This window comes from Eurosta solidaginis, chromosome 3 (assembly GCF_040869045.1).
Source record: "Eurosta solidaginis isolate ZX-2024a chromosome 3, ASM4086904v1, whole genome shotgun sequence".
Taxonomy (NCBI): domain Eukaryota; kingdom Metazoa; phylum Arthropoda; class Insecta; order Diptera; family Tephritidae; genus Eurosta; species Eurosta solidaginis.
The window spans coordinates 55,596,869-55,709,313 of record NC_090321.1 but is presented as its reverse complement, the minus strand read 5'-3'; the positions used below and the strand labels follow the sequence as shown (position 1 = coordinate 55,709,313).

The 112,445-nt window shown below is 37.0% G+C and overlaps 1 protein-coding gene across 1 annotated transcript; it reads right to left on the bottom strand.

Moving 5' to 3' along the window:
• Positions 1 to 4,228: 4,228 nt before the first annotated feature.
• LOC137245890 (uncharacterized) lies at positions 4,229 to 111,922 on the bottom strand. Its single transcript, XM_067777086.1, has 9 exons — positions 111,838 to 111,922; positions 102,295 to 102,729; positions 101,522 to 102,209; positions 63,690 to 63,742; positions 54,132 to 54,566; positions 53,359 to 54,046; positions 14,604 to 14,656; positions 5,090 to 5,524; positions 4,229 to 5,004 (listed from the first exon to the last, which is right to left on the bottom strand). The coding sequence occupies exons 1-9, from the start codon at positions 111,884 to 111,886 to the stop codon at positions 4,313 to 4,315; spliced, it is 3,528 nt and encodes a 1,175-aa protein (XP_067633187.1). The 5' UTR covers positions 111,887 to 111,922; the 3' UTR covers positions 4,229 to 4,312.
• Between the last annotated feature and the right edge of the window lie 523 nt (positions 111,923 to 112,445).

The window sequence follows — 112,445 nt, the reverse complement described above, 5'->3', positions numbered from 1 at the left end:
TTATATGGAGTAGGTTAGGTTGAACTGGCCGTTCCATGGGAACCCCCTCGAGGAGTTGGTAAGGCGCATGCATCAGTTTCTTCGCAAAATACGGTCGAATGACTGCATGCCCGACGATTGGAATTTAAGGATTCTTTGCCCAGTCCAAGACAAAGGGGATACAGCAAACTGCGCCAACTATCGCGGAATCAGCCTTCTTAATATCGCATATAAGATCCTGCCAAGTGTATTGTGCGAAAGTTTCAAGCCCACCGTGAATCGGCTGATTGGACCTTATCAGTGCGGCTTCAGACCTGGTAAATCTACCATCGACCAGATTTCACAATGCGCCAAAAAACCCGCGAAAAAGGAATCGACACATCACCACCTTCGTCGATTTTAAATCCGCCTTCGACAGTACGAAAAGGGGCTGCCTAGATGCCGCTATGTCTGAATTTGGTTTCGCCGCAAAACTTATATGGCTGTGCAAAATGACGTTGAACAGCACCATCAGCTCAGTCAGAATTGGGAAGGACCTATCTGCGTGGTTCGAGATTTCAGACAGGGTGACCCCCTATCGTGCGATTTCTTTAATTTCATGCTGGAGAAAGTTATACTAGCTGCAGAACTTAACCGCACTGGAACAATATTCTATAAAAGCGTGCAATTGCTGGCATATGCTGATGACATTTATATCATCGGCCTAAACACCCGCGCTGTTAGTTCTGCTTACTCCAAACTGGAAAAAGAAGCGGTAAAGATGGGTTTGATGGTGAATGAGGACAAAACGAAGTACCTGCTGTCATCGAGCAAAGAATCAGCACATACGCGCCTTGGCAACCACGCTACTGTTGGCAGCCATAATTTCGAAATAGTAAAGACTTCGTTTATTTGGGAACCAGCATTAACACTAACAACAACATCAGCTCTGAAATCTAGCGAAAAATCACTCTTGCCAATAAATGCTACGTTGGACTAGGTAGGCAATTGAAAAGTAAAGTCCTCTCTCGGCAAACGAAAATCATACTCTACAAGTCACTTATCGTACGCGTCCTGCTATATGGTGCAGAAGCATGGACCATGACAACATCAGATGTAGCGGCTCTGGGAGTGTTCGATAGAAAAGTTCTTCGAAAGATTTATGGACCTCTACGCGTTGGCGATGGCGAGTACCGAAGAAGATTTAACGATGAGCTATACGAGCTCTATGCAGACATCAACATAGTCCAGCGAATTGAAACGCTGCGGCTGCGCTTGCTAGGCCATGTTATGCGAATGAGAGATGACGCTCCGGCCAAGACAATGTTTCTATCGGAACCGGCCGATGGAAGCAGAGGTAGAACGCGGCCCCCCCTCCGCTGAAAGTACCAGGTGGAAAACGATTTAAACTCCCTTGGTGTGACCGATTGGTGTCGGTTAGCAGAGAGAAGGAGCGACTGGCGCGCCTTGTTGGACGGCCATAACCGTTTAAACGGTTAAGCGCCAATTAAGTTTTGGTGTTCAATAAGGTATTTTTTCGGAACCTACCGAATCGGACCACTATAGCATATATCCCCCATACGAATTTTTTTCAGAAAAGAGTTTTTACTGTCATCCCCCTCGATTTAATAGCTGGAAGCTTCAAATTTCACCAAATGCTAACGTGTAGGGCATGCGTCTGTAAAAATCGGTCGTAGATATAGAAAATATGCCATACAACCGATTGTTCAGATAAGAATTTTTTCGTAAGTTCTGCTCCATTTTAATAGCTAGGAGCTTCACATTTCACCAAATGATTCGTATATGACACATATTGTTGTCTGAAAAAATCTTAGAGATTGGTCGTATATGAAAGGCCGGCTTTAAAAAGTGTATTTATTTTAAGAGTGAATAAAAGTGAAACTTATAAACATATCCGTAAAAGTGTAAAATAAAACATCAGTAAAATCTGGCTCAATAATTTTTTCCATTGAAACATGGGCTTCTGGTTTTTTTTCCAGCAGAAGCAAACATACCGGATCATTCAATTCGGAAAAATTTTAGGATTGCTTTCGGATTATTTTAGGTATCATTTTATGAAGGCTTCAAAACCATTTAAAGAATGTTTTGGTACAATTTTGGGGCGATTACAGCATCCTTTGGAATTCACTTCGGGATTTTTTCGGTATCTTTTTGGAACAATTTCAGGATACTTTCAAGGCTATTTCGAATAACTTCGGTCACTTCAGACACATTTCGATACTATTTTGGGACCAATTGGTAACAATTTCAGGATAACTTTGGGATTATTTTATGATCCGGTAACTCTTCACAAATTGTACAGAATAGGTTCTGAAAAAGTTTCGAAATGATACCAAAAATATTCTCGAAGTGTACTCGAAAGGATTGCCCCGAAATTGTCCCGAAAAAGTCTTGAAATGGTTTCGAAGTTGTCCCGTAATTATACCTAACATAATCATGGGTGGAGGAATTTAAATCTTATTTCATATATATTTTGTAATTCTGAATCAGAAAATGGAAACAAATTAAGAAAATGATGCCGTAGTGCATTTGGTAGAGTAAGTGTGGTTAGAGAAATAGCCGTTTTTTTAGAGCATTGTTCGTTTACCTTGGGGTCCGTTGCCAGTGACAAAAGAAATCTTATTTTACTCCTCAGGCGGCCATAAAGTTTAGATATGTTGAAATGATACCGTTGTGAAGTTAGAACACAACTCTGTAGCACCTATTGTTTCCTCCCGCTTATTTAGATACTTAATTTCTCAATTTTACAAACGTCTTTCGACTTTTCACATAATATTCAGACGCGGGAAAAGAGTGTTCCCTCAAGGTCTGGGAGAAGCATATTTGACAGATACGACGGCGACCGATGTGCTGAGAAAAATGTTTTGGTTAAGCCCTTAATAAACTGGCAGTGTTTATGACAGCAGAGGTAGAGGGCGGCCCCCACTCCGTTGGAAGGACCAGGTGGAAAACGATTTAAACACCCTTGGTGTGACCGATTGGCGCTGGTTGGTAGAGAGAAGGAGCAACTGGCGCGCCTTGTTGGACGGCCATAACCGTTTAAACGGTTAAGCGCCAATTAAGTAAGTAGGTAAGTTTATGACATTTAGAGCGCTGTTGAAGCAAAATTCACGGTAGTACTTTCGTTTTATTGGTCAATATGACCAAAGATTATCGAAAAGTAAGATGTTGCAGGGACGAAAAATCTTGTGAAGCAAGCTTCACAAAATTCTAGTAGGTCACATTCACTACCTTCCACAGCAGAATTTGTTAAACTACCACTGCCTGTATTGTTATTTAACAATTATTTGTACACTTTTTATTCAGCAAATGTGTTCAGAATTTTAACTTTTACTTTCTAAAACTCCAATCAGTGTATTTGTGCGCTTAAATTATGTTAAAAATTGTGTTAAAGTTTTTGGTGTGGTGAAAGTGACCTATTATAATTTTGTGAAGCTCCGCTGCTTTCCACCGAAGTTTGCGCCGGCAACATCTTTACTTTTCGATAATCTTTGATATGACTTTCCTGGTGGTTTCACAGGCTGCTGTGGGGCTTCAATTTTTGTCTGTTTCCATATATCATGACCAACAAAACGGCTAGAAATTTGAGCCTGAATTTTAAACCACTCATCGGCTTAAGTAACTTTTTTGTACCAAATTGGAATCTTCTCAATTTACGAATATGCCTTTTAATTTTACTAAGTTTCAATTTAAAATTTATTTGAAAAAAAGTCTAAAATCTTTAAATTGTTTTAAAAACTAAAACTAAAAAAAGGTTCAAAAATCTAAAAACATAAACTTGTACACAAATGCCACAAGGGTTTAAACTTGGTGCTGAAAATTTAAAAATAAAAAAATTCATTTGTAAAAAGTGCTGAAAGTAATACATTTTTTATTTAATAATTTGGGAAAAATTTAAACAACGTGACATCAGGACGGACAAGGCATTTTTGTTCCGAAAAATTTTGTTATACATAGTATGATCTCTAAGCAGAAAATTCTTTTCTACGTTTTTCGAAATCAGCCTCTAAAACGTAGATATTGGCTTTCGAAGTTCGAATTGAACGTTTTTCGAGGTTTGTGCCGAACCGGGACAATTATAAAAAAGACGAGCGCAGCAAATCAAAATGTTGCGAGCTCATGTGTCACATCCGCAACGCAGACACATTTTAGCTGCAAGGCTTTCAAAGCAGAAATACACACGGAGAGAGTTTGCCAAACCGCCATTTGGGAAAAACCTTCGGTATTGTAATTTAGAACCTTCTCGTAATTACATATTTTAATAAAATTAAATTTATTGCACTTTTTTAATAGTTACAAACATATTTTAAATATGTACTAAATTGCAATAAGCTTACTTCTTATAACTCCAGCCATCGGGTAAATCGAAGAATGGTGTCTTGGTACCAACAGCGGATTTCCAGAAGTCCTTCAACTCACAACAGAATGTATAACCCTTAGTTGCGTCTGTGTAGTAGTTTGAATTGACATTGTATTTAGCACAAACATTAGTACAGAATTCAACTTCAGGGCCAACATTTGCGAAGGGATTATTCAATGAGATGAAGACCAAATCAACAGGCAAACTGGGGTGCATAACAACTTTGTAATACCATTCTGGCGCAGGAATAACATCATCTTTACCCAAGTAAATTGGTGTAGATACCCCAGTTGTGGGATGTTCCAATTCCAAAACACCCAAAGTGCTAGTGTAGGTCAATAAGTCGGAACCGATACTTTGTGCCAACTTACGTGTTTCACTCTCCACACGTACCCAATTACCAGCATTGACTACTTGCCATTCGGGAGCGCAGTTAGCATAGTAATAAGTAGCCAATTGTTCGTAAGCGAAAACGAAATCAGCATCGGGTGCCAAATGGCCGCGTGCCATAAACATAGTTGAGCTAACGTATGGCTGATTTTTACCGAATAGTGATTCGAAGCGCGTAATTTGACCAGTAGTCTTATAATATTTGTTGGTGGCTGTAGTGGAGAATTTCATACCATCGGCACGGAATGTACGGCGTGTACTTTCGTTAATTTTGACTAAAAATTACAAAGAATATTATAAGATCAATCAATAAGTTATTTCCTAAAATAAAGATCTAAATAAGACAAATTTTAAACTTACAAGATTGAGCTGCACCATTGACAATACTCTCTGAATAGAGTGTACGCTCATTAGCGGTATCGTAGCAAATTTTGAAAGCTATATAGAAATTATCTTCAACCTTGAAACCAGCTTCGAAGATAACACCTTGTTCGTCAGCGCAAGTAGTTTCTGTAACTTGTAAATCGGAGGTTGGTATTTTCGAGCATTTCAAATCAGCAAGTTTATAGTTATTTCCATCATACGTGAAAGCACCATTTTTACAGGTTAAAGTCACGGTTTGTTTCTTTAGTGTTTCAACTGTATTTTTGCTACCGCCACAATGTAAAGTTAGCTCTTGACCCTCAGCCAGTTCAGTTGTAATATTATATGGACGGAATAGTGCTCCCTCTGTGATGAAGACGGGCATAGGATCTGGCAAATCCGTTGGCATGGTGATGGAGCATGGGTCAGCAGCTAGATAAAGAAATAGAGATTCAATTTTTCAGTTTTTGATTTTCATATACGAAAAATTCGCGCGAATGTGTGCAACTTTAGGTTAGGTTAGGTTAGGTTTAAGTGGCTGCCGTCCGCATCGGAGCGGCACACTTAGGCCTTTATATGCCCATTGTGGAACCACACGGATTTGTTCCTACTCTCCTAATCAAACCACTTCGTTGAGGTTGTGAAGCTAACTAAGCGTCGTGTGTTGACCTCAGCTATATCAGTCAATCTACGAGAAAAATCTTGCACATAAAACGTTGCCTTCTTTTACCGAGCGCTGGACATTCGCAGAGTATATGCCTAACAGTTTCAGGCTCTTCTTCGTTGCTGCAGCTTCTACAATGACATTAAATGGAGCGCCAATCCTTTCCGCGTGCGGTCCAATACAAACGTGACCAGTGAGAAGTCCTACAACTAAGGAAATATCCTTCTTGCGGAGGGTCAGAAGCTCTCGCGATCTCTTCTCATTCCATTCCGGCCATGTGAGTTTTGCCGTGTGTCACCTATCATGATGCTTCCACCTGGCTCCGGCTTCCATCAGTAAAGCCTCCTTTATCTTGAGCTTGCAGGTGGAGAGCGGCATGCCCAACCTCTTCCAGGATGGCGAAAGTGGAAGGGAAGTACCCTTTCTTGCAAGCTCATCCGACATCTCATTACCTGGTATGCCCTTATGTCCCGGAACCAATACCAGATGCAGAGTAAACTGTTAAGCCATCACTTTAAGTGATCTGCGACAGCCTACTACAGTTTCAGAATTAGTTGTGACATTGTCAAGGGCTTTCAGCGCTGCCTGACTGTCTGAGAAAAAATAAATGTGTTTCTGAGAGACTGCCTTCTGCCTAAGGCAGTCCACAGCATCTTGTATGGCCGCAAGCTCGGCCTGGAATACGCTACAGTGATCCGGAAGGCGAAATGATCTCTGTATGTCCAATCGTTCCGAATATACACACTCTCCGACCCTGTTATCCAGTTTAGATCCAGCTGTGTAGATCTGAATGCTGTTAGTGTGCCAATCTGGGTCATTCACCTACTGTTCCCTCTCAGGCATTAGATATTAATATCCCTTGTTAAAGTTGGTATGTGCTTTGCTGAAATCTGTCCATTCTGGTATGCAGAATCTGTCAAGAATTTCAGTGTGGTTGCAGTGAGACCATGTGGTCAGTTTCCTCAGCCTAATACTTGCACATGCTGTATATGTTATGCCTACTATATCTATGGGTAGTAGGTTCAGTATTACATTCATAGCCTCCGTTGGCGTTGTGCGGATGGCTTTGCATCTTTTGCAAGAACCGTCGAGGATTTATTCAGGACGGGCCACCATACCGCCACCCCGTATAGCAAAATTGCGCAACTTTACCACGCACTCAAATTAGAAAGTTCGATAGATTCCATATTTTTCGAAAAACCTTTAGCAGTACGCTAATGAAAACTGCATTCAATTCGATGCAATACTTTTTGGTGAAACATGTACAAACATACTGACAGACAGACCTTTCATACTATTTTTTATACTCAGTTAAGCATAGCTCACAGAGTATATTAACTTTGATTGGATAACGGTTGGTTGTACATATATAAAGGAATCGAGATAGATAAAGACTTCCATATATCAAAATCATCAGTATCGAAAAAAAATTTGATTGAGCCATGTCCGTCCGTCCGTCTGTCCGTTAACACGATAACTTGAGTAAATTTTGAGGTATCTTGATGAAATGTAGGTTCTTGGGCGCTCATCTCAGATCGCTATTTAAAATAAACGATATCTGACTATAACCACGCCCACTTTTTGATATCGAAAAATTCGAAAACCCGAAAAAGTGCGATAATTCATTACCAAAGACGGATAAAGCGATGAAACTTGGTAGGTGAGTTGAACTTATGACGCAGAATAAAAAATTTGTATTATGGACTATGGGCGTGGCACCGCCCACTTTTAAAAGAAGGTAATTTAAAAGTTTTGCAAGCTGTAATTTGGCAGTCGTTGAAGATATCATGATGAAATTTGGCAAGAACGTTACTCCTATTACTATATATATGCTTAATAAAAATTAGCAACATCGGAGAACGACCACGCCCACTTAAAAAAAAAATTTTTTTAAGTCAAATTTTAAGAAAAAATTTAATATCTTTACAGTATATGAGTAAATTATGTATTCAACTCCAGTAATGATATGATGCAACAAAGTACAAAAATAAAGGAAAATTTCAAAATGGGCGTGGCTCCGCGTACTTATCTGAACTCACTTTGTATTGGTATAAAAAATGGTCGAAATCCGACTATGACCACGCCCACTTTTTCGATATCAAAAATTACTAAAAATTAAAAAAATGCCATAATTCTATACCAAATACGAAAAGAGGGATGAAACATGATAATTGGATTGGGTTATTGACGCAAAATATAACTTTAGAAAAAAACTTTGTTAAAATGGTGTCACACCTACCATATTAAGTACAAGAAAATGAAAAAGTTTTGCAGTGCGAAATCAAAAGCCCTTGGCATCTTGGCAGGAATACTGTTCGTGGTATTACATATATAAATAAATTGGCGGTATCCGACAGATGATGTTCTGGGTCACCCTGGTCCACATTTTGGTCGATATCTCGAAAACGCCTTCACATATGCAACTAAGGGCCACTCCCTTTTAAAACCCTCATTAATACCTTTAATTTGATAACCATATCGTACAATCATATTCTAGAGTAACCCCTGGTCCACCTTTATGGCGATTTATCGAAAAGGCGTCCACCTATAGAACTAAGGCCCACGTCCTTTTAAAATACTCATTAACACCTTTCGTTTGATGCCCATATCGTACAAAAAAATTCTAGAGTCACCCCTGGTCCACCTTTATGGTGATATCTCGAAAAGGCGTCCACCTATAGAACTAAGGCCCACCCCCTTTTAGAAAACTCATTAACACCTTTCACTTGATACCCATATCGTACAAACAAATTCTAGAGTCACCCCTGGTCCACCTTTATGGCGATATCTCGAAAAGGCGTCCACCTATAGAAATAAGGCCATTCCCTTTTAAAATACTCATTAACACCATATCGTACAAACAAATTCTAGAGTCAGCCCTGGTCCACCTTTATGGCGATATCTCGAAAAGGCGTCCACCTATAGAACTTAGGCCCACTCCCTTTTAAAATACTCATTAACGCCTTTCATTTGATACCCATATCGTACAAATTCTAGAGTCACCCCTGGTCCACCTTTATGGTGATATCTCGAAAAGGCGTCCACCCATAGAACTAAGACCCACTCCATTTTAAAATACTCATTAACACCTTTCGTTTGATACCCATATTGTACAAACGCATTCTAGAGTCACCCCTGGTCCACCTTTATGGCGATATCTCGAAAAGGCGTCCACCTATAGAGCTAAGGCCCACTCCCTTTTAAAATACTCATTAACACCTTCATTTGATACCCATATCGTACAAACTCATTCCAGGGTTACCCTAGGTTCATTTTCCTACATGGTGATTTTCCCTTATTTTGTCTCCATAGGTCTCAGCTGAGTATGTATTGTTCGGTTACACCCGAACTTAGCCTTCCTTACTTGTTTCTTCAATATTTGTAATGTAGAGCTTTAGGCCTGTAACGTTCTTATTATAAGAATATAAGATGTGTACTTCGGTAGTGATCTTCGATGCTATCAAAGCTGACGGACATAAGGTATTTATGATCAGACCGATCCGAATAAAAATGCGCCCAAACACCATCACTGTAATTAGATGCCTTCCAATGTTTTCCTATAAATTCTTAGAATAGTTTTGTACATCTTAGAATTTTTTCTGGATCATCTAAATTTACTAAATATTAACAGCAACGATCCGTATTTAAATGCTACCAAAAATGCTGGCTTTAGCAAAATCCCTGAATATTTTTCAGGGAATTATCTTCCATTTCAATGAAAATACATCATCAAACTTCGAAAACTTCGAGAAACGGTACACGCAAAATCTTCTGCGATGCGAATATTCGCGTCCTATAAAACCCATATGGCTTATGATTGTTACGTTGATTCTTCAAACGTGTCTGGCTATGGTTGTGATGGGGATATGCGGCATTTGAATATAATCAGAACGCAATAGCCCTGACCGAACAAGCTTATCAGCTCAATATTGACTAGCTTAGAATATGATTGCAAAATGTATTGACGTATGTATGCTGACTCTGGATGAATCATAGAAGTAATCGGGAAGCTTACAGCGATTCCATCGGACCCTAAAATAGTAAAAATGTAGTCCGTTTCTGTTTTGATATAATATGGGTTGACGTTTGACATAATACGACATTCAGAACCCAGGTAGGTCACGATTAGTGATTACTAACTTTCCTAGCATACTACTCAATTTGTAACCTTAATTCTTTCAACAAAATCTATGCGCCCATTCCGTCTTATATGTTAATAAACTTCACGCAGAATATTTTCTTATCGCCCTCCTTTTTAAGGCCCAATTAAACTTCCTTAACCCTAACGCCATAGTCGTAACCATACCCATATCCATAACCCTCTCCAATGTGATCAATTAATGGTGCATTAACCTAAAAATTGTGAAAATTTCATAAAAATGAAGAAAACGGAAAAAATTACAAACATATTCCACAAAAAATAAGTCCTTAGTCATAACGTATCCAAAACAATTAATAAAATCTATAACAAGTTATTAAATTCACCAACTCAAATATTTTTAGGTTATGGATATGGCGAGAAACCAAAAACCAATTGGTTGGCTATGGAATGGTTATGGCGTTAGCGTTATGGTATGGATGCCACCATTAATCGATTACATTGATTTCCATAAGGTGGGTTCGATCAGCTGTTTTATCTAGTTATGGTTTTATGGTTATAAGTCACTATTAATTGGCCCTTTAAGCGTTTTATGGTTACGATTAAACCTACTGCTAGGTTGAGGTTACCTAAGCTACAACGTTTTTTTTTTATACTCAGTTGAGCAGAGCTCACAGAGTATATTAAGTTTGATTGGATAACGGTTGGTTGTACATATATAAAGGAATCGAGATAGATATAGACTTCCATATATCAAAATAATCAGGATCGAAAAAAATTTGATTGAGCCATGTCCGTCCGTCCGTCCGTCCGTCCGTCCGTCCGTTAACACGATAACTTGAGTAAATTTTGAGGTATCTTGATGAAATTTGGTATGTAGGTTCCTGAGCACCCATGTCAGATCGCTATTAAAAATGAACGATATCGGACTATAACCACGCCCACTTTTTCGATATCGAAAATTTCGAAAAACCGAAAAATTGCGATACAAAAGAGAGATAAAGCGATGAAACTTGGTAGATGAGTTGAACTTATGACGCAGAATAGAAAATTAGTAAAATTTTGGACAATGGGCGCGGCACCGCCCACTTTTAAAAGAAGGTAATTTAAAATTTTTGCAAGCTGTAATTTGGAAGTTGTTGAAGATATCATGATGAAATTTGGCAGGAACGTTACTCCTATTACTATATGTACGCTTAATAAAAATTAGCATAATCGGAGAAGGACCACACCCACTTTTAAAAAAAAAAATTTTTTTAAGTAAAATTTTAACAAAAAATTTAATATCTTAACAGTGTATAAGTAAATTATGTCAACATTCAACTCCAGTAATGATATAGTGAAACAAAATACAAAAATAATAGAAAATTTCAAAATGGGCGTGGCTCCGCCCTTTTTCATTTAATTTGTCTAGGATACTTTTAACGCCATAAGTCGAACAAAAATTAACCAATCCTTTTGAAATTTGGTACGGGCATAGATTTTATGACGTTAACTCTTTTCTGTGAAAATGGGCGAAATCGGTTGATGCCACGCCCAGTTTTTATACACAGTCGTCCGTCTGTCCTTCCGCATGGCCGTTAACACGATAACTTGAGCAAAAATCGACATATCTTTAATGAACTTAGTTCACGTGCTTACTTGAACTCACTTTATCTTGGCATGAAAAATTAACGAAATCCGACTATGACCACGCCCACTTTTTCGATATCGAAAATTACGAAAAATGAAAAAAATGCCATAATTCTATACCAAATACGAAAAAAGGGATGAAACATGGTAAGGTAATTGGATTGTTTTATTGAAGCGAAATATAACTTTAGAAAAACTTTATAAAATGGTTGTGACACCTACCATATTAAGTAGAAGAAAATGAAAAGTTCTGCAGGGCGAAATAAAAAACCCTTAAAATCTTGGCAGGTATTACATATATAAATAAATTAGCGGTATCCAACAGATGATGTTCTGGGTCACCCTGGTCCACATTTTGGTCGATATCTGGAAAACGCCTTCACATATACAACTACCACCACTCCCTTTTAAAACTCTCATTAATACCTTTAATTTGATACCCATATCGTACAAACTCATTCTAGAGTCACACCTGGTCCACCTTTATGGCGATATTTCGAAACGGCGTCCACCTATAGAACTAAGGCCCACTCCCTTTTAAAATACTCATTAACTCCTTTCGTTTGATACCCATATCGTACAAACATATTCTAAAGTCACCCCTGGTCCACCTTTATGGCGATATCTCGAAAAGGCGAACACCTATAGAACGAAGGCCCACTCCCGTTTAAAAATACTCATTAACACCTTTCATTTGATACCCATATCGCATTAACAAAGTCTAGACTCACCCCTGGTCCACCTTTATTGCGATACCTCGAAAAGGCGTCCACCTATAGAACTAAAGCCCACTCCCTTTTAAAATACTCATTAACTCCTTTCGTTTGATGCCAATATTGTACAAACAAATTCTAGGGTCACCCCTGGTCCACCTTTATGGCTATATCTCGAAACGGCGTCCACCTATGGAACTAAGGATTACTCCCTTTTAAAATACTCATTAACACCTTTAATTTGATACCCATATCGTACAAACGCATTCTAGAGTCACACCTGGTCCACCTTTATGGCGATATTTCGAAACGGCGTCCACCTATAGAACTAAGGCCCACTCCCTTTTAAAATTCTCATTAACACCTTTCGTTTGATGCCCATATTGTACAAACAAATTCTAGGGTTACCCCTGGTCCACCTTTATGGCTATATCTCGAAACGGCGTCCACCTATGGAACTAAGGATTACTCCCTTTTAAAATACTCAGTAACACCTTTAATTTGATACCCATATCGTACAAACGCATTCTAGAGTCAACCCTGATCCACCTTTATGGCTATATCCCTAAATGGCGTCCACCTATAGAACTATGGCCCACTCCCTCATAAAATACTCTTTAATGCCTTTCGTTTGATACACATGTCATACAAACACATTCCAGGGTTTCCCTCGGTTCATTTTCCTACATGGTTATTTTCCCTTATGTTGTCACCATAGCTCTCAACTGAGTATGTAATGTTCGGTTACACCCGAACTTAGGCTTCCTTACTTGTTTCTACAATATTTGTAATGTAGAGCTTTAGGCCTGTAACGTTCTTATTATAAGTATATAAGATGTGTACTTCGGTGGTGATCGTCGATGTTATCAAAACTGACGGACATAAGGTATTTATGATCAGACCGATCCGAATAAAAATGCGCCCAAACACCATCACTGTAATGAGATGCCTTCCAATGTTTTCCGATTTTTGTCTATATATGGTATCTTCGTCGAGCTTCGGACAGTATGCAGCTTAGAATTTAAGGTTTTCTGGAACATCTAAATTTACTAAATATTAACAGCAACGATCCGTATTTAAATGCTACCAAAAATGCTGGCTTTAGCAAAATCCCTGAATATTTTTCAGGGAATTATCTTCCCTTTCAACGAAAATACATCATCAAACTTCGAAAACTTAAAACAATTTAAGAGCGTCAATAATCTTCGAGAAACGGCACACTCAAAAACGCGAATATTCGCATCGTAGAAAAACCATATGGCTTATGATTGTTACTTTGATTCTTCAAACGTGTCTGGGTATGGTTGTGATGGGGATATGCGGCATTTGAATATAATCAGAACGCAATAACCCTAACCGAACAAGCTTATCAGCTCAATATTGACTAGCTTAGAATATGATGATCATAGAATGATGAATCATAGAAGTAATCGGGACGCTTACAGCGATTGTCGCAAGCCATTTCAGACCGATTCCTAAAAATTGATAAGTCCAATTTCAGAGTGAACTGCCCATCTTATCATTCCTTCATAATAGTTTCCATCGGACCCTAAAATAGTAAAAATTTAGTCCGTTCCTGTTTTGATATAATATCGGTTGACGTTTGACATAATACAACATTCAGAACCCACGTAAGTCACGATTAGTGATTACTAACTTTCCTAGCATACTACTCAATTTGTAACCTTAACTCTTTCAACAAAATCTATTCGCCCATTACGTCTTATATGTTAATAAACTTCACGCAGAATATTTTCTTATCGCCCTCCTTTTTAAGGCCCAATTAAACTGCCTTAACCCTAACGCCATAGTCGTAACCATACCCATATCTCTCCAATGTGATCGATTAATGGTGCCTTAACCTAAAAATCGTGAAAATTTCATAAAAATTAAGAAAACGAAAAAAATTACAAACATATTCCACAAAAATAAGTCTCTTAGTCATAACGTATCCAAAACAATGAATAAAATCTATAAAAATTATTAAATCCACCAACTCAAATATTTTTAGGTTATGGATATGGCGAGAAACCAAAAACCAATTGGTTGGCTATGGCATGGGTATGGCGTTAGCGTTATGGTATGGACGGCACCATTAATCGATTACATTGACTTCCATAAGGTAGCTTCGATCAACTGTTTTATATGGTTATGGTTTTATGGTTATAAGTCACCATTAATTGGCCCTTTAAGCGTTTTATGGTTACGATTAAACCTACTGCTAGGTTGAGGTTAGCTAAGCTACAACGTTTTTTTTCTATAAATATGAAAATGAAATAACTTGCAGTTGTGGTTATCTAATCCTTGCGCGTTTTTTCACATGACTTATATCCCGAAACTCAGTCAAATGTGAACGTTTCTTAATACTCTAAGATTAGTTATGCTTTTTTTGTTCAAATTTACCGTAAACGCTGCTTACAGCCAACAACAAATTTAAAGTCAACTTAAACATTTTACTTAATCACTATAGTCCCACTGATCAAAAGTGAAAACTGATATTTGATAAAAACTTTGGTCATTTATATACAAAATAGCAGAACATCAGTTATTATTAACCCACTTAACGACACAAGTGTCATATTGGTACATAAGCATTAGTCTCATAAGCAAAATGCAAGATGATGCTTTCAAATTTTTATACGCAGCTGAGCAGAGCTCACAGAGTATATTAACTTTGTTCGCATAACGGAACCCCGTAATGGCATAAACTAATCGAGATATGTAGATATAGATTTATATATATCAAAATTATCGGGGCGAAAAAAGAAATTCATTTAGCTATGTCCGTCCGTCCGTCTGTCTGCCCGTAAACACGATAACTTGAGTAAATTTTGAGGTATCTTAATGAAATTTGGTATGTAGGTTCCTGGGCACTCATCTCAGAACGCTATTTTAAATGAACGAAATCGGACTATCACCACGCCCACTTTTTCGATATCGAAAATTTCGAGAAACCGAAAAAGTGCGATAATTCATTACCAAAGACGGATACAACGATTAAACTTGGTAGGTGGGTTGACCTTATGAAGCAGAATAGAAAATTAGTAAAATTATGGACAATGGGCGTGGCATCGCCCACTTTTAAAAGAAGGTAATTTAAAAGTTTTGCAAGCTGTAATTTGACAGTCGTTGAGGATATCATGATGAAATTTGGCAGGAACGTTACTCCTATTACTATATGTGTCCTAAATAAAAAATTACAAAATCGGATGACGAACACGCCCACTTAAAAAACAAATTTTAAGTCAAATTTTAACAAAAAATTGAATATCTATAGAGTATATAAGGAAATTATGTCAACATTCATCTCTGGTAATGATATCGTGCAACAAAATACAGAAATAAAATAAAATTTCAAAATGGGCATGGCTCCGCACTTCTTTATTTAATTTGTCTAGAATACTTTTAATGACATAAGTCGAACAAAAATCCAACAAATCCTTGTGAAATTTGGTAAGAGCATAGCTTCAGCAACGATAACAGTTTTCTGTGAAAATGGGCGAAATCGGTTTTTATACACAGTCGACCGTCTGTCCTTCTGCTCGGCCGTTATCAAGATAACTTGCGCAAAAATCGATATATCTTTACTAAACTTAATTCAAGTACTTATCTGAACTCATTTTTATATTGGTAATAAAAATGGGTGAAATCCAACTATGACCACGCCCACTTTTTCGATATCGAAAAATTCGAAAAATGAAAAAAAATGCCATAATTCTATACCAAATACAAAAAAAGGGATAAACCATGGTGATTGGACTGGTTTTTTTACGCGAAATATACATAAATTCAGAAAAAACTTTGTAAAATGGGTGTGACACCTAACATCTTAAGTAGAAGAAAATGAAAAAGTTCTGCAGGGCGAAATCAAAAGCCCTTGGAATCATGGAAGGAATACTGTTCGTGGTATTACATATATGAATAAGTTAGCGGTACCCGACAGATGATGTTCCGGGTCACCATGGTCCACATTTTGGTCGATATCTCGAAAACGCCTTCAAATATACAACTTAGGGCTTCTCCCTTTTAAAATACTCATTAACATCTTTCATTTGATACCCATACCGTACAAACACATTCTAGAGTCACCCCTGGTCAACCTTTATGGCGATTTCTCGAAAAAGCGTCCACCTATAGAACTATGGCCCACTCCCTTTTAAAATACTCATTAACACCTTTCATTTGATACCCATGTCATACAAACATATTCCAAGGTTACACTAGGTTCATTTTCCTACATGGTTATTTTCCCTTATTTTGTCTCCAAAGCGTTCAGCTGAGTATGTTATGTTCGGTTACAACCGAACTTAGCCTTCCTTACTTGTTTTCTTTACATAAACTTATGAAATCATCGTTAGCTGGAGCTTCTAGCAAACTCTTCGAATTTATGATATTTGATTTTTCTAGTTCTTTACTGAAGGGAAGTGCTAATAACTTGGAGCGCGAGTTCAATATGCATCATTCAAAATCACTTATCTCAGCTGCAATCCGAATACTTCTCCGCAGAATTAGGTGAACTCTTCAATTGAATCTACCAAGCTGCATTACTATAAGCACAGCCCTAAAAATCCTTGCTGTTTGTAGAAATAATTAAAAAGTATCGCTACTCGCAGGGCCGGATTAACCCTCAACAGGGCCCTAGACAACCATCAATTTGGGGGCCCTTTTTTCAAGTACGTTCCCTTCTTTTTTCGATTAAAAAATACAAACTTATATCTTTCATAAAAATTTTATTGTCACAAAGTAATAATATCAATAAAATTACTATCTACATTTTAAACATGTCGTTTTCTACATTTTTTTCGGCAAATTCGGCAAATTCATCAATATCGATTTTTTTAAATAAATGTGAGTCAATGCAAAGTATACGCAACATCTCCAGTCACTCTTTCAGCAGCTTTGATTATTTTTAATTGCGAGAAGCATCGGTCGGCAGAACAATTTGTGATCATTAATGTTAAAAAAATCCGAAGAGCTATTTCTGTGTTAGGAAATATATCGGCTAATTGATCTTCCCTTATAATCTTGTACAAATGACTATGAGTTTATTGTGCATCAGTGTATCTGGGGTTCACGTAACTTTGGAAGTGTTTTATTGCAATGAAACATTCTTCCAAGCCTCTATAATAAAAAATAACTAAGTTATTTATAGCTTCGTGGAGGTCCCCATCACTGAGAGAAAAGTTGATGAGAAATGCAAATCTCTTTGAAACTTCCATATACACTTTCGCACGTCGAGGAAATCTTTTGTCCTAAAATCATCGCGAGGCGAAAATTCTACTTCTGGAGCATTTCCGTCATTAGGTTGTTTTTTTCTACGACGAGTACGTTTTGCGATTTCTGTATAACCTACACCAGGAATAATTGTTTTGCTTTTTCATCGAAATCATTGAACTTTTCACGGAATGTAACTGAACTCTCTTCTCCGTACAAAAAAGCACACGTTTCCAAATCTGCTCTTTCACTTTGCAATGGCTTACTCACTGAACGCATAGCAGTCAAAATAGAGTTGAAGGCTTCTACATCCTCTGTTCCAAAAATAACCAAAATTTTCCAAAATAAAAACAGCCAGTGTACATTTTGAGATAATTCTTTTTTATTATTCAATATACTCTCCTCTCACTTCGATACCCTTCTAAGCACGCTAATACAATTTGTCAACTGAGTCGGAAATGTCCTTTTTAGGAACCTTGTCTAGTTCGTCGGTCGTCGCCTTTTGAATGCGGTCAATTGAGTTTTATTTATTTGAGTAAAAATTATTTTCAGTTCTGATTATATTTTTCTTTCTTTCGCTCTCTAGAATTTTATGTTTTGCCCCAGGCAACTGCCTATTCTGCCTACTTGTTCATGCGGCCCTGGCTACTCAAATCGGTGTCCAAGCAAGAAATAGACTTTTATCGATTTTCATTTTTAAATAATCTGTTGGCGAATCAATTTCCGGTCTTCAAACTTTTCAAAAGATACTTATGCGGCAAAATTAGGACTCGTTAATTGGTAAACTTATAAGTTTTTTTACATTTTGCCTCATATTAAATTTTTAAAACCATAAAAATCGCACATAACCACGAAAATACAATATACTTTAAATTCTTGACCAATGATCGTACTAAAAAGTTAGGATTGTTTTTAAAATTCCTTTTGCAATATAAATTTAAATATCTTTTGCAGATTGCATAAAAAACGCATACAGCTATTAACTTACGGTATATAAAACTAATTAGAAAGAATATACATAAAATTAACGTGACTAATGTTACAATTTGTATGTGAGACAGGTGTAGTTAATCGATTTGAAAAGAGTAATAAGGGTATAAACTTTAAAGTTTGTTATTACAGAAAAATTACATTATAATCAAGATACAAATATAGAAAGGTAGTTCCAATTCTCATTTAACATAAACTGTGTTTAGGTATTTCCGTTTGAAATAACACTACACCGAAAGTAATATTTTTGTTTGCAACTATACTTGCATGCTTCTTATATTAAAAGGAAGCGGAAAACATGTAAGGTACGTATAGAATATCTGAAGCATTGGAGAAGTGACTTACTACGTAAGACTTGGTACCTTTTTGAAAAAACCGATTTTGTGTTCAACAAGTTGTTCCGGGCAGGTATTACTGGTGTCAGTGTATCGTGGTATTTGAGCAGTGCCTTCCTCTCACAGAGCCACCATGCGAAATATTGTAGCATTATGCGTCATACCCACCTATGCAAACACTTGCGGCATTACGCATCATGAACTTCTATGCCAAATACTTCTTAGTAACAATCATATTACAATATTATACAACATAAATTATTGAACTAACACAGCGGTTAGCTAACATCAATGGAATGCCGAATATGAAACCCTTGTCCGTTCACAGCTAATAAATTCTGCTTATTATTTACATACAACCAATAATGTGAATTAACCAAATACTCACATTGATCTGCTGACTTTGCAAGCATGCATACAAATCTACATGTATGCAATCAGGCATACAAATCTACATGTATACAAAGCATGTATACAAACCTACATGTATGCATACCCCGTTACCAATGTACATATTTTTAGTTTATTAGTATTAAGATAATTATGAATGTATAGGTTAAGTAAATAACTATAAAAGGGAAAGAGTTTATTTAATAAAAAGAATTAATGTTTGACTACCAAACCTTTCACATCTTTTATTCCAAATCAAACATTTCATGGCGATCCAGCCAGCCTGCTCTTAAATCAGCTGAAAATTTGCTCTTAAGCAAAATTAGCTAAAAATCTTGCTGGAGGAAAAGATCCTGCCAGTTTTATCTGCAATAAGCATAAGATTTGCTGACCAAGCAAATATCGCTTAAAAGATTTAGCTGCTCAGAGATCCTGCCCAAGAAACTTTAAAAAACAAAGTATAAAAAATAGTTAATAATTTTACCATCCGGGCAAAAGTTGAAAGGATCCTGATACAAAGGATTACAACTGCTATCACAGCACAAATACAATAAAACCAAATCAAATATCAGCATGAGGGCAATGTTATCAACAAAAGAACGAAGAAACAAATGCAGAAGGCAAATAATATTGAGGAACAAAATTAAGCAACAGCAGTGACCAAGGATGAATAAAGCATAAGGCGAAGTGGAATAAATGGATTTAAAAGACAAATTTTAGAAAAGGCAACCAAGGATGAATAAAGCATAAGGCGAAGTGGAATAAACGGATTGAAAGGACACATTTTAAACAGCAATATTCTGCAGGACCAATTGATGACATAACCGGCTGAAAGCAGTACTAATAAGTATATTTAGAAATAAATTGGGCGGCCTTTAAGGACGCTAAACCATTAGCAAAAACGAGAGTTTTTGCTTAGGATTTAAACAAAAAAAATAGGACTTGTAGAAAAAAAAATAATGTAAAATTTAAACTAAAACAAAAGTATGTACGAACAATTTCTTTTGAACTTGAAAAAAAAGATAATATAAAAATCTAATTTGTTAAAATTTGAAGTAAAATTTTTATGGAAAAAAAGAAGTAGGAGGAAAATTAAAAATTTCTTATTCGAAAAAAAGGCTAAAATGTTAAAAATCTTAAATTAAACTTTTATAAGAAAAAAATTCAAGTAAATTGGAATGTTTAGGACACTTCTGTAAAATAGTCAATCAACTTCAGACAGTTCACCTATCCTCTAAAGAAAGCCCATAGAACATTTTAATAAGGTTTACAAATTAACCATAACTACTAAAATGCAAAGAAACTCCTCAGATCTTCATCTCTATTGGTGGGACGAAAATACCCGACACACTAGGGACCTACCCAAAGAATTAGAGGGTTTAAAGAAATTGTGGAAGATAATAGGTATGGAAAGGGAACCCACAATTGAGGACATTATAAAATCCACTACCAGGGAAGAGGAAATAATGCGTATGATTAGGAGAGTGTTCCCCGAAAATTCCAAATGTTAAGTGGCATCAAAAACAAAAAAAAAAAAAATATATTAAAAGCTCGTTTAATATGAATAGATAAGAATATTTCCAAATATATTATAAACTACACTAAGAAATTTTTTTTTTTGGAATATTTAAATTTTTTTTTTTAAATATTTTTAATCAACAATATCCATAAAATAAAAAGTCATAAAACAAAAATATCTAACTTCTTTTTAAAATTAGAAAACTTTCAAGATGTCTTGGTGGACAAAAAAAGCCCAAGGCATTATGGTAGCCATAGCTGGCTACGAGGTAGGGAAAGAAAGCTCTGAAACAACAGATAGCAAGATGAGCCACCAACTAAGGTAAATACAGAAAATACTCCGAACATCCCAGATGTTTGGTTAGCAGTTATAGGTTGTGTATTCATGCTATTGATCATCACAATAGCTATGATGCTCAAAAACTATATGAAGCACAAATTTAGACAGGTAAAACCGCCACAACTCGTATCTAAGAAACACCAGTTTTTGCAACCCATTACCTAAACCAAACCCAAAGCTGAGGAAGAGCAATAAACAATTCAAATAAATCTCAAATAGTAAACCTAAAAATGTCACAATCGACAGTAAAGGCAACCCTGCCTAAAGCGAACAGCAAATCAAAAATTCGCATAATTCCTTTGATGCCTCCTGACAAAAATAGTCATGAAGCAATATAAAATTCTAGGACAGTGGAAATAGGCAAAAACTAAGAACAAGAAAAATGTTAAACACCAGCCCATAACAACAAAAAAAGAAAAGAAGGAAGAAAAGTCACAAAGAGAACCTATAAAAATATAAGTGAAGCGCTATATAAATTTGCAGCAATAAGACATGTCGCGCTTATAAAATGGTAGCGTAAGAAATACAAGCAACCTGATTGTAGATGATAAAATTGACTTAGGACAATTACTTATCAGGCTGTATGCCCGTTGTACAAATGCCGCCAATCCAGGACTTGAAATTTTTAAGAAAAACACAGTTGTCCTGAGGGACAAATTGGTGAATAGTGAATTAGTGATGCTTTCGCATTTACAATTGCTCACTGTTCTCATTTCCATATTTTAAACTGACTCTTCTCAAATTACGCTTTCGTACTTCAATTTGATGTTTTCTTCTTTACAATTGACTTTTGTGTTGTGGAAGTGATACTTTTACATTTCTTTGTGGCGGTTTTCCATTTTCAATTGAATTTTCTCATTAACAACTGGCTATTCTAAATTACAAATCACGCTTTGCCATTTCAATTTGATGCATTCGCATTTAAGATTGACTTTTCTCATTTTCAAATGAGGCTTAACCGAAAAACCGGACTGGTGAAGTCATTAGTACAACAAAAAAATTTGGCGGCCCTTATAATCCGGTCTTGAATTTAAATACATTTTTAAAACCGGGTATATTTTTGATCCGCATACCTTTTTGCAATCGGGTACTCTTTTGGACTGGTAAGATCCGAGTACTGTTCAGAGTCAGATTTCTAGTGGGCGGAACTTTTTCAAAACCGAGTGGTTTTTTAGAACCAGGTATATTTTTGAACCAGATACTTTTTTGCAATCGGGTACTTTTTCAAAACCGAGTACATTTTTGGAACCGAGTTCTTTTAAAACTGAATGCCTATTAGAAGCAAAGGGTGTAAGCAGCGGGTATAATTTCAGAACCGGGTACCTTTTTGAAAGCGGGTACTTTTTAATAACTGGAAATATTTCAGAATAAAGTTCTTTTTTGGAACCACACGGCCAACGAACTTAAACTGGTGCGATATACTAACCGTAATAAACCACTGGCTTTTACATACTGGCACAAAGCAGAAACAAGTAAATAAAAGATAAGATAGTTTAAAATTATATCAAAAACAAGTAAGGAAGGCTAAGTTCGGGTGTAACCGAGCATTACATACTCAGCTGAGAGCTTAGCTGCGTTGGTTTCGTAGGGTTTAGTAGATGGTTTATAAGTGGTTTTTAATTCCATATAACATTCGTTTGGGAAATATCGACCAAATTGTAGACACAGGGTGACGTTTTTGGGAACGATTTTCCTTCATCCTTTGTCAAATAAGGGAAAATCACCATGTACGAAAATGGACCTAGGGTAACCCTGGATTGTGTGAATAATTGAATATTTACTCGAGTAGGCAAATTTAAAATAATAAAAGTAGGTACCCAAATGCTCTAAGATCAAACAATTGCACAAACCCAAAAAGGTTGTGAAAGTGACAAATCCCGGTATAAAAATAAAAATAAATTCTTCATAAAAGTCATGACGATTCTGTCTTGGTGGCCGCCACAGAAATCACATGACAAATAAGATCAAAAATATTGCTGGAAAATAGGGAAATTATTAAAAATTTAAAGATACAAAAATTTTTTTTGCACCCACTGTACCTTGCACTTATCCATTAATAAAACTACCCCGCTCTTCCATCAGCAACCCCCTCTATTATATATACAATTTATTACAGAGTTACCTAATTATGAAAAAAAAATTAGGTAAAGTGAAAAAAAAATCATAAGGTCATATTTTTACATATTAGGAAAGTATTCTACTTTAGCCCCAATAGATTAGAAAATATTAATAGCAAAATTTTTTTTTCTCTAACCCTAGGTAGATAAATAATAAAAATTATTCAATAAATTATATACATAGAAAAATTTCGATAGGAAAATAATTTGTATAAGTTACTAAATAATAGTAGGATAAAAATGGTAGGAACTATAAAAATAATTTAGAAACTAGTAATAGAAGCAAGAAATAAGGAATTAGTAGTCCATCTAAGATATGAAATATGAAATAATCTAAAAGTAAATATTCAAATCTACTCAGTAATAATTAGTATCTAAGCAATTGAAAACAAATCTATTTTCTGCTTCATATTTCCATATAAATATTAGAAAATAATTTAAAAAAAAACGGATTTTATTTTATTTATAAAATCCGGCAATAAAATATATACAATAAATACAATAAGTAAAATAAGTAAAGTAATCATTAAACTTAAAATCTTGAAAAAAAGGGGATATGCATAAAATGTAAACAATAAAAAAATATCAAGGTCAGCAAATCAGAAGCAAAGCAAACAACATCTTTCACTACAATATCAAGTTACAGTAAAATATCAAAATTATTGAAAATACGACAAAGAGTCTTATACAATTGTTCACAAAACAATTATATAACCCTCTTTTTCTAAGGCGGATGGTGTAGCATTATGCGTCATACCCACCTATGCAATACACTTGCGGCATTACGCATCATGAACTTCTATGCCAAATACTTCTTAGTAACAATCATATTACAATATTATACAACATAAATTATTGAACTAACACAGCGGTTAGCTAACATCAATGGAATGCCGAATATGAAACCCTTGTCCGTTCACAGCTAATAAATTCTGCTTATTATTTACATACAACCAATAATGTGAATTAACCAAATACTCACATTGATCTGTTGACTTTGCAAGCATGCATACAAATCTACATGTATGCATAGCATTAACCAAATTACTCGCATTGATCTGCTGACGATGCAAGCAGGCATACAAATATACATGTATGCATAGCATTAACCAATTACTCGCATTGATCTGCTGACGATGCAAGCAGGCATACAAATCTACATGTATGCAAGCATGCATACAAATCTACATGTATGCAAGCATGCATACAAATCTACATGTATACAAAGCATGTATACAAACCTACATGTATGCATACCCCGTTACCAATGTACATATTTTTAGTTTATTGGTATTAAGATAATTATGAATGTATAGGTTAAGTAAATAACTATAAAAGGGAAAGAATTTATTTAATAAAAAGAATTAAGGTTTGACTACCAAACCTTTCACATCTTTTATTCCAAATCCAACATTTCAATATCCTTACTGTAGCAAGCTGCTGCCACGATCGGATCGATAAGCTTATGGGCGGTAATAAAGAGACTCCGGTATACTGAGAATTTCTAAAAGGAGCTAATGCTGCAACTCCTGTTGAAATCAAGAAGATGAACGAGGCAGCTCGTCAGTTCCTGACTATGGCGATAATAGAGCGCAGGTATTCCTAAGAGCAGGTATCTATCGAAACTTAGAGATCTGAAGAAAGGAAGATGCTTAATATCATAGTTAGAATATGGCGGGACAAACCAAAAAAATAGTTACCACTCTACAATTCAGCAGGTACAATGGGTTTAAGTTAATAAAGCTGAATAATATTAGCACCCTGAAATAGTTAAAGGGTGTTTTTCGAAACTTCCAACGCAAGGCCCGCATCTGATGTGTGGTCAAATCAGAGGCGCAATGAACCTGTTGCAGACCTAGAACAGTAATGGGTTAGGTTAAAAGGACCGGGCCAAGAAGACTGCTTCCCAGCCCAACACTTAGGCCACCAATGGGTCCATTTTGATGCCCTAGAAACGGTTTTATCAACCCTTGCTCTAACAGCTACTGCGGTTCAAACCACTTTGTGGAATCAATAAATTTTGCTAACGCCTAATGTCGAGGCCTGGAGACCTTCGCGAGATCAGTTAAAAATGGTTGAACGAAAGCGGTATAACAGTAATACACCGATACTTGATTGGAAGTGGCTTCGCATATATCGATAGTCCAAATAAACAAAGTGGCGCTGTTAAAAAGTTGTGGCGAGTGTTAAAGATCAACATTCAACACAAAGTGGCGTGGAGTGAACTCCTCTTTACTATTGGGGAGAGATCGGTATGGTTCTAATACACTAGCCATGGCTCTGGTCTGAAGGAAAGGTTTCTGGATTTTTTTTAAATATACTGGTATTGTTATTCAAACAAAAAATTTCAATTCTATCAGGATTAAGTCATCTTCTTTTAACATTTTTTGTTGGCACTCAGAGAGTTAATATACCTTATTTTCGAATATTTATATTTGCTTTGTAAAATAGTTTACTACACCTTTTGCTTTTTAAATAAGAGTAGAAATATTTGCGTTCTTTGATAAAGTGCTTTCGTCGAATTTTTAGTGGACGTTGAATGTTAAATATTGCTATCCGAAACACTTAGGCAAATATGGAGATATTGCTATACTGAATATTTGAGTTATTTATTCGACAGTTCGAACATTAACAGAAGGTTCATAATTATCAGAATTTCCCAAAACTCGGTACAATGTGTTTAAGTACATTAGGGTGGTCTTTAAAAATAATAAAATTAACGTTTTTTTTACTTTAAAGCTTTCGCGGCCTTTATACGTATAGGGCCTGACAAACTTACCATACCAACCTATGGAAATGAACACAATTGGTCAATGGTGCTATACCATAGAGCCCTAGCCATAACCATGACATAGCTAGCCAACTGGCTTTTGGGTTTTCGACATATCCATAATCTATAAACTTTTAAATTGAAGAATTTTTTAACTTTGTTTTGGATACGTTTTGAAATAGTGAGTTATTAACTATGCAATTTGTTAATAATTTTTAGCATTTTTTTCTTTTTTTTATGAAATTATCTAATTTTTTTAAGGTTAAGGCACAAATAAACGATGGCAATAGATATGGTTAAGTAAAAATATGGTTATGAAAAGGCATTATGACTATGTCAACTTTGCCATGGTCTTATATTATGTTGTTGTTATGCTATCTCGAGGTCAGATTTTTACAATAAAAAGTAACTGTTTTTTTAAGGCCAATATATTATTTCACGTCTTCCCTATGCGACGCACAGTGTTTCGACTATAAGAAGGCAGGTGGAAAAAAGTCATAGTGAGAGATAAAAGCGAAAATGTGTTTATGTTAGAGGGCAATTACTAAAAGTCGTGTACGCAAAATTTCGGGTAATTGGCTGCTACCAATCTTCGACAAACGATAAGTAAAATAATCATTAAACTTGTGTGGAAATTTGTGAAATCCGGGTGATATTGATTAATCGGTTTAAGTGCGTTTAGCGGTAATAAATTTAATATAAACCGTAATTTTTTAAACCATATCTATTCAGTAAGAGTCATGGATAATCCAGGTAAAATATTTATCATTAATTTTGGATTTTGGTGTTTTTTTTTCTTAAAAAAACAACAAGAATTGTAAATTTTTTAGATTAGTAGCAAAAAAAAAAAAGTGAGTACCCCTTAGTAACTCAATAAAAGTAGATTTATATTGTAGAGAATTTTATCTAGTTTCTGCTCATATAAGCCGATTGTGGCAAAGCTACCCTGCTTCAAAACAAAGGTGTCTCTCTGGTGATGAAGCGATAGGCCTCTACCTTGACGCTGAATTAACTACCAATAGCTATAAATTATTGAGAAATGCAGCTCTGGGTGTAGATGACGATGTCTTTTCATCGTTCTATAGTTTAACGAAATCTAAGAAAATATGCTTTCCACCTGATGAATGCAGTCATCTGGATGAGATTTCTGCTAGTTTTACATTACAGTCTTTGCTATACATAACCACTACGCGCGTCTTATGACACTTTGCCCCTTTCTGGAGCTGACAAAGTCCAACACTTATTTGCAAATGGAGCTTAGATGGCAGTTCAGCCTAGTTCAGCTATCTTGAAAAAGTTTGAAAATGCTTCTGCAAATGACGAGTACTTATTTTAATTTGTTTCGTGCCTTTACAGCTTGTGTTAAACTATGACCACGATACTCTTTTTGGATGAATTCCAAACCCTCATCAACACGATATTGTCGACCAATCAAAATTTTTTTTTCAAAAAGAAACACCAGATTTAGTGAAACGCGAAGCAGATAATATAAGGGCTCAAATTAATCAATTGAGGCCAACTGATTGTAATAATTTCCTAGTGAAACATACTCTCCTCTCAACAATGGCTGATGGAAAAATATGTAACATACTCTCGGCGGCCACCGTGGTGTGATGGTAGCGTGCTCCGCCTATCACACCGTATGCCCTGGGTTCAACTCCCGGGCAAAGCAACATCAAAATTTTAGAAATAAGGTTTTTCAATTAGAAGAAAATTTTTCTAAGCGGGGTCACCCCTCGGCAGTGTTTGGCAAGCGCTCCGGGTGTATTTCTGCCATGAAAAGCTCTCAGTGAAAACTCATCTGCCTTGCAGATGCCGTTCGGAGTCGGCATAAAACATGTAGGTCCCGTCCGGCCAATTTGTAGGGAAAATCAAGAGGAGCACGACGCAAATTGGAAGAGAAGCTCGGCCTTAGATCTCTTCGGAGGTTATCGCGCCTTATATTTATTTTTTTTACTCTCAGGGACGAAGAGTAACCAAAATTGTTACATTTGCGGTGCCAAACCTAGTCAAATGAACATACCAGTTGCTTCTTACATCGCAGAGACTGAAAATTATGATTATGGGTTGTCTATACTCCATGCGCTGATAAAAACATTCGAGTGTTTATTACATGTATCATATAGATTGCCAAGAGAGAGAACCAAAGCATTTTTAATGAAAGAAAAAGCCAAATCAAGCAAAAGTTTAAATCTGAACTAGGCCTTAACATAGATGGCATCAAACCTGGGTTCAGTACAACCAATGATGGCAATACTACCAGAAGGTTTTCCGACAACTCTGGAAAAAACTGCTGTAATTATTGGCCTTGATGAAAATCTAATACACAAATTTCATATATTACTTACCGCGCTGGCGTCTGTGTATCAAATTAAAACAGACCAATTTAAAATCTTTGCGGAGGACACAGCATCGTTATATCTCAATCTTTATTCGTGGTATTATATGCCAACCACGGTGCACGAAATCTTATATCATAGTGTTGACATAATCAAGCACATGACTTTGCCTATAGGGAATTTGTCAGAGGAAGCGCAAGAAGCCCGGAATAAAGATTGTCGAAGATTTCGCGAATTCAATACTCGTAAGTGTTCCCACTACGCCACGAATACAGACTTGCTTACAATGCTGCTAATCTCATCTGATCCAAAGATCAATCAATACAGAAACAACATTGACACTAGAACTAAACCACTTCCGCCTGATGTTAGGAACTTACTAGTTTTACCCGACTCGCCATCACTATTTCTGGGAATCACCATTCAGGTATGATAAGTAGCGGGGATGCCCATTGTCCTCATTCAACGGAAAAACAGGATATGTCTACAGATTAAAACGTGTGTTAAAAAAATATATGTATATACAAATACAGTAGACGCTCACAAATTAGAACCACTTTGTTTTTAGGGTGATTCTAATTTCTGAAAAATTCTAATTGCTGGACGTTTTTTTATTTGTATAAAACCTTAAAAATTAAGTCAATTTGCATTAAAAAAACTACAATGAAATTGTGTCTTTTTCAATTTTGTTCATAAAAACGAGAAAACATAAGGTAACAATCCAGTACAATACATATCATACGATAAATCAAAAAAAGATTCAAAAAACAAAAACTCCTATTACAATAAATATATTTTTTCATTAAAAATACATAAAAAATCGATAGAAATACATTAAAAGGCCAAAAATTAATCAAAAACTTCATAACTAATGTTCAGCAATGTGTAGTGATTTTTTGTTAGCCTCATGGTAGGTATTAGAAGCAGCGTTTAAAATTGATGATTTATTCCATTTGATATAGCTGATTGCAGATGGCGCCACATCAAATTCTATGGCTAACCGCTTGCTATGGCTAACACCTCTGCCAAGATCTGAACATTGCTTTCCAAGGACTAAGTTTAGCGAATTAACAAAAACTAACAAAAACTGTACAGAACCGCGACGGAAATCCAACGACTACCGAGCGTAACATGAATAAATTGGGGATTCCCCATTTTATGTCTATTTTGCAACAAAAAAAAAAAAACAAAATACGCTCAGAAATTAGAATTTTCGATTCGTGTAATGTATTCAAAAAGTTGATTCTAATTTCTGGACATTCTAATTACTAAAGGTTCTAATTTGTGAGCGACTACTGTACCGCTTATTTTGTTCGAGGAAGTTTTTCAAGCTAAATATAATTATTTGCGGTAGAAGTGAATGCAAACCTACATATGTGAAACTTTCATTACTCTATCTAAAATTGGATAGGGTACAAAACTGCATTTTCGAAAATTTTCTAAAAACTCCGAAAAAAGTTTAAAATTTTGATGACATTTTTTTGATGCTCGATTAAGTTTCTAGAACCTTAAAAGTTTTATTATGTGGTTTCTATTTGCGATTCCACTATATTTCTAACAAAAATTATTTAAATAAAAAAAATTTAATTAAAAAAATTTAAAAAATAAAAAGAATTTCGCTACCTTTTTTTCAACACAACTGTATGTGTTAAATATTAAAGTTGTTATCTGTGTTAAAAAGTAAGAGACGATTGCTAGTTTTGAAATATTTATTATAGTAAATACATAAGTGAATGATAAGCTTATATAGAAGTATGTTGTAGTTGTATTTTTATTAAATAAATGACTGTTGAGCAAATCTGAGACAAAGTATAATTACTTTTACAATAAAAAGGATTTAAAAGGGTAAGAGTTGGGTAAACAAATTTTTTTGAAGCACCCTAATGTATATGTAGAAACACACACATACTCAAATTTTTAGTATTAGAAGCATAGGGCTTCTGTATAATCCAATTTCAGTGGTTAAGTTAATATAGGAGCACAACTATAATGGTTTTGACTTTTTTCCACTTAACTCCATACAGTCGAAACATTGTGCGACGCGGAGTTACATCACTTCAAATGGTCACCATTTTTCTGGGTGGCTTATAGCATAGGCGTTTAAAAAAAGTTATTCCAACTTAACTATTTGGTATAAGGCTTCAGTAAAAATTTGAGATATTGTAAATACTGTTGGAGGTAGGTATTTATTTATGCTAGGTAGCCCCTAAGAATAATGGCCGAAAATTCTGCCAAAAAATTCGGAGGGGAGCTTTCACGGCCAGGAATATTCTTACAATCACGACAACGGCGGCTTGATAACTTTCTTACAAGATGTGCTAAGCTTTTAGAGGTAAGATTTTTCCTTATTGCTTGATAGCGAGCGAGAATACGAGCCCTGTACCACAATTGCTGATAGCGGAATATACGTTCCGCTATCCCGAATATGATGAAGTGACAATTTCAAAATACCGTCTAAAGAATAACAAGGTGCCGGGTAACGATATACTACCTGCCGAGCTGTTGGTAATGATTTTTTGTCGCGCTATGCTGCCGACTACAACCAGACACCTTTAAAAGTTAGGGAGGCCAAGGATGCCGCCCTCGAAATCGTTGGCAGTCCACGTATTAACTCATGGGTGAAAATAGTATAATCCTCGGCGCATCTACACATTTTTAATTTTACAAGGACCCTGGATAAAGTTTTTTTTAATGTAGACCAAAATTTGCGAAAGTTTGTGTTCGAAACATTGATTTCAATAGTCTTTGTTTACCCAAAGCGAATTTTGGAATGTGGGTCGAAAGAAGTTAAGTTGAAAGATGTTAAGGTTATATGCTTATCCCAAACTGCTGTTTTCCGGCCTTTTGATGCAAGAGTTCATTATGAATAACCGCGTAGTTTCACTTTTCAGACTAGTTCGACTGTCCAATACGTTAGGGTAGTAGCATACCAGTCATTTGTTCGATTGTCTTGGGAAAGCTTTTACTTCATTACTTTGAGTGTTCCTATGTACTCACATACATATGTAGCAGGAGCCGTAACGTGTAGGGGATATTTAAATTTGGGAAAACTTTAGGAAATGTCAAACTGGGAGACTTTGGTGTTGAGAGATGATAGATGAAAATCCAAATTAAAATTTCAGACGCTATTTTTATGTTTCGCAAATTAACAACAGATGTTTGAATATAAAGCCAAGTGATTTTTCAAACCCTTCTCACACGTATCATAAGTATGAGGTCAGAATCATTTCGAAGGAGTGTTTGAACCCCTGGAACCTATTGAAGGATGTAGCATCACTGATTTCGCTTATCCCTTTACCCAATCGGGACATAGAATTTTTCAAAAAATCGGCACCTTTTTCGGGTAACTTGCTTTTTTTTGTAACTTGAGGACGATTTAAAGATTCTTGAAACAATTATGCGAAGTGGGCATTTACATTTTTTATTTAACTTTTCGGTTAGAATTTTGTTTTAATAACTTGGTGAATTGGGTGATGCGAAATCCGTGTTAAGCTGGCATTGAATGCGCCTGTTTTTTAAATAAATTTTGAACGGTAAGAAATAATTAAATTTAGCTCCACCAGCGGGTTAGGGGGCTTAGAATATACCCGCGGTAGCAAGAGGTTGTGTAGCGCAACCCTCTCAAGGGGTTGCCAGCGCAATATATAGCTTCTCATACCCAATTGTGAACCTCACCTACCCGTGGCGAATCCTGTTTCTTTAACAGCAGAGGCTCTAGCAGCCCCAGGCTCCTCATGGATTTAGAGGGTGGGAGGGCGGTATGGCCTAGAAGGTTTCGTGTGGTCATACCAATCGTTCTCGAGATGGTCGGGCTAGTACCTTAATACTGCTTGTTACCAGAACGTACAGGACCACCAACATCAATAACACTCCCCAGGGCCTTCGGGGAATGTCCCTATCGCTACAACAACAACAACAGCAGTTAAATTTCGCAATTGGGTTATTATAACTGGCAGTGATGCGCATCCGTGGATACCCCTTTCGACTATATATCGACCAATTTTCGACATGAACAATAAATGGCCTAGACAATCATAAATGAGTAGAAAATATAGTACCGCACCGAACACCGCCGCCGCCGCGCCGATATTCTTGACATTCAGCGGCAGCGTGCGAAAAACATTTAAACCAGCGGCGGCGTTTATCGGCGACGTATATCTCTAGGTGGCAGCGTGCTTTGCCTACCTCACCAAGTATACTGGGCTCAAGTCCCGGGCAAAGCAACCAAAATCTCCTAGAAAGTAAATTGCGCAAAGTATTTTTTCACTAATGGTTTTAAGGTTGGAGTGAACTTTTGCGGGAGCAATAACGGCGATCTTGTTGCTGAGGGCTCCCAACGGCTCTTCTCGGTGTCAATACAACAACAATTTCTTTGATTAACGCCCCGATTCTAGTGTGGTAACAACATTCTTTACCACGGTAACGAAATCATGTGGAAACTTTTACACCCTTTTGGTATTCTATCCGCGAAAGTAGCCGGATAATTTTTTACCCACAAAAGTAGGTGGTTACATCGAAATAACCAAACAACAGCTGTTGTTTAGAAAAAGGCAAAACTGAAAAATAAAGAATTGTAAGCGCAAATAAGTAAAGATAATAGTAAAATAGTGTTGCCTCTTGCTATATATTATATATTTGTTTACATTATGTACTTTCACAGAATAAATTACAATATAACTACGTAAAATCTTATGCATGTATGTACATATATACACATCGTTTCGTTTATTTGTTAACCTCGTATCTACGAGTGACACATTTTCGGTAAAGCCATGGCGGAACCATACAAGGTGACTGCATGGTGACATACCTACAAACATAAATAAAAATTCCATGTACTTTGTTTTTGTAAATTCGATGGACGAATGTCAAAATCTAACTGCGCCGGAAGTTGATGTATCAAATCAAATAAAAAAGTTTATATTCAGCTGTCGCATGCTCCCATTTTGTATCGTTCCGCCATGGATAAAGCGAAGAAACCAACTTTTAAATTTCGCCACAGACATTGGTGAGTTTTTCGATGATGACAGCGTTACCACTTTGGCCAGAATCGCGAATAAAAGAACTGGAAACGATTTTCGGTTACATAATGTTCTGGGGACTATTTTACCGGTAACGCTCAGAATCGGCCCGTTAGTTAAAAAAGTATTACATCCAGATATCGTAACAGCGATGTGCAAGATTTATTATAAAAATCGCCTTTTAATAATTTTTCTTTGAGTTTTTATACTCAGAATGCTTTGCACACAGAGTATATTAACTTTGATTGGGTAACGGTTGATTGTACAGGTATAAGGGAATCGAGATAGATATATACTTCCATATATCAAAATCATCAGTATCGAAAAAAAATTTGATTGAGCCATTCCGTCCGTCCGTCCGTCGTTTGTCCGTTAACACGATAACTTGAGTAAATATTGAGATATCTTCACACCCAATTAGGTACACGAGCTTATCAGAATAGATTGGTATTGAAAATGAGCGAAATGGGATGATAACCACGCCCACTTTTATATATATAACATTTTGGAGAACACAAAAAACCTGATTATTTAGTAAATAATATACCTAGAATGTTGAAATTTTACGTGTGGACTGATATTGAGACTCTTGACAAAAATATGAAAAAATTTTTTAAAATGGCCGAGGCACCGCCACCGCCCACTTGTGATAAAATCAATTTTACAAATATTATTAATCATAAATCAAAAATCGTTAAACCTATCATAAACAAATTCGGCAAAGAAGTTGCCTTCACTATAAGGAATGCTTTGAAGAAAAATTAACGAAATCGGTTAAGGACCACGCCCACTTTTATATAAAAGATTTTTAAAAGGGTCGTGGACGAATAAAATAAGCTATATCTTTGCCAAAAAGATCTTTATATCAATGGTATTTCATTTTCCAAATGTATAACAGTAAATAGGAAAAACTTCAAAGTGTAAAAAATGGGCGGGCACTCGAAGAAAAATTAACGGATTGTAATAAAATTTGGTACACAAATTTTCCCTATATCAGGAAATATTTCTAGAAAAAATGGACGAGATCGATTAAAAACCACGCCCACTTTTATATACAAGATTTTTAAAAGGGTCGTAGACGAAAATAATAAGCTATATCTTAGCTAAAAAAAGCTTTGTATCAATAGAATTTTACTTTCTAAATTGAATTATAACATTAAATTGGAAAATACAAAAATTTTGGAAAATGGGTGTGGCACCGCCCCTTTTATGACTAAGCAATTTTCTATGTTTCAGGAGCCATAACTCGAAGAAAAATTAACGGATCGTAATAAAATTTGGTACACAAATTTTCCCTATAGCAGGAAATATTTCTAGAAAAAATGGACGAGATCGGTTAAAGACCACGGCAACTTAGATACAAAACAAATTTAAAAGGGTCGTAGGCTAGCTATAACTTAGCAAAAAATAGTTTGGAATCAATGATATTTCACTTATCAAGTTTTATTGTAAGAGGAAATGGGGAGACATTTTTTTTAAACGGGCGAAACGGGAAATGTACAATTGAAGCTCACGCTGAATATATAATGTTCGGTTACACCCGAACTTAGACACCTTTACTTGTTTTTGGTTTTTTTTTCATCTGGAACCTTTATTTTCATACGTATATAATACATTTGAACAGAAATCCTATCGAATGCAAAACTAATGCAAGCCAGAGGGAATCGCGTGTGCGCTAGAGATGATATACGCCGCCGCCGCCGCCACAGAATGTCGAAAAAATCGGCGCGGCAGCGGCGTTCGGCGTTACTATATTTTCTACTCTTTTGAGACTGTCTAGGCCATTTATTATCATCTCGAAAATGCGTATGCGGGATGCGCATCACTGCCAGTTATAAAATTCAAATTGCGAAATTTAACACCTTCTAACGGTTCAAAAGTTATTTAAGAATACAGGCGCTTTCAATGCCGGATTTCGCATCACTGAATTCACAAAATTATTAAAAAAAAAAAAACACTTAAAGAAAAGTTATATGATAAATTTAAATGCTCAATTCGCATAATTTATTCAGAAAATTAATAAAGAACAATGAATTTAAATAAAATGTCCCAAAATGTCGAACATATTTTCAAATTGTCCTCAAGTTGTTAAAAAAGCAAGTTACCCGAAAAAGGTGCCGAATTTTATATCTTGATTGGCTGAAAAAAGCTAAATCAGTGATTCAAAATCCTTTAGTAGGCTCCAGTGGTTTAAATTCTCTTTGAAATGATTATCAGCTCATACTTAAGTTGCCTATACATATCTTCAACACTTATGAGAGGGGGTTTAAAAAATCATTTTATTTGTTTAACTATAAAATAGCGTCTGAAATCTTAATTTTGATTTTCACACTTCATCATTCAACACCCAAGTCTCCCGGTTTGACATTTCCTAAAGTTGGCGGGTCTATCCCCAACTAGTACCTTGGAGTAAATCACATTGGATATAGCTTATCAACCATGTTTAAATATGACCTACACGTGACGGCTCCTGTTACAAATGTGAATACGTAGGCACATTTTTTAACCAGATTAGGCTATGTCCTTCGCAAGAATACTCAAAGTGGTGAAGCAAAAGCTTTCTCAAGACAGTCGAACAAATGATCGGGTGTTCTACTACCCTAACGTAGGGGATAGTGGAGCTAGTCTGAAAACTGAAGGCGGCCATCCATAATAAGCTCTTATATCATAAGGCCGGAAACGAAGACTATTGAGGTAAATTTGTCGAACACAAACGTCTGCAAATTTCGGTATACATTTAAATACACTTATTCACGGTCCTTGTAAGTTTAAATTATGTAGATGCACCCATGAGCTACGCAATAATATCCACTTAGACTGCTTATGATGTTGAGGGCGGCATCCTTGGCAGAATAGTTACATCCTAATGTTTCAAGGTGTTTTTTGCTGTAGCTCGGAAGCATAGCGCGACAAAAACATCCGTCAGAAAGTCTTCGGAGCTACACCTAGAGCTTCTAGGAGAGTGATGTCGACGAAGGTATGAGTTGGAAGTCGCAGTGCTATAGCTTCTGTGCTGGCATATGGTATAAGGGCCAGGATGCGTGGTAGCGACTGGTGGTCGGGATTGTTACTGTTCGTCGGGAAATGTAGCTCTTTGAAACAGCCGAAAAAACTGAAGGAGCTCTTTGGAGCGATCATCAATAAACCAGCATTGATGCTAATAGTTAGAACTGTGCCACGAGAGTCATGACTATTAGTAGATAATTGATAGCAACCGTAAGTCGCTTTTGTGTGTGACCAGCATGCAGCCGCAAATGATTTAAGGAAATCGTACCGACGACGGGTATTAGAACATCTCCTTCAGTGAAACTACGCTACAAAGTGTTACCATTTTAAGTATTTCTCCCTCTCTCCGCAAGGAGCTAATCCCGAAATTTTCTGAACGATCCGCAAAACCCGCGGATCTTTCCGAAATGGCCGAAACGCCGATTTCCTTATATACATACAAACAAAACCTTTCCAAATTTTATTTTTTTTTTTTAATTTTCGCTTTACAAGCCTCCCAGATACTCATCCGCAAGCTAATGATGTTGTTCCAGATCGTCAAACATACATTGACGTTAGCAGTATGTTTCCATATTCTTTATTTGCGGACAATGTGATACTCTGAATTCCAGCCATTCAATTCAAAGGTTTACGCCGATCACCTTGTCGGCGCGCCGGACACGCCGGCGCCACCGGTATATAATAGAGCCTACGCCGCCGCCGCCGATTAAGTGACCGGCGTAAAGCTCTAGTATGCACAGCATGAGGGACTGGCCTCTCGCAGAATCGTTTCAGTCATGCCATATCATGTAAGATAGAAAAAGGTTTAACGTGGTCATATCAAATCTTTCCCGAGATGGATCGGGATAGTACCTTAATGGTGCCAGTTTCCGAAACGTGCCTGCTTTCCGGTAAAAGACTATCAGTATCGCTAAACTTTCCCAAAGCTTCACGAAGTAGACTAGTTGCACTGTAATTTACACAAATCCAGCCAGGTCACAACAGGTGATTGCAATCTGAAGAGCACACTTATTAAGCTCTTGAATAAGAGGGAACCTATAAAAAATAAATATCTAGTCATTAACGAGCTAGTATCAATATCGCGTGTAAAGGACGTCTATATGGTATCGCATCTTACCGGAACTCGTATCTCTCCCCACTATTACTAGTGCCGAATGCTGGGATATTCAACTTAAGTCAATGTAGTACGGATAAAAGAAGTGACAATGCACGTGAAAACTCACGGTTCAGAACTAACGGAAGTTGAAGGGTCTGCTGCCTATCTTTAAATAAACAAATGATATAGATCATTTTAGTGTCTTTCAGCAGAAATTGCAGTCGGACGAAGACTTCAGAAATATTAGGGAAGCGTTTTTAAGCTCCAGCCGAGGCCGCTGCACTTGATGTGTATATGGAATACGTCTCAATCCTCTTGGGGAAAAGGAAGATATTTGCTGCGTATATTTCAACGTCAGTGACAGAAGGTGTAGGAATTCCATGCTGCAAAAACAAAAATAAGCGTTGAGGTTTTGGGTTTTTGTCCTGCTTATTAACATGGACACTTCAGTCTGTGTAATATCTTCATTGACGGACCGGCTTCGGCACCTTACTAGTTTAGCATCGCTGTTTTAAGTCTCAACGGTTTTTTTATTTCTTATGGCCCCAACGCTTGGTGCCATTCACACCTAGAGTAAACCGTGCCTAATTTATGAATGCGGGTAGGAGTACAATACTTACATATTTCTTGAGACAAAGATGTGGGAAGGTGGAACCCAGATTCTTCTGCTTTTAACTTAATGGATACACTTATACATACATACATAGCGTAAGCATGGAAAACATACTGGAGTACGAAACTGAATACTGCAGCTTAGCTGTAAAAATATTGGCCGTAAGACCGCATTCCCGACGCTGATGACAAATACTTACGCTCAATAAGTAGTTACCTCCCATATCTAGCTGCAATCTTCACTGCAAGAAACCTCTTACTTGGAACTAGCCAAACTTAGATAATCTGCCAAGCCAACAATCTCAATATCACTTAAATGTAAATATATGGGATCGCATTGGCAACGCGCAGTCCCGACGAGATCGGACCAGAATAATTCCTTATCTGAGGTTTGGTTTAAAAACACCCTATTCAAAATGTCTTCAGTACATTTTTAGCTGAGAGAGGGTGAGAAAAACACTTTTTTGATATAATAGTGCGTTTAAATAACGTCCTATTTCAAAATTCTAAGACAAAGTTCTTTCTAATAAATTGCCGAGATGACGCTATCTTTTGATTACTTTCTACTCCTGGAAGAAATGGCAACATTTCTTTCCCCAAAGTGCTGCTCGCTAGTGAGTTGAGAGTTTTGTTGCGACGATATTCCGCGGTTGCGGAAAGATAACATTTTTGCTTCTCATAGCAACGCACGCCAGTGCTCTTATCTTACTGATAACTGATGCCATAACTAGTCTGTGTCCCAACAAAAACTAACACTTGCTGGCAAGAGTGGTCTTACGCTGAGTTTCTAGGCTGGTATTGTCTTCGCTGTTGATGCTCCTATCTAGGCAAAGAAGCCCTTCAAAGCTTCAAAATATATTGGCGTGGCGTCCAAGGGGGAAAGTGAGGCGATTCTTTCTTAATTCGGTGAGTGTCGGATAGGAATACCCTCGTTCAAACAGATATTTCAAACGTTACTCCTAACCCTTCCATTGATAGAGAAAGTGATGAATCGATTACTGTACATTCTCAACCGCCATGTTCTATAGAGGGAACTTGTTGTTATAAGTCATCGTATGGCCATAAAGATCTTTAAAACTTTGCGACCATCCCGCTTGGGCCAGATAAGTTCCGTTACCTTAAATGTTTTTTTTCCACTGTTGTGCTCCGATGATCATTCAATGGTGGTGGTACAAAGTCTGTCTTATCGTCTGTAATTTCGCTCCCTTCGATATCGATGCCCCCGAAGACCCAGAAACTTGTGTACCACTTACAATCATAATTAGATTCAACTGCCTTTAAGGCAGTCTGGCTGCCACCAAAGTTTGTTATGCTTGTCCCTGGTACTCTAATTACTTAGCGAATCTCTGCGTGGCAATGATAAATTTATGAATAAGCCACATATCGATTTATTTACGCCTCTTCCTTGCAATAGCTGATTCCACCTCGTCGCCCTCCATACAGCTAGGAGCACTGCATGGACTCTTATTGAGCAGTGCCCTGTAAAGACTGAAATAACCAGGGATATATGAACTTTTGTAAACGAATGCTTGGAGTCAACAAATGGCTAAAAATACTTCGATACACGGCAAGAGGTGCTGTCAGCCCAGCGCTTGCTTAACTGAATCAGGGCCCAGCTGTCTGGAAGCAGAAATCATATGGCCAGCGGAGTCTCAAGGTCTCGTTCAGTTTGCCAACAGATCATCCGTCGCTGCTGATTATTAATGCTGATGAATTCTTTGAGTCGATTCGACTGCCAGTTTCAGGAGAGCGCTTTCAAAGTCCGCCAGTAGAGTATTGTAAAAGGCTACTCACAACCTGCAAAGATTAATGAAATAAAATGTTCAATTTATCCCCGATGTGGGACGGTCGTTGTTGAATCGTAGATCTTTAATTCGACTTGTTTCAAATATTTCTAAAAGCCCTATTTACAAGGAATACAAGAAAACCTTACTACCCCACTATGATTTTGTTTATGCCAAACCAGATGAAACCTGCAAAAAGTCTACGTGCAAATACTTTCTTTCGTAAGTGTACCCTTTAAATATTTTTGTATTTTTAACCTATGACAATTTCCATACAACTTGTTTGAGTACCATTTAATCAAATACAAATGTTTTGAACATGAATTTTACAAATAGAATGCAAAAATAGTAGTATTGAAAAACAAAAGAAAATTTAGAAGAGAAATGCGAAATATAAGAGAAAGAATTTATAAATAACAAGTAAGGAAGGTTAAGTTCGGGTGTAACCGAACATTACATACTCAGTTGAACGCTTTGGAGACAACATAAGGGAAAATAACCATGTAGGAAAATGAACCGAGGGAAACCCTGGAATGTGCTTGTATGACATGTGTATCAAATGGATGGTATTAAAGAGTATTTTATGAGGGAGTGGGCCATAGTTCAATAGGTGGACGCCATTTAGGGATATAGCCATAAAGGTGGATCAGGGTTGACTCTAGAATGCGTTTGTACGATATGGGTATCAAATGAAAGGTGTTAATGAGTATTTTAAAAGGGAGTAATCCTTAGTTCCATAGGTGGACGCCGTTTCGAGATATCGCCACAAAGGTGGAACAGGGGTGACTCTAGAATGTGTTTGTACGATATGGGTATCAAATTAAAGGTATTAATGAGGGTTTTAAAAGGGAGTGGTGGTTGTTGTATAGGTGGTCGCCTTTTCGAGATATCGCCATAAAGGTGGACCAAGGGTGACTCTAGAATGCGTTTGTACGATATGGGTATCAAATGAAAGGTGTTAATGAGTATTTTAAAAAGGAGTAATCCTTAGTTCCATAGGTGGACGCTGTTTCGAGATATCGCCATAAAGGTGGACCAGGGGTGACCCTAGAATTTGTTTGTACAATATGGGCATCAAACGAAAGGTGTTAATGAGTATTTTAAAAGGGAGTGGGCCTTAGTTCTATAGGTGGATGCCGTTTCGAAATATCGCCATAAAGGTGGACCAGGGGTGACTCTAGAATGTGTTTGTACGATATGGGTATCAAATTAAAGGTGTTAATGAGTATTTTAAAAGGGAGTAATCCTTAGTTCCATAGGTGGACGCCGTTTCGAGATATCGCCATAAAGGTGGACCAGGGGTGACCCTAGAATTTGTTTGTACAATATGGGCATCAAACGAAAGGTGTTAATGAGTATTTTAAAAGGGAGTGGGCCTTAGTTCTATAGGTGGACGCCGTTTCGAAATATCGCCACAAAGGTGGACCAGGGGTGACTCTAGAATGTGTTTGTACGATATGGGTATCAAATTATAGGTATTAATGAGGGTTTTAAAAGGGAGTGGTGGTTGCTGTATAGGTGGTCGCCTTTTCGAGATATCGCCATAAAGGTGGACCAGGGGTGACTCTAGAATGCGTTTGTATGATATGGGTATCAAATGAAAGGTGTTAATGAGTATTTTAAAAGGGAGTAATCCTTAGTTCCATGGGTGGACGCCGTTTCGAGATATCGCCACAAAGGTGGAACAGGGGTGACTCTAGAATGTGTTTGTACGATATGGGTATCAAATTAAAGGTATTAATGAGGGTTTTAAAAGGGAGTGGTGGTTGTTGTATAGGTGGTCGCCTTTTCGAGATATCGCCATAAAGGTGGACCAAGGGTGACTCTAGAATGCGTTTGTACGATATGGGTATCAAATGAAAGGTGTTAATGAGTATTTTAAAAAGGAGTAATCCTTAGTTCCATAGGTGGACGCTGTTTCGAGATATCGCCATAAAGGTGGACCAGGGGTGACCCTAGAATTTGTTTGTACAATATGGGCATCAAACGAAAGGTGTTAATGAGTATTTTAAAAGGGAGTGGGCCTTAGTTCTATAGGTGGATGCCGTTTCGAAATATCGCCATAAAGGTGGACCAGGGGTGACTCTAGAATGTGTTTGTACGATATGGGTATCAAATTAAAGGTATTAGTGAGGGTTTTAAAAGGGAGTGGTAGTTGTTGTATAGGTGGTCGCATTTTCGAGATATCGCCATGAAGGTGGACCAGGGGTGACCCTAGAATTTGTTTGTACAATATGGGTATCAAAAGAAAGGTGTTAATGAGTATTTTAATAGGGAGTAATCCTTAGTTCCATATGTGGACGCCGTTTCGAGATATCGCTATAAAGGTGGGCCAGGGGTGACTCTAGAATTCGTTTGTGCAATATGGGTATCAAACGAAAGGAGTTAATGAGTATTTTAAAAGGGAGTGGGCCTTAGTTCTATAGGTGGACGCCTTTTCGAGATATCGCCATAAAGGTGGACCAGGGGTGACTTAAGAATATGTTTGTACGATATGGGTATCAAATGAAAGGTGTTAATGAGTATTTTAAAAGGGCGTGGGGCTTAGTTCTATAGGTGGACGCCTTTTCGAGATATCGCCATAAAGGTGGACCAGGGGTGACTCTAGAATGAGTTTGTACGATATGGGTATCAAATTAAAGGTATTAATGAGAGTTTTAAAAGGGAGTGGTGGTAGTTGTATATGTGAAGGCATTTTCCAGATATCGACCAAAATGTGGACCAGGGTGACCCAGAACATCATCTGTTGGATACTGCTAATTTATTTATATATGTAATACCTGCGAAGATTTTAAGGGTTTTTTATTTCGCCCTGCAGAACTTTTTCATTTTCTTCTACTTAATATGGTAGGTGTCACAACCATTTTATAAAGTTTTTGCTAAAGTTATATTTCGCGTCAATAAAACAATCCAATTACCTTGCCATGTTTCATCCCTTTTTTCGTATTTGGTATAGAATTATGGCATTTTTTTCATTTTTCGTAATTTTCGATATCGAAAAAGTGGGCGTGGTCATAGTCGGATTTCGTTCATTTTTCATACCAAGATAAAGTGAGTTCAAGTAAGCACGTGAACTAAGTTCATTAAAGATATGTCGATTTTTACTCAAGTTATCGTGTTACCGGCCATGCGGAAGGACAGACGGACGACTGTGTATAAAAACTGGGCGTGGTATCAACCGATTTCGCCCATTTTCACAGAAAACAGTTAACGTCATAAAAGCTATGCCCCTACCAAATTTCAAAAGGATTGGTTAATTTTTGTTCGACTTATGGCGTTAAAAGTATCCTAGACAAATTAAATGAAAAAGGGCGGAGCCACGCCCATTTTGAAATTTTCTTTTATTTTTGTATTTTGTTGCACCAAACCATTACTGGAGTTGAATTTTGACATAATTTACTCATATACTGTAAAGATATAAAACTGTTTGTTAAAATTTTTTATTTATTTATTTATTTACAGTCTACAAATTAAACAATTACACAGACCAAATATACCGGCACTTAAATCTCAGATGTAATACATGATATAAACAACATAAGCAGTCATCAATTTTAAAGTAATATTTAAACAGTATTGAACCAAACGCTTGACAATTTCAATTAAAGACTTAGAAGTAAGCAAAAGATAAAATGCTGTAAATGTGTTAAAATGGTCTCATGAAGGAGCTAGTAAATAATAATTTATGAAATTGACAATAAAGCAAATTAATAGTAGATAAAATATATACAGAATAGAATTTATACAGAATTTCATTACATATAAAAATAATGATCACTACGCAAGTTTGCAAACAAGTTTCAAGTAAATGGTACTTCAAATTTGAAACAGAGGGTTGAACAGTATATATATTTTACTTTAAAAAAATTTTTTTAAAAGTGGGCGTGGTCCTTCTCCGTTTTTGCGCACATATAGTAATAGGAGTAACGTTCCTGCCAAATTTCATCATGATATCTTCAACGACTGCCAAATTACAGCTTGCAAAAGTTTTAAATTACCTTCTTTTAAAAGTGGGCGGTGCCACGCCCATTCTCCAAAATTTTACTAATTTTCTATTCTCCGTCATAAGTTCAACTCATCTACCAAGTTTCATCGCTTTATCTGCCTTTTGTAATGAATTATCGCACTTTTTCGGTTTTTCGAAATTTTCGATATCGAAAAAGTGGGCGTGATTATAGTCCGATATCGTTCATTTTAAACAGCGATCTGAGATGTGTGCTCAGGAACCTACATACCAAATTTCATCAAGATACCTCAAAATTTACTGAAGTTATCGTGTTAACGGACGGACGGACGGACGGGCATGGCTCAATCAAATTTTTTTTCGATCCTGATTATTTTGATATATGGAAGTCTATATCTATCTCGATTCCTTTATATATGTACAACCAACCGTTATCCAATCAAACTTAATATACTCTGTGAGCTCTGCTCAACTGAGTATAAAAATTATAAAAAATTTAGTTTTGAAGTTTTATAATTCCGGCTTAAGCCACATCCACCCCCATCTGTTAGCCTAACGAGATAAAGATATGTGGCCAGAAAATGTTAATTGAGAAGTAAAACTAATAATTTCGGTCTTTTTCAGAAGAGCATATCGTCGCTGCGCTCACAAAAACAGTTATGTGTTTTTCAGTAACTGTTCAGGAGATCAAAAAAACTTATTTCAAATTTTGCAAATGTCGTATTATTGAAATATTTTATGGAAAGTATGTTATTGATGTGTTAAGGAAAAAATCATGTTTTTAACCCATAACGACGTGATAAATATTTGCGCCGTTTTAAAGCACATAGCTGCTTTCAAACATGATTAAAATTTGCTTTTGGCGGTAGGGAAATGTATTTTATTGCGGCTCTGGATTTTTGGTACAATTGCGGTTTTATTATCTCCAAAATTTAGATCGTGATTGAAAGTCGCACCCAAGCTTTTAGGGTGTAAAGCAGTCGGTAGCGCGATGCCGATGTCGGGATCAAATAGATTATATTGCACTGAGTTGTGGGTGATTAACACGAGACCGCCTCCATTTCCGCTCTCGCATTCTTTTCTGTTATTCCCAGAGCAGGTCTGAAAAGCAGATCTTGCTGTGTTTGGTCTCTTGCATCGCTGCAATGCGGATGTTATGCCGCTTCATGAAATCAACTATCTCCGAGATCTTCCCTAATGGGTTTATTACAGTTTAACCGCAGAATTTTGTGTTGTTGTGGCTTGCTGAGCAGCGGGGTAGCTATAAGGTAGTTGGGGAGCTAAGGCGCAGACTACGGGACGCCCTTGGGCGTAAACAACAACGAGCCACAAAAGATTTATGAAAGTTACCGGGACTTCGGGTTTAGGGGGTCTAGCCCAGAACATCCTGTCCGATGCAACCATCCCTTGCACATGACACACTCACAAGAGTGTGACCATCCTAAAAAGATTCTTTTCCGGCAGCAAAACGATTTATCTGGACCGCGGTCAGGTACAGGTCCCAGATTGGGATCGATACCCTCCCGGAGCAGGAGAATATGGCGCAGTCCCGCTGCAAGGATATGCTGGGAAGATGAGAATTTGTGGGAGGGATGCAACAAATTAAATAGGGTTACACTGAAATAACAGCCCTTGGTCGGGAAAAATCCCGAGTTGCTCCGGCTCATATAACCAGCTGCCTTGGGAGGCAAGATGGTTTGTAATTATTTTTTACATTGAGATCAAAGCACTTTCGCCAGCGAATAAAAAAAATTATAAACAAGTAAGGACAAAACCGTTTTTCGAGTACTTAGCTGTTTTCGGTCACTTATAAACCAAAAGAGATATAAAACAAGTAAGGAAGGCTAAGTTCGGATGTAACCGAACATTACATACTCAGTTGAGAGCTATGGAGACACAATAAGGGAAAAGCACCATGTAGGAAAATGAACCTAGGGTAACCCTGGAATGTGTTTGTATGACATGGGTATCAAATGGAAGGTATTAGAGAGTATTTTAAAAGGGAGTGGGTCATAGTTCTATAGGTGGACGCAATTTCGGGATATCGCCATAAAGGTAGACCAGGGTGACTCTAGAATTTGTTTGTACGATATGGGTATCAAATGAAAGGTTTTAATGAGTATTTTAAAAGGAAGTGGGGCTTAGCTCTATAGGTGGACGCCTTTTCGAGATATCGCCATAAAGGTGGACCAGGGGTGACTCGAGAATGTGTTTGTACGATATGGGTATCAAATTAAAGGTATTAATGAGGGTTTTAAAAGGGAGTGGCCCTTAGTTGTATATGTGAAGGCGTTTTCGAGATATCGACCAAAATGTGCACCAGGGTGACCCAGAACATCATCTGTCGGGTACCGCTAATTTATTTATATATGTAATACCACGGACAGTATTCCTGCCAAGATTCCAAGGGCAAAGAAAGCGTTTGTACAAAACCACAAACAATCGTTTGTTTGTTAAGTAAAACTTTTAAAAATAACAACAACAAAAAATGTAGGTGGAAATGGGTGTTTAAAAGTGAAACAGTTAAATAAACGGTTGAGATAAAATAAATATAAATTTTTGATATGCACATTAGGGTGGGTCGATTTATTAACCGATATCGCGCCATCGATTTTTCGATAGGATTTGGGCTCAGGAAAAAAGGTTCCACTACGCATACCCAAAAAAATAATTTTCGAGCCTGCGAAGTCTCATTTTTTTTACTTTTTTTCGACTTTGATTTTTAAGGTTTTTTTCATGACCTACTAAAAAATTTTCATTTGATGGTAAAATTTTCCGCTAAAAACGGACAATGTTTTTTTTTTTCAAAAAACTGTTATCGCCAATGTTTTTAGCGGACATTTTTGGGTCGGACAGGGTATACATATGAAAATTTTTTTAGTGGGTCACGAAAAAGCGATAAAAATCAAAGCCGAAAAAAAATTTTAAAAAATTAAATTTCGTACGCTCGAAATTTATTTTTTTGGGTATGCGTGGTGGAACTTTTTTTCCTGAGCCCAAATCCTATCGAAAAATCGATGGCGCGATATCGGTTAACTTTCGTCCATACAAATCGACCCACTTATCGACCTATTATTATAGAAAGGTCGTAACTTAACAATTTTGTTAAGAAGGTCGTATCTCAGATATTCCGTTAATAACTCGTATCTCAGGAGGCCGGTTAAAAAGGTTGTAATTGAAGTAAAAATTTAGTTTATTTTTTCACAATTCGCTAACTACTAAAAATGCTAAGCCATACTATAGAAGACAGAGGGATCTCTATTCATGTTAAATAATCGATGTCTTTTGCGAATTGTAGATACAACTTTATAAACGATTTCGATGGATTCTTTTATTAAGAATGTCTGAGATACGTGGTGGGTTTCATTTTAAGACTTTGACCAAAATGTTTTAAAAATTTTAGTTTAACAATTTTGATAGCATCTTTATTATCAAAGTTATTATTACCATTATATGGAATCGATTTCTTGTTAGAAAGAACATTTTAGTTATTATGGCATACGAAGAGCAGAAAGTACTTCAAGCTCGCCAATTTCAGTAACTTTGAATCCTGTATAACACTCATTAATCTTAATTTCTTTCTATATTTTAATTGGAATCTTCAAAGACGTTAAGGAAATTCACAAGGTCTTCTATTCATCGTATGTGCTATGCTTTCATCAAATTTCGTATTGGAAGCCATAGAAATAACTCAAATCTTATAATTTTACATGAATACGACATTCTTGTGAATTGTCCAATTAATTTATAGTTCTAGTCGAAAAAATTAAACTATTTAGTGTGGCATCCTAATGTGTATATATACATTAGACTGGGCCGATTTATTAACCGATATCGCGCCATCGATTTTTCAATAAGATTTGGGTTCAGGAAAAAAAGTTCCACTACGAATACCCAAAAAATAATTCTCGACCCTGCGAAATATCATTTTTTGGACTTTTTTCGACTTTGGTTTTTTATAGGCCTACTAAAAAATTTTCATTTGAGTGTAAAATTTTCATGTATACCCTGTCCGACTCAAAAATGTCCGCTAAAAACGTTTTTTTTTTTTTCAAAAAACTGTTATCGCTAAAGTTTTTAGCGGACATTTTTGGGTCGGACAGGGTATACATATGAACATTTTTTTAGTAGGTCATGAAAAAAACCGAAAAAAATTCAATTTTGCAGGCTAGAAAATTATTTTTTGGGTATGCGTAGTGGAACTTTTTTTCCTGAGCCCAAATCCTATCGAAAAATCGATGGCGTGATATCGGTTAACTTTCGTCCATACAAATCTATCCACCCTAATACACATACATATGTTTATACTCAGACGTAGGTGTTCATAACATTGTTTGCATAAAAAATTTACTGCGTAAAACATATTTCTTGCAATAGAAAGTCTTTGCAAATAAAATAATAAATTAAATAAATGTAAGGCGCGATAACCTCCGAAGAGATTTTAGGTCGAGCTTTTCTTACAATTTGCGTCTTGTTTCTTCTAATTTTACCTACAAATTGGCGGGACGGGATCTACTTGTTTTATGCCGTCTCCGAACGGCATCTGCAAGGCAGGTAAGTTTTCACTGGCAGCTTTTCATGGCAGAAATATACTCGGATTATTTACCAAACACTGCCAAGGGGCGTCCCCGTTTAAAAAAAATTCGCGTACCCATTTTCCCTTATTTACCTTCAGTACTTCATTATTAAGAAAAAATTAAAAAGGCGCGTAATCGAAATTTCTTTTCGAAACTGTGAAGACTTTAAAAATGGCAACACGTTTTTTTTCAATACCTTTTAAAATTAGCGAATTCGATTGCCTCTATAAATGGCGGATATACATAAGCGCTTTGGTCGAGCTGCTTCGCTTTGACAGCACCGTAAGATAACAATGGAATACATTGCTGCTTTCTTTGCTTTGTAGCGATCAAAGCGTTTATGTAAATCGACCTTAACTTCCCTATTTCATCTTTAAGGGCGTGCCAATGACCTATACAGCTCTAGATCAGAATCAAATCCCATCGGAACGATCTGGAACAGTTCTATGAGAGTCGGCAGCACTGAACTCATGTGTACATATAGGGTGTATGTTATTTACCAACACTTTTCCACAAACCGTCCCTAATTTTCTTTAGTCTAAAGTTTACAACAAATTATCAAACTAAAAACTAGTATTGTTTATTAAAAAACAATCCGCACATGGGGTATATTTTCCATGTAAATTTATATGGGTTTTCGTTCTTAAACTTAAAAACTAGAATAAGAATACATAACAGCGGAAATCGGAAGTTAAAACACGTCCAAAAATGGGTAGAGGTATTAAAGAGCACGTTTTGCCGTCCGAAGGCTTATATTAAAAGTTTTATTTCTCTCAGGATCTACATATCGCTCATTAACTTCAATAGTGTCATAACTCAAAAAACACGACTTATGACTTAATAACATATAAACGTACCCAATATCATGATCTATGTTGTATAATAAAATCTTTGTGATTAGTTCAAAATTTACCACGTGCTATAAAAATGAAAATATGCCTTTATATGCGCAACATATGACAGTTAACATATTTGAATGGCTCTCCTGGAAAACTGTGTTTTTTGAGTTATGACACTATTGAAGTAAATGAGCGATATGTACCAAAACCAATTGCACTTTTTGGTTTGTTTTTGTATTTTATATATTTTGTTGTACAAACGCACCCACACTTATGAAGACAAGTGTGCTGTGGAGAAAAACTATGGATCGGGAACCGATTTGGATCTTTCGGCAGTTGCAAAATATTTAATTTCCGCCTGCTGTTTATTAAAACCGAAGTCAAAAAACGTCTCAGTTTTTGCTTCAAAAACTTCTAAAAGAGTAAAATTATACAAATTTTGTTAAACCCTTTTTTGAAATTTTGAAGAGTTTTAATATTTTATGGCCTTAATAATTTGTGTTCAGACTTAAAATAAACATTTATGGGGTGTCGAGTGGAAGCGAGTTGATAAATATCGTACGTCCTAGCTCATAGGTCTGTAAGTGATACAAAGTGAAAAGGGTTAGCTGTCAAAAACGCTGTTGATACGAAATCTGTCAGGATCACAACGTCGTTCTCGCATATTAATTTTCTATAGGGATCTGAATCAGTGTTCATTGGAACTGAGCGTTTGATAGATGTGAGTGAAGGCATTCATAGTAAGGCATTTTGAAACGCCACCTCAGAAAAATAAATTTTTCGTTCAGCCGTCGATTTGTACATTTAGTGAAGGTGCCTTACTCATTGAGAAAATTTTGCCTGGTGCACAGGATTTCGTTTTTTTTCTGTAAGCAATTTATTGAAATTTATATTTTATTTGTTAAATACATATTTAGTGTGAGAAGAAACAAATGTGAATTTTTTAGCTTTAATAGATAATAAATAAAAAAATTATTTGTAGATATTTTGTATATAGCAAAAATTGTATGTAGTTTAATTTTGATACAAATGTAAATAATAAATATATTTGTAGTAAATAAATATGTATTTGCTTAGATATACATATACATATATGTATAGCTAATAATTTATAATAAAATATAATAAAAAATTAAATATAATCTTAATACAATACTACCTCGCTGATTTTTATTTGTGGAAGTCCACACCAAAATGAAACATTTACATCATAAGTTGTTTTGAGAAAATTGGCAATGTTTATTATACCATTGATACCAAAAGAAAGCAGCATTTTTTATATGGAGTAGGTTGAACTGGCCGTTCCTTGGGAATCTCCTCGAGGAGTTGGTAAGGCGCATGCATCAGTTTCTTCGCAAAATATGGTCGAACGAGTGCATGCCCGACGATTGGAATTTAATCATTCTTTGCCCAGTCCATAACAAAGGGGATACAGCAAACTGCGCCAACTATCGCGGAATCAGCCTCTTAATATCGCATATAAAATCCTGCCAAGTGTATTGTGCGAAAGTTTGAAGCCCACCGTGAATCGGCTGATTGGACCTTATCAGTGCGGCTTCAGACCTGGTAAATCTACCATCGACCAGATTTCACAAAGCGCCAAAAAACCCGCGAAAAAGGAATCGACACATCACCACCTTCGTCGATTTTAAATCCGCCTTCGACAGTACGAAAAGGAGCTGCCTAGATGCCGCTATGTCTGAATTTGGTTTCGCCGCAAAACTTATACGGCTGTGCAAAATGACGTTGAGCAGCACCATCAGCTCAGTCAGAATTGGGAAGGACCTATCTGCGTGGTTCGAAACTAAACGAGATTTCAGACAGGGTGGCCCCTTATCGTGCGATTTCTTTAATTTCATGCTGGAGAGAATTATACTAGCTGCAGAACTTAACCGCACTGGAACAATATTCTATAAAAGCGTGCAATTGCTGGCATATGCTGATGACATTGATATCATCGGCCTAAACACCCGCGCTGTTAGTTCTGCTTACTCCAAACTGGAAAAAGAAGCGGTAAAGATGGGTTTGATGGTGAATGAGGACAAAACGAAGCACCTGCTGTCATCGAGCAAAGAGTCAGCGCATACGCGCCTTGGCAACCACGCTACTGTTGGCAGCCATAATTTCGAAATAGTAACACTAACAACAACATCAGCTCTGAAATCTAGCGAAAAATCATTCTTGCCAATAAATGCTACTTTGCACTAGGTAGGCAATTGAAAAGTAAAGTCCTCTCTCGGCAAACGAAAATCATACTCTACAAGTCACTTATCGTACGCGTCCTGCTATATGGTGCAGAAGCATGGACCATGACAACATCAGATGTAGCGGCTCTGGGAGTGTTCGAGAGAAAAGTTCTTTGAAAGATTTATGGACCTCTACGCGTTGGCGATGGCGAGTACCGAAGAAGATTTAACGATGAGCTATACGAGCTCTACGCAGACATCAACATAGTCCAGCGAATTGAAACGCAGCGGCTGCGCTGGCTAGGCCATGTTATGCGAATGAAAGATGACGCTCCGGCCAAGAAAGTGGAAGCAGAGGTAGAGCGCGGCTCCCCCACTCCGCTGAAAGGACCAGGTGGAAAACGATTTAAACTCCCTTGATGTGACCGATTGGTGTCGGTTGGCAGAGAGAAGGAGCGGCTGGCGCGCCTTGTTGGACGGCCATAACCGTTTAAACGGTTAAACGCCAATTAAGTTTTGGTGTTCAATAAGGTATTTTTCGGAACCTACCGAATCGGACCAATATATCATATATCCCCCATACGAAATTTTTTCAGAAAAGAGTTTTTACTGTCATCCCCTTCGATTTAATAGCTGGAAGCTTCAAATCTCACCAAATGCTAACGTGTAGGGCATGCGTCTGTAAAAATTGTATAGATCGGTCGTAGATATAGAAAATATGCCATACAACCGATTGTTCAGATAAGAATCTTTTCGTAAGTTCTGCTCCATTTTAATAGCTAGAAGCTTCACATTTCACCAAATGATTCGGATATGGCACATATTGTTGTCTGAAAAAATCTTAGGTATCGTATATGAAAGACCGGCTTTAAAAAGTGTATTTATTTTAAGAGTGAATAAAAGTGAAACTTTTTCCCAGCAGAAGCAAACCTACCGGATCATTCAATTCGGAAAAATTTTAGGATTGCTTTCGGATTATTTCAGGTATCATTTTATGAAGGCTTCAAAATCATTTAGAGAATGTTTTGGTACAATTTTGGGGCGATTAAAGCATCCTTTGGAATTCACTTCACACTACATAATCACTTCAGACACATTTCGATACAACTCTCCACAAATTGTACAGAATAGGTTCTGAAAAAGTTTCGAAATGATACCAAAAATAGTCTCGAAGTGTACTCGAAAGGATTGCCCCGAAATTGTCCCGAAAAAGTCTTGAAATGGTTTCGAAGTTTTCCCGTAATTATACCTAACATAATCATGGGTGGAGGAATTTAAATCTTATTTCATATATATTTTGTAATTCTGAATCAGAAAATGGAAACAAATTAAGAAAATGATGCCGTAGTGCATTTGGTAGAGTAAGTGTGCTTAGAGAAATAGCCGCTTTTTACGGCTTAAGTAACTTTTTTGTACCAAATTGGAATCTTCTCAATTTAAGAATATGCTTTTTAATTTTACTCAGTTGCAATTTAAAACTTATTTGAAAAAAAGTCTAAAATCTTTAAATTGTTTTAAAAACTAAAACTAAAAAAAGGTTCAAAAATCTAAAAACATAAACTTGTACACAAATGCCACAAGGGTTTAAACTTGGTGCTGAAAATTTAAAAATAAAAAAATTCATTTGTAAAAAGTGCTGAAAGTAATACATTTTTGTTCCGAAAAATTTTGTTATACATAGTATGATCTATAAGCAAAAAATTCTTTTCTACGTTTTTCGAAATCAACCTCTAAAACGTAGATATTGGCTTTCGAAGTTCGAATTGAGCATTTTTCGAGGTTTGTGCCGAACCGTGACAATTATAAAAGTGACGAGCGCAGCAAATCAAAATGTTGCGAGCTCATGTGTCACATCCGCAACGCAGACACATTTTAGCTGCAAGGCTTTCAAAGCAGAAACACACACGGAGAGAGTTTGCAAACCGCCATTTGGGAAAAACCTTCGGTATTGTAATTTAGAACATTCTCGTAATTACATATTTTAATAAAATAAAATTTATTGCACTTTTTTAATAGTTACAAACATATTTTAAATATGTACTAAATTGCAATAAGCTTACTTCTTATAACTCCAGCCATCGGGTAAATCGAAGAATGGTGTCTTGGTACCAACAGCGGATTTCCAGAAGTCCTTCAACTCACAACAGAATGTATAACCCTTAGTTGCGTCTGTGTAGTAGTTTGAATTGACATTGTATTTAGCACAAACATTAGTACAGAATTCAACTTCAGGGCCAACATTTGCGAAGGGATTATTCAATGAGATGAAGACCAAATCAACAGGCAAACTGGGGTGCATAACAACTTTGTAATACCATTCTGGCGCAGGAATAACATCATCTTTACCCAAGTAAATTGGTGTAGATACCCCAGTTGTGGGATGTTCCAATTCCAAAACACCCAAAGTGCTAGTGTAGGTCAATAAGTCGGAACCGATACTTTGTGCCAACTTACGTGTTTCACTCTCCACACGTACCCAATTACCAGCATTGACTACTTGCCATTCGGGAGCGCAGTTAGCATAGTAATAAGTAGCCAATTGTTCGTAAGCGAAAACGAAATCAGCATCGGGTGCCAAATGGCCACGTGCCATAAACATAGTTGAGCTAACGTATGGCTGATTTTTACCGAATAGTGATTCGAAGCGCGTAATTTGACCAGTAGTCTTATAATATTTGTTGGTGGCTGTAGTGGAGAATTTCATACCATCGGCACGGAATGTACGGCGTGTACTTTCGTTAATTTTGACTAAAAATTACAAAGAATATTATAAGATCAATCAATAAGTTATTTCCTAAAATAAAGATCTAAATAAGACAAATTTTAAACTTACAAGATTGAGCTGCACCATTGACAATACTCTCTGAATAGAGTGTACGCTCATTAGCGGTATCGTAGCAAATTTTGAAAGCTATATAGAAATTATCTTCAACCTTGAAACCAGCTTCGAAGATAACACCTTGTTCGTCAGCGCAAGTAGTTTCTGTAACTTGTAAATCGGAGGTTGGTATTTTCGAGCATTTCAAATCAGCAAGTTTATAGTTATTTCCATCATACGTGAAAGCACCATTTTTACAGGTTAAAGTCACGGTTTGTTTCTTTAGTGTTTCAACTGTATTTTTGCTACCGCCACAATGTAAAGTTAGCTCTTGACCCTCAGCCAGTTCGGTTGTAATATTATATGGACGGAATAGTGCTCCCTCTGTGATGAAGACGGGCATAGGATCTGGCAAATCCGTTGGCATGGTGATGGAGCACGGGTCAGCAGCTAGATAAAGAAATAAAGATTCAATTTTTCAGTTTTTGATTTTCATATACGAAAAATGCGCGCGAATGTGTGCAACTTTAGGTTAGGTTAGGTTAGGTTTAAGTGGCTGCCGTCCGCATCGGAGCGGCACACTTAGGCCTTTATATGCCCATTGTGGAACCACACGGATTTGTTCCTACTCTCCTAATCAAACCACTTCGTTGAGGTTGTGAAGCTAACTAAGCGTCGTGTGTTGACCTCAGCTATATCAGTCAATCTACGAGAAAAATCTTGCACATAAAACGTTGCCTTCTTTTACCGAGCGCTGGACATTCGCAGAGTATATGCCTAACAGTTTCAGGCTCTTCTTCGTTGCCGCAGCTTCTACAATGACATTAAATGGAGCGCCAATCCTTTCCGCGTGCGGTCCAATACAAACGTGACCAGTGAGAAGTCCTTCAACTAAGGAAATATCCTTCTTGCGGAGGGTCAGAAGCTCTCGCGATCTCTTCTCATTCCATTCCGGCCATGTGAGTTTTGCCGTGTGTCATCTATCATGATGCTTCCACCTGGCTCCGGCTTCCATCAGTAAAGCCTCCTTTATCTTGAGCTTGCAGGTGGAGAGCGGCATGCCCAACCTCTTCCAGGATGGCGAAAGTGGAAGGGAAGTACCCTTTCTTGCAAGCTCATCCGCCATTTCATTACCTGGTATGCCCTTATGTCCCGGAACCCATACCAGCTGCAGGGTAAACTGTTCAGCCATCACGTTAAGTGATCTGCGACAGCCTACTACAGTTTTAGAATTAGTTGTGACCGAGTCAAGGGCTTTCAGCGCTGTCTGACTGTCTGATAAAATATAAATGTGTTTCTGAGAGACTACCTTCTGCCTAAGGCAGTCCACAGCGTCTTGTATGGCCGCAAGCTCGGCCTGGAATACGCTACAGTGATCCGGAAGGCGAACCGATCTCTGTATGTCCAATCATTCCGAATATACACCTCCTCCAACCCTGTTATCCAGTTTAGATCCATCTGTGTAGATCTGAATACTGTCAGTGCGTCAATCTGGGCCATTCACCTACTGTTCCTCTCAGGGATTAATATCTCGTATCCCTTGTTAAAGTTGGTATGTGGTTTGCAGAAATCTGCCCATTCTGGTAAGCAGAATCTGTCAAGAATTTCAGTATGGTTGCAGTGAGATCATGTGGTCAGTTTCCTCAGCCTAATAGCTGCACATGCTGCATATTTTATGCGTACTATATCTATGGGTAGTAGGTTCACTATTACATTCATAACCTCCGTTGGCGCTGTGCGGATGGCTCCGCTTATGCATAGTAGTGCAGATCTTTGCACCTTTTACAAGAACCGTCGAGGATTTATCCAGGGCGGGCCATACCGCCACCCCGTATAGCAAAATTGCGCAACTTTACCACGCACTCAAATTAGAAAGTTCGATGGATTCCATATTTTTCGAAAAACCTTTGGCAGTACGCTAATGAAAACTGCATTCAATTCGATGCAATACTTTTTGGTGAAGCATGTACAAACATACTGACAGACAGACCTTTCATACTATTTTTATACTCAGTTGAGCAGAGCTCACAGAGTATATTAACTTTGATTGGATAACGGTTGGTTGTACAGTTATAAAGGAATCAAGATAGATATAGACTTCCATATATCAAAATCATCAGTATCGAAAAAAAATTTGATTGAGCCATGTCCGTCCGTCCGTCCGTCCGTCCGTCTGTCCGTTAACACGATAACTTGAGTAACTTTTGAGGTATCTTGATGAAATTTGGTATGTAGATTCCTGGGCACTCATCTCAGATCGCTATTTAAAATGAACGATATCGGACTATAACCACGCCCACTTTTTCGATATCGAATATTTCGAAAAACCGAAAAAATGCGATAATTCATTGCCAAAGGCGGTTAAAGCGATGAAACTTGGTAGATGGGTTGACGTTATGACGCAGAATAGAAAATTAGTTAGATTTTGGACAATGGGCGTGGCACCGCCCACTTTTACAAGAAGGTAATTTAAAAGTTTTGCAAGCTGTAATTTGGCAGTCGTTGAAGATATCATGATGAAATTTGGCAGGAACGTTACTACTATTACTATATATGTGCTAAATAAAAATTAGCAAAATTGGATGAAGAACACGCCCACTTTTTAAAAAAAAATTTTTTTAAATTCAAATTTTAACAAAAAATTTAATATCTTTACTGCATATAAGTAAATTAAGTCAAACTTCAACTCCAGTAATGATATGATGCAACAAAATACAAAAACAAAAGAAAGTTTCAAAATGGGCGTGGCTCCGCCCATTTTCATTTAGTTTGTCTAGAATACTTTTAATGCCATAAGTCGAACAAAAATTTACCCATCCTTCTCAAATTTGGTAGAGGCATAGATTCTATGACGGTAACTGTTCTCTGTGAAAATGGGCGAAATCGGTGGAAGCCACGCCCAGTTTTTATACACAGTCCACCGTCTGTCCTTCCGCTCGGCCGTTAACACAACAACTTAAGCAAAAACCGATATATCTTTACTAAACTTAGCCCACGTACTTATCTGAACTCACTTTATCTTGGTATAAAAAATGGCCGAAATCCGACCATAACCACGCCCACTTTATCCATATCGAAAATTACGAAAAAAGAAAAAAATGCCATAATTCTATACCAAATACGAAAAAAAGGGATGAAACATGGAAACTGGATTGGTTTATTGACGCAAAATATAACTATAGAAAAAACTTTGTAAAATGGGTGTGACACCTACCATATTAAGTAGAAGAAAATGAAAAAGTTCTACAAGGCGAAATCAACAGCTCTTGGAATCTTGGCAGGAATACTGTTAGTTGTATTGCATATATAAATAAATTAGCAGTACCCGACAGATGATTTTCTGGATCACCTGGTCCACATTTTGGTCGATATCGCGAGAACGCCTTCACATATACATCTAAGGGCCACTCGCTTTTAAAACCCTCATTAATACCTTTAATTTGATATCCATATCGTACAAACACATTCTGGAGTCACACCTGGCCCACCCTATTGGCGATATCTCGAAAAGGCGTCCACCTATAGACCTAATGCCCACTCCCTCTTAAATTGATACCAATATCGTACAAACATTCTAGAGTCACCCCTGGCCCACCATAATGGCGATATCTCGAAAAGGCGTCCACCTATAGACCTAATGCCCACTCCCTCTTAAAATGCTCAGTAACACATTTCGTTTGATACCCATATCGTACAAACATTCTAGAGTCACCCCTGGCCACCCTAATGGCGATATCTCGAAAAGGCGTCCACCTATAGACCTAATGCCCACTCTCTCTTAAAATGCTCAGTAACACCTTTCGTTTGATACCCATATCGTACAAACACATTCTAGAGTCATCCCTGGCCCACCCTAATGGCGACATTTCGAAAAGGCGCCCACCTATAGACCTAAAGATTACTCTCTTTTAAAATACTCATTACCACCTTTCATTTGATACCCATATCGTACAAACACATTCTAGAGTCACCCCTGGCCCACCCTAATGGCGATATCTCGAAAAGGCGTCCACCTATAGACCTAATGCCCACTCCCTCTTAAAATGCTCAGTAACACCTTTCGTTTGATACCCATATCGTACAAACATTCTAGAGTCACCCCTGGCCCACCCTAATGGCGATATCTCGAAAAGGCGTCCACCTATAGACCTAATGCCCACTCCCTCTTAAAATGCTCAGTAACACCTTTCGTTTGATACCCATATCGTACAAACACATTCTAGAGCCATCCCTGGCCCACCTTAATGACGATATCTCGAAAAGGCGTCCACCTATAGACCTCATGCCCACTCCCTCTTAAAATGCTCAGTAACACCTTTCGTTTGATACCCATATCGTACAAACATTCTAGAGTCACACTTGGTCCACCTTTATGGCGATATCTCGAAAAGGCGTCCACCTATAGAACTAAGGATTACTCCCTTTTAAAATACTCATTACCATCTTTCATTTGATACCCATATCATACAAACACATTCTAGAGTCACCCCTGGCCCACCCTAATGGCGACATTTCGAAAAGGCGCCCACCTATAGACCTAATGCCTACTCCCTCTTAAAAAGCTCAGTAACACTTTTCGTTTGATACCCATATCGTACAAACATTCTAGAGTCACCCCTGGCCCACCCTAATGGCGATATCTCAAAAAGGCGTCCACCTATAGACCTAATGCCCACTCCCTCTTAAAATGCTCAGTAACACCTTTCGTTTGATACCCATATCGTACAAACATTCTAGAGTCACCCCTGGCCACCCTAATGGCGATATCTCGAAAAGGCGTCCACCTATAGACCTAATGCCCACTCTCTCTCAAAATGCTCAGTAACACCTTTCGTTTGATACCCATATCGTACAAACACATTCTAGAGTCATCCCTGGCCCACCCTAATGGCGACATTTCGAAAAGGCGCCCACCTATAGACCTAAGGATTACTCCCTTTTAAAATACTCATTACCACCTTTCATTTGATACCCATATCGTACAAACACATTCTAGAGTCACCCCTGGCCCACCCTAATGGCGATATCTCGAAAAGACGTCCACCTATAGACCTAATGCCCACTCCCTCTTAAAATGCTCAGTAACACCTTTCGTTTGATACCCATATCGTACAAACATTCTAGAGTCACCCTTGGTCCACCTTTATGGCGATATCTAGAAAAGGCGTCCACCTATAGAACTAAGGATTACTCCCTTTTAAAATACTCATTACCATCTTTCATTTGATACCCATATCATACAAGCACATTCTAGAGTCACCCCTGGCCCACCCTAATGGCGACATTTCGAAAAGGCGCCCACCTATAGACCTAATGCCCACTCCCTCTTAAAAAGCTCAGTAACACTTTTCGTTTGATACCCATATCGTACAAATATTCTAGAGTCACCCCTGGCCCACCCTAATGGCGATATCTCAAAAAGGCGTCCACCTATAGACCTAATGCCCACTCCCTCTTAAAATGCTCAGTAACACCTTTCATTTGATTCCCATATCGTACAAACACATTCTAGATACACCCCTGGTCCACCTTTATGGCGATATCTCGAAACGGCGTCCTCCTATGGAACTAAGGATCACTCCTTTTCAAAATACTCATTAACAGCTTTCATTTGATACCCATATCGTACAAACATATTCTAGAGTCACCCCTGGTCCACCTTTATGGCGATTTCTCGAAAAGGCGTTCACCGATAGACCTAAGGCCCACTCCCTCTTAAAATGCTCAGTAACACCTTTCATTTGATACCCATATCGTACAAACACATTCTAGAGTCACCCCTGGTCCACCTTAATGGCGATATCTCGAAAAGGCGTCCACCGATAGACCTAAGGCCCACTCCCTCTTAAAATGCTCAGTAACACCTTTCATTTCATACCCATATCGTACAAACAAATTCTAGAGTCAGCCCTGGTCCACCTTTATGCCGATATCCCTAAATGGCGTCCATCCATAGAACTATGGCCTACTATCTCTTAAAATACTCTTTAATACCTTCCATTTGATACAGATGTCATACAACCACATTCCAGGGTTGCCCTAGGTTCATTTTCCTACATGGTGATTTTCCTTATTTTGTCTCCATAGCTCTCAACTGAGTATGTAATGTTCGGTTACACCCGAACTTAGCCTTCCTTACTTGTTTATACTCAGTTGAGCATAGCTCACAGAGTAAATTAACTTTGATTGGATAATGGTTGGTTGTACATATATAAAGGAATCGAGATAGATATAGACTTCCATATATCAAAATCATCAGTATCGAAAAAAAATTTGATTGATCTATGTCCGTCCATCTGTCCATTAACACGATAACTTGAGTAAATTTTGAGGTATCTTGATGAAATGTAGGTTCCTGGGCACTCATCTCACATCTCTATTTAAAATGAACGATATCGGACTATAACCACGCCCACTTTTTCGATATTGAAAATTTCGAAAAACAGAAAAACTGCGATAATTCATTACCAAAGACGGATAAAGCGATGAAACTTGGTAGGTGAGTTGAACTTATGACGCAGAATAGAAAATTAGTAAAATTTTGGACAATGGGCGCGGCACCGCCCACTTTTAAAAGAAGGTAATTTAAAAGTTTTGCAGACTGTAATTTGGCAGTCGTTGAAGATATCATGATGAAATTTGGCAAGAACGTTACTCCTATTACTGCATGTATGCTTAATAAAAATTAGCAACATCGGAGAACGACCACGCCCACTTTTAAAAAAAAATTTTTTTAAGTCAAATTTTAACAAAAAATTTAATATCTTTATAGTATATAAGTAAATTATGTCAACATTCGACTCCAGTAATGATATGGTGCAACAAAATACAAAAATAAAAGAAAATTTCACAATGGGCGTGGCTCCTCCCTTTTTCATTTAATTCATCTAGGATATTTTTAATGGCATAAGTCGAACAAAAATTTACCAATCCTTGTGAAATTTGGTAGGGGCTTAGATTCTAGGACGATAACTGTTTTCTGTGAAAAAGGGCGAAATCGCTTGAAGCCACGCCCAGTCTACCGTCTGTCCTTCCGCTCGGCCGTTAACACGATAACTTGAGCAAAAATCGATCTTTACTAAACTCAGTTCACGCACTTATCTGAACTCACTTTGTATTGGCATAAAAAATGGTCGAAATCCGACTATGACCACGCCCACTTTTTAGATATCGAAAATTACGAAAAATGAAAAAAATGCCATAATTCTATACCAAATACGAAAAAAGAGATGAAACATGGTAATTGGATTGGGTTATTGACGCAAAATATAACTTTAGAAAAAACTTTGTAAAATGGGTGTGACACCTACCATATTAAGTAGAAGAAAATGAAAAAGTTCTGCATGGCGAAATCAAAAACACTTGGAATCATGGCAGGAATACTGTTCGTGGTATTACATATATAAATAAATTGGCGGTATCCGACAGATGATGTTCTGGGTCACTCTGGTCCACATTATGGTCGATATCTCGAAAACGCCTTCACATATACAACTAAGGGCCACTCCCTTTTAAAACCCTTATTAATACCTTTAATTTGATACCCATATCGTACAGTCACATTCTAGAGTCACCCCTGGTCCACCTTTATGGCGATATCTCGAAAAGGCGTCCACCAATAGAAATAAGGCCATTCCCTTTGAAAATACTCATTAACACCTTTCCTTTGATACGCATATCGTACAAACAAATTCTAGAGTGAACCCTTGTCCACCTTTATAACGATATCTCGAAAAGGCATCCACCTATAGAGCTAAGGCCGACTCCCTTTTAAAATACTCATTAACACCTCTCATTTGATACCCATATCGTACAAACACATGCCAGGGTTACCCTAGGTTCATTTTCCTACATGGTGATTTTCCCTTATTTTGTCTCCATAGGTCTCAGCTGAGTATGTATTGTTCGGTTACACCCGAACTTAGCCTTCCTTACTTGTTTCTTCAATATTTGTAATGTAGAGCTTTAGGCCTGTAACGTTCTTATTATAAGTATATAAGATGTGTATTCGGTAGTGATCGTCGATGCTATCAAAACTGACGGACATAAGGTATTTATGATCAGACCGATCCGAATAAAAATGCGTCCAAACACCATCACTGTAATGAGATGCCTTCCAATGTTTTCCTATTTTTGTCTATATATGAGTATCTTCGTCGAACTTCGGACAGTATGCAGCTTAGAATTTAAGGTTTTCTGGAACATCTAAATTTACTAAATATTAACAGCAACGATCCGTATTTAAATGCTACCAAAAATGCTGGCTTTAGCAAAATCCCTGAATATTTTTCAGGGAATTATCTTCCCTTTCAACGAAAATACATCATCAAACTTCGAAAACTTAAAACAATTTAAGAGCGTCAATAATCTTCGAGAAACGGCACACTCAAAAACGCGAATATTCGCATCGTAGAAAAACCATATGGCTTATGATTGTTACGTTGATTCTTCAAACGAGTCTGGGTATGGTTGTGATGGGGATATGCGGCATTTGAATATAATCAGAACGCAATAACCCTAACCGAACAAGCTTATCAGCTCAATATTGACTAGCTTAGAATATGATGATCATAGAATGATGAATCATAGAAGTAATCGGGACGCTTACAGCGATTGTCGCAAGCCATTTTAGACCGATTCCTAAAAATTGATAAGTCCAATTTCCAAGTGAACTGCCTATCTTATCATTCCTTCATAATAGTTTCCATCGGACCTTAAAATAGTAAAAATGTAGTCCGTTCCTGTTTTGATATAATATCGGTTGACGTTTGACATAATACAACATTCAGAACCCACGTAGGTCACGATTAGTGATTACTAATTTTCCTAGCATACTACTCAATTTGTAACCTTAACTCTTTCAACAAAATCTATTCGCCCATTCCGTCTTATATGTTAATAAACTTCACGCAGAATATTTTCTTATCGCCCTCCTTTTTAAGGCCCAATTAAACTTCCTTAACCCTAACGCCATAGTCGTAACCATACCCATATCTCTCCAATGTGATCGATTAATGGTGCCTTAACCTAAAAATCGTGAAAATTTCATAAAAATGAAGAAAACGAAAAAAATTACAAACATATTCCACAAAAATAAGTCTCTTAGTCATAACGTATCCAAAACAATGAATAAAATCTATAAAAATTATTAAATTCACCAACTCAAATATTTTTAGGTTATGGATATGGCGAGAAACCAAAAACCAATTGGTTGGCTATGGCATGGTTATGGCGTTAGCGTTATGGTATGGATGGCACCATTAATCGATTACATTGACTTCCATAAGGTAGGTTCGATCAACTGTTTTATCTGGTTATGGTTTTATGGTTATAAGTCACCATTAATTGGCCCTTTAAGCGTTTTATGGTTACGATTAAACCTACTGCTAGGTTGAGGTTAGCTAAGCTACAAGGTTTTTTTTTTTTTCTATAAATATGAAAATAAAATAACTTGCAGTTGTGGTTATATAATCCTTGCGCGTTTTTTTCACATGACTTATATCCCCAAACTCAGTCAAATGTGAACGTTTCTTAATCCTCTAAGATTAGTTATACTTTTTTTTTCAAATTTACCGTAAACGCTGCTTACAGCCAACAACAAACTTAAAGTCAACTTAAACATTTTACTTAATCACTATAGTCCCACTGATCAAAAGTGATAACTGATATTTGATAAAAATTTTGGTGATTTATATACAAAATAGCAGATCATCAGTTATTATTAACCCACTTAACGACACAAGTGTCATATTGGTACATAAGCATTAGTCTCATACGCAAAATGCAAGATGATGCTTTCAAATTTTTATACGCAGCTGAGCATAGCTCACAGATATATTAACTTTGTTCGCATCACGGAACCCCGTAATGGCATAAACTAATCGAGATATGTAGATATAGACTTCTATATATCAAAATGATCGGGGCGAAAAAAGAAATTCATTTAGCTATGTCCGTCCGTCCGTCTGTCTGTCCGTAAACACGATAACTTGAGTAAATTTTGAGGTATCTTAATGAAATTTGGTATGTAGGTTCCTGGGCACTCATCTCAGATCGCTATTTTAAATGAACGAAATCGTACTATCACCACGCCCACTTTTTCGATATCGAAAATTTCGAAAAACCGAAAAGTACGATAATTCATTACCAAAGACGGATACAACGATAAAACTTGGTAGGTGGGTTGACCTTATGACGCAGAATAGAAAACTAGTAAAATTTTGGACAATGGGCGTGGCACCGCCCACTTTTAAAAGAAGGTAATTTAAAAGTTTTGCAAGCTGTAATTTGACAGTCGTTGAGGATATCATGATGAAATTTGGCAGGAACGTTACTCCTATTACTATATGTGTCCTAAATAAAAAATTGCAAAATCGGATGACGAACACGCCCACTTAAAAAACAAATTTTAAATCAAATTTTAACCAAAAATTGAATATCTTTAGAGTATGTAAGGAAATTATGTCAACATTCATCTCCGGTAATGATATCGTGCAACAAAATACAGAAATAAAAGAAAATTTCAAAATGGGCTTGGCTCCGCCCTTCTTCATTTAATTTGTCTAGAATACTTTTAATGACATAAGTCGAATAAAAATCCAACCAATCCTGTGAAATTTGGTAAGGACATAGCTTCAGTGACGATAACTGTTTTCTGTGAAAATGGGCGAAATCGGTTGAAGCCACGTCCAGTTTTTAAACACAGTTGACCGTCTGTCCTTCCGCTCGGCCGTTAACACGATAACTTGCGCAAAAATCGATATATCTTTACTAAACTTGGTTCACGTACTTATCTGAACTCACGTTTATATTGGTAACAAAAATGGGTGAAATCTGACTATGATCATGTCCACTTTTTCGATATCGAAAATTTCGAAACATGAAAAAATGCCATAATTCTATACCAAATACGAAAAAAGGGATGAAACATGGTGATTGGATTGGTTTTTTTGACGCAAAATATAACTTTAGAAAAAACTTTGTAAAATGGGCGTGACACCTACCGTATTAAGTAGAAGAAAATGAAAAAGTTCTGCAGGGCGAAATCAAAAGCCCTTGGAATCATGGCAGGAATACTGTTTGTGGTATTACATATATGAATAAGTTAGCGGTACCCGACAGATGATGTTCCGGGTCACCATGGTCCACATTTTTGTCGATATCTCGAAAGCGCCTTCACATATACAACTTAGGGCTTCTCCATTTTAAAATACTCATTAACATGTTTCATTTGATACCCATAACGTACAAACACATTCTAGAGTAACCCCTGGTCCACCTTTATGGCGATTTCTCAAAAAAGCGTCCGCCTATAAAACTATGGCTCACTCCCTTTTAAAATACTCATTAACACCTTTGATTTGATATCCGTGTCGTACAAACACATTCCAAGGTTACACTAGGTTCATTTTCCTACATGGTTATTTCCCCTTATTTTGTCTCCAAAGCGTTCAGCTGAGTATGTAATGTTCGGTTACACCCGAAATTAGCCTTCCTTACTTGTTTTCTTTGCTGGAGCTTCTAGCAAACTCTTCGAATTTATGAAGGGAAGTATTAATATCTTGGAGCTCGAGTTCAATATGAATCATTCAAAATCACTTATCTCAGCTGCAATCCGAATACTTCTCCGCAGAATTAGGTGAACTCTTCAATTGAATCTACCAAGCTGCATTACTATAAGCACAGCCCCAAAAATCCCTGCTGTTTGTAGAAATAATTAAAAAGTATCGCTACTCGCAGGGCCGGATTAACCCTCAACAGGGCCCTAGACAACCATCAATTTGTTGTTCGATTTTGTTCAATAAATGTGAGTCAATGCAAAGTATATCTAACATCTCCAGTCGCTCTTTCAGCAGCTTTGATTCTTTTTAATTGCGAGAAGGACCGTTCGGAAGAACAATTTGGGATCATTAATGTTAAAATAATCCGAAGAGCTATTTCTGTGTTAGGAAACATATTGGCTAATTAATCTTCCATTATAATCTTGTACAAATGACTATGAGTTTTTTGTGCATCAGTGTATCTGGGGTTTACGTAACTTTGAAAGTATTTCATTTCAATGAAACATTCTTCCAAGCCTCTAGAATAAAAAATAACTAAGTTATTTATAGCTTCGTGGAGGTCCCCATCACTGAGAGAAAAGTTGATGAGAAATGCAAATCTCTTTGAAACTTCCATATACACTTTCGCACGTCGTCTGATTTCATTGCGAAGATTATCGATGATTTCGAGGAAATCTTTTGTCCTAAAATCATCGCGAGGCGAAAATTCTACTTCTGGAGCATTTCCGTCATTAGGTTGTTTTTTTCTACGACGAGTACGTTTTGCGATTTCTGTATAACCTACACCAGGAATAATTGTTTTGCTTTTTCATCGAAATCATTGAACTTTTCACGGAATGTAACTGAACTCTCTTCTCCGTACAAAAAAGCACACGTTTCCAAATCTGCTCTTTCACTTTGCAATGGCTTACTCACTGAACGCATAGCAGTCAAAATAGAGTTGAAGGCTTCTACATCCTCTGTTCCAAAAATAACCAAAATTTTCCAAAATAAAAACAGCCAGTGTACATTTTGAGATAATTCTTTTTTATTATTCAATATACTCTCCTCTCACTTCGATACCCTTCTAAGCACGCTAATACAATTTGTCAACTGAGTCGGAAATGTCCTTTTTAGGAACCTTGTCTAGTTCGTCGGTCGTCGCCTTTTGAATGCGGTCAATTGAGTTTTATTTATTTGAGTAAAAATTATTTTCAGTTCTGATTATATTTTTCTTTCTTTCGCTCTCTAGAATTTTATGTTTTGCCCCAGGCAACTGCCTATTCTGCCTACTTGTTCATGCGGCCCTGGCTACTCAAATCGGTGTCCAAGCAAGAAATAGACTTTTATCGATTTTCATTTTTAAATAATCTGTTGGCGAATCAATTTCCGGTCTTCAAACTTTTCAAAAGATACTTATGCGGCAAAATTAGGACTCGTTAATTGGTAAACTTATAAGTTTTTTTACATTTTGCCTCATATTAAATTTTTAAAACCATAAAAATCGCACATAACCACGAAAATACAATATACTTTAAATTCTTGACCAATGATCGTACTAAAAAGTTAGGATTGTTTTTAAAATTCCTTTTGCAATATAAATTTAAATATCTTTTGCAGATTGCATAAAAAACGCATACAGCTATTAACTTACGGTATATAAAACTAATTAGAAAGAATATACATAAAATTAACGTGACTAATGTTACAATTTGTATGTGAGACAGGTGTAGTTAATCGATTTGAAAAGAGTAATAAGGGTATAAACTTTAAAGTTTGTTATTACAGAAAAATTACATTATAATCAAGATACAAATATAGAAAGGTAGTTCCAATTCTCATTTAACATAAACTGTGTTTAGGTATTTCCGTTTGAAATAACACTACACCGAAAATAATATTTTTGTTTGCAACTATACTTGCATGCTTCTTATATTAAAAGGAAGCGGAAAACATGTAAGGTACGTATAGAATATCTGAAGCATTGGAGAAGTGACTTACTACGTAAGACTTGGTACCTTTTTGAAAAAACCGATTTTGTGTTCAACAAGTTGTTCCGGGCAGGTATTACTGGTGTCAGTGTATCGTGGTATTTGAACAGTGCCTTCCTCTCACTGAGCCACCATGCGAAATATTGTAGCATTATGCGTCATACCCACCTATGCAAACACTTGCGGCATTACGCATCATGAACTTCTATGCCAAATACTTCTTAGTAACAATCATATTACAATATTATACAACATAAATTATTGAACTAACACAGCGGTTAGCTAACATCAATGGAATGCCGAATATGAAACCCTTGTCCGTTCACAGCTAATAAATTCTGCTTATTATTTACATACAACCAATAATGTGAATTAACCAAATACTCACATTGATCTGCTGACTTTGCAAGCATGCATACAAATCTACATGTATGCAAGCAGGCATACAAATCTACATGTATACAAAGCATGTATACAAACCTACATGTATGCATACCCCGTTACCAATGTACATATTTTTAGTTTATTAGTATTAAGATAATTATGAATGTATAGGTTAAGTAAATAACTATAAAAGGGAAAGAGTTTATTTAATAAAAAGAATTAATGTTTGACTACCAAACCTTTCACATCTTTTATTCCAAATCAAACATTTCATGGCGATCCAGCCAGCCTGATCTTAAATCAGCTGAAAATTTGCTCTTAAGCAAAATTAGCTAAAAATCTTGCTGGAGGAAAAGATCCTGCCAGTTTTATCTGCAATAAGCATAAGATTTGCTGACCAAGCAAATATCGCTTAAAAGATTTAGCTGCTCAGAGATCCTGCCCAAGAAACTTTAAAAAACAAAGTATAAAAAATAGTTAATAATTTTACCATCCGGGCAAAAGTTGAAAGGATCCTGATACAAAGGATTACAACTGCTATCACAGCACAAATACAATAAAACCAAATCAAATATCAGCATGAGGGCAATGTTATCAACAAAAGAACGAAGAAACAAATGCAGAAGGCAAATAATATTGAGGAACAAAATTAAGCAACAGCAGTGACCAAGGATGAATAAAGCATAAGGCGAAGTGGAATAAATGGATTTAAAAGACAAATTTTAGAAAAGGCAACCAAGGATGAATAAAGCATAAGGCGAAGTGGAATAAACGGATTGAAAGGACACATTTTAAACAGCAATATTCTGCAGGACCAATTGATGACATAACCGGCTGAAAGCAGTACTAATAAGTATATTTAGAAATAAATTGGGCGGCCTTTAAGGACGCTAAACCATTAGCAAAAACGAGAGTTTTTGCTTAGGATTTAAACAAAAAAAATAGGACTTGTAGAAAAAAAAATAATGTAAAATTTAAACTAAAACAAAAGTATGTACGAACAATTTCTTTTGAACTTGAAAAAAAAAGATAATATAAAAATCTAATTTGTTAAAATTTGAAGTAAAATTTTTATGGAAAAAAGAAGTAGGAGGAAAATTAAAAATTTCTTATTCGAAAAAAAGGCTAAAATGTTAAAAATCTTAAATTAAACTTTTATAAGAAAAAAATTCAAGTAAATTGGAATGTTTAGGACACTTCTGTAAAATAGTCAATCAACTTCAGACAGTTCACCTATCCTCTAAAGAAAGCCCATAGAACATTTTAATAAGGTTTACAAATTAACCATAACTACTAAAATGCAAAGAAACTCCTCAGATCTTCATCTCTATTGGTGGGACGAAAATACCCGACACACTAGGGACCTACCCAAAGAATTAGAGGGTTTAAAGAAATTGTGGAAGATAATAGGTATGGAAAGGGAACCCACAATTGAGGACATTATAAAATCCACTACCAGGGAAGAGGAAATAATGCGTATGATTAGGAGAGTGTTCCCCGAAAATTCCAAATGTTAAGTGGCATCAAAAACAAAAAAAAAAAAAATATATTAAAAGCTCGTTTAATATGAATAGATAAGAATATTTCCAAATATATTATAAACTACACTAAGAAATTTTTTTTTTTGGAATATTTAAATTTTTTTTTTTAAATATTTTTAATCAACAATATCCATAAAATAAAAAGTCATAAAACAAAAATATCTAACTTCTTTTTAAAATTAGAAAACTTTCAAGATGTCTTGGTGGACAAAAAAAGCCCAAGGCATTATGGTAGCCATAGCTGGCTACGAGGTAGGGAAAGAAAGCTCTGAAACAACAGATAGCAAGATGAGCCACCAACTAAGGTAAATACAGAAAATACTCCGAACATCCCAGATGTTTGGTTAGCAGTTATAGGTTGTGTATTCATGCTATTGATCATCACAATAGCTATGATGCTCAAAAACTATATGAAGCACAAATTTAGACAGGTAAAACCGCCACAACTCGTATCTAAGAAACACCAGTTTTTGCAACCCATTACCTAAACCAAACCCAAAGCTGAGGAAGAGCAATAAACAATTCAAATAAATCTCAAATAGTAAACCTAAAAATGTCACAATCGACAGTAAAGGCAACCCTGCCTAAAGCGAACAGCAAATCAAAAATTCGCATAATTCCTTTGATGCCTCCTGACAAAAATAGTCATGAAGCAATATAAAATTCTAGGACAGTGGAAATAGGCAAAAACTAAGAACAAGAAAAATGTTAAACACCAGCCCATAACAACAAAAAAAGAAAAGAAGGAAGAAAAGTCACAAAGAGAACCTATAAAAATATAAGTGAAGCGCTATATAAATTTGCAGCAATAAGACATGTCGCGCTTATAAAATGGTAGCGTAAGAAATACAAGCAACCTGATTGTAGATGATAAAATTGACTTAGGACAATTACTTATCAGGCTGTATGCCCGTTGTACAAATGCCGCCAATCCAGGACTTGAAATTTTTAAGAAAAACACAGTTGTCCTGAGGGACAAATTGGTGAATAGTGAATTAGTGATGCTTTCGCATTTACAATTGCTCACTGTTCTCATTTCCATATTTTAAACTGACTCTTCTCAAATTACGCTTTCGTACTTCAATTTGATGTTTTCTTCTTTACAATTGACTTTTGTGTTGTGGAAGTGATACTTTTACATTTCTTTGTGGCGGTTTTCCATTTTCAATTGAATTTTCTCATTAACAACTGGCTATTCTAAATTACAAATCACGCTTTGCCATTTCAATTTGATGCATTCGCATTTAAGATTGACTTTTCTCATTTTCAAATGAGGCTTAACCGAAAAACCGGACTGGTGAAGTCATTAGTACAACAAAAAAATTTGGCGGCCCTTATAATCCGGTCTTGAATTTAAATACATTTTTAAAACCGGGTATATTTTTGATCCGCATACCTTTTTGCAATCGGGTACTCTTTTGGACCGGTAAGATCCGAGTACTGTTCAGAGTCAGATTTCTAGTGGGCGGAACTTTTTCAAAACCGAGTGGTTTTTTAGAACCAGGTATATTTTTGAACCAGATACTTTTTTGCAATCGGGTACTTTTTCAAAACCGAGTACATTTTTGGAACCGAGTTCTTTTAAAACTGAATGCCTATTAGAAGCAAAGGGTGTAAGCAGCGGGTATAATTTCAGAACCGGGTACCTTTTTGAAAGCGGGTACTTTTTAATAACTGGAAATATTTCAGAATAAAGTTCTTTTTTGGAACCACACGGCCAACGAACTTAAACTGGTGCGATATACTAACCGTAATAAACCACTGGCTTTTACATACTGGCACAAAGCAGAAACAAGTAAATAAAAGATAAGATAGTTTAAAATTATATCAAAAACAAGTAAGGAAGGCTAAGTTCGGGTGTAACCGAGCATTACATACTCAGCTGAGAGCTTAGCTGCGTTGGTTTCGTAGGGTTTAGTAGATGGTTTATAAGTGGTTTTTAATTCCATATAACATTCGTTTGGGAAATATCGACCAAATTGTAGACACAGGGTGACGTTTTTGGGAACGATTTTCCTTCATCCTTTGTCAAATAAGGGAAAATCACCATGTACGAAAATGGACCTAGGGTAACCCTGGATTGTGTGAATAATTGAATATTTACTCGAGTAGGCAAATTTAAAATAATAAAAGTAGGTACCCAAATGCTCTAAGATCAAACAATTGCACAAACCCAAAAAGGTTGTGAAAGTGACAAATCCCGGTATAAAAATAAAAATAAATTCTTCATAAAAGTCATGACGATTCTGTCTTGGTGGCCGCCACAGAAATCACATGACAAATAAGATCAAAAATATTGCTGGAAAATAGGGAAATTATTAAAAATTTAAAGATACGAAAATTTTTTTTGCACCCACTGTACCTTGCACTTATCCATTAATAAAACTACCCCGCTCTTCCATCAGCAACCCCCTCTATTATATATACAATTTATTACAGAGTTACCTAATTATGAAAAAAAAATTAGGTAAAGTGAAAAAAAAATCATAAGGTCATATTTTTACATATTAGGAAAGTATTCTACTTTAGCCCCAATAGATTAGAAAATATTAATAGCAAAATTTTTTTTTCTCTAACCCTAGGTAGATAAATAATAAAAATTATTCAATAAATTATATACATAGAAAAATTTCGATAGGAAAATAATTTGTATAAGTTACTAAATAATAGTAGGATAAAAATGGTAGGAACTATAAAAATAATTTAGAAACTAGTAATAGAAGCAAGAAATAAGGAATTAGTAGTCCATCTAAGATATGAAATATGAAATAATCTAAAAGTAAATATTCAAATCTACTCAGTAATAATTAGTATCTAAGCAATTGAAAACAAATCTATTTTCTGCTTCATATTTCCATATAAATATTAGAAAATAATTTAAAAAAAACGGATTTTATTTTATTTATAAAATCCGGCAATAAAATATATACAATAAATACAATAAGTAAAATAAGTAAAGTAATCATTAAACTTAAAATCTTGAAAAAAAGGGGATATGCATAAAATGTAAACAATAAAAAAATATCAAGGTCAGCAAATCAGAAGCAAAGCAAACAACATCTTTCACTACAATATCAAGTTACAGTAAAATATCAAAATTATTGAAAATACGACAAAGAGTCTTATACAATTGTTCACAAAACAATTATATAACCCTCTTTTTCTAAGGCGGATGGTGTAGCATTATGCGTCATACCCACCTATGCAATACACTTGCGGCATTACGCATCATGAACTTCTATGCCAAATACTTCTTAGTAACAATCATATTACAATATTATACAACATAAATTATTGAACTAACACGGCGGTTAGCTAACATCAATGGAATGCCGAATATGAAAACCTTGTCCGTTCACAGCTAATAAATTCTGCTTATTATTTACATACAACCAATAATGTGAATTAACCAAATACTCACATTGATCTGTTGACTTTGCAAGCATGCATACAAATCTACATGTATGCATAGCATTAACCAAATTACTCGCATTGATCTGCTGACGATGCAAGCAGGCATACAAATATACATGTATGCATAGCATTAACCAATTACTCGCATTGATCTGCTGACGATGCAAGCAGGCATACAAATCTACATGTATGCAAGCATGCATACAAATCTACATGTATGCAAGCATGCATACAAATCTACATGTATACAAAGCATGTATACAAACCTACATGTATGCATACCCCGTTACCAATGTACATATTTTTAGTTTATTGGTATTAAGATAATTATGAATGTATAGGTTAAGTAAATAACTATAAAAGGGAAAGAATTTATTTAATAAAAAGAATTAAGGTTTGACTACCAAACCTTTCACATCTTTTATTCCAAATCCAACATTTCAATATCCTTACTGTAGCAAGCTGCTGCCACGATCGGATCGATAAGCTTATGGGCGGTAATAAAGAGACTCCGGTATACTGAGAATTTCTAAAAGGAGCTAATGCTGCAACTCCTGTTGAAATCAAGAAGATGAACGAGGCAGCTCGTCAGTTCCTGACTATGGCGATAATAGAGCGCAGGTATTCCTAAGAGCAGGTATCTATCGAAACTTAGAGATCTGAAGAAAGGAAGATGCTTAATATCATAGTTAGAATATGGCGGGACAAACCAAAAAAATAGTTACCACTCTACAATTCAGCAGGTACAATGGGTTTAAGTTAATAAAGCTGAATAATATTAGCACCCTGAAATAGTTAAAGGGTGTTTTTCGAAACTTCCAACGCAAGGCCCGCATCTGATGTGTGGTCAAATCAGAGGCGCAATGAACCTGTTGCAGACCTAGAACAGTAATGGGTTAGGTTAAAAGGACCGGGCCAAGAAGACTGCTTCCCAGCCCAACACTTAGGCCACCAATGGGTCCATTTTGATGCCCTAGAAACGGTTTTATCAACCCTTGCTCTAACAGCTACTGCGGTTCAAACCACTTTGTGGAATCAATAAATTTTGCTAACGCCTAATGTCGAGGCCTGGAGACCTTCGCGAGATCAGTTAAAAATGGTTGAACGAAAGCGGTATAACAGTAATACACCGATACTTGATTGGAAGTGGCTTCGCATATATCGATAGTCCAAATAAACAAAGAGGCGCTGTTAAAAAGTTGTGGCGAGTGTTAAAGATCAACATTCAACACAAAGTGGCGTGGAGTGAACTCCTCTTTACTATTGGGGAGAGATCGGTATGGTTCTAATACACTAGCCATGGCTCTGGTCTGAAGGAAAGGTTTCTGGATTTTTTTTAAATATACTGGTATTGTTATTCAAACAAAAAATTTCAATTCTATCAGGATTAAGTCATCTTCTTTTAACATTTTTTGTTGGCACTCAGAGAGTTAATATACCTTATTTTCGAATATTTATATTTGCTTTGTAAAATAGTTTACTACACCTTTTGCTTTTTAAATAAGAGTAGAAATATTTGCGTTCTTTGATAAAGTGCTTTCGTCGAATTTTTAGTGGACGTTGAATGTTAAATATTGCTATCCGAAACACTTAGGCAAATATGGAGATATTGCTATACTGAATATTTGAGTTATTTATTCGACAGTTCGAACATTAACAGAAGGTTCATAATTATCAGAATTTCCCAAAACTCGGTACAATGTGTTTAAGTACATTAGGGTGGTCTTTAAAAATAATAAAATTAACGTTTTTTTTACTTTAAAGCTTTCGCGGCCTTTATACGTATAGGGCCTGACAAACTTACCATACCAACCTATGGAAATGAACACAATTGGTCAATGGTGCTATACCATAGAGCCCTAGCCATAACCATGACATAGCTAGCCAACTGGCTTTTGGGTTTTCGACATATCCATAATCTATAAACTTTTAAATTGAAGAATTTTTTAACTTTGTTTTGGATACGTTTTGAAATAGTGAGTTATTAACTATGCAATTTGTTAATAATTTTTAGCATTTTTTTCTTTTTTTTATGAAATTATCTAATTTTTTTAAGGTTAAGGCACAAATAAACGATGGCAATAGATATGGTTAAGTAAAAATATGGTTATGAAAAGGCATTATGACTATGTCAACTTTGCCATGGTCTTATATTATGTTGTTGTTATGCTATCTCGAGGTCAGATTTTTACAATAAAAAGTAACTGTTTTTTTAAGGCCAATATATTATTTCACGTCTTCCCTATGCGACGCACAGTGTTTCGACTATAAGAAGGCAGGTGGAAAAAAGTCATAGTGAGAGATAAAAGCGAAAATGTGTTTATGTTAGAGGGCAATTACTAAAAGTCGTGTACGCAAAATTTCGGGTAATTGGCTGCTACCAATCTTCGACAAACGATAAGTAAAATAATCATTAAACTTGTGTGGAAATTTGTGAAATCCGGGTGATATTGATTAATCGGTTTAAGTGCGTTTAGCGGTAATAAATTTAATATAAACCGTAATTTTTTAAACCATATCTATTCAGTAAGAGTCATGGATAATCCAGGTAAAATATTTATCATTAATTTTGGATTTTGGTGTTTTTTTTCTTAAAAAAACAACAAGAATTGTAAATTTTTTAGATTAGTAGCAAAAAAAAAAAAGTGAGTACCCCTTAGTAACTCAATAAAAGTAGATTTATATTGTAGAGAATTTTATCTAGTTTCTGCTCATATAAGCCGATTGTGGCAAAGCTACCCTGCTTCAAAACAAAGGTGTCTCTCTGGTGATGAAGCGATAGGCCTCTACCTTGACGCTGAATTAACTACCAATAGCTATAAATTATTGAGAAATGCAGCTCTGGGTGTAGATGACGATGTCTTTTCATCGTTCTATAGTTTAACGAAATCTAAGAAAATATGCTTTCCACCTGATGAATGCAGTCATCTGGATGAGATTTCTGCTAGTTTTACATTACAGTCTTTGCTATACATAACCACTACGCGCGTCTTATGACACTTTGCCCCTTTCTGGAGCTGACAAAGTCCAACACTTATTTGCAAATGGAGCTTAGATGGCAGTTCAGCCTAGTTCAGCTATCTTGAAAAAGTTTGAAAATGCTTCTGCAAATGACGAGTACTTATTTTAATTTGTTTCGTGCCTTTACAGCTTGTGGTAAACTATGACCACGATACTCTTTTTGGATGAATTCCAAACCCTCATCAACACGATATTGTCGACCAATCAAAATTTTTTTTTCAAAAAGAAACACCAGATTTAGTGAAACGCGAAGCAGATAATATAAGGGCTCAAATTAATCAATTGAGGCCAACTGATTGTAATAATTTCCTAGTGAAACATACTCTCCTCTCAACAATGGCTGATGGAAAAATATGTAACATACTCTCGGCGGCCACCGTGGTGTGATGGTAGCGTGCTCCGCCTATCACACCGTATGCCCTGGGTTCAACTCCCGGGCAAAGCAACATCAAAATTTTAGAAATAAGGTTTTTCAATTAGAAGAAAATTTTTCTAAGCGGGGTCACCCCTCGGCAGTGTTTGGCAAGCGCTCCGGGTGTATTTCTGCCATGAAAAGCTCTCAGTGAAAACTCATCTGCCTTGCAGATGCCGTTCGGAGTCGGCATAAAACATGTAGGTCCCGTCCGGCCAATTTGTAGGGAAAATCAAGAGGAGCACGACGCAAATTGGAAGAGAAGCTCGGCCTTAGATCTCTTCGGAGGTTATCGCGCCTTATATTTATTTTTTTTACTCTCAGGGACGAAGAGTAACCAAAATTGTTACATTTGCGGTGCCAAACCTAGTCAAATGAACATACCAGTTGCTTCTTACATCGCAGAGACTGAAAATTATGATTATGGGTTGTCTATACTCCATGCGCTGATAAAAACATTCGAGTGTTTATTACATGTATCATATAGATTGCCAAGAGAGAGAACCAAAGCATTTTTAATGAAAGAAAAAGCCAAATCAAGCAAAAGTTTAAATCTGAACTAGGCCTTAACATAGATGGCATCAAACCTGGGTTCAGTACAACCAATGATGGCAATACTACCAGAAGGTTTTCCGACAACTCTGGAAAAAACTGCTGTAATTATTGGCCTTGATGAAAATCTAATACACAAATTTCATATATTACTTACCGCGCTGGCGTCTGTGTATCAAATTAAAACAGACCAATTTAAAATCTTTGCGGAGGACACAGCATCGTTATATCTCAATCTTTATTCGTGGTATTATATGCCAACCACGGTGCACGAAATCTTATATCATAGTGTTGACATAATCAAGCACATGACTTTGCCTATAGGGAATTTGTCAGAGGAAGCGCAAGAAGCCCGGAATAAAGATTGTCGAAGATTTCGCGAATTCAATACTCGTAAGTGTTCCCACTACGCCACGAATACAGACTTGCTTACAATGCTGCTAATCTCATCTGATCCAAAGATCAATCAATACAGAAACAACATTGACACTAGAACTAAACCACTTCCGCCTGATGTTAGGAACTTACTAGTTTTACCCGACTCGCCATCACTATTTCTGGGAATCACCATTCAGGTATGATAAGTAGCGGGGATGCCCATTGTCCTCATTCAACGGAAAAACAGGATATGTCTACAGATTAAAACGTGTGTTAAAAAAATATATGTATATACAAATACAGTAGACGCTCACAAATTAGAACCACTTTGTTTTTAGGGTGATTCTAATTTCTGAAAAATTCTAATTGCTGGACGTTTTTTTATTTGTATAAAACCTTAAAAATTAAGTCAATTTGCATTAAAAAAACTACAATGAAATTGTGTCTTTTTCAATTTTGTTCATAAAAACGAGAAAACATAAGGTAACAATCCAGTACAATACATATCATACGATAAATCAAAAAAAGATTCAAAAAACAAAAACTCCTATTACAATAAATATATTTTTTCATTAAAAATACATAAAAAATCGATAGAAATACATTAAAAGGCCAAAAATTAATCAAAAACTTCATAACTAATGTTCAGCAATGTGTAGTGATTTTTTGTTAGCCTCATGGTAGGTATTAGAAGCAGCGTTTAAAATTGATGATTTATTCCATTTGATATAGCTGATTGCAGATGGCGCCACATCAAATTCTATGGCTAACCGCTTGCTATGGCTAACACCTCTGCCAAGATCTGAACATTGCTTTCCAAGGACTAAGTTTAGCGAATTAACAAAAACTAACAAAAACTGTACAGAACCGCGACGGAAATCCAACGACTACCGAGCGTAACATGAATAAATTGGGGATTCCCCATTTTATGTCTATTTTGCAACAAAAAAAAAAACAAAATACGCTCAGAAATTAGAATTTTCGATTCGTGTAATGTATTCAAAAAGTTGATTCTAATTTCTGGACATTCTAATTACTAAAGGTTCTAATTTGTGAGCGACTACTGTACCGCTTATTTTGTTCGAGGAAGTTTTTCAAGCTAAATATAATTATTTGCGGTAGAAGTGAATGCAAACCTACATATGTGAAACTTTCATTACTCTATCTAAAATTGGATAGGGTACAAAACTGCATTTTCGAAAATTTTCTAAAAACTCCGAAAAAAGTTTAAAATTTTGATGACATTTTTTTGATGCTCGATTAAGTTTCTAGAACCTTAAAAGTTTTATTATGTGGTTTCTATTTGCGATTCCACTATATTTCTAACAAAAATTATTTAAATAAAAAAAATTTAATTAAAAAAATTTAAAAAATAAAAAGAATTTCGCTACCTTTTTTTCAACACAACTGTATGTGTTAAATATTAAAGTTGTTATCTGTGTTAAAAAGTAAGAGACGATTGCTAGTTTTGAAATATTTATTATAGTAAATACATAAGTGAATGATAAGCTTATATAGAAGTATGTTGTAGTTGTATTTTTATTAAATAAATGACTGTTGAGCAAATCTGAGACAAAGTATAATTACTTTTACAATAAAAAGGATTTAAAAGGGTAAGAGTTGGGTAAACAAATTTTTTTGAAGCACCCTAATGTATATGTAGAAACACACACATACTCAAATTTTTAGTATTAGAAGCATAGGGCTTCTGTATAATCCAATTTCAGTGGTTAAGTTAATATAGGAGCACAACTATAATGGTTTTGACTTTTTTCCACTTAACTCCATACAGTCGAAACATTGTGCGACGCTGAGTTACATCACTTCAAATGGTCACCATTTTTCTGGGTGGCTTATAGCATAGGCGTTTAAAAAAAGTTATTCCAACTTAACTATTTGGTATAAGGCTTCAGTAAAAATTTGAGATATTGTAAATACTGTTGGAGGTAGGTATTTATTTATGCTAGGTAGCCCCTAAGAATAATGGCCGAAAATTCTGCCAAAAAATTCGGAGGGGAGCTTTCACGGCCAGGAATATTCTTACAATCACGACAACGGCGGCTTGATAACTTTCTTACAAGATGTGCTAAGCTTTTAGAGGTAAGATTTTTCCTTATTGCTTGATAGCGAGCGAGAATACGAGCCCTGTACCACAATTGCTGATAGCGGAATATACGTTCCGCTATCCCGAATATGATGAAGTGACAATTTCAAAATACCGTCTAAAGAATAACAAGGTGCCGGGTAACGATATACTACCTGCCGAGCTGTTGGTAATGATTTTTTGTCGCGCTATGCTGCCGACTACAACCAGACACCTTTAAAAGTTAGGGAGGCCAAGGATGCCGCCCTCGAAATCGTTGGCAGTCCACGTATTAACTCATGGGTGAAAATAGTATAATCCTCGGCGCATCTACACATTTTTAATTTTACAAGGACCCTGGATAAAGTTTTTTTTAATGTAGACCAAAATTTGCGAAAGTTTGTGTTCGAAACATTGATTTCAATAGTCTTTGTTTACCCAAAGCGAATTTTGGAATGTGGGTCGAAAGAAGTTAAGTTGAAAGATGTTAAGGTTATATGCTTATCCCAAACTGCTGTTTTCCGGCCTTTTGATGCAAGAGTTCATTATGAATAACCGCGTAGTTTCACTTTTCAGACTAGTTCGACTGTCCAATACGTTAGGGTAGTAGCATACCAGTCATTTGTTCGATTGTCTTGGGAAAGCTTTTACTTCATTACTTTGAGTGTTCCTATGTACTCACATACATATGTAGCAGGAGCCGTAACGTGTAGGGGATATTTAAATTTGGGAAAACTTTAGGAAATGTCAAACTGGGAGACTTTGGTGTTGAGAGATGATAGATGAAAATCCAAATTAAAATTTCAGACGCTATTTTTATGTTTCGCAAATTAACAACAGATGTTTGAATATAAAGCCAAGTGATTTTTCAAACCCTTCTCACACGTATCATAAGTATGAGGTCAGAATCATTTCGAAGGAGTGTTTGAACCCCTGGAACCTATTGAAGGATGTAGCATCACTGATTTCGCTTATCCTTTTACCCAATCGGGACATAGAATTTTTCAAAAAATCGGCACCTTTTTCGGGTAACTTGCTTTTTTTTGTAACTTGAGGACGATTTAAAGATTCTTGAAACAATTATGCGAAGTGGGCATTTACATTTTTTATTTAACTTTTCGGTTAGAATTTTGTTTTAATAACTTGGTGAATTGGGTGATGCGAAATCCGTGTTAAGCTGGCATTGAATGCGCCTGTTTTTTAAATAAATTTTGAACGGTAAGAAATAATTAAATTTAGCTCCACCAGCGGGTTAGGGGGCTTAGAATATACCCGCGGTAGCAAGAGGTTGTGTAGCGCAACCCTCTCAAGGGGTTGCCAGCGCAATATATAGCTTCTCATACCCAATTGTGAACCTCACCTACCCGTGGCGAATCCTGTTTATTTAACAGCAGAGGCTCTAGCAGCCCCAGGCTCCTCATGGATTTAGAGGGTGGGAGGGCGGTATGGCCTAGAAGGTTTCGTGTGGTCATACCAATCGTTCTCGAGATGGTCGGGCTAGTACCTTAATACTGCTTGTTACCAGAACGTACAGGACCACCAACATCAATAACACTCCCCAGGGCCTTCGGGGAATGTCCCTATCGCTACAACAACAACAACAGCAGTTAAATTTCGCAATTGGGTTATTATAACTGGCAGTGATGCGCATCCGTGGATACCCCTTTCGACTATATATCGACCAATTTTCGACATGAACAATAAATGGCCTAGACAATCATAAATGAGTAGAAAATATAGTACCGCACCGAACACCGCCGCCGCCGCGCCGATATTCTTGACATTCAGCGGCAGCGTGCGAAAAACATTTAAACCAGCGGCGGCGTTTATCGGCGACGTATATCTCTAGGTGGCAGCGTGCTTTGCCTACCTCACCAAGTATACTGGGCTCAAGTCCCGGGCAAAGCAACCAAAATCTCCTAGAAAGTAAATTGCGCAAAGTATTTTTTTCACTAATGGTTTTAAGGTTGGAGTGAACTTTTGCGGGAGCAATAACGGCGATCTTGTTGCTGAGGGCTCCCAAGGGCTCTTCTCGGTGTCAATACAACAACAATTTCTTTGATTAAGTTAAAAAAGTATTACATCCAGATATCGTAACAGCGATGTGCAAGATTTATTATAAAAATCGCCTTTTAATAATTTTTCTTTGAGTTTTTATACTCAGAATGCTTTGCACACAGAGTATATTAACTTTGATTGGGTAACGGTTGATTGTACAGGTATAAGGGAATCGAGATAGATATATACTTCCATATATCAAAATCATCAGTATCGAAAAAAAATTTGATTGAGCCATTCCGTCCGTCCGTCCGTCGTTTGTCCGTTAACACGATAACTTGAGTAAATATTGAGATATCTTCACACCCAATTAGGTACACGAGCTTATCAGAATAGATTGGTATTGAAAATGAGCGAAATGGGATGATAACCACGCCCACTTTTATATATATAACATTTTGGAGAACACAAAAAACCTGATTATTTAGTAAATAATATACCTAGAATGTTGAAATTTTACGTGTGGACTGATATTGAGACTCTTGACAAAAATATGAAAAAATTTTTTAAAATGGCCGAGGCACCGCCACCGCCCACTTGTGATAAAATCAATTTTACAAATATTATTAATCATAAATCAAAAATCGTTAAACCTATCATAAACAAATTCGGCAAAGAAGTTGCCTTCACTATAAGGAATGCTTTGAAGAAAAATTAACGAAATCGGTTAAGGACCACGCCCACTTTTATATAAAAGATTTTTAAAAGGGTCGTGGACGAATAAAATAAGCTATATCTTTGCCAAAAAGATCTTTATATCAATGGTATTTCATTTTCCAAATGTATAACAGTAAATAGGAAAAACTTCAAAGTGTAAAAAATGGGCGGGCACTCGAAGAAAAATTAACGGATTGTAATAAAATTTGGTACACAAATTTTCCCTATATCAGGAAATATTTCTAGAAAAAATGGACGAGATCGATTAAAAACCACGCCCACTTTTATATACAAGATTTTTAAAAGGGTCGTAGACGAAAATAATAAGCTATATCTTAGCTAAAAAAAAGCTTTGTATCAATAGAATTTTACTTTCTAAATTGAATTATAACATTAAATTGGAAAATACAAAAATTTTGGAAAATGGGTGTGGCACCGCCCCTTTTATGACTAAGCAATTTTCTATGTTTCAGGAGCCATAACTCGAAGAAAAATTAACGGATCGTAATAAAATTTGGTACACAAATTTTCCCTATAGCAGGAAATATTTCTAGAAAAAATGGACGAGATCGGTTAAAGACCACGGCAACTTAGATACAAAACAAATTTAAAAGGGTCGTAGGCTAGCTATAACTTAGCAAAAAATAGTTTGGAATCAATGATATTTCACTTATCAAGTTTTATTGTAAGAGGAAATGGGGAGACATTTTTTTTAAACGGGCGAAACGGGAAATGTACAATTGAAGCTCACGCTGAATATATAATGTTCGGTTACACCCGAACTTAGACACCTTTACTTGTTTTTGGTTTTTTTTTCATCTGGAACCTTTATTTTCATACGTATATAATACATTTGAACAGAAATCCTATCGAATGCAAAACTAATGCAAGCCAGAGGGAATCGCGTGTGCGCTAGAGATGATATACGCCGCCGCCGCCGCCACAGAATGTCGAAAAAATCGGCGCGGCAGCGGCGTTCGGCGTTACTATATTTTCTACTCTTTTGAGAGTGTCTAGGCCATTTATTATCATCTCGAAAATGCGTATGCGGGATGCGCATCACTGCCAGTTATAAAATTCAAATTGCGAAATTTAACACCTTCTAACGGTTCAAAAGTTATTTAAGAATACAGGCGCTTTCAATGCCGGATTTCGCATCACTGAATTCACAAAATTATTAAAAAAAAAAAACACTTAAAGAAAAGTTATATGATAAATTTAAATGCTCAATTCGCATAATTTATTCAGAAAATTAATAAAGAACAATGAATTTAAATAAAATGTCCCAAAATGTCGAACATATTTTCAAATTGTCCTCAAGTTGTTAAAAAAGCAAGTTACCCGAAAAAGGTGCCGAATTTTATATCTTGATTGGCTGAAAAAAGCTAAATCAGTGATTCAAAATCCTTTAGTAGGCTCCAGTGGTTTAAATTCTCTTTGAAATGATTATCAGCTCATACTTAAGTTGCCTATACATATCTTCAACACTTATGAGAGGGGGTTTAAAAAATCATTTTATTTGTTTAACTATAAAATAGCGTCTGAAATCTTAATTTTGATTTTCACACTTCATCATTCAACACCCAAGTCTCCCGGTTTGACATTTCCTAAAGTTGGCGGGTCTATCCCCAACTAGTACCTTGGAGTAAATCACATTGGATATAGCTTATCAACCATGTTTAAATATGACCTACACGTGACGGCTCCTGTTACAAATGTGAATACGTAGGCACATTTTTTAACCAGATTAGGCTATGTCCTTCGCAAGAATACTCAAAGTGGTGAAGCAAAAGCTTTCTCAAGACAGTCGAACAAATGATCGGGTGTTCTACTACCCTAACGTAGGGGATAGTGGAGCTAGTCTGAAAACTGAAGGCGGCCATCCATAATAAGCTCTTATATCATAAGGCCGGAAACGAAGACTATTGAGGTAAATTTGTCGAACACAAACGTCTGCAAATTTCGGTATACATTTAAATACACTTATTCACGGTCCTTGTAAGTTTAAATTATGTAGATGCACCCATGAGCTACGCAATAATATCCACTTAGACTGCTTATGATGTTGAGGGCGGCATCCTTGGCAGAATAGTTACATCCTAATGTTTCAAGGTGTTTTTTGCTGTAGCTCGGAAGCATAGCGCGACAAAAACATCCGTCAGAAAGTCTTCGGAGCTACACCTAGAGCTTCTAGGAGAGTGATGTCGACGAAGGTATGAGTTGGAAGTCGCAGTGCTATAGCTTCTGTGCTGGCATATGGTATAAGGGCCAGGATGCGTGGTAGCGACTGGTGGTCGGGATTGTTACTGTTCGTCGGGAAATGTAGCTCTTTGAAACAGCCGAAAAAACTGAAGGAGCTCTTTGGAGCGATCATCAATAAACCAGCATTGATGCTAATAGTTAGAACTGTGCCACGAGAGTCATGACTATTAGTAGATAATTGATAGCAACCGTAAGTCGCTTTTGTGTGTGACCAGCATGCAGCCGCAAATGATTTAAGGAAATCGTACCGACGACGGGTATTAGAACATCTCCTTCAGTGAAACTACGCTACAAAGTGTTACCATTTTAAGTATTTCTCCCTCTCTCCGCAAGGAGCTAATCCCGAAATTTTCTGAACGATCCGCAAAACCCGCGGATCTTTCCGAAATGGCCGAAACGCCGATTTCCTTATATACATACAAACAAAACCTTTCCAAATTTTATTTTTTTTTTTAATTTTCGCTTTACAAGCCTCCCAGATACTCATCCGCAAGCTAATGATGTTGTTCCAGATCGTCAAACATACATTGACGTTAGCAGTATGTTTCCATATTCTTTATTTGCGGACAATGTGATACTCTGAATTCCAGCCATTCAATTCAAAGGTTTACGCCGATCACCTTGTCGGCGCGCCGGACACGCCGGCGCCACCGGTATATAATAGAGCCTACGCCGCCGCCGCCGATTAAGTGACCGGCGTACAGCTCTAGTATGCACAGCATAAGGGACTGGCCTCTCGCAGAATCGTTTCAGTCATGCCATATCATGTAAGATAGAAAAAGGTTTAACGTGGTCATATCAAATCTTTCCCGAGATGGATCGGGATAGTACCTTAATGGTGCCAGTTTCCGAAACGTGCCTGCTTTCCGGTAAAAGACTATCAGTATCGCTAAACTTTCCCAAAGCTTCACGAAGTAGACTAGTTGCACTGTAATTTACACAAATCCAGCCAGGTCACAACAGGTGATTGCAATCTGAAGAGCACACTTATTAAGCTCTTGAATAAGAGGGAACCTATAAAAAATAAATATCTAGTCATTAACGAGCTAGTATCAATATCGCGTGTAAAGGACGTCTATATGGTATCGCATCTTACCGGAACTCGTATCTCTCCCCACTATTACTAGTGCCGAATGCTGGGATATTCAACTTAAGTCAATGTAGTACGGATAAAAGAAGTGACAATGCACGTGAAAACTCACGGTTCAGAACTAACGGAAGTTGAAGGGTCTGCTGCCTATCTTTAAATAAACAAATGATATAGATCATTTTAGTGTCTTTCAGCAGAAATTGCAGTCGGACGAAGACTTCAGAAATATTAGGGAAGCGTTTTTAAGCTCCAGCCGAGGCCGCTGCACTTGATGTGTATATGGAATACGTCTCAATCCTCTTGGGGAAAAGGAAGATATTTGCTGCGTATATTTCAACGTCAGTGACAGAAGGTGTAGGAATTCCATGCTGCAAAAACAAAAATAAGCGTTGAGGTTTTGGGTTTTTGTCCTGCTTATTAACATGGACACTTCAGTCTGTGTAATATCTTCATTGACGGACCGGCTTCGGCACCTTACTAGTTTAGCATCGCTGTTTTAAGTCTCAACGGTTTTTTTATTTCTTATGGCCCCAACGCTTGGTGCCATTCACACCTAGAGTAAACCGTGCCTAATTTATGAATGCGGGTAGGAGTACAATACTTACATATTTCTTGAGACAAAGATGTGGGAAGGTGGAACCCAGATTCTTCTGCTTTTAACTTAATGGATACACTTATACATACATACATAGCGTAAGCATGGAAAACATACTGGAGTACGAAACTGAATACTGCAGCTTAGCTGTAAAAATATTGGCCGTAAGACCGCATTCCCGACGCTGATGACAAATACTTACGCTCAATAAGTAGTTACCTCCCATATCTAGCTGCAATCTTCACTGCAAGAAACCTCTTACTTGGAACTAGCCAAACTTAGATAATCTGCCAAGCCAACAATCTCAATATCACTTAAATGTAAATATATGGGATCGCATTGGCAACGCGCAGTCCCGACGAGATCGGACCAGAATAATTCCTTATCTGAGGTTTGGTTTAAAAACACCCTATTCAAAATGTCTTCAGTACATTTTTAGCTGAGAGAGGGTGAGAAAAACACTTTTTTGATATAATAGTGCGTTTAAATAACGTCCTATTTCAAAATTCTAAGACAAAGTTCTTTCTAATAAATTGCCGAGATGACGCTATCTTTTGATTACTTTCTACTCCTGGAAGAAATGGCAACATTTCTTTCCCCAAAGTGCTGCTCGCTAGTGAGTTGAGAGTTTTGTTGCGACGATATTCCGCGGTTGCGGAAAGATAACATTTTTGCTTCTCATAGCAACGCACGCCAGTGCTCTTATCTTACTGATAACTGATGCCATAACTAGTCTGTGTCCCAACAAAAACTAACACTTGCTGGCAAGAGTGGTCTTACGCTGAGTTTCTAGGCTGGTATTGTCTTCGCTGTTGATGCTCCTATCTAGGCAAAGAAGCCCTTCAAAGCTTCAAAATATATTGGCGTGGCGTCCAAGGGGGAAAGTGAGGCGATTCTTTCTTAATTCGGTGAGTGTCGGATAGGAATACCCTCGTTCAAACAGATATTTCAAACGTTACTCCTAACCCTTCCATTGATAGAGAAAGTGATGAATCGATTACTGTACATTCTCAACCGCCATGTTCTATAGAGGGAACTTGTTGTTATAAGTCATCGTATGGCCATAAAGATCTTTAAAACTTTGCGACCATCCCGCTTGGGCCAGATAAGTTCCGTTACCTTAAATGTTTTTTTTCCACTGTTGTGCTCCGATGATCATTCAATGGTGGTGGTACAAAGTCTGTCTTATCGTCTGTAATTTCGCTCCCTTCGATATCGATGCCCCCGAAGACCCAGAAACTTGTGTACCACTTACAATCATAATTAGATTCAACTGCCTTTAAGGCAGTCTGGCTGCCACCAAAGTTTGTTATGCTTGTCCCTGGTACTCTAATTACTTAGCGAATCTCTGCGTGGCAATGATAAATTTATGAATAAGCCACATATCGATTTATTTACGCCTCTTCCTTGCAATAGCTGATTCCACCTCGTCGCCCTCCATACAGCTAGGAGCACTGCATGGACTCTTATTGAGCAGTGCCCTGTAAAGACTGAAATAACCAGGGATATATGAACTTTTGTAAACGAATGCTTGGAGTCAACAAATGGCTAAAAATACTTCGATACACGGCAAGAGGTGCTGTCAGCCCAGCGCTTGCTTAACTGAATCAGGGCCCAGCTGTCTGGAAGCAGAAATCATATGGCCAGCGGAGTCTCAAGGTCTCGTTCAGTTTGCCAACAGATCATCCGTCGCTGCTGATTATTAATGCTGATGAATTCTTTGAGTCGATTCGACTGCCAGTTTCAGGAGAGCGCTTTCAAAGTCCGCCAGTAGAGTATTGTAAAAGGCTACTCACAACCTGCAAAGATTAATGAAATAAAATGTTCAATTTATCCCCGATGTGGGACGGTCGTTGTTGAATCGTAGATCTTTAATTCGACTTGTTTCAAATATTTCTAAAAGCCCTATTTACAAGGAATACAAGAAAACCTTACTACCCCACTATGATTTTGTTTATGCCAAACCAGATGAAACCTGCAAAAAGTCTACGTGCAAATACTTTCTTTCGTAAGTGTACCCTTTAAATATTTTTGTATTTTTAACCTATGACAATTTCCATACAACTTGTTTGAGTACCATTTAATCAAATACAAATGTTTTGAACATGAATTTTACAAATAGAATGCAAAAATAGTAGTATTGAAAAACAAAAGAAAATTTAGAAGAGAAATGCGAAATATAAGAGAAAGAATTTATAAATAACAAGTAAGGAAGGTTAAGTTCGGGTGTAACCGAACATTACATACTCAGTTGAGAGCTATGGTGACAACATAAGGGAAAATAACCATGTAGGAAAATGAACCGAGGGAAACCCTGGAATGTGCTTGTATGACATGTGTATCAAATGGATGGTATTAAAGAGTATTTTATGAGGGAGTGGGCCATAGTTCAATAGGTGGACGCCATTTAGGGATATAGCCATAAAGGTGGATCAGGGTTGACTCTAGAATGCGTTTGTACGATATGGGTATCAAATGAAAGGTGTTAATGAGTATTTTAAAAGGGAGTAATCCTTAGTTCCATAGGTGGACGCCGTTTCGAGATATCGCCACAAAGGTGGAACAGGGGTGACTCTAGAATGTGTTTGTACGATATGGGTATCAAATTAAAGGTATTAATGAGGGTTTTAAAAGGGAGTGGTGGTTGTTGTATAGGTGGTCGCCTTTTCGAGATATCGCCATAAAGGTGGACCAAGGGTGACTCTAGAATGCGTTTGTACGATATGGGTATCAAATGAAAGGTGTTAATGAGTATTTTAAAAAGGAGTAATCCTTAGTTCCATAGGTGGACGCTGTTTCGAGATATCGCCATAAAGGTGGACCAGGGGTGACCCTAGAATTTGTTTGTACAATATGGGCATCAAACGAAAGGTGTTAATGAGTATTTTAAAAGGGAGTGGGCCTTAGTTCTATAGGTGGATGCCGTTTCGAAATATCGCCATAAAGGTGGACCAGGGGTGACTCTAGAATGTGTTTGTACGATATGGGTATCAAATTAAAGGTGTTAATGAGTATTTTAAAAGGGAGTAATCCTTAGTTCCATAGGTGGACGCCGTTTCGAGATATCGCCATAAAGGTGGACCAGGGGTGACCCTAGAATTTGTTTGTACAATATGGGCATCAAACGAAAGGTGTTAATGAGTATTTTAAAAGGGAGTGGGCCTTAGTTCTATAGGTGGACGCCGTTTCGAAATATCGCCACAAAGGTGGACCAGGGGTGACTCTAGAATGTGTTTGTACGATATGGGTATCAAATTATAGGTATTAATGAGGGTTTTAAAAGGGAGTGGTGGTTGCTGTATAGGTGGTCGCCTTTTCGAGATATCGCCATAAAGGTGGACCAGGGGTGACTCTAGAATGCGTTTGTATGATATGGGTATCAAATGAAAGGTGTTAATGAGTATTTTAAAAGGGAGTAATCCTTAGTTCCATGGGTGGACGCCGTTTCGAGATATCGCCACAAAGGTGGAACAGGGGTGACTCTAGAATGTGTTTGTATGATATGGGTATCAAATTAAAGGTATTAATGAGGGTTTTAAAAGGGAGTGGTGGTTGTTGTATAGGTGGTCGCCTTTTCGAGATATCGCCATAAAGGTGGACCAAGGGTGACTCTAGAATGCGTTTGTACGATATGGGTATCAAATGAAAGGTGTTAATGAGTATTTTAAAAAGGAGTAATCCTTAGTTCCATAGGTGGACGCTGTTTCGAGATATCGCCATAAAGGTGGACCAGGGGTGACCCTAGAATTTGTTTGTACAATATGGGCATCAAACGAAAGGTGTTAATGAGTATTTTAAAAGGGAGTGGGCCTTAGTTCTATAGGTGGATGCCGTTTCGAAATATCGCCATAAAGGTGGACCAGGGGTGACTCTAGAATGTGTTTGTACGATATGGGTATCAAATTAAAGGTATTAATGAGGGTTTTAAAAGGGAGTGGTAGTTGTTGTATAGGTGGTCGCATTTTCGAGATATCGCCATGAAGGTGGACCAGGGGTGACCCTAGAATTTGTTTGTACAATATGGGTATCAAAAGAAAGGTGTTAATGAGTATTTTAATAGGGAGTAATCCTTAGTTCCATATGTGGACGCCGTTTCGAGATATCGCTATAAAGGTGGGCCAGGGGTGACTCTAGAATTCGTTTGTGCAATATGGGTATCAAACGAAAGGAGTTAATGAGTATTTTAAAAGGGATTGGGCCTTAGTTCTATAGGTGGACGCCTTTTCGAGATATCGCCATAAAGGTGGACCAGGGGTGACTTAAGAATATGTTTGTACGATATGGGTATCAAATGAAAGGTGTTAATGAGTATTTTAAAAGGGCGTGGGGCTTAGTTCTATAGGTGGACGCCTTTTCGAGATATCGCCATAAAGGTGGACCAGGGGTGACTCTAGAATGAGTTTGTACGATATGGGTATCAAATTAAAGGTATTAATGAGAGTTTTAAAAGGGAGTGGTGGTAGTTGTATATGTGAAGGCATTTTCCAGATATCGACCAAAATGTGGACCAGGGTGACCCAGAACATCATCTGTTGGATACTGCTAATTTATTTATATATGTAATACCTGCGAAGATTTTAAGGGTTTTTTATTTCGCCCTGCAGAACTTTTTCATTTTCTTCTACTTAATATGGTAGGTGTCACAACCATTTTATAAAGTTTTTGCTAAAGTTATATTTCGCGTCAATAAAACAATCCAATTACCTTGCCATGTTTCATCCCTTTTTTCGTATTTGGTATAGAATTATGGCATTTTTTTCATTTTTCGTAATTTTCGATATCGAAAAAGTGGGCGTGGTCATAGTCGGATTTCGTTCATTTTTCATACCAAGATAAAGTGAGTTCAAGTAAGCACGTGAACTAAGTTCATTAAAGATATGTCGATTTTTACTCAAGTTATCGTGTTACCGGCCATGCGGAAGGACAGACGGACGACTGTGTATAAAAACTGGGCGTGGTATCAACCGATTTCGCCCATTTTCACAGAAAACAGTTAACGTCATAAAAGCTATGCCCCTACCAAATTTCAAAAGGATTGGTTAATTTTTGTTCGACTTATGGCGTTAAAAGTATCCTAGACAAATTAAATGAAAAAGGGCGGAGCCACGCCCATTTTGAAATTTTCTTTTATTTTTGTATTTTGTTGCACCAAACCATTACTGGAGTTGAATTTTGACATAATTTACTCATATACTGTAAAGATATAAAACTGTTTGTTAAAATTTTTTATTTATTTATTTATTTACAGTCTACAAATTAAACAATTACACAGACCAAATATACCGGCACTTAAATCTCAGATGTAATACATGATATAAACAACATAAGCAGTCATCAATTTTAAAGTAATATTTAAACAGTATTGAACCAAACGCTTGACAATTTCAATTAAAGACTTAGAAGTAAGCAAAAGATAAAATGCTGTAAATGTGTTAAAATGGTCTCATGAAGGAGCTAGTAAATAATAATTTATGAAATTGACAATAAAGCAAATTAATAGTAGATAAAATATATACAGAATAGAATTTATACAGAATTTCATTACATATAAAAATAATGATCACTACGCAAGTTTGCAAACAAGTTTCAAGTAACTGGTACTTCAAATTTGAAACAGAGGGTTGAACAGTATATATATTTTACTTTAAAAAAATTTTTTTAAAAGTGGGCGTGGTCCTTCTCCGTTTTTGCGCACATATAGTAATAGGAGTAACGTTCCTGCCAAATTTCATCATGATATCTTCAACGACTGCCAAATTACAGCTTGCAAAAGTTTTAAATTACCTTCTTTTAAAAGTGGGCGGTGCCACGCCCATTCTCCAAAATTTTACTAATTTTCTATTCTCCGTCATAAGTTCAACTCATCTACCAAGTTTCATCGCTTTATCTGCCTTTTGTAATGAATTATCGCACTTTTTCGGTTTTTCGAAATTTTCGATATCGAAAAAGTGGGCGTGATTATAGTCCGATATCGTTCATTTTAAACAGCGATCTGAGATGTGTGCTCAGGAACCTACATACCAAATTTCATCAAGATACCTCAAAATTTACTGAAGTTATCGTGTTAACGGACGGACGGACGGACGGGCATGGCTCAATCAAATTTTTTTTCGATCCTGATTATTTTGATATATGGAAGTCTATATCTATCTCGATTCCTTTATATATGTACAACCAACCGTTATCCAATCAAACTTAATATACTCTGTGAGCTCTGCTCAACTGAGTATAAAAATTATAAAAAATTTAGTTTTGAAGTTTTATAATTCCGGCTTAAGCCACATCCACCCCCATCTGTTAGTCTAACGAGATAAAGATATGTGGCCAGAAAATGTTAATTGAGAAGTAAAACTAATAATTTCGGTCTTTTTCAGAAGAGCATATCGTCGCTGCGCTCACAAAAACAGTTATGTGTTTTTCAGTAACTGTTCAGGAGATCAAAAAAACTTATTTCTGGTGTCCATTTGCAAAATTTTGCAAATGTCGTATTATTGAAATATTTTATGGAAAGTATGTTATTGATGTGTTAAGGAAAAAATCATGTTTTTAACCCATAACGACGTGATAAATATTTGCGCCGTTTTAAAGCACATAGCTGCTTTCAAACATGATTAAAATTTGCTTTTGGCGGTAGGGAAATGTATTTTATTGCGGCTCTGGATTTTTGGTACAATTGCGGTTTTATTATCTCCAAAATTTAGATCGTGATTGAAAGTCGCACCCAAGCTTTTAGGGTGTAAAGCAGTCGGTAGCGCGATGCCGATGTCGGGATCAAATAGATTATATTGCACTGAGTTGTGGGTGATTAACACGAGACCGCCTCCATTTCCGCTCTCGCATTCTTTTCTGTTATTCCCAGAGCAGGTCTGAAAAGCAGATCTTGCTGTGTTTGGTCTCTTGCATCGCTGCAATGCGGATGTTATGCCGCTTCATGAAATCAACTATCTCCGAGATCTTCCCTAATGGGTTTATTACAGTTTAACCGCAGAATTTTGTGTTGTTGTGGCTTGCTGAGCAGCGGGGTAGCTATAAGGTAGTTGGGGAGCTAAGGCGCAGACTACGGGACGCCCTTGGGCGTAAACAACAACGAGCCACAAAAGATTTATGAAAGTTACCGGGACTTCGGGTTTAGGGGGTCTAGCCCAGAACATCCTGTCCGATGCAACCATCCCTTGCACATGACACACTCACAAGAGTGTGACCATCCTAAAAAGATTCTTTTCCGGCAGCAAAACGATTTATCTGGACCGCGGTCAGGTACAGGTCCCAGATTGGGATCGATACCCTCCCGGAGCAGGAGAATATGGCGCAGTCCCGCTGCAAGGATATGCTGGGAAGATGAGAATTTGTGGGAGGGATGCAACAAATTAAATAGGGTTACACTGAAATAACAGCCCTTGGTCGGGAAAAATCCCGAGTTGCTCCGGCTCATATAACCAGCTGCCTTGGGAGGCAAGATGGTTTGTAATTATTTTTTACATTGAGATCAAAGCACTTTCGCCAGCGAATAAAAAAAATTATAAACAAGTAAGGACAAACCCGTTTTTCGAGTACTTAGCTGTTTTCGGTCACTTATAAACCAAAAGAGATATAAAACAAGTAAGGAAGGCTAAGTTCGGATGTAACCGAACATTACATACTCAGTTGAGAGCTATGGAGACACAATAAGGGAAAAGCACCATGTAGGAAAATGAACCTAGGGTAACCCTGGAATGTGTTTGTATGACATGGGTATCAAATGGAAGGTATTAGAGAGTATTTTAAAAGGGAGTGGGTCATAGTTCTATAGGTGGACGCAATTTCGGGATATCGCCATAAAGGTAGACCAGGGTGACTCTAGAATTTGTTTGTACGATATGGGTATCAAATGAAAGGTTTTAATGAGTATTTTAAAAGGAAGTGGGGCTTAGCTCTATAGGTGGACGCCTTTTCGAGATATCGCCATAAAGGTGGACCAGGGGTGACTCGAGAATGTGTTTGTACGATATGGGTATCAAATTAAAGGTATTAATGAGGGTTTTAAAAGGGAGTGGCCCTTAGTTGTATATGTGAAGGCGTTTTCGAGATATCGACCAAAATGTGCACCAGGGTGACCCAGAACATCATCTGTCGGGTACCGCTAATTTATTTATATATGTAATACCACGGACAGTATTCCTGCCAAGATTCCAAGGGCAAAGAAAGCGTTTGTACAAAACCACAAACAATCGTTTGTTTGTTAAGTAAAACTTTTAAAAATAACAACAACAAAAAATGTAGGTGGAAATGGGTGTTTAAAAGTGAAACAGTTAAATAAACGGTTGAGATAAAATAAATATAAATTTTTGATATGCACATTAGGGTGGGTCGATTTATTAACCGATATCGCGCCATCGATTTTTCGATAGGATTTGGGCTCAGGAAAAAAGGTTCCACTACGCATACCCAAAAAAATAATTTTCGAGCCTGCGAAGTCTCATTTTTTTTACTTTTTTTCGACTTTGATTTTTAAGGTTTTTTTCATGACCTACTAAAAAATTTTCATTTGATGGTAAAATTTTCCGCTAAAAACGGACAATGTTTTTTTTTTTCAAAAAACTGTTGTCGCCAATGTTTTTAGCGGACATTTTTGGGTCGGACAGGGTATACATATGAAAATTTTTTTAGTGGGTCACGAAAAAGCGATAAAAATCAAAGCCGAAAAAAAATTTTAAAAAATTAAATTTCGTACGCTCGAAATTTATTTTTTTGGGTATGCGTGGTGGAACTTTTTTTCCTGAGCCCAAATCCTATCGAAAAATCGATGGCGCGATATCGGTTAACTTTCGTCCATACAAATCGACCCACTTATCGACCTATTATTATAGAAAGGTCGTAACTTAACAATTTTGTTAAGAAGGTCGTATCTCAGATATTCCGTTAATAACTCGTATCTCAGGAGGCCGGTTAAAAAGGTTGTAATTGAAGTAAAAATTTAGTTTATTTTTTCACAATTCGCTAACTACTAAAAATGCTAAGCCATACTATAGAAGACAGAGGGATCTCTATTCATGTTAAATAATCGATGTCTTTTGCGAATTGTAGATACAACTTTATAAACGATTTCGATGGATTCTTTTATTAAGAATGTCTGAGATACGTGGTGGGTTTCATTTTAAGACTTTGACCAAAATGTTTTAAAAATTTTAGTTTAACAATTTTGATAGCATCTTTATTATCAAAGTTATTATTACCATTATATGGAATCGATTTCTTGTTAGAAAGAACATTTTAGTTATTATGGCATACGAAGAGCAGAAAGTACTTCAAGCTCGCCAATTTCAGTAACTTTGAATCCTGTATAACACTCATTAATCTTAATTTCTTTCTATATTTTAATTGGAATCTTCAAAGACGTTAAGGAAATTCACAAGGTCTTCTATTCATCGTATGTGCTATGCTTTCATCAAATTTCGTATTGGAAGCCATAGAAATAACTCAAATCTTATAATTTTACATGAATACGACATTCTTGTGAATTGTCCAATTAATTTATAGTTCTAGTCGAAAAAATTAAACTATTTAGTGTGGCATCCTAATGTGTATATATACATTAGACTGGGCCGATTTATTAACCGATATCGCGCCATCGATTTTTCAATAAGATTTGGGTTCAGGAAAAAAAGTTCCACTACGAATACCCAAAAAATAATTCTCGACCCTGCGAAATATCATTTTTTGGACTTTTTTCGACTTTGGTTTTTTATAGGCCTACTAAAAAATTTTCATTTGAGTGTAAAATTTTCATGTATACCCTGTCCGACTCAAAAATGTCCGCTAAAAACGTTTTTTTTTTTTTCAAAAAACTGTTATCGCTAAAGTTTTTAGCGGACATTTTTGGGTCGGACAGGGTATACATATGAACATTTTTTTAGTAGGTCATGAAAAAAACCGAAAAAAATTCAATTTTGCAGGCTAGAAAATTATTTTTTGGGTATGCGTAGTGGAACTTTTTTTCCTGAGCCCAAATCCTATCGAAAAATCGATGGCGTGATATCGGTTAACTTTCGTCCATACAAATCTATCCACCCTAATACACATACATATGTTTATACTCAGACGTAGGTGTTCATAACATTGTTTGCATAAAAAATTTACTGCGTAAAACATATTTCTTGCAATAGAAAGTCTTTGCAAATAAAATAATAAATTAAATAAATGTAAGGCGCGATAACCTCCGAAGAGATTTTAGGTCGAGCTTTTCTTACAATTTGCGTCTTGTTTCTTCTAATTTTACCTACAAATTGGCGGGACGGGATCTACTTGTTTTATGCCGTCTCCGAACGGCATCTGCAAGGCAGGTAAGTTTTCACTGGCAGCTTTTCATGGCAGAAATATACTCGGATTATTTACCAAACACTGCCAAGGGGCGTCCCCGTTTAAAAAAAATTCGCGTACCCATTTTCCCTTATTTACCTTCAGTACTTCATTATTAAGAAAAAATTAAAAAGGCGCGTAATCGTAATTTCTTTTCGAAACTGTGAAGACTTTAAAAATGGCAACACGTTTTTTTTCAATACCTTTTAAAATTAGCGAATTCGATTGCCTCTATAAATGGCGGATATACATAAGCGCTTTGGTCGAGCTGCTTCGCTTTGACAGCACCGTAAGATAACAATGGAATACATTGCTGCTTTCTTTGCTTTGTAGCGATCAAAGCGTTTATGTAAATCGACCTTAACTTCCCTATTTCATCTTTAAGGGCGTGCCAATGACCTATACAGCTCTAGATCAGAATCAAATCCCATCGGAACGATCTGGAACAGTTCTATGAGAGTCGGCAGCACTGAACTCATGTGTACATATAGGGTGTATGTTATTTACCAACACTTTTCCACAAACCGTCCCTAATTTTCTTTAGTCTAAAGTTTACAACAAATTATCAAACTAAAAACTAGTATTGTTTATTAAAAAACAATCCGCACATGGGGTATATTTTCCATGTAAATTTATATGGGTTTTCGTTCTTAAACTTAAAAACTAGAATAAGAATACATAACAGCGGAAATCGGAAGTTAAAACACGTCCAAAAATGGGTAGAGGTATTAAAGAGCACGTTTTGCCGTCCGAAGGCTTATATTAAAAGTTTTATTTCTCTCAGGATCTACATATCGCTCATTAACTTCAATAGTGTCATAACTCAAAAAACACGACTTATGACTTAATAACATATAAACGTACCCAATATCATGATCTATGTTGTATAATAAAATCTTTGTGATTAGTTCAAAATTTACCACGTGCTATAAAAATGAAAATATGCCTTTATATGCGCAACATATGACAGTTAACATATTTGAATGGCTCTCCTGGAAAACTGTGTTTTTTGAGTTATGACACTATTGAAGTAAATGAGCGATATGTACCAAAACCAATTGCACTTTTTGGTTTGTTTTTGTATTTTATATATTTTGTTGTACAAACGCACCCACACTTATGAAGACAAGTGTGCTGTGGAGAAAAACTATGGATCGGGAACCGATTTGGATCTTTCGGCAGTTGCAAAATATTTAATTTCCGCCTGCTGTTTATTAAAACCGAAGTCAAAAAACGTCTCAGTTTTTGCTTCAAAAACTTCTAAAAGAGTAAAATTATACAAATTTTGTTAAACCCTTTTTTGAAATTTTGAAGAGTTTTAATATTTTATGGCCTTAATAATTTGTGTTCAGACTTAAAATAAACATTTATGGGGTGTCGAGTGGAAGCGAGTTGATAAATATCGTACGTCCTAGCTCATAGGTCTGTAAGTGATACAAAGTGAAAAGGGTTAGCTGTCAAAAACGCTGTTGATACGAAATCTGTCAGGATCACAACGTCGTTCTCGCATATTAATTTTCTATAGGGATCTGAATCAGTGTTCATTGGAACTGAGCGTTTGATAGATGTGAGTGAAGGCATTCATAGTAAGGCATTTTGAAACGCCACCTCAGAAAAATAAATTTTTCGTTCAGCCGTCGATTTGTACATTTAGTGAAGGTGCCTTACTCATTGAGAAAATTTTGCCTGGTGCACAGGATTTCGTTTTTTTTCTGTAAGCAATTTATTGAAATTTATATTTTATTTGTTAAATACATATTTAGTGTGAGAAGAAACAAATGTGAATTTTTTAGCTTTAATAGATAATAAATAAAAAAATTATTTGTAGATATTTTGTATATAGCAAAAATTGTATGTAGTTTAATTTTGATACAAATGTAAATAATAAATATATTTGTAGTAAATAAATATGTATTTGCTTAGATATACATATACATATATGTATAGCTAATAATTTATAATAAAATATAATAAAAAATTAAATATAATCTTAATACAATACTACCTCGCTGATTTTTATTTGTGGAAGTCCACACCAAAATGAAACATTTACATCATAAGTTGTTTTGAGAAAATTGGCAATGTTTATTATACCATTGATACCAAAAGAAAGCAGCATTTTTTATATGGAGTAGGTTGAACTGGCCGTTCCTTGGGAATCTCCTCGAGGAGTTGGTAAGGCGCATGCATCAGTTTCTTCGCAAAATATGGTCGAACGAGTGCATGCCCGACGATTGGAATTTAATCATTCTTTGCCCAGTCCATAACAAAGGGGATACAGCAAACTGCGCCAACTATCGCGGAATCAGCCTCTTAATATCGCATATAAAATCCTGCCAAGTGTATTGTGCGAAAGTTTGAAGCCCACCGTGAATCGGCTGATTGGACCTTATCAGTGCGGCTTCAGACCTGGTAAATCTACCATCGACCAGATTTCACAAAGCGCCAAAAAACCCGCGAAAAAGGAATCGACACATCACCACCTTCGTCGATTTTAAATCCGCCTTCGACAGTACGAAAAGGAGCTGCCTAGATGCCGCTATGTCTGAATTTGGTTTCGCCGCAAAACTTATACGGCTGTGCAAAATGACGTTGAGCAGCACCATCAGCTCAGTCAGAATTGGGAAGGACCTATCTGCGTGGTTCGAAACTAAACGAGATTTCAGACAGGGTGGCCCCTTATCGTGCGATTTCTTTAATTTCATGCTGGAGAGAATTATACTAGCTGCAGAACTTAACCGCACTGGAACAATATTCTATAAAAGCGTGCAATTGCTGGCATATGCTGATGACATTGATATCATCGGCCTAAACACCCGCGCTGTTAGTTCTGCTTACTCCAAACTGGAAAAAGAAGCGGTAAAGATGGGTTTGATGGTGAATGAGGACAAAACGAAGCACCTGCTGTCATCGAGCAAAGAGTCAGCGCATACGCGCCTTGGCAACCACGCTACTGTTGGCAGCCATAATTTCGAAATAGTAACACTAACAACAACATCAGCTCTGAAATCTAGCGAAAAATCATTCTTGCCAATAAATGCTACTTTGCACTAGGTAGGCAATTGAAAAGTAAAGTCCTCTCTCGGCAAACGAAAATCATACTCTACAAGTCACTTATCGTACGCGTCCTGCTATATGGTGCAGAAGCATGGACCATGACAACATCAGATGTAGCGGCTCTGGGAGTGTTCGAGAGAAAAGTTCTTTGAAAGATTTATGGACCTCTACGCGTTGGCGATGGCGAGTACCGAAGAAGATTTAACGATGAGCTATACGAGCTCTACGCAGACATCAACATAGTCCAGCGAATTGAAACGCAGCGGCTGCGCTGGCTAGGCCATGTTATGCGAATGAAAGATGACGCTCCGGCCAAGAAAGTGGAAGCAGAGGTAGAGCGCGGCTCCCCCACTCCGCTGAAAGGACCAGGTGGAAAACGATTTAAACTCCCTTGATGTGACCGATTGGTGTCGGTTGGCAGAGAGAAGGAGCGGCTGGCGCGCCTTGTTGGACGGCCATAACCGTTTAAACGGTTAAACGCCAATTAAGTTTTGGTGTTCAATAAGGTATTTTTCGGAACCTACCGAATCGGACCAATATATCATATATCCCCCATACGAAATTTTTTCAGAAAAGAGTTTTTACTGTCATCCCCTTCGATTTAATAGCTGGAAGCTTCAAATCTCACCAAATGCTAACGTGTAGGGCATGCGTCTGTAAAAATTGTATAGATCGGTCGTAGATATAGAAAATATGCCATACAACCGATTGTTCAGATAAGAATCTTTTCGTAAGTTCTGCTCCATTTTAATAGCTAGAAGCTTCACATTTCACCAAATGATTCGGATATGGCACATATTGTTGTCTGAAAAAATCTTAGGTATCGTATATGAAAGACCGGCTTTAAAAAGTGTATTTATTTTAAGAGTGAATAAAAGTGAAACTTTTTCCCAGCAGAAGCAAACCTACCGGATCATTCAATTCGGAAAAATTTTAGGATTGCTTTCGGATTATTTCAGGTATCATTTTATGAAGGCTTCAAAATCATTTAGAGAATGTTTTGGTACAATTTTGGGGCGATTAAAGCATCCTTTGGAATTCACTTCACACTACATAATCACTTCAGACACATTTCGATACAACTCTCCACAAATTGTACAGAATAGGTTCTGAAAAAGTTTCGAAATGATACCAAAAATAGTCTCGAAGTGTACTCGAAAGGATTGCCCCGAAATTGTCCCGAAAAAGTCTTGAAATGGTTTCGAAGTTTTCCCGTAATTATACCTAACATAATCATGGGTGGAGGAATTTAAATCTTATTTCATATATATTTTGTAATTCTGAATCAGAAAATGGAAACAAATTAAGAAAATGATGCCGTAGTGCATTTGGTAGAGTAAGTGTGCTTAGAGAAATAGCCGCTTTTTACGGCTTAAGTAACTTTTTTGTACCAAATTGGAATCTTCTCAATTTAAGAATATGCTTTTTAATTTTACTCAGTTGCAATTTAAAACTTATTTGAAAAAAAGTCTAAAATCTTTAAATTGTTTTAAAAACTAAAACTAAAAAAAGGTTCAAAAATCTAAAAACATAAACTTGTACACAAATGCCACAAGGGTTTAAACTTGGTGCTGAAAATTTAAAAATAAAAAAATTCATTTGTAAAAAGTGCTGAAAGTAATACATTTTTGTTCCGAAAAATTTTGTTATACATAGTATGATCTATAAGCAAAAAATTCTTTTCTACGTTTTTCGAAATCAACCTCTAAAACGTAGATATTGGCTTTCGAAGTTCGAATTGAGCATTTTTCGAGGTTTGTGCCGAACCGTGACAATTATAAAAGTGACGAGCGCAGCAAATCAAAATGTTGCGAGCTCATGTGTCACATCCGCAACGCAGACACATTTTAGCTGCAAGGCTTTCAAAGCAGAAATACACACGGAGAGAGTTTGCAAACCGCCATTTGGGAAAAACCTTCGGTATTGTAATTTAGAACATTCTCGTAATTACATATTTTAATAAAATAAAATTTATTGCACTTTTTTAATAGTTACAAACATATTTTAAATATGTACTAAATTGCAATAAGCTTACTTCTTATAACTCCAGCCATCGGGTAAATCGAAGAATGGTGTCTTGGTACCAACAGCGGATTTCCAGAAGTCCTTCAACTCACAACAGAATGTATAACCCTTAGTTGCGTCTGTGTAGTAGTTTGAATTGACATTGTATTTAGCACAAACATTAGTACAGAATTCAACTTCAGGGCCAACATTTGCGAAGGGATTATTCAATGAGATGAAGACCAAATCAACAGGCAAACTGGGGTGCATAACAACTTTGTAATACCATTCTGGCGCAGGAATAACATCATCTTTACCCAAGTAAATTGGTGTAGATACCCCAGTTGTGGGATGTTCCAATTCCAAAACACCCAAAGTGCTAGTGTAGGTCAATAAGTCGGAACCGATACTTTGTGCCAACTTACGTGTTTCACTCTCCACACGTACCCAATTACCAGCATTGACTACTTGCCATTCGGGAGCGCAGTTAGCATAGTAATAAGTAGCCAATTGTTCGTAAGCGAAAACGAAATCAGCATCGGGTGCCAAATGGCCACGTGCCATAAACATAGTTGAGCTAACGTATGGCTGATTTTTACCGAATAGTGATTCGAAGCGCGTAATTTGACCAGTAGTCTTATAATATTTGTTGGTGGCTGTAGTGGAGAATTTCATACCATCGGCACGGAATGTACGGCGTGTACTTTCGTTAATTTTGACTAAAAATTACAAAGAATATTATAAGATCAATCAATAAGTTATTTCCTAAAATAAAGATCTAAATAAGACAAATTTTAAACTTACAAGATTGAGCTGCACCATTGACAATACTCTCTGAATAGAGTGTACGCTCATTAGCGGTATCGTAGCAAATTTTGAAAGCTATATAGAAATTATCTTCAACCTTGAAACCAGCTTCGAAGATAACACCTTGTTCGTCAGCGCAAGTAGTTTCTGTAACTTGTAAATCGGAGGTTGGTATTTTCGAGCATTTCAAATCAGCAAGTTTATAGTTATTTCCATCATACGTGAAAGCACCATTTTTACAGGTTAAAGTCACGGTTTGTTTCTTTAGTGTTTCAACTGTATTTTTGCTACCGCCACAATGTAAAGTTAGCTCTTGACCCTCAGCCAGTTCGGTTGTAATATTATATGGACGGAATAGTGCTCCCTCTGTGATGAAGACGGGCATAGGATCTGGCAAATCCGTTGGCATGGTGATGGAGCACGGGTCAGCAGCTAGATAAAGAAATAAAGATTCAATTTTTCAGTTTTTGATTTTCATATACGAAAAATGCGCGCGAATGTGTGCAACTTTAGGTTAGGTTAGGTTAGGTTTAAGTGGCTGCCGTCCGCATCGGAGCGGCACACTTAGGCCTTTATATGCCCATTGTGGAACCACACGGATTTGTTCCTACTCTCCTAATCAAACCACTTCGTTGAGGTTGTGAAGCTAACTAAGCGTCGTGTGTTGACCTCAGCTATATCAGTCAATCTACGAGAAAAATCTTGCACATAAAACGTTGCCTTCTTTTACCGAGCGCTGGACATTCGCAGAGTATATGCCTAACAGTTTCAGGCTCTTCTTCGTTGCCGCAGCTTCTACAATGACATTAAATGGAGCGCCAATCCTTTCCGCGTGCGGTCCAATACAAACGTGACCAGTGAGAAGTCCTTCAACTAAGGAAATATCCTTCTTGCGGAGGGTCAGAAGCTCTCGCGATCTCTTCTCATTCCATTCCGGCCATGTGAGTTTTGCCGTGTGTCATCTATCATGATGCTTCCACCTGGCTCCGGCTTCCATCAGTAAAGCCTCCTTTATCTTGAGCTTGCAGGTGGAGAGCGGCATGCCCAACCTCTTCCAGGATGGCGAAAGTGGAAGGGAAGTACCCTTTCTTGCAAGCTCATCCGCCATTTCATTACCTGGTATGCCCTTATGTCCCGGAACCCATACCAGCTGCAGGGTAAACTGTTCAGCCATCACGTTAAGTGATCTGCGACAGCCTACTACAGTTTTAGAATTAGTTGTGACCGAGTCAAGGGCTTTCAGCGCTGTCTGACTGTCTGATAAAATATAAATGTGTTTCTGAGAGACTACCTTCTGCCTAAGGCAGTCCACAGCGTCTTGTATGGCCGCAAGCTCGGCCTGGAATACGCTACAGTGATCCGGAAGGCGAACCGATCTCTGTATGTCCAATCATTCCGAATATACACCTCCTCCAACCCTGTTATCCAGTTTAGATCCATCTGTGTAGATCTGAATACTGTCAGTGCGTCAATCTGGGCCATTCACCTACTGTTCCTCTCAGGGATTAATATCTCGTATCCCTTGTTAAAGTTGGTATGTGGTTTGCAGAAATCTGCCCATTCTGGTATGCAGAATCTGTCAAGAATTTCAGTATGGTTGCAGTGAGATCATGTGGTCAGTTTCCTCAGCCTAATAGCTGCACATGCTGCATATTTTATGCGTACTATATCTATGGGTAGTAGGTTCACTATTACATTCATAACCTCCGTTGGCGCTGTGCGGATGGCTCCGCTTATGCATAGTAGTGCAGATCTTTGCACCTTTTACAAGAACCGTCGAGGATTTATCCAGGGCGGGCCATACCGCCACCCCGTATAGCAAAATTGCGCAACTTTACCACGCACTCAAATTAGAAAGTTCGATGGATTCCATATTTTTCGAAAAACCTTTGGCAGTACGCTAATGAAAACTGCATTCAATTCGATGCAATACTTTTTGGTGAAGCATGTACAAACATACTGACAGACAGACCTTTCATACTATTTTTATACTCAGTTGAGCAGAGCTCACAGAGTATATTAACTTTGATTGGATAACGGTTGGTTGTACAGTTATAAAGGAATCAAGATAGATATAGACTTCCATATATCAAAATCATCAGTATCGAAAAAAAATTTGATTGAGCCATGTCCGTCCGTCCGTCCGTCCGTCCGTCTGTCCGTTAACACGATAACTTGAGTAAATTTTGAGGTATCTTGATGAAATTTGGTATGTAGATTCCTGGGCACTCATCTCAGATCGCTATTTAAAATGAACGATATCGGACTATAACCACGCCCACTTTTTCGATATCGAATATTTCGAAAAACCGAAAAAATGCGATAATTCATTGCCAAAGGCGGTTAAAGCGATGAAACTTGGTAGATGGGTTGACGTTATGACGCAGAATAGAAAATTAGTTAGATTTTGGACAATGGGCGTGGCACCGCCCACTTTTACAAGAAGGTAATTTAAAAGTTTTGCAAGCTGTAATTTGGCAGTCGTTGAAGATATCATGATGAAATTTGGCAGGAACGTTACTACTATTACTATATATGTGCTAAATAAAAATTAGCAAAATTGGATGAAGAACACGCCCACTTTTTAAATTCAAATTTTAACAAAAAATTTAATATCTTTACTGCATATAAGTAAATTAAGTCAAACTTCAACTCCAGTAATGATATGATGCAACAAAATACAAAAACAAAAGAAAGTTTCAAAATGGGCGTGGCTCCGCCCATTTTCATTTAGTTTGTCTAGAATACTTTTAATGCCATAAGTCGAACAAAAATTTACCCATCCTTCTCAAATTTGGTAGAGGCATAGATTCTATGACGGTAACTGTTCTCTGTGAAAATGGGCGAAATCGGTGGAAGCCACGCCCAGTTTTTATACACAGTCCACCGTCTGTCCTTCCGCTCGGCCGTTAACACAACAACTTAAGCAAAAACCGATATATCTTTACTAAACTTAGCCCACGTACTTATCTGAACTCACTTTATCTTGGTATAAAAAATGGCCGAAATCCGACCATAACCACGCCCACTTTATCCATATCGAAAATTACGAAAAAAGAAAAAAATGCCATAATTCTATACCAAATACGAAAAAAAGGGATGAAACATGGAAACTGGATTGGTTTATTGACGCAAAATATAACTATAGAAAAAACTTTGTAAAATGGGTGTGACACCTACCATATTAAGTAGAAGAAAATGAAAAAGTTCTACAAGGCGAAATCAACAGCTCTTGGAATCTTGGCAGGAATACTGTTAGTTGTATTGCATATATAAATAAATTAGCAGTACCCGACAGATGATTTTCTGGATCACCTGGTCCACATTTTGGTCGATATCGCGAGAACGCCTTCACATATACATCTAAGGGCCACTCGCTTTTAAAACCCTCATTAATACCTTTAATTTGATATCGATGTCGTACAAACACATTCTGGAGTCACACCTGGCCCACCCTATTGGCGATATCTCGAAAAGGCGTCCACCTATAGACCTAATGCCCACTCCCTCTTAAATTGATACCAATATCGTACAAACATTCTAGAGTCACCCCTGGCCCACCCTAATGGCGATATCTCGAAAAGGCGTCCACCTATAGACCTAATGCCCACTCCCTCTTAAAATGCTCAGTAACACATTTCGTTTGATACCCATATCGTACAAACATTCTAGAGTCACCCCTGGCCACCCTAATGGCGATATCTCGAAAAGGCGTCCACCTATAGACCTAATGCCCACTCTCTCTTAAAATGCTCAGTAACACCTTTCGTTTGATACCCATATCGTACAAACACATTCTAGATCATCCCTGGCCCACCCTAATGGCGACATTTCGAAAAGGCGCCCACCTATAGACCTAAAGATTACTCTCTTTTAAAATACTCATTACCACCTTTCATTTGATACCCATATCGTACAAACACATTCTAGAGTCACCCCTGGCCCACCCTAATGGCGATATCTCGAAAAGGCGTCCACCTATAGACCTAATGCCCACTCCCTCTTAAAATGCTCAGTAACACCTTTCGTTTGATACCCATATCGTACAAACATTCTAGAGTCACCCCTGGCCCACCCTAATGGCGATATCTCGAAAAGGCGTCCACCTATAGACCTAATGCCCACTCCCTCTTAAAATGCTCAGTAACACCTTTCGTTTGATACCCATATCGTACAAACACATTCTAGAGCCATCCCTGGCCCACCTTAACGACGATATCTCGAAAAGGCGTCCACCTATAGACCTCATGCCCACTCCCTCTTAAAATGCTCAGTAACACCTTTCGTTTGATACCCATATCGTACAAACATTCTAGAGTCACACTTGGTCCACCTTTATGGCGATATCTCGAAAAGGCGTCCACCTATAGAACTAAGGATTACTCCCTTTTAAAATACTCATTACCATCTTTCATTTGATACCCATATCATACAAACACATTCTAGAGTCACCCCTGGCCCACCCTAATGGCGACATTTCGAAAAGGCGCCCACCTATAGACCTAATGCCTACTCCCTCTTAAAAAGCTCAGTAACACTTTTCGTTTGATACCCATATCGTACAAACATTCTAGAGTCACCCCTGGCCCACCCTAATGGCGATATCTCAAAAAGGCGTCCACCTATAGACCTAATGCCCACTCCCTCTTAAAATGCTCAGTAACACCTTTCGTTTGATACCCATATCGTAGAAACATTCTAGAGTCACCCCTGGCCACCCTAAAGGCGATATCTCGAAAAGGCGTCCACCTATAGACCTAATGCCCACTCTCTCTCAAAATGCTCAGTAACACCTTTCGTTTGATACCCATATCGTACAAACACATTCTAGAGTCATCCCTGGCCCACCCTAATGGCGACATTTCGAAAAGGCGCCCACCTATAGACCTAAGGATTACTCCCTTTTAAAATACTCATTACCACCTTTCATTTGATACCCATATCGTACAAACACATTCTAGAGTCACCCCTGCCCCACCCTAATGGCGATATCTCGAAAAGACGTCCACCTATAGACCTAATGCCCACTCCCTCTTAAAATGCTCAGTAACACCTTTCGTTTGATACCCATATCGTACAAACATTCTAGAGTCACCCTTGGTCCACCTTTATGGCGATATCTAGAAAAGGCGTCCACCTATAGAACTAAGGATTACTCCCTTTTAAAATACTCATTACCATCTTTCATTTGATACCCATATCATACAAACACATTCTAGAGTCACCCCTGGCCCACCCTAATGGCGACATTTCGAAAAGGCGCCCACCTATAGACCTAATGCCCACTCCCTCTTAAAAAGCTCAGTAACACTTTTCGTTTGATACCCATATCGTACAAATATTCTAGAGTCACCCCTGGCCCACCCTAATGGCGATATCTCAAAAAGGCGTCCACCTATAGACCTAATGCCCACTCCCTCTTAAAATGCTCAGTAACACCTTTCATTTGATTCCCATATCGTACAAACACATTCTAGATACACCCCTGGTCCACCTTTATGGCGATATCTCGAAACGGCGTCCTCCTATGGAACTAAGGATCACTCCTTTTCAAAATACTCATTAACAGCTTTCATTTGATACCCATATCGTACAAACATATTCTAGAGTCACCCCTGGTCCACCTTTATGGCGATTTCTCGAAAAGGCGTTCACCGATAGACCTAAGGCCCACTCCCTCTTAAAATGCTCAGTAACACCTTTCATTTGATACCCATATCGTACAAACACATTCTAGAGTCACCCCTGGTCCACCTTAATGGCGATATCTCGAAAAGGCGTCCACCGATAGACCTAAGGCCCACTCCCTCTTAAAATGCTCAGTAACACCTTTCATTTCATACCCATATCGTACAAACAAATTCTAGAGTCAGCCCTGGTCCACCTTTATGCCGATATCCCTAAATGGCGTCCATCCATAGAACTATGGCCTACTATCTCTTAAAATACTCTTTAATACCTTCCATTTGATACAGATGTCATACAACCACATTCCAGGGTTGCCCTAGGTTCATTTTCCTACATGGTGATTTTCCTTATTTTGTCTCCATAGCTCTCAACTGAGTATGTAATGTTCGGTTACACCCGAACTTAGCCTTCCTTACTTGTTTATACTCAGTTGAGCATAGCTCACAGAGTAAATTAACTTTGATTGGATAATGGTTGGTTGTACATATATAAAGGAATCGAGATAGATATAGACTTCCATATATCAAAATCATCAGTATCGAAAAAAAATTTGATTGATCTATGTCCGTCCATCTGTCCATTAACACGATAACTTGAGTAAATTTTGAGGTATCTTGATGAAATGTAGGTTCCTGGGCACTCATCTCACATCTCTATTTAAAATGAACGATATCGGACTATAACCACGCCCACTTTTTCGATATTGAAAATTTCGAAAAACAGAAAAACTGCGATAATTCATTACCAAAGACGGATAAAGCGATGAAACTTGGTAGGTGAGTTGAACTTATGACGCAGAATAGAAAATTAGTAAAATTTTGGACAATGGGCGCGGCACCGCCCACTTTTAAAAGAAGGTAATTTAAAAGTTTTGCAGACTGTAATTTGGCAGTCGTTGAAGATATCATGATGAAATTTGGCAAGAACGTTACTCCTATTACTGCATGTATGCTTAATAAAAATTAGCAACATCGGAGAACGACCACGCCCACTTTTAAAAAAAAATTTTTTTAAGTCAAATTTTAACAAAAAATTTAATATCTTTATAGTATATAAGTAAATTATGTCAACATTCGACTCCAGTAATGATATGGTGCAACAAAATACAAAAATAAAAGAAAATTTCACAATGGGCGTGGCTCCTCCCTTTTTCATTTAATTCATCTAGGATATTTTTAATGGCATAAGTCGAACAAAAATTTACCAATCCTTGTGAAATTTGGTAGGGGCTTAGATTCTAGGACGATAACTGTTTTCTGTGAAAAAGGGCGAAATCGCTTGAAGCCACGCCCAGTCTACCGTCTGTCCTTCCGCTCGGCCGTTAACACGATAACTTGAGCAAAAATCTATATATCTTTACTAAACTCAGTTCACGCACTTATCTGAACTCACTTTGTATTGGCATAAAAAATGGTCGAAATCCGACTATGACCACGCCCACTTTTTAGATATCGAAAATTACGAAAAATGAAAAAAATGCCATAATTCTATACCAAATACGAAAAAAGAGATGAAACATGGTAATTGGATTGGGTTATTGACGCAAAATATAACTTTAGAAAAAACTTTGTAAAATGGGTGTGACACCTACCATATTAAGTAGAAGAAAATGAAAAAGTTCTGCATGGCGAAATCAAAAACACTTGGAATCATGGCAGGAATACTGTTCGTGGTATTACATATATAAATAAATTGGCGGTATCCGACAGATGATGTTCTGGGTCACTCTGGTCCACATTATGGTCGATATCTCGAAAACGCCTTCACATATACAACTAAGGGCCACTCCCTTTTAAAACCCTTATTAATACCTTTAATTTGATACCCATATCGTACAGTCACATTCTAGAGTCACCCCTGGTCCACCTTTATGGCGATATCTCGAAAAGGCGTCCACCAATAGAAATAAGGCCATTCCCTTTGAAAATACTCATTAACACCTTTCCTTTGATACGCATATCGTACAAACAAATTCTAGAGTGAACCCTTGTCCACCTTTATAACGATATCTCGAAAAGGCATCCACCTATAGAGCTAAGGCCGACTCCCTTTTAAAATACTCATTAACACCTCTCATTTGATACCCATATCGTACAAACACATGCCAGGGTTACCCTAGGTTCATTTTCCTACATGGTGATTTTCCCTTATTTTGTCTCCATAGGTCTCAGCTGAGTATGTATTGTTCGGTTACACCCGAACTTAGCCTTCCTTACTTGTTTCTTCAATATTTGTAATGTAGAGCTTTAGGCCTGTAACGTTCTTATTATAAGTATATAAGATGTGTATTCGGTAGTGATCGTCGATGCTATCAAAACTGACGGACATAAGGTATTTATGATCAGACCGATCCGAATAAAAATGCGTCCAAACACCATCACTGTAATGAGATGCCTTCCAATGTTTTCCTATTTTTGTCTATATATGAGTATCTTCGTCGAACTTCGGACAGTATGCAGCTTAGAATTTAAGGTTTTCTGGAACATCTAAATTTACTAAATATTAACAGCAACGATCCGTATTTAAATGCTACCAAAAATGCTGGCTTTAGCAAAATCCCTGAATATTTTTCAGGGAATTATCTTCCCTTTCAACGAAAATACATCATCAAACTTCGAAAACTTAAAACAATTTAAGAGCGTCAATAATCTTCGAGAAACGGCACACTCAAAAACGCGAATATTCGCATCGTAGAAAAACCATATGGCTTATGATTGTTACGTTGATTCTTCAAACGAGTCTGGGTATGGTTGTGATGGGGATATGCGGCATTTGAATATAATCAGAACGCAATAACCCTAACCGAACAAGCTTATCAGCTCAATATTGACTAGCTTAGAATATGATGATCATAGAATGATGAATCATAGAAGTAATCGGGACGCTTACAGCGATTGTCGCAAGCCATTTTAGACCGATTCCTAAAAATTGATAAGTCCAATTTCCAAGTGAACTGCCTATCTTATCATTCCTTCATAATAGTTTCCATCGGACCTTAAAATAGTAAAAATGTAGTCCGTTCCTGTTTTGATATAATATCGGTTGACGTTTGACATAATACAACATTCAGAACCCACGTAGGTCACGATTAGTGATTACTAATTTTCCTAGCATACTACTCAATTTGTAACCTTAACTCTTTCAACAAAATCTATTCGCCCATTCCGTCTTATATGTTAATAAACTTCACGCAGAATATTTTCTTATCGCCCTCCTTTTTAAGGCCCAATTAAACTTCCTTAACCCTAACGCCATAGTCGTAACCATACCCATATCTCTCCAATGTGATCGATTAATGGTGCCTTAACCTAAAAATCGTGAAAATTTCATAAAAATGAAGAAAACGAAAAAAATTACAAACATATTCCACAAAAATAAGTCTCTTAGTCATAACGTATCCAAAACAATGAACAAAATCTATAAAAATTATTAAATTCACCAACTCAAATATTTTTAGGTTATGGATATGGCGAGAAACCAAAAACCAATTGGTTGGCTATGGCATGGTTATGGCGTTAGCGTTATGGTATGGATGGCACCATTAATCGATTACATTGACTTCCATAAGGTAGGTTCGATCAACTGTTTTATCTGGTTATGGTTTTATGGTTATAAGTCACCATTAATTGGCCCTTTAAGCGTTTTATGGTTACGATTAAACCTACTGCTAGGTTGAGGTTAGCTAAGCTACAAGGTTTTTTTTTTTTCTATAAATATGAAAATAAAATAACTTGCAGTTGTGGTTATATAATCCTTGCGCGTTTTTTTCACATGACTTATATCCCCAAACTCAGTCAAATGTGAACGTTTCTTAATCCTCTAAGATTAGTTATACTTTTTTTTCAAATTTACCGTAAACGCTGCTTACAGCCAACAACAAACTTAAAGTCAACTTAAACATTTTACTTAATCACTATAGTCCCACTGATCAAAAGTGAAAACTGATATTTGATAAAAACTTTGGTCATTTATATACAAAATAGCAGAACATCAGTTATTATTAACCCACTTAACGACACAAGTGTCATATTGGTACATAAGCATTAGTCTCATACGCAAAATGCAAGATGATGCTTTCAAATTTTTATACGCAGCTGAGCATAGCTCACAGATATATTAACTTTGTTCGCATCACGGAACCCCGTAATGGCATAAACTAATCGAGATATGTAGATATAGACTTCTATATATCAAAATGATCGGGGCGAAAAAAGAAATTCATTTAGCTATGTCCGTCCGTCCGTCTGTCTGTCCGTAAACACGATAACTTGAGTAAATTTTGAGGTATCTTAATGAAATTTGGTATGTAGGTTCCTGGGCACTCATCTCAGATCGCTATTTTAAATGAACGAAATCGTACTATCACCACGCCCACTTTTTCGATATCGAAAATTTCGAAAAACCGAAAAGTACGATAATTCATTACCAAAGACGGATACAACGATAAAACTTGGTAGGTG

What these genes read in the sequence shown, in the direction of transcription:
- LOC137245890 (XM_067777086.1), bottom strand. Translation starts at nt 111,886, where the DNA reads ATGTTTAAGTTGACTTTAAGTTTGTTGTTGGCTGTAAGCAGCGTTTAC. An exon ending in CAATGGTGCAGCTCAATCTT is followed by an intron (nt 102,210 to 102,294) that starts GTAAGTTTAAAA and finishes TGTAATTTTTAG; the next exon opens with TCAAAATTAACGAAAGTACA. An exon ending in CAATGGTGCAGCTCAATCTT is followed by an intron (nt 54,047 to 54,131) that starts GTAAGTTTAAAA and finishes TGTAATTTTTAG; the next exon opens with TCAAAATTAACGAAAGTACA.